The sequence below is a fragment of the Pistacia vera genome, unplaced genomic scaffold (assembly GCF_008641045.1).
Source record: "Pistacia vera cultivar Batoury unplaced genomic scaffold, PisVer_v2 Contig360, whole genome shotgun sequence".
Lineage (NCBI taxonomy): Eukaryota > Viridiplantae > Streptophyta > Magnoliopsida > Sapindales > Anacardiaceae > Pistacia > Pistacia vera.
This window is the reverse complement of record NW_022196180.1, coordinates 380362-524540: the sequence shown is the minus strand read 5'-3', so window position 1 is coordinate 524540 and position 144179 is coordinate 380362. Positions and strand designations below refer to the sequence as shown.

Sequence of the window (144179 nt, the reverse complement as noted above, 5' to 3'; positions counted from 1 at the left end):
TCGGGATTAGGTTGAGGTCTTGGGCCGTGACATGTTTATTTTGTTATTGAGCCTCGTCAAACCCAAGACAATTTTTGGCCCTAACAGTTAGCCCCCCACTCTCTAAGTTAAAGAGTATTTAGCTTAGAGAGTAGATTTAATCGAATGTATAAACTCGTGAATCGGGCAGGGCCGATTCGAAGGTGTGAAAATCCGTGAATCGAGCAGGGTCGATCCGAAGGTGTAAATCCATGGATCGAGTAGGGTCGATCCGAAGGTGTAAAAATCCGTGAATCGAGTTAGGTTGATCTGAAGGTGTAAATCCGTGGATCGAGCAAGGTCGATCCGAAGGTCAAAATGCGTGAATCGAGCAGGGTCGATCCGAAGGTGTAAAAATGCGTGAATCAAGCAGGGTCGATCCGAAGGTGTAAAAAATTCTATGAATTGAGCAGGGTTGATCCGAAGGTGTAAAAAATCCGTGAATCGAGCACGGTCGATCCGAAGGTGTAAAAAATCCGTGAATCGAGCAGGGTCGATTCGAAGGTGTAAAAAATTTCGTGAATCGAGCAGGGTCGATCCGAAGGTGTAAAAAATCCATGAATCAAGCAGGGTCAATCCGAAGGTGTAAAAAATTTCGTGAATCGAGCAGGGTAGATCTGAAGGTGTAAAAAATATGTGAATCGAGCAAGGTCGATCCAAAGGTGTAAAAAATTCTGTGAATTGAGCAGGGTTGATCCGAATGTGTAAACTCGTGAATCGAGCAAGGCCAATCGAAGGTGTAAATCAATAAATCATTCTGGGCTGATAGAAGGTGTATGCCAAGTGGAGCTTGTATGGAGCTTGTAGTCGAGTCGGCGTGACCGACTTGTAGTTGAAACCTTTGAGAGCTATATGGCCCTGTCGCGTGATTGACTTTGTAGTTGAAAACATTTGATCGAAGCTGGAGCAGTGACATGCATGTTTTAAGCAAAGAGCCAAATGGAGAGTCAATAATTATGGACTGAATAAAGAGTGAGCTAAAGGGAAAAATGGGCTGCATTTATTTAAGTAATGGGCCGAATAGAGAAAGATTTAACGAAATAGAGTGGTATTAAAAGGAGATAATGACACATACCTTTCCCCTTCAACTGCTACCACCCATGCTTGTTGGACCGAGTGGAACATTTGACAACATGGATGAGGCGACCAACTAAGTCGTGTGGGATGAAACAAGCAATTTCAGAACCACCTACGTGGCTGGTGCATAGTAGACCAAGTGGATGTCGTCTTTACTCTCTCGACATACTAGCATTTTACTCTCGGTCTGGCTCGGTTACGTCGATTGAGCTGGATGGAGAAGTGAGGGTATATGAACGAAAAGGAGGCAACAAGGTCGAGTGTGGCTTATGGAATCGAATGGAGAAAAATCTGGAACGTTCTAATTTACGTGATTGATATGTGACTGTCAAAATGTTTGGTGTAAAACACCATTCAACATGTGGGGTTGAGAGGAACTTTTGCTGCCTGGCTAAGCCTAAAGGAGCTCAATTGAATAGGTGCCTCATGGAGGAAGAGCCGAACAAGTTTCAGGAGATGCTTACATTGACTAGTGAGTGGTGATCATAAGGAAGGTGTAGTTTATTACTTAACGTTTACTCGGCCAGGCAAGGCCGAGTGGTACCATTGACTGTCTCAATTTCGGCAAGCACAAATAAAGATTTGACTCATTCGGCCTCTTTGTCTAAGAGTATCAAAGCATGTGGGCATTTAATTGTGGAAGAGGTGGGAATGAAAAAGCTCTTTTTTCCAAAGTTTTGACATGTGGCATTTTTGAAATGGTGTGCATTGAATGGCAAAAAAAGGTGTTTCAACTTTGACTTTCAAAACCATTTTCTTTCCTTCGTTTCTTTTTGCTTTGAAAGAGGGCTTCTTTACTTTTCTTTGGAAAGAGTAATCTGAGAGAGAATTCCTACGACTGAAGACTTCCTAGACGCGTTTCTCCGAGATTTCTTGGTAAAGTTCCTATTCTTTTGCGTTTTCTCTGATTCTTTTTGAATTCCAAAAGGTGTTGAAGTATTTTAGCGATTCTTGGGGAGTTTTGATATTGGGTTTTGAAGGAGGCGATGGGTTTTATGAATTTTCTCTGTTTTTTCTACAAAGTTTCATTTTCCAATAGTTCATTTTCGAGAGGAATTGATGGTTTTTGGAGAGGATTCAGAATTGTTCTTGACAAGTTTTTTTTTTCAATTTTTGGTGATTTACGAAGGAAGAAAGTGCAGGCTTCTCTGGAATATGGGTTTCAGGTTTGTTGAATGCGATTTTAACATTCTTTGACTGGTTTTTATTTTTATTTTTATTTTTTTGGGCAAAGTCTAGGTAAAAGATGGGATGAGCAATTATTGAAGGATCTCCAGTGCTTGGAATTGTTTGGTTTGCTGTTTGTGCTTGGGATTGGTATGTTGGAGGAAATTTCAAAAAGTGACAAGTTATGTTGGTGAAATATGGGTTGATTTGTGTGACCCTGAAGAAAAAAAATAGACTGGCTTCGAATTTCTCTTTTTGTTTTTCTTGTGTTTGGAAAGAAGCAAAAATTGTTTCTGCAAGGGGGCTTCAAGATATGTGATACCTTCAATCGGCTTGAATGGTATCGAATATATTGCAGAGTCAAATGAAGCTACATAAGGGTTTTGGGATTTTGGCTCGAAAGTCTATTATGGAAAGATGTTTTAAACATTCTAACACATGCCCAAGACACACAAGGATACTTAAAACATGATATACCTTCCAAATAAGCAATTAAACATGCACTGATGCACATAAAGTCCCAAAACATGATCAATGTTTAAAGCAGTGCAAGAATAAATAATAAACATGGGAGATGCGTCTTAATGCTTCAAAACATTATGCTTCATACTAAACAAATATAATACGATATGTGAATGATTCCTAGATACTTCCAATGAATTTAAAATGAAGAAAAGTAAAGTAAAATTTTCTTATATGATTAAGATTCTGATTAACAATGTTAGTCAGAGGGAGTTTCGTGCCTCCTCTCATGGTGCAAGTCGTTATTGGTAAACGATTGTCAGGTGGGCGCCAAACTGTAGATGCAAAAAATCTACCCTCATGAAAATAGGGTCTGATCCCGTGAGGTTGACGCCGCTGACAATCCGTTAGACCCGCACACATGAAAGGGCAAGCGTGAAGATTCCGAAAAACACTGGGGTGGTGTTTGCCGTAGGCACTCCGATGCTCAAGTCAGCAAGGTTGAAAGAGATTATTTGATAAGAATTAAAGAGATGAAGAATTACCACGAGTCTTGTCGGAAGCTAGGACAACGACGGAGGCATCGAGTTCTTGGAAGCAAGAACTTTACGAGCAAATAGATGGTTTTGAGTAGTGTAGATTGACTATGGGAGATTGCATCCCTAATGAGAGGACAAACCTCTGTTTTTATAGTGAACCCAAGGGGTTGGAATCCTAGTAGGACATTGAGTCCTCTTTTTTGGGAGATAATCCCTATCAAGAAAGAGATATGATTTCTTGATCTTATCAGATTAAGTTTAATAGTTTGAGTAAGATTTGGAATCTTAGTAGAAAAGGATATGGAATGGGATTCTGATTTCCTATTTGTGGACTGTTGCAGGCCAATGGGTTGAAACCCAGTTTAACTTAACTTATAGAATAGCCCAACTAGTAGAGTAGGTAGTTCACAAGGTGATTTTAAGCGTAGGCCCGATTGGGATTGGGATGGGGCCTTGGGCCGTGACATATTTATTTTGTTATTGAGCCTCGTCAAGCCCAAGACGATTTTTGGCCCTAACAAAAAGTTACGTAATTTTAATTTTTTGAGAATGAAAATTGATATGTTGTTAACTTATCATATGATGTTCTTGTGTTATTTAATGTATTATGTAATCTTAATTTTGGGAGGATGAAACTTGATAGTTGCTATGTTATTATGTTGTTGTACTTATGTTATTTAAAGTTTTAAAGTGTCATGTAATTTTAATTTTGGGAGTTTGAAATGGATATCGGAATAGTTGTAATTTTTGTAAAGTTTGCAAGGTGTATTTAGATTTCAAAAAACTGTAGGGGTGTAATTGTAATTTTTTTAAATTGGGGGTAATTAATATTTGTCCGGGTACCCGGAACCGAAACTGAAACTTGCAACACAGGTTTTGGTTCCAGTATTTTAGGAACCGCAACCTTTGATTTCGGTTTCTGTTCCGGTTCCAAATCAAAGGAACCGACTAGTTCTAGTTCCTTCAAAAAATGGCGGGTGCCCGGAATTACCCACCCCTGATGGGCAGGGTTGATTCATTAATTTTTGTTCTCTTTTGTGTTTATTTGAGTCTATTTCGCATTTGGACTAGTCTCATTATTGGGCTTATTTTTCTATTTTCTCTTTTGGGCTTTGTCTCATGTCTCTGAATAAGAAGAGAAATCCGTTTGGTTCACTATTTTGGTAGTTTTTAGAATAGTCTTTTGAAAAAGGTTGAGTTGAGTAGCATTCTCATAAGTGTTTAGGGTTTAGGGTTTAGGGTTAGTGTTTTGTACATTTTTTAATAGCATTTTCTAAAAATATTTAGATTTTTTTTAACCCTAGGTTTGTTAATTTAAATAAATACCTCCAATAATAAAAGTTTATAAATTGACAAAAACACTTCTACCTAACCACATTTGCTAAATTTTAGCCACTACCACCAGAAGATGGCCGGAATATGTCGTGATGGTGCACTACCAGTTGGATCTGGTCAGTAGTACGCCGATCTGGCTTTTCCCAACCAGATCCACCGTGGATTTGGCTGGAAAAGGCTAGATCTAAGATATGGCCATCGTTAACGACCAGATGTGGCCAGATCTGGTCGTCAATCTTTGGCAATAAATCTGACATTTTTCGGTTAGATTCACGGTGGATCTGGCCAAAAAATGCCAGATCGATGCACTACTAGCCAAATCCAGCCGGTAGTGCGCCATTACAGCAAATTTTGACTAACTTCTGATAGTGGTAGCTGGAATCTGGAAAATGTGGGTGGGTGTGGATGTTTTTGTTAATTTATAAATTTTTATTGTTGGGGGTGTTTAGTTAAATTAACAGACCTATGGGGTTAAAAACAATTTAAATATTTTGAGTTAAATAGAATATGATTTGTAACGCCCCATTTGAGGTACGTTGTTATTGTTTCCTCTTTCGCCCTTAATCGAGTTGGTTTTTGTTTTTATTGTTTGTTTGAGTGTTATGTTGAATGTTGCCCTGAAATTGGTTGAAAATAGAAGAATCTTAGTGAACCAAGCTTCGCCGGGGCGAAGAAGAATCTTCGCCGCGGCGAAGAAGGGTTGAAACCAAGGGTGAAACTCTCTGGACAGTTTCGCCGCGGCGACAAAGGTTTCTTCGCCGCGGCGACGGGCCGATTTTCATGTTGGTTGAGTTTTAGACATTTTCTTCCCTAAGGGCAATTTGACCTTTCTACCCCTAATTAGCAGGAAAAGTGGGGAGTTAATTGTAAGGATTTTTCATGGAGAATATGTTGATATGGGGGTGAGTTTGTAATGAATCAAAGGATATGGATGGAATTTCCATAGAAGAATAAGGGCAAAATGGGAATGAGTGTGTTTATATTTCTTTAAAAGGAATTAGAATCAAAGAAACCCCTCATTTCTCTTCTTCTCAAACGCAACTCTTCATTCTACTCCTCTCAACTTCTCTTTTCTTTTGATCAAGGATTTCCAAGGGATTTTGAAGTGATTTGGGGTATAGAAAACAACCTAAGGCTTCCTAAGGTAAGGATTTCTCCTTAAGTTGTGTGATTTGTAGATTTTAGTTCATTTTGGTTTTTGAGGGTTTTCATTCTTTTGGTTAAGAGTAGAGAGAATAGTCAAGAAAACCAAGTGGAAAGAAGATTTGGTGAAGTCTCTCCATAGCAAGTAAGTAAAACCCAACCCAAGTTGAGATTTATGAAATTTCTTGATTAGGGTTTTGATAGAAATGATGTATGTATTTGATGTGCATGTAATATGCCATGTATGGAGTATTAAATGGAGATTTCTATGCTTTGTGAATGTTAATACCTTGCAAATATGAGAAATGGGTTGTTGGATTGGCAAGGTAGTTGAGATGGAATTGAAGGGGTGTTATGGAACCCTTTTTGGAAGTGTGTTATTTGACAGGTTATTATGACTTTGTGAAGGGGTTTTTCCCCATTTTGGATGGTTAGGAAAAGTTTTAGATTCATGGCTATGATAGAGTTTTATAGTGCACATGAGTTGTTTGATGAAATGCCTAATAGAGAATTGAGTGTGAGTAATGAACCTTAATTTTTGCAACATTGCATGTTGGCATTTCACAAGTGCATTAGTAGAGATGAATCATCCATGTGCATTGTTATATGCATTGACAAGTGACCTAAGAAAGAGTAGGGAACTTTGTGTATAGAAATACCCTATGAGTAGAGAGCTTAGTGGGTAAAATTACTCTAAGGGTAGAGAGCATTGAAAAATGCTACAATAGAATGAGTTAGAAGAGTAGTATAGTTGGGATGATGCTTTGTGATCATCACCCGACCGTTATGGGAATCGGATTGATGCTTTGTGATCATCATCCGAATAGCCCTTAGAGATGGGTCGATGCTTTGTGATCGTCACCCAATGAGTAATAGAAATGGGGTAGATGCTTTGTGATCACTATCCGATTAGTTATTAGATAAGTGGGTTGATGCTTTGTGATCATCATCCAACAGTTAGTAGAAGCGGGTTGATGCTTTGTGATCATCACCCGATAGTGACTAGAGACGGGTAAATGCTTGGTGATCATTACCCAAAATTCATGAGGAACGGGTAGGTGCTAGGTGATCTCCACCCGATAGTTAGGAGGAACCGAGTTGGTGCTTTGTGATCCTCACTCGGTAGTCACTAAGAAAGGGTTGGTACTGTGTGAATTCCACCCGATAGCCATAGAGAGTGAGATGGTGCTGTGTGAACGCCATCCGGCCGTACCTCCGGTAAGATGAGGCCATGATGTTATTAGAAACAGAAATAGAAACAGAATTAGAAAAGGAAAGAATTAAGAGTCACACACGGGGACAGACAGTTAGAGAGTTTTACTTACTGAGCATTATTTGTGCTCACCCCGTTATTTTCCTTTGTGGATGCAGGTTCTAGGTGTTGATGCGGTTGGAGGGGCGTCGGCGCGCGAGGAGCAATAGCTACACTGTTCCCCTATTTTGTCTTTTAAAATGCACTTTTGTAAACAGTAACCTTTGTGTATAAAAGACATGTGAATTGTAATGAAAAGAAACATTTTGGGCCCAATTTTCCATTGTTAATTGCATGCATTGTACTAGTTTTCAGTAGGTGTTACATGATTAGATTTTGAGAATATTAAAATAAATGTATATTTTAGTTTTTAAGATAGAATAGTGAGAAAGTAGTGAAACAAACTGAGCGTATCTAGAGAATTGATCTTTAGACCCCATTGAGTTCCTCTTCAGCTCCCAAATAAGGGACACAATTGTAATTAAAATAGTTTGTAAAATAATAGGACAAAATCTTTCACTTTATCGTTAACCTCCACCCACTTTATTCCACAGAGTCTGACATCTTTGAGGCCTGAAATTGAAGAATATAAAAGAAATTCTTCCATCAGACTCGGGATTTCTTTTTCAAATTCTATTGTTAAATCAACTATTAATTCTAAAACTTTGGATTTTCTCTTGAATTCTGTTAACTTGTTTAGCAAATATCAATTCTAATATAAACTATTATTTTCACATAAAAACATAATAAATATTCTTCTTTAATATCGTTATCACTTTCACAAAGCTTTTAAATTACTAACAGTATTTTTCTCGAACTTAATCAAGCTATGTAGATTGTATATATTGATGCATGATTTGTTCACCAACCAAACGCACATATGAAATACTGAGTTAACCTAGAAGACACACATAGATAGAAAGATGAGAGTAAAAAGTGATCAAAAACAGTGTTTAAAGTGGTTTGGATGCTTTAAGGAAGCAAGTCCTACGTCCACTGATATTATATTAATGATAGAGATCAGGTTGCGGTCAACAAGTTGAATTTACAAATGATTGAGAAAGAGAGAGAAAGAGTATGTGCTATTTTTTTAGAGAGATTAGCTAATCCCCAAAATGAGAGAGGAACTCTGAATTTATAATGGGATGGATTAGGTTAATGATTACTAAATTTGTGATTTGGTGGGATTATCTATGCAAATCCTTCTTTATGTCTTATAGCCCACCTCCTAAAGTGATTTATGCGATTTGTTGTAGAGATTGGACACGTGAAAGCTTCTAGCTTCTGGCTAGTCTGACGCGCGCTCACTATACTAACAGGGGCGTCTGCTCGTGTCAGCACGTGATGTGGCCGCGTCCGAGTGGCTGCAGGTCTACCTAGGCTCTGACTTTTCATGCTGAATGGACCTTGCGTCAGCCCTATTTTTTCATGCATAACACTATAATTAATGGCACAAAAGCAAGATAATTACCTCTTCAATTTTTGAGTTTTTGATCCTCAGAATAAGATTAAAGGATTAAATATACCTAACCATTGAAAATATCTACTTTTCTAGCTGGCAAGTTGTTCGGTGGAATCAAGCAAGTTTGCTTTCGCACATCTCTCAGGATCGGTTTTACGAAGCTTTCAGAAAGCTTTTAAGTTATTAGGATATTTTTCTTTTCAAAAGCGTTTTAACTTTTAAATATAAGGATGAAATTACATTTATATCCTAGTTCAAATTGGTGGTCGGGTTTAAGGATAAAATATGTAGGACTAAAAAAATCACTATTCTAATCTAACCTCCTTTTAAGTGGAAAATAAAACATAACTATTTTATACTTTCTCTTGTTACCAAATTCCTGTCTCTTCATTTCATAAGCATTATATTTATATATCCACAGATTTGATTGGAATGAAAAACACATCTAAATACCTATACGAATTTAATCAAATATCGTATTGCAATGTGTTCAGAGTTCATGGGACATCCATTACATTAGGGATACACCAATCAGTTTCAATTTCAGTGAACATTTTATGATTCAATTACTAAAGTGAGATTGTTTCTCATCCATTAAGACTTGTCGGCCGGCCAAATGCAAGTCAAAGTAAAAGTAAATGAGAAAAAGTTATTTTCATATCTCTTTATTTATTTTTTATTTTTTTGTTATGACCAAGGTGTTTAAACCAATTTACTTATATCTTAATTAATCTTCTGACCCTAAAATTATGAATTGAGTAAAAAATTTAGTGACTATTCCTATTAACAATCAAGGAGAGACTCGAGCTTATGACTTCTTGAGTAATATATTCAAGAGTCTCTGTTGAACTACTCGACCACCCAAAGATAATTTTTTCATATATGTTTTCTTAAGGTATCTATAGATAAAATTCGAGAGTAATATTATGATTTCCATAAATCTTCATTCTAAAAACTATTATGATACTCTTAACATTTTTCCGTTTTTACAAAACAATATTCTTCTGAATATTCCAGGTTTCTTTCTTTTTAATAAGAACAATAGGAGGACCATGGACCATGCATCCTCCTATTAACAATATATATATACACACCTAAATTCTATATAAACCATTCAGCAACATCAGATTTCTTGCACAAAATTTCACCCAAGGAGAACAAGAAAGGCACTCCTGATCCATGGCGCACCACATGTTTTTCCTCTCTTTAATATTAACTACACTAGCAGCAATGCAAGGCTGCCATGCAGTTGACTACGCTGTCACAAACACCGCCATCACAACTGCTGGCGGCGCCCGCTTCAACAAACAAATCGGGGCCGACTACAGCAAGCAAACACTGGTATCTGCCACGAATTTTATATGGAGAATCTTACAACAAAACAACGCAGCTGATCGGAAAAATGTGAAAAAAGTCAGCTTGTTTATCGATAGCATGGACGGGGTCGCATATGCTAGCAACAATGAAATTCACTTCAGTGCGAATTATATAGGAAATTATTCTGGTGATCTCAAAAGAGAGTTCGCTGGTGTACTATACCATGAGATGACACATATTTGGCAATGGAATGGAAACGGACGGACTCCCGGAGGATTGATTGAAGGGATTGCTGATTACGTGAGGTTAAAGGCTAACTATGCGCCAAGTCATTGGGTTCAACCTGGTCAGGGCGACAGGTGGGATCAAGGCTATGACGTTACGGCCAGGTTTCTAGACTACCTTACCAGTTTGAGAAGTGGGTTTGTTGCAGAACTTAACAAGAAGATGAGAAATGGATATAATGAGAGGTTCTTCTTTGATCTGCTGGGGAAGACGGTTAGTCAGCTGTGGAGTGAGTACAAGGCCAAGTATGGAAAGTAATTAACCTAGGAGTCTAATAATCAAATAAGATGTTTTAGAGAATAAGAATCATGTTGATCGAAGTGTCTGTTTTTATTCCTATTATCAACTCTATGTGCAATGTCAATAATTTCTAAATATCAAAGATCAGCTTGTCATATCGAAGACAAGGCGAAAGAAAGTTAAGCCAAAGCCATAAACTGCAAAGAACAATAAGTTGCGATCATGATTCTTAGCAAATTGCAAAAGATATCGAAAATGGGAATCCCATGTATAGATGAGAAATCTTTTTCTATAGGACATTTCTTTTTTCACAAAATTCAGTGAACAAGAACTGCAGAAAATTTTCAAGTTCCAAAATCAAAAGGAAAGCACTTACAAATATTCAATGTGGAAAATTTCCACATCAGTTTTGTAAAGTCATCATTGTTTCGATAAGTACTCGGCCACTGAGTGGAAAGCTTTCACTACGAAATAGCCGGCAAGCCAAAAGTCTGCATTTTGGGGAAAAATAATTGATTTTCTTAATATCTTCCGATTTTTTAATTGATGAAAACTTTTTATTATGTTGGGTAACTGGATGGTCAAACACAAAGTTAATATAAATGTAAGCATAATACTGTACATACAATATTTTTATATAATATTTCTCGTATAATTTGATAAGACAAAAGATGATTTACTGATTTTAAATTAAAAATAACTTTCACTTAATCATCTATCATCTTTTGCTGCATCATGTTGTATGGAAAATATTGTATGAAAATGTTGTTTATGTAGTATTATTACAATTTCTACAAATGTAAAGTATAAATGAAAATTTTTATTTCTTGGTATGAATAGAGGTCACGGAAATTGCAAACTTTCAACCAATAATTTTTTTTTTTTTATTGAAGTAACGGTTCTCTCGTTTCTACTTGTTTTGTAAACAAGAATGTGAAACTACTTTCACAAAGACTACCTCTGTATGAAATACACCATTCATTTTAACTAAAACTGTTAGAAAATTTCTAATGATATTAATTATATTTTGGTTTGATAAAACCAGATAAATGAATAGCCAATTTAGATTGCTTGTAACACTTCGTTTTACATAATTTGGGTTAAGGACAAAGTGTGGACTTTGGGTCTTATTGGGCCCATAATGGGAGAGCCTAACAAGTTAATATAAAATGGTTAAATTCCTTTTTCAAACGTGATAGAGCAATTGAAACCCATTTGGAAGTCATCATTCGGTGTGTTACCGGAAAGGAAGACTGATCACTTCAATATGGAATTCAAGAATTCAGAAATCATGGCACCAACCGTTATTTTAATTATCTTTCAAAATTCAATTCAATTCAATATTTTATAATATATACGTTGATTTAAAAAAATTGAGATTGAGAATGAATTTTATGGTTCGTTGTTTGATTAATATTGATTGAAATCATTATGAAAATCTCTTACAAAAATTTACATGGTTGAAGCCTTTCTTTTTCTGAGCAATCTTCAGTAATGGTCTGGAATTTGGCCTTTCATTGAGAAGCATTTTTGCCTATTCAAGAGCTCGCCGCTGACAAGCTAATCGTTTGCTACCGTTCTCGATTGATTCAAAATCCTCAACAGGGGAAACACCCACAATTTTCCTGTCCGTCATATCATAAAGTCGTCAATATTTTCAAGCGTTGATCAACCATCATTCAATTTGAAACTTAAAAAGGTTTACTCAAACGACAAATGATAACTAGACAAGCATAATCTTAATACTTAATTCATTTCATATACTTCCCAAGCTTGGCCTTATTCCAACATTCGGAATTAAGTGCTCTCAAAAATCATTACCAGTGATTTTAATAATCTATTTATCTCTACCACCCATAATTCTTGTCAAGGATGAGTCCACATGATTGATTAAAAATAAATTAATTAATAAAGAAGAGAGCTTTCATAATGCAATAACAATATAACATATAGTAAAAGTCAATGAAGTCAATGAAGTGGGATAGAATTAATATAAGTTTAAACTGCTCTGTAATTATCAACTCCATGTATAATATCAATAATTTCTAAATAAAAGTCAGTGACAAAGATGAAATCTATGAACAAAGATCAGCCTATCATCTTCATAAGGCGCCAAAGCCATAAACTGCGAAGAACAATAAGATGCGATCATGATTCATACAAAATTGCAAACAATGTTGAAAATGAGAGTCTCATATGTAGAGGAAAAGACTTTTCTATTGGACATTTCTTTTTCACAAAATTCAGTGAGCATAAACTGCTGAAAGTATTAAGCAAAAGGAAAGCACTTGTCAATGTGGAAAATTTCCGCATCAGTTTTGCACCGTCATCATTGCTTTGATAAGTATTTGGCCACTAAGAAAGCTTCCCACTACTAAGATTTTTGGAGAAAAAAATTATGCCTGTTTGTTTTACTCTTTTGAATCATTTTTCTGTTATCCTGATTGGATTTTATCCAACTCTGACATAATTTTCAAATATTATACTAAACACGTCCTCAAAATCCTAACTTATTCTATTTAATCCAACTCAACTTAACTTAAAATAGTTTTTCAGAATATCGCATTTCAAATAATCTACCAAACAGGCCTTGATTTCTTAATATCTTCAAATATTTTTAATGGACTAAAATGAAGAAAGACTTTTTATTATGTTATTACTGGATGGTCAAACGCAAAATTTGAGATAATTGGTGATAGAACTTACTAGCTTTTGATGAAAGTAGGTTGATCAAGAAGACCGAGATCAGTGCATTCATAACACAAAGTTAATTTAGAAGTAAACCAGACAAGGTAAGAAAAAATATTTAATTTCTGATATGAACAGTAGTAATGGGAATTGCAAACTTACAACCAAGAATAATCTTGAATTGAAGCAATGGTTCTCTCATTTGTACTTCTCATTAAACGAGAATGTGAAACTATTTTTACAGAGAAGCCCTCTACATGAATTATACCATTCATTTTGCCTAAAACTCGGATGGTTGAAGCCTCTTTATTTCTGAACAAATTTCTTAATGGTCTAGAATTTTCTTCTTGTTGGAGATCGTGTAACAGAAAACATATATTCAAGATGAATAATGTAGGAATAAAATCACAATACACAAAGAGACATGACATTTACGTTGTTCAACATAACCCACCTATATCCACGGATGAGAGAAATCTATAAGTAATCGAGATAGAGACAGAGAGAAGGACAAAGAGAAGTAATTCAAGATAATGACATTGCCAGAGTATGCCCTAGAGAAGAGAGAGATAAGAATTTTTTATATTCAGTATATTGTAAGGCTATACAATTGACCAATTTATACATTCTTGTGAATATAAAAAGAAGGAAAATAATAAATACAAAAATCCTTGTAATTGTTCAATCAACCACATGAATTAAGCTGATTGATTGAAACTTTAATCACTCCTTAATCTCAGCTAGCAATAATAAAGGCATTCCATATTTCGTCACTCTCCCTCAAGCTTTTGGTTTGTAGATGTCAAAAAATCCAAGCTTGTTGAGTAAATATGAATGCTACCTGCTACATAATGGCTTTGTGAAGATGTCTGCTGGTTGTTATGAAGTACGAATATGTAAAGTTTTGATTACCCTTTTTTGTATTTTGTTCTTGAAAAAATGGCAATCAATTTCTATATGTTTCGTTCTTTCATGGAATACTAGATTTGTTGCTATGTCGTTTGCAACCTTGTTGTCACAGTATAAAAGAACCACTTTACTTACTTGTACTTCTAGATCCTTTAATAATCCCAGAATCCAGACGATCTCACATATTGTCTTCGTCATGGTTTTGTATTCTGCCTCTGCTGAAGAAAGAGATACTGTCAATTATTTCTTTGTTTTCCAAGAAATAAGAGCTCCCTCTAGCTTGATGTAGAATCCTATAAGTGATTTTCTTGTCATGGACATGTGGCCCAGTCTGAGTCACAATGAGCTGTGATATCCAAACCTTTGTCTTGAGGAAAGAGGAGACCTAAGCCAGGACATCCTTTTAAGTATTTCAAAACCTTTATTGTAGCATCCATGTGAGATTGTTAGGCCCATGCATGAATTGACTAAGGATGTGGACCGCATAACTGATGTCTAAGCGAGTCATGGTGAGATAGATTAATCGCCTAACAAGTCTTTAATAGTTTGTGGGGTCTTCAAGAGGTGGATCAAATTTAGTAGATGATGTCCCATTGTCGTATTCTTGAGTAGTCAATTTGGTGTTTTGTTCTACAGGAATAATACTTGGCTTGCATCCTTATAGCCCAGAATCAAAAATTAGTTCCAAGACATATTTCTGTTGGCTGAGAGATATTCCTGCCGAGGATCTTGCAATTTCGATTCCCAGGAAATATTTTGGTTCTCCCAGATCTTTTATTCAAAATTGTATGTTGAGATGCTCTTTCAAGGATTTGATGTCTACTTCATCACTTCCTGTAATAAGAATGTCATTTACATAGATGTTTAGAGCGATAAAGGTTTTACCTTTGTGCCAGGTAAATAGTGCATAATCATGTTTGGACTGAACAAATTCTATGCCAATAAGAGCACTACAAGAATTTAGGCTTTTCGCAACAAAATAATTTGTCACTATAAATATCAAAATTATTACCATTTCACTAATGTGAGGAATTATATTGGCCACCATGGTCACATTAAGCTCGTACTCTTAAGTGTATAGTGACGAAAGTGTGTTTGGTCATCATAACCTAATTATTTATTGTGACAATAATAATTTGTCATTGTAAACTAGTTTATTGTGATAAATTATTTGTGACAATAGACGACAATTTTTATCACTATAAGTAATATTTTGTCACAATTGATTTACATTTAGAGACCAAATGATAAGCTTTATAGTGAGAATATAATATATGATGACGAAATTGATTTTGTCAAAATTATGACAATAATGACTAAATTACATTCTCATAATTTTAATAGTGATCGAAATTTATTTGTCATTGACTTTATTGTGGCAACATTTATTTTGTCACATGTTTGTTTGTATGATAATATTATTTGTCAAAAATTGCATGGTGATGGAAATAATTTTGTAAAAATTTAATAGCATGACAATTAATTTTTAATTCAAATATTTTTACATGACAAATTTTTTATTGACAAAATAATATAGGCGTGACAAATATTTTTTGTCACCTCAATATACAGTAAAACCTCTCTATAGTTATAATTTTGGGATCAAACTAATTTATTACTATAAGGAGGTTATAACTTAATAATTCATGTTTTAATAGTATGTATTAGGACTTCAATTAATTGTTTTAATAGTATTAGGATTTCTTATTTACTTTTAATATTACTTGTTTCTTATTTTATAATTTATGTTTTGGTAGTATTAAGATTTCCTATTTACTTTTAATATTACTTGATTTTTTTTTTTAAATTCATGTTTTGGTAGTACTAGGATTTTAATTCATGTTTTAGTATTAGTATAATTTCAATTCATTGTTTTAGTAGTAGTATTAGGATTTCTTATTTACTTATCCTAGTAGAATTATGATTAGCCTGCTATAAATAGGGTTGTTATGTTTCAACTTATTCAATCAAGTTTTCAATAAAATCTTCCACCAATTCAAGTGATACCTTTCTTCTTCCTCTAGCAAATCAATCATGCCACCCAAAGTTAATACACGAACTCAATTGATCGAAAGTATTCGTGTTGAGTTGTGCAAAATGAAAGAATCAAACCTTAGTTGGAAGCAGAAAGATCTTGTGAAGTTGTTAGAAGATACTCATGGTCTTAAGGTATCACAAGCAGCAATATCTAAGACACTCAAACGATCATTTGATCTTCTTTAAGATTAAGGATTGTTGAACCCAAACACAAAACTTTTAAAGATGGTAAAGTACCCAGCAATGGAGTCTGCCCTCTATGAATGGTTTGTATGCCATCAAGAGCATGTCAATATGAATGGTGAATTGTTAAAAGAGAAGGGAAATATTTTTCTAAGGAAACTTTATCCTGAAGCCACCTCATTTGGATTTTCAAATGGATGGTTGGAAAAGTTCAAGCAATTCATTCCTTTCGTCGTTTTGGGGAAAGTGGTTAAGTTAGTATGGAGAAAATTGAACCTAGTTTACCATCGATAAGAGAGGAATTAGACAAATGGGCTTGGAAGGACATTTATAATATGGATGAAACTGGTTTATTTTATCGAATGCAAGTCGATAACTCTCTTGCAACAAAGCAATTGGAGGGCCGAAAGCAAAACAAAGAGAGGATTACAGTTGTTATTTGTTGCAATGGCGATGGCTCTAACAAACTTCCACTTTGGGTCATCGGTAAGTTTCTTAATCCAAGATGCTTTAATAATGTTAATCGTGATAATCTCAATTGCAAGTATTGAGCGAATTCAAATGCATGGATGACATCTTTGTTTTTTATGGAATGCTTAAGTGGTTTGATAGCCGTTTGGATAGAAATGTCTTGCTTATATTGGATAATTGTACTGCACATGGCAAAAAGGAGAATCTCCCCCCACTTCATCACACAATTGTTCTGTTCCTACCACCAGCTAGCACTTCCAAAATCCAGCCATATGATGCATGCATTATTAGAAATTTCAAAGGTTATCAGCAGTGCTTTAATCGCTTACTTTTCAAAAGGATAGAAGATCATGTATTGGAACCAGAAAAGATAAGTATGCTTGATGGAATTGTAAATGCAGTTACTACATGGTCAATTGATGTGAAGCCACAGACAATTATCAATTGTTTTAAGCACTGCAAAATTAGGACCCCCGATGTCGATGAATTGCAAGTTACAAATGAAGTAGATGAGGAGAATAGAAAAGTTATTGCAGAATTGAGTGATCAGATTCGACAACTTCAGTACACTAATTGAATGGATATTAATATCTTCCTCGATCATCCAAATGAGCAACAAGTCGTATATGCTTTAACTGAAGAAGAAATCATTGTTGGAATTAGACAAGAAGAGAAAGGAAATAATCCTGAAGATGATAGTATGGAAATGCAAAAATTTTCGTGTCATGAAGCTCTAAAGATGCTAGAGAAGCTAGAAATATTTTGGCTTCAACAAGAAGGTGTCCATGCTAGCGAGTTATTATATACCCGCAAGTTCGAAGATTTGGTAACAACTCTAAAACGTAAATCATTATCCCAAACAACTTCAGATAAATATTTTATTTCATCATAAACCTTTAATGTAGCATAGCATATTTTTTTTTTTTGTAATATACAAATAATTATTACTATGTGGAGGCAAATTTCCTTAAGACAGGAATTAAAAAAAATTATTACTTATTACAATGTGAAGTTTATTCTTATTTATAATTATCCCAAATTGGGAATATAATTTTTTATGACTATATAGAGTTTATTCTTATATAAAGTATCACTATAGAGAGGTTTTACTGTACTTTGTTTCTCTATCTTTGCATAACCCTTCTTGCTATTTTTTGGGTAAAAGGTAATTATATAAAGAATAAAAGAATTGAGTCCCAAAAAGAAGAGCCCTACAAAGTCAAGTTCCTTGGACAAGCCCAAGCAACCAAGCCAAAGAAAACAAAAAAGGTGGCATGAATTTACATTCCAAAAAAGCCACCAAGCAAGCCTCAAAGAGGACTCTACAAAATGACTAGCAACACAAAAACAATCTCGGACTTTGGTATACAAAAGCCAACTGCACATGCTATACACAAAAGAACCATCCACCCAAAAAACCCAAAAATTTTGTACAACTACTAAAATCCTGCTTATATACACAACCAAAACAAGAATAAAAGGAGGGAGCAACAACCTGTAATCTGTAAATAATTCCCCAGCGAAAAAAGCTCCAGAAAAGGTTCTGGTCAATGGTGAGAAAAGTCTTCTTCCAACCCTCCAAGGTTTCAACATGGAAATTATCTATAGCCCAAACAGTAATACTCACCCAGCACACACGAATAAGTAAGCAAGAATGCAGCAGCTCCCTTGGAGGAAGAGACTTGGCGGCATCCAAAACCTGAAGAGTTAAAAAAACAAAAACAAAAAAAGGGAAAAATATCGTCAATACAATATGAAAAATGTTTATAACATTAAAAGAATTTGGAAAAGCATAAAGTGGTAACATTCTTAAGAGAGAATGGAACTATAAGGTAATACAAAGTAGCTACTATTGGGTGTTAAAGGTGAGCCCATGAGGTTAGAACTAGTCAATACTGAGTAAAATACCCAAGAAAAACCAACATTATAACTATCTCCATTGACTTAAAGCTAGGAGTATTTGGCACATAAGGGTTAATCATTACTTCAAACCAGGGCAACATCTTACAAATTATTTGCACTGGGAAACTAAAGATGATAAACTAACAAAATGATTTCTTGAATAAGCAGTTTGGTTGAAGGAATAAAAGCTACTAATTCATCAACACCACCAGTACTCCCACATCAAAAACATAAACCAAGATGCTCAAGAATTAATTATATCTATAGAAATTGATCATAGTTGTATCCTTCAACAGAACACACTTATCTTCTTATGACTTAATTAAGGGATAATAGAATATATGAAGTGATAAAATGAGGCATCCTCAAAGAAGTTACAATTCTAGATTATTCTAGATTTCTACATTCATCATCCAACCAAGTGCATATCATACAAAAGTCTTGTTGTTTCATGAGATGCAACAAATGCTTGTAGTTTGATCCTCACGCTAAACATCCAACATATCATATCACAAAATAATGGAAAGTAATGTTTGTCTCTTACCCATAAGTGACATATGGCTCCACCTTTTGCAGCTGTTCTTATATGCCTTCACTAGCCATGTCAAAGACACCGCTAAAGATTTTCATCAATCTTGCTTTGTACAGGATCTTCTTAGTTTTTGGGTGTATGTCATTTTGCCTTAATAAAATGATAGTGAGATATCATAACCCAAAACAATACAAAGAAAAAAACTTTAGGCAAATCACCAAAGAATGCAACATACCCTTGTATGCGTATGATAAAAAGTAGCTTCGATTTTGGCTCCACTAGAGCTGATTTTGCCCTTTTCCCTCTCTGTTTCATTCAGATAAGTCTAATTCCTTCGTAGAGACGCAGGTTAGTAATTGCTAATATCAGACCATGTTTACACTAAACTTAAGGATAATAGGCAAACACAAAAAATTAATGTGTATCACAAACAAATTATCATCAAATAAATAATATTGAATGAAAGCTGAATCCAAGAACAATGGATTCAACAAGTAATATGATTTTGATTATAGTAAATCATAATAAAAAGTCCAACAAACATGCTGAAATTTTGTCTCTATATTTCCACAATTATATATTACTGCTCAATAAATTCCATTTTCCATTAATTTCTCCCACACAACCAACGCAATGCACCATATAATCAATTTAAACACAATATGCCAACTCAAATGAAAAAAATTTAAGTTGAAAATGCCAGAGATTTAGTATATAAGCCTTAAAAATCAAACCTTCAAACGAAATTCACCGCCGTTGCCCCCCTGGTGACAATCCCTAGCCAGATGACTATTCTGTTCATAGTTGTAACAAGCCCCTTCGTCGCTGCCTCTTCATCTTCTGCCTCTCTACCCACCGCCGTCGCCTTAGCCTCCACCACCGTCTAGTTCGCACCAGGCCTGTAATAGCACGGTGTGATTCCGACAACCAATGCACCCTTAAACCATAACCGCAACAAACAAAAACCTCCAAACTACACATTATATTAACCCAACACAAGAAACTAGTGCACCCCAAACAACCAACAAATTCACCTTGAAAATGAACAAATCCATGAAAACATTAAGCAAATAGTGAGAGAGGGAAAACAAGAATGAAGAGAAAAAAAGAAAATAAATTAGAGAAGGTAGCCACCTGCTAGAGTTCGTAGTGATTTCGATTGGAGGTGGTTAGATTTTGGGGTTGTTGGAGGGAAGTCGGTGGGGACGAGTGAACGTGAGCAACATGCATGAAAGAAAATTAGGGTGGAGCTTTTGGGGCGGTGGGGTGGGGAAAATAGATAAAAAGGGGTTGGGCAATTTTTTCTATTTATTTGAAATTTGATTTTTTTTCTTAATTATTAAAATAGGTTATTTATTAATTTATATTTTTTTTTCTTTTGTTTAAAAAACTTAATTTTTTTCTTTTTTAATAGACTGATTTTTAACAAAAATAAAAATGTTTATCTTTAATATATAAAATATATATTATTATTCATCATATCCAACACAATTTATATTATTCGACCCTTTATAATTTTTATAGATTTAATGACCCAAACTTTTCAATTGAGCTTTTTTCAGATTTTTATATATGTTTAATTAATCAATTACTTATTCTTATAAAAAAAAACTAAAAAGTGTCTATCGTTAATATATAAAATATATATTCTTATTTGTCAGAATTGTAAATATTGTAATTGATTTTTTGTTATAATTTCAAGCTAATACATATTCATCATTTACATGCATATATATCCTCATTCACCCTATAAAATCAGAAGTTTAAATCAATCACTCAATCGAGTCCTTGCTACAATAAATTAGAAATGGAAAATTAAATTAAATAGAGTATTAACTAAACCACGTATCAAACACCCACCTCAAGGGTAGCTTGAATTGTATAATTTATCTCAATTTTCTAATTTTGTATGATCATTTATTGTATATACTTTAGTACATGACGAAAAAAAAGAATAAAAGTGTTCCAAAGAGGGCGAGACAACCGCCTGTATGGTCTAAAATTATGTTATTCATTAATCAAATACTGGTTGTAGGGTCTTTTTCTAATATTAATTAATTTATTCAAGTTTTATTAGTCTAGAGTTATTATTAGAAATTGGAGTAGTATTAGAATTTAGTATTACTACATATGATTAACTTTTCTATATAAGAAGCCTAAACCATGGATTATCATTGTATTTTTATTGGATTAGTATATATTCTAATATACTAAAATGGGTTCTTTTTTTCTCTTTTCTTTTTCCAAATTAAGAGTAAATTGTGTGCAAAGATCATTGGTGGAGCTGCTAAACATTAATGAAATAAATTTAAAAAAAAAAAAACCAGCCACCAAAGAAAAAGCCAATTTGAAAAAAAATGGGTACTGCAAGATTCGAACCTATGCACTCTTCTCTCAACTTTCCCTTTAACCACTTAAGCAAACCAACTCATCTCTCTCTCTCTCTCTCCTCTCTCTCTCTCTCTTCCTCTCTCTCTCTCTCTCTCTCTCTCTCCTCTCTCTCTCTCTATATATATATATAATATATATATAATATAAGATATATATCTAACTAAAAAACACAAACTCACAGCCAAAGTGTGAGGGAAACAGTGCGTTTTAGAGTATGTTTGTCCCTTGTCCCTACTTCTTCTCCTTCTTGTGTTTTATTTTTCTTCTTTCAGCATTTGTTTTTTCCAATTCAATTTTACAAAAAATAGAAGAGATCAAAGGCGGACTTCACCCAATTCAATTTTTCCCTTTTTCACCCAATTCAAAATTTCCCTTTTATTGTAACACCAAGAAAATTAGGAGAATCAAAGGAGAGTTCATAAGGAAATTCTCTTTTTCCCTTTTTCGCCCAATCAATTTTTCCCTTTTACCTTTTTTGTAACCATGGCTGAATCGATTTTTTGTAATTTCATCTTTGATGGAACGTGTAATACAAAAATAATATTTAACATGTGATCCAAATATTAAGTCTATAACATTAAAGCTGAAAATGTAAATATTTGTATTCAGATTGAATTTGATTTGTATTCTTTTATCATTAAAGCCGAAAATGGTACATAATATTTACATTTATAAATTATTAATGATTTTGTATTTTTTACAATTTTTTGGCTTTTTCGAGTTTTAAAAAAAAAAAAAAAAGGAGATCATATTATATGTTTTTTAGCAAATTTTTGTCACAAAATAAACGTTAGTCTAACTCAATATTTGTCACTAATACCTCCATTAAACAATATAAATGTCAATTTTTTTTTTGTTTTTTTTTTTTGTAATGATAAATAATTCTTTTGTGACAAATGAGTTTGTAATTATAGCATGTATTATTAAATAGAGTGACTAAAGTTTTTGATGACAAATATGTTTGTCACAATAAACAATTTATCTCGACGCTTAAATTTTGACTCAAACATTTTGTTATTAATACCTCTATTTCAACATATATTATGACAAATTTTTTTTTTAATAATAAGTAAATTCTTTTTGTGACAAAATAATTTGTAGTTATAACATGTATAACTAAATATAGTGACTAAAATGTTTTATGACAAAATATGTTTGTCACAATAAACAATTTACCTAGGTGCCCAAATTTTGCGCCAAAAATTTGTGACGAAATATTATGATAAAAATGTTTTTCTTCACTACATTTATTATGGGTTTCTTAATTGTGATAAAATATTATGACAATATTTTTTTTAGTCACTGTATATTCTCTTTGTCATACTTAATATGATGTTTCTTTATTTTGTCACAATAACTATATTACTCGTGACAAAATAACATTTGAAAAAATTAATTTTGTCATAATATAATATATTTCTTGTAGTGCTTTGCTGAATTTCTCATTCCATTGCCAGGATGCTTGTTTGAGACCCTAGAGGGATTTTCGTAGACAACAAACTATATTCTCCTCCTGTCTGTGAATTTCGGGAGGAAGATCCATATAAATTTCTTCATGAAGATCACCATGAAGGAAATCATTGTGAACATCTATTTGATGGAGAGGCCAGTCACGAATGGAAGCCACTATGAGGAAAGTACGAACGGTGACATGTTTGGCTATTGGTGAGAATGTCTCTTGATAATCAAAGCCCTTACGTTGAGTGAAGCCTTTAGCCACCAATCAAGCTTTGTAATGTTCAATGGATCCATCAGCACAATGCTTGACTTTGCAGACCTATTTACAGCCAATGGGTTTTCTATGAGAGGGATGAGGCATTAGATCCCAAGTATGATTCTGAGTTAAAGTAGTAAGTTCATCAACCATTGCTTGACACCAGCGAGAGTATTGAACAACATCTAAGTAACTAATGGGTTCTTGATCGGTGAAGATCTAACCAATACAGGCTCTGTGTACAAGAGAGAGATGATCATAACTCACATAATTGGAGGTATGATATAATGTACTTGAGGAATCTGAAATATTGGGACATTTATAATCTGCAGTCCAGATTGAAGGCTGAGTCTGTCGAGTACTGCAACATGTGGGAATAACTAGAACTGGAACAATGGATCCTGGTATGGAAATAGCTAGAACAGGGGATCCTAGTGGGGAACTAGCAGTAGGAATCTGAATAGGTGTTTCTTCTTGAGGATCATTAGTGGCCATTGTATTAGAATCAGAGGTAGTGGAGTTAGGTTGAGGAACCAAATGGACTAGTATCATAGTAATTAGAGGATCCCATTGGATATTATCTTCAGGAACCAGTCTGGGTGATGTAAATGTAGTAGTTTTGTTTGTGGCAAACGGAAAATTGTCTTCATGAAACACAACATTGTCGGTTCTAACTCTTTGGACAGAAATACGAAACTGGGTGGTGACCATGGACAAAAAATTCTTAATTTGAGTAAGTGTTTAGGTTTTGGATTGCATGAGGAATGTTCATGTACCCAATGGCGGATTTAATTAATCAGGAGTGGGGACCACGACCCCACCTCAAACTTTAAAAAATTTTAGATTATATATATATGTGTGTGTGTGTGTGTGTGTGTATTTATTTATTTATTTGCATTTTACCCCCATAGAACTTTGACATTTTGGGAAAAGAACATATTTTGTTTTTGATTTTTGAACTCTTACCAGTTACCAGAACAACAACCCACTCCAAGAACCTCTCTTCCCTCTTTCTCTCATGGTGCAGGTGCTCTAAAGACTAAACTCCCAGGTCTCTCTCACCGAACTCTCCTTCCAAGTCTCAACCAAAACTACTTTTCATCAATTTATCAAAAGGTAATGTCCCTAGCCCTAAATCCCTAATTTTCTCTACTTAATCGATGTTTTACAGTTTTAGAACTTTGGTTATTGCATTCTTCCAATAAAATTGAGTATTATATATTTAGAATTTGTGATTTGAAGTATAACTAAACCTGAATCTTGCTCATAATGGCCAACTAGAGTCGTTGAATTGTCCCTTACCATTTAGCCAATGCGGCAATGCCCAGACTTCCCCACACCTACTCGTGAATTTTAAGAGATAAGGGTGTTCCTGTAAACCTATTGGCAACCCATACTAGCTGACACTAGCCATCAAAAGTCTCCCTGCAGACTGCAGTACATTTCCCCTATTGTTTCTCCCCTATAGTAAAATAGTTATATGGTTGTTTGTGGTTTGTGGTCCCTTGATGTTTGTTTGTGGTTTGTGGTGCCTTGATGTTTTCTTTATTGCTTCTCTCATGTTTGTAAGGCCATCACATGTTTATTGTTAAATAAAGTACATACCAGTTTCAAAATTTTTTTTTTTCTTGTTCCAGGGAGATCTTTGTCTATTCTTGAAAAGAAAATGAGAACTGAAACAATCCATAGCTGTGAGAATACTTGATACATATATTAGAACACTGGCACAAATAAATACAAATATGATCCAGGGATCACAAAGCACAAAAATGGCAAAAGGCCATTGACTTGCATTAAATAAAATACATAAGATTTTTCCAAAACCTCAATGCTCTCTTTTGCCTTCTCCTTGAACTCAATGCAAATGTGCAATTGAAAGTTATACCAAAAGATACAACAATGATAACGGGTTTATGTTACAACAACTTATTATCAACATAAACAACAAAAACTTATTACAAAAGCTTACTAAAACTTATTATTAACATAAACAAATAATTATTTCTAGAACTTATTACAAAAACTTATCATCAACATAAAAAAAAAAAAAAAAAAACATGTTATTACAAAAACTTAAAAGATGCATATTTAAGATTTTTAATCAAGCACAATGAAAAAAAGGACAAAAAAATATCAGTTCTTTGTTGACAATATCAAAAACTTTTTAAACTTTATAAACATAAACAACTAATTATTTATTGTTTGTAAAGATTAGCTTGACAGATCATTGTTTATGTATCTTTTCTTTCATCCTCATTAAATTGCTTGACTAAATCAAATTTTATAAAAAGAGTTGAATTCTTTTTTTTTTTTTTTCCTATAAATATGCATGATTCATGTTAAATGAGTCTAAAATGAATTTAAACCCACAAAATATCATATTGTTATTGTGTTTCCATTACTATGTATGTAAATCACTATAGGTTATTATTCTTGTACAATTTCTTATTGTTTTATTTGTTTAAAACTTCTTATTAGGTATGCAATATGGATAAATTTCCCAAAGAAAATCAGCAATAGACCAATCATCCTCATCAGTCCAAGAAAGTAAAGCCAATGATAAAGAAAATGATCCATTAAAAGAAAGTCATGTAGAACTAGAAGCCATCTTGAAAGATCTTCCATCTGATTCAGCACTACGGCCTAAAATCAATCATTGTCATCCTAATTATAGGGATGCAATTCGAAGATTTTACTTGCAAAAGAGTTATTGCCAGCCTCAAAATCATGCATTTCCACTGACGAAATTTTTACTTGCAAAAGAGTTATTGCCAGCCTCAAAATCATGCATTTCCACTGACAAAATTTGGAAAAGGATATCGTCGATTTAATCCAACTTGGTTTGATGTGTATGGTGATTGGCTTGAGTATAGTGTGACCAAAGATGTTGCATTCTGTTTGTATTGTTATCTTTTTAGACTTGCCATTATAAGTCAAGCTGGTAGTGACGCTTTCGTTAGTGAGGGGTTTTGTAATTGGAAGAAACCAGAACACTTTCAAATTCATGTTGGCCAGCCAAATAGTGCTCATAACCAAGCACGATAGAGTTGTGTGAATTTAATGAATCAAAAGCAACATATTGAAGTGGCTCTATCTAAGCAATCAGATCAAGTTAGGATTGAATACCAAACTCACTTGACTGCATCCATTATTTGCATTAGATTTCTTTTGCGTCAAGGGTTGGCATTTTGTGGTTATGATGAAACTGATGACTCAAAGAACTAAGGTAACTTTCTCAGACTTCTTCATTTTCTAGCTCAGCATAATGAACATTTTAAGAGTGTTATTTTAAAGAATGCACCTGGGAATCTTAAATTGATAGCACCAGTGATTCAAAAAGATATTGTGAATGTTGTGGCAAATGAAACCACAAAAGCTATCACTAGTGATCTTGGAGATGACATATTTTCAGTTTTGATCGATGTGTCAATTAAAGAACAAATGGCTATTGCCTATGTTATATAGATAAAAAGGGTCATGTACTTGAGTGATTTCTTGGCATTGTACATTTTAGTGACACAACTGCAGTATCACTTAAGATGGCTCTTGAGTCATTATTTTGTAAGCATGGATTGAGTTTGTCAAGATTACGTGGACAAGGTTATGATGGGGTAAGTAGTATGCAAGGAGAATTTAATGGTCTAAAAAGTTTGATTTTGAGGGAGAATGAATATGCTTATTATGTTCACTATTTTACTCACCAACTTTAGTTGACACTAATAGCCGTTGCAAAAAATCACATCTCTGTTGCTTCATTTTTCAGCTTGGTTACTAATTTGATAAATGTTGTTGGAGGTTCAGGCAAGTGTCAAGACATGCTTCGGGAGAGCCAAGTTAATAAACTTGTTGAAGCACTAGAAATTGGTGAAGTTAGTAAAGGACGAGGTTTGAATCAAGAGACAAGTCTAAAACAAGTTGGTGATACATGTTGGGGCTTGTATTATTATACATTGATCAACTTAATCCTTTTGTTATCCTCTGTGGGCGATGTGCTTGATGTTATTGAAGAAGATGGTTTAAATCTTAAATAAAGGGGTGAATCATGTAATCTATTAGATTTAATCTATTCCTTTGATTTTACATTTAACTTACATATGATGAAAAGTATATTACAATTACTAATGAGTTATCACAAACATTGCAGAGAAAAGATCAAGACATTCTAAATGCTATGGCCTTAGTCAAAGTTTCCAAACAACAGTTACAATTGTTGAGAGATGAAGGATGGGAGTCTTTGTTGAGTGAAGTTTTTTCATTTTTCCAAAAGTATGATATTGCCATGTTGAATGTGGATGATATGTTTGCAATTCGAGGGCGGCCATGACGAAGAGTTGAGCATATGACATATTTGCATCACTATCGAGTTGAATTGTTTTATAGTGTGATAGATATGTAACTTCAAGAACTTAACACTCGTTTCACTAAGGTTAATACTAAGCTGCTTCTTTGTATGGCATGTTTAGATCCAAGTAATTCATTTTCTGCTTTTGACAAGGATAAGTTGATCCTTTTTTCCCAGTTTTATCCATCTGATTTTTCTGCATTTGAGTTGATGGTACTTGAGAACTGGGCTAAGACTTATGTTATTGACATGCGTTCTTGTGATGAATTTGCTAAGTTACAAGGAATTAGTGATTTGGCTAAGAATTTAGTTTGGTTTACAAAAGACATTTTTTATCCATTGGTGTATAAGCTTGTGAAACTTGCATTGGTTTTATCAGTTGTGATTGCAATCATTGAAAGGGCTTTTTCTACAATGAATCTTTTGAAAAGTTAGTTACACAATCAAATGGGAGATCAATGGATGAATGCTTGTTTAGTCAGCTATATTGAAAAGATGTATTTGATACAATTGACAATGAGATGATTATCCAATGTTTTCAGAATATGAAAACTCGTCGAGGACAATTGTAGAAAAATTGTGTTTTTTGAAGATATGTATTTGTATTTTGTAACTTTTTGTTGAAGCTCATTCTAATGAAAAAAAATATGGCTATGATTGGTTAATTTTTTTTTTTTTTGGTTAATTTTTTGCCCCTATCGAGTGAAATTCCTAGATCTGCCACTGCATGCACCCAGGAAAAGTCATCAACAATGGTGAGGAAAATTCTGGATCCATCATGATTTGGGGAGTGGTAGGGGCCCCAAATATCGAGATGGGTTAAAGCAAAAGGTTGGGTTGTAGTGGAAGTGCTATGCGGAAAGGTAATGCAGGCTTGTTTAGCCAATGGACATATAGGACACTGAGGTTGAGGGATAGTTGCACTATGACCTAATCTTTGATGAAGAATAAAAGAATTTTTATCAATCATCATATTACAATTGGAATTTTATTTGGAATACAAGCAAGAAAAGTTTTAGTAGACTCAGCAAGTACCTAGTAGTATAGACCTCTCTTGACTTTACCCAAGCCCATCAGTTTCCCAGTCGAAGGGTCTTGAAATTTACATGTGTTAGGACAAAACTCTACAGTGCAACTATTGTCTTCACATATTTTGGATACTGAGATGAGGTTAAAATGAAATGCAAGAGCACATATCACATTTTTAAGTGATAAAGTTGTAGATAAGTGGACAGTCCCTTTATAAGTAGTTGGGGTGATATTCCCATTCGACATACAAACGGAAGTGGATGAGGTAGTGGAAATAGTGGCAAAAAATTTTGGGTGACAATTTATGTGATCACTAGCCCCTGAATCAATAATCCATATATCAGTTGTGAGTAAATTAAAATAGTAAGAGGTACTTGTGTAAGATGCGGTGGGAGCAGTTAGGACATTATTCAGCAATTGGAGCAATTGATTATATTATTCTGGATTGAGACTGGGTGTTGACTGATTTCTAAGAGAAACTTAGAAAGAAGAAGAATTACCATTTCTCTCCTTGTTATTGGAATCTAGACGACCATGTAATCTCCAACAATGGTCTCGATCATGATTTCTTCTTTTGCAATAATCACAATACAATTGGTTTTTATTGGAGTTTGAATTTCCTAACCCGTTTGACCTAGATTCAGACTCGTTTGATCCATTTGCAGATCCATTTGACTCATTGGATCGAGAAGTTGACCTGTTTGACCCATGTCGTGACGTGGCACGATTGGAGCTGTGAGATGCGTTTAAAAATGCGATGAGTTTTTGGCCATCAGATCGCGAGATTGAATCTGAGCCCTTCTTCTTGTCATATATAAGAGAAGGTTTTTCACCTTCATTTTGCCCTAGCCGCTAGTGATCACCATTCTCTCTCAACTTTGCCAGCGCCATTGAATCTGGTGATGTTCTGTCAGAGTTCAACTGGTGTTGGCTTTCATTTTGCACCAACAGTTGAAAACTCCGGTAGAGAGAGGGCGATGGAGACGTGGCAAGTACTTGTGTCCTGAAAGAAAGAAAACCATCATTTAATCCAAGCAAAAATGCGACAATAGGTTGCGATCTTGCATTCTGTGGTACTAATTGAGTGTTTCCGGTGGCCCTTCAAGAGTTTCTTCGGTAGTGTATAACTCATTCCAAACGGGAAGAGCTGATTGAAATAATTGGTGACCGAGTAATTCCCTTGCTTGAGTTTGATGAGGTGTTGCCGGAAAGTGAAGGTTTTGGGGAGATCGAGCTTCCCATACATCTCTTTGATGTTAGCCCAGATCTCGACGACCATTTTTGTTGGTGGGAGCCCAGCCATGACCTTCGATGAAAGACAATTGCTGATCTATGATCAGACTAGCATATTGCAACGATTCCAGTGGTGGTGACGATAAGGTTGCGACAGTGGTTGAAAAGCCCTATCAAGAGGATCTTTGCCTTTGGTGATGAGTGCTCGTAGGAAATGGTAAGACCAGGAGGCATAGTTGTCTAATTCGGTTAGGGTTTGTTTGATGAGGACTAATTCAAGTCTATCAAAGACTGATGCGAAGAGAACATCACCTGGTTTAGGGCAATTGTTCCCGATGGCTAGAACAATTTGAAAAGGACATAGGTAGGGATTTGGATCTGAACCCAATGTAGGAAAGGAATTCGGGTTGTAACCCGATATTCCAAGAGAGGTTGGGTGAGGCCTTGAATGGGTAAAAAAATCCGATTGTAACCCGACATTCCATATGGATAATGAGCTGGGTTAGACCTAGTTTTAGTTGTGTGGGCTTGGGTTGTGTGGGCTTCAATTGTTTGGGTTGTAGCAGACATAGATTGGATGTTTGTGCTGGAGTTGTGTGGACTATCTATGGTGATTAGGCTATTTGTATTAATTGGGTTGTCTGGGTTTGTCGTAGTTGTATTTGGGTTATTTCCATGCTGAAGGGTAATGGGGTTTTTTTATTGCTTGCAGGGACAAAGAGAAAGAAGCTGAGTTGATAGGCAAGCGGAAACTTTTAGTTGAGCTCTGATACCATGTAAGGAATCGAGATAGAGACAAAGAGAAGTAGTTCAAGATAATGACACTGCTAGAGTATGGCCAAGAGAAGAGAAAGAGTGAAGAAATTTTTATATTCAGTATATTGTAAGGTTGTACAATTGGCTAATTTATACATTCTTGTAAATGTAAAGAAGGAAAATAATAAATACAAAAAACCCTGTAATTGTTCAATCAATCACATGAATTAAGTTGATTGATTGAAACTTTAATCACTCCTTAATCTCAGCTAGCAGAGATAAAGGGAAATCAATAATAAAGGCATTCCATATTTCGTCAAAATCTACTATAGCTTCATGAACACGATATACAAGAGTACACAACACATAAAATCAATACATAATTAATAGACTGAAAAAAATCATAGTTTCCAACCACGCTCAACCCAAACCTAGAGCAAAAACAATCCCAATTTCTAAGACACTCTACATATGGTATTTAATAACTCTTACATCAAATACCCTGTATTCTCACATTCTCTCATAACCTTGAATTGGTTCTTACCCCTATATTTATAAGTAGTATATGGGATATCCTATTTCCAATAGGATTCATATTTCAATTTATAATAGGACTCCTAAATTTTATTCATATTTGCAATTGTATTCTTTATTAAATAATTTTCTTAAAGACATACAATTTTACATGGAAAAAAAAAAATAGGAAAGCAAGCCATAATATCCTAACAAGTCTTGTCATTTAGAAGCATTTTTGCCAATTCAAGAGCTTGCCGCTTACAAGCTAATCGTTTGCTAGCATTCTCCATTGATTCAGAATCCTCAACAGCAGTAACACCCACAATCCTCCTGACCATCATATCGTGAAATTTGTCGTCAATATTTTCTGGTGTTAAAAATACTTCATCATTTAATTTTAAACTTAAAAAGCTGACAATTTTTATGAAAAAAATAACAAGACAAGCATAATAGATCAGAAAACTTAATTCATCTCATATATTGTTGATGTATTGATGCTTTGCTGGAAATGCATCAAATACTCAAGTCTGCAAGTTTGTGTTTAGAAAGTTGCTGAAGTTTACATGCAGCAGTGACCAACGTGCATGGGAGTGTGCTTTGTGTAATTAGTTGCTTAGTTACTTAAGGGTATTTAAGTCAAGTTTATTAGGAAGTAATATGACTGTAATATTAGTGGTTAGATTTGAATTTGAAAGCTGAAAAACATCTACTGTAGTTGGTGTAATTAGCAGAGAGTTGTTAAGTGTTATATATTGACTTTCTTCAATGAAAACGTAAGAACTTTTGGCTGAAACTTTAGGGTGCTCTGTTTTATCTCTTTATTGTTCTCTGGCTAAAACCATCAAATGGTATCAGAGTTGCCACAAAAACCAGAAACTTAGCATTGTAGACCATCGATCATACCTTTAAAATACCTATTTTTTCAGTCTAAATGTTAACCTGCATCTGTTCTTCTTCCTCCTTACGACAGACACAAAAAACAGGGACATGGCAACTCAATCTGTCTTGATGGCTCCTTTGGTATTCAATGGGGAACATTACCACATTTGGGCTGTAAAAATGAAAGCCTTTCTTCATGGACAGGGACTATGGCAGTACGTGGAAGAAAACAAGCAGCCACTTCCTCTTGGACAGAATCCTATGTTGAACCAAATGAGGCTGCATGAGGAAGAAACAGCCAAAGCACCGAGAGCTCTCTCTCACATACATGCAGCTGTGACTGATCTTGTTTTTACAAGGATCATGGCATACGAAAACCCCAAAGAAGCATGGGATAAATTGAGAGAGGAATACATGGGTAGCACTACAACGAGGAATATGTAGGTTCTTAATCTAAGGAGAGAATTTGAGATGCAAGAAACTGAAAAAGTGAAGGATTATGTTGATAGACTAATGAATGTTGTCAACAAAATCAGGCTTATGGGAGTGGAGTTGATAGATCGTAGGGTTGTGGAAAAGGTTTTGGTGAGTCTCTCGGGAGATTTGAGTCCAAAATCTCTTCTTTAGAGGACTCGAAAGACATGACTCAGATTATATTGACTGAGCTTGTCCATGCTCTCCAAGCTCAAGAGCAAAGAAGGCTCTTGAGGCAAGAAGACACTACTGAGGGTGCATTGGTTGCAAGCTTCAAAGGCAAACCTACACAAGCACAAACAAGGAAGTATGCTGGAGATAGGAAAGGGAAAGAGAAGAGTAATAACCAATGGGAAAGGCTTGGTGAAGTGAAAGAATTTCTAGCCTGCACTCACTGTAAAAAGAAGGGGCATCCAGAGAGAAGATCCTGGTTCAGACCTGGTATACAGTGCAAGAGTTGTAAGCAATTCAGGCATATTGAAAGGGTTTGTAAGAACAAAACAAACCAGCAAACACAACAAGCAAAAGTTGGAGAGGATCAGCAACAATGTCAAGAGGCTGAACAACTTTTTGTGGCCACTTGTTACACTGCAAAAACCAGCAATGAAGCTTGGTTAATTGATAGTGGCTGCACCAATCACATGGCTGTAGGCCTGCAAAATTTTGTTAGCTTGGACAGATCGTATAGCTCCAGAGTCAAGATAGGAAATGGTGAATTCATGGAGGTCAAAGGCATGGGGGATGTTGCTATCCAAATTTGGTCAGGTACAAAAATAATCTCTCATATGTTGTATGTGCCTAGAATTAGCCAAAATCTATTGAGTGCGAGATAAATGTTAGAGAGGGGTTATTCCTTACACTTTGAAAACCAAGCATGTACCATTTAAATCCTAAAGGAGTTGAATTGATGTGTGTAAAGATGCTGGGGAAAATCTTCCCGGTTGAGTGGAAAAACACCAATGATTTTGCCCTGTCAACTAGACTAGAAGAGTCAAAAACTTGGCACAAAAGCTTGGCCATTATCACTATAATGGCCTCAAAGAGTTTAAGAATGCAAACGTGGTTCATGACCTTCCAAAAATTGAGGAGAAAAGTACATTGTGCAGTGCATGCCAAATTGGTAAATTGAGCAGACCTGCATTTCCTTCGGATCAGATCTGGAGAGCAACAATGAAGCTTCAACTGATTCATTCAGATGTTTGTGGTGCTATGCAAACAGAATCCTTGAGTGGAAGCAGGTATTTCGTACTCTTTATAAATGATTATACAGGGATGACATGGGTGTATTTTTTACAGCAAAAAAGTGAGGTCCCTGTAGTGTTTAGAAAATTCAAATTGTTGGTAGAAAATATGGCTGGAACAAAGATCAAATCCTTTAGAAGTGACAACAAAACTGAGTACACTGCAAAGGACTTCAGTTCACTTTGTTTAGAAGTTGGTATTAGGCATCAATTCACTGCTCCATACACTCCACAACAAAATGGAGTAAGTGAAAGAAAAAACAGGACCATCATGGAGATGGCTAGATGTATGTTTGCAAAAAAACAACTCCCTAAGAAATTTTGGGCTGAGGCAGTAAATACAGGAGTTTATCTCCTGAATAGGCTGCCAACCAAAGCTGTCAAGGGGCAAACACCAGCTGAGGCATGGATAGGAATTAAACCAACAATTGGCTATTTGAGAGTGTTTGGAAGTGTGTGCTATGTGATGGTTCCAGCAGTGAAGAGAACCAAGCTGGATAATAAGGCTGAAGTTGGCATTTTCATTGGTTACAATAACCAATCAAAAGGATTCAGAGTGTACATTCCGGAAACAAAAAGAATTGTGATAACTAGGGATGTAAGAATAGATGAAAATGCAATGTGGAATTGGGAGAGTAAGCAGGTTGAGGCTGACTAGAAAATGCAGCAGCCGATTGAAAATGTGTTTAAGGAAGATGAAATTGAAGTAGATAAGGAACCATTAGTTCGAGGGACCAGGACCTTGGATGATGTTTATGCAAGATGCAATGTGGCTGTGTTAGAACCTAAAACATATGTTGAAGCTGTTGGATCAGATGCTTAGAAGAATGCAAAGCAAGAGGAGATTTCTATGATTGAGAAGAACAACACATAGAGGCTAGTTGAAGGACCTAAAAATAGAAGAATAATTCAGGTAAAGTGGATTTATAAATTAAAGCTCAATCCTGATGGTACAATCCACAAACACAAGACTAGGCTTGTGGCAAAAGGATTTGCACAGCAGCAAGGGGTGGATTACATTGATACATTTGCTCTGGTAGCTAGACATGATACTATAAGGTTGATCATAGCCATGGCAACCTAATTTGGTTGGAAAATTTTCCAACTTGATGTCAAATCTGCCTTCCTAAATGGCTGCTTGGAAGAGGAGATTTTCGCAGACCAACTCGAAGGCTACCAGGTGAAGGGTGAAGAAAGTAAGGTATACATGCTGGAGAAGGCATTGTATGGTCTAAAACAGGCACCTAGGGCCTGGTACAGCTGTATAAATGATCACCTTAATAGCCTCGGCTATGCTAGAAGTCTAAATAAACATACTCTTTATGTTAAGGAAGTTGAGGGTGACTAATTGTTGTGTCATTGTATGTGGATGATTTGCTGATGACAGGGAGCAATCCAGACCAATTGAGCAAGTTCAAACAATCCATGCAATCTGAATTTGAGATGATAGATTTGGGGGAGATGACATATTTCCTTGGTATGCAGATTTTTCAGTCTAAAAGTGGAATATTTGTGTACCAGGAAAAGTATGCAAATGAGATTCTCATAAAGTTTGGAATGGAGAATTGCAAACCTGCAGATACACCCTTAGTCTCTAACCTGAAGCTAAGCAAGAATGATGGTAAGAAAAGAGTGGATGAGAGTATGTTTAGAGGCTTGGTGGGATGCTTGCTGTATTTAACAGCCACACGTCCGGACCTGATGTTTGTAGCTAGCTACCTCTCTAGATTTATGAGTTGTCCAAGTGAATCACATTATAGGGCAGCAAAGAGGGTGTTAAGGTATGTGAAAGGAACTTCAAACCTTGGCATTTGGTTCAAGAGGGCAGAAAAACTAGTTTTGCAGGGATACACAGACAGTGACTGGGGAGGTTCTTTAGATGACATGAAAAGTACCTCAGGGTATGTGTTTTACATTAATGAAGGTGCCATTAGTTGGTTTTCAAAGAAGCAAGACACGGTGGCTCAGTCCACTGCATAGGCAGAGTACATTTCTGCCGCAGCAGCTGTGAACCAAGCTGCTTGGTTCAAAAAAAATCTGTCTGATTTGAAGTACGATCAAGATAGACCAACCTCAATATTGTGTGACAATCAATCAACAGTGGCAATGGCAAAGAATCCAGTTCTCCATGGCAGGACAAAGCATATCAAGACTAAATTTCTTGCAGTGAGGGAGGCTGAAAATGATGGGGAAGTGACCTTGTTGCACTGCCGAGGTGTGGACCAGATTGGAGACATTATGACTAAGAGTCTGACTAACGCCAAGTTTGAGGAACTTAGACTCAAACTTGGTGTTTCCAGCAAAGGCATCAAGGAGGAGTGTTGATGTATTGATGCTTTGCTGGAAATGCATCAAATACTCAAGTCTGCAAGTTTGTGTTTAGAAAGCTGTTGAAGGTTACATGCAGCAGTCACTCAATATGCATGGGAGTGTGCTTTGTGTAATTAGTTGCTTAGTTACTTAAGGGTATTTAAGTCAAGTTTATTAGGAAGTAATATGACTACAATATTAGTGGTTAGACTTGAATTTGAAAGCTGAAAAACATCTGCTGTAGTTGGTGTAATTAGCAGAGAGTTGTTAAGTGTTATATATTGACTTTCTTCGATGAAAACGTAAGAACTTTTTGCTGAAACTTTAGGGTGCTCTGTTTTATCTCTTCATTGTTCTCTGACTAAAACCATCATATACTTTCCGAGCTTGAACTTATTCCAATTTTGGAAATCAAGTGATCTCAAAAATAATTACCAATGAATTTAACAATTGCTTTGGCATTTTTCACTACAATTGGTACATTGTAATGAAAAAAATGCCAAAACATAGAGCTCCAGAGATACAAAATGTTTGATACAGGATTTACGTGGAGCAGAGGCAGTGAAAGAAGCTTTGTAGTTGTGTGGTTTAGTTGGCAATCTGAGATTGTTACAGAAGAAACTGTTGTCTATTGCGATAATCAAAGTGCCATACACTTGACCAAAAATCAAGTGTTTCATGAAAGGACGAAGCATGTTGACGTCAGATATCATTTTGTGTGAGAGATTATTGAAAAAGTGAAAGATCGCAGTTGAAAAGATATCTATAATAGAGAATCCTGCAAATATGATGACCAAACCAATTCCAATAGCTAAGTTCAAGCTTTGCTTGGACATTATTGGATGTTGCAGATAAGCTACAATATCGAGGAGAGGCAAGGGAGAAAGATAATATGTTATGTTTGGAGGAATTCAAGCCAAGGTAGAGAATTGTGAAGGTGTACTCCATTAAGAAAACACCTGGAGGCTTCAAGTGGTGACCAAACTTCTTGATGGCAGTTGGACTATGGGATGATTGCTGGCTCGATTCAGTACAACAATTATGTAAAACACCTAGAAGCTAACTTCTTGCTGGCAGCTTGAGAGAAAAACGTTTGGAGTGGCTGAAGGCAGTTGGAGCTATCTTGAGTGATGACTAAGCTTGAGAGGAAGATAGCTGGAGCGGTGGCCGACTGAAAAACTTCTATATAAGGGCAGTATAAGCTGCGGAGAAGAGACGTCGAAATATGAGTGAGTTAGAGCGATTTTGAGAGGAAAAATCAAAGCACAAAGTCTCATATTTGTATCCGTATGAGAGTGTTGCGAGAGAGAAGAAAATTGTATATCCAAATTACATAGTGAATCCTTTGTTTTTGCCGTGGTTTTTTCCCGCAAGGGACGTAAATCCTGTGTCAAATATTTTATATCTCTGGAGCTTTACGTTTTGGCATTTTTCACTACAAAAAGAAAGAATTCCCATATATTATGGAAAGAAGTCGGTATATATTAAGTACTTGGTTTTCAACTCAACAATTTCAAGCATTAAAATACTATCCTCCCGGACAGCCTCAACTTCATGACTAAGAGAAGAAGTGAAACGGTTATATGCATAAACTTTGTAGGGTTAAGAGAAGAGAAATTGCTCAGTAAAGCGGCAGAGCTCAGCATTTCCACAAAATTCAGCAACTACAACAACAATCAAAAAAAAAAAAAAAAAAAAAAGGGGCACATAGCCAAAAAGGAACATAACAAAAAATATTTGTATACTAAATCAAAATCAAAATGATGTAAAAACTCTTACCATTACGTTTGTGCTCCATACTGTTACGGTAAAGAAGAGATGTGAAAGAAGAGTCCTTGCCATGTATTTAGACATGTGCTCTGCAAGCAATGGATACTCAATTCCGGCAACCAAGCCTTTCCTTAGGATAATATGATGAGGCTCCAAGTATGGCATTCCAATTAGAGACATCAAACAGTCAAAATGATAGACTTCAGGAAGATGGTCAAGGCACAATTCGCCATGCTCTTTCAATTCCATTGCCTCAAAATATGCTCACTCTTTGTCATGGGAAATGATTCAACAACACATTGGGCGTATGGAAGAACCTGCAATCAATCAAATTACAAAACTCACCTCAACAATTCTGCATTATTAACATTTAAATGATCAGGTCTTAAGTTGGCATAGCGGAAGAGATTCGTCGGAGTCGAATGCTACTAAACAGGATATTTGCACTAGCAAAATAACCTCAAGTTATTCCAAACACTCACTGTAGGGAAAAAAAAGAATAACAAATGTTTATTCAAATAATGGATCCTGATTACATAGCTCTTAGGGACTATTTCTTATCATGACTCTAACTACTTGATAATAAAAAAAATTAAAATAGTCATACTTCAGCTACTTGATAATGATAAAAAATTGAAAATGATAACGTAGAATAAAATATTAAAATTGTTAGTGTTTTTGTCCCCTTATGATCTTGTTTTGAGTCCTGCACTATTTTTTCCTTTATGCCATTGTGGACACACTTGCTAAAGGTGAACATCTTCACAAATATGAGCACTTTAGCATTTGTACGTACACAATGCTTCTGACAGATATTCTCCCCTCAATCACACTTCATGGGCTTATTTTACTTTTTGGACAATATTATTCCTTATTGATATTCTGTTTTGTTCTTTTACATCTGTCCACCTTTTATTTGCTATGAGAGAAAAGGAATATTGCTTTTTTCTATGGTCCCAAATTTCTTGTACAAAATGAAAAACACAAAAGTTAATATTCAACTTTTTTGTCCCTCAACCCTTGACGCATTGATCTCTTTATATTCACTCATTTATGGCATTTTTCTTTAAGGAATCTAATCACATTTTGTTTTCCTCTCTGAATATTCTCTAAAGTTCTCATTTTGGTTAAGGTTTCTTACTATGCTTTGGTAGGCTTAGAATTACCATCCTCACTTGTCCTTGTTGAGATCTTTGGATGTTGTTTCCATTATGATAAGAGCTTGTATGTAAGCTGCTGTCCTATCTTCATTGTTGAATCTTGAGAGGAGCTCTTCTTCAACATGATGGTGCTGTGTTCGTGAAGCTTGCTGTGAGGACTTGAAGTTCAACCAAAGAAGATAGAGTTGTTGTGTAGAAAACAAGGTGTGTTTTACAACTTTGCTTATCTTGCTTTGTATTTGAACTCATAAGTATTTCAAAGTGAATTTGCTTCCTCTGGACATGGTCCCATGGATGTAGGCTTGATGTTGAACCATGTAAAAATGAGTGTATTCTTTACTTGCTTTGATGTATGTTTTAATTAAGTTTCTCACAACTCATTTGCACTATAAATTAAACAAGCAACTCAATCCACATAAGTTTTAAACACTTGGTAATCCTTTAAAACTTTCATTTGGTATCAGACCACATTATGAAGAGTTATCTAAGTTGATCCTTGCTTGTTTGTCAGATCTTTAATCTGAGGTTGTGCTTGTGTTTGCTATCTTTCGTTTTGTGTCTAGTTGAGCAGATTTGCCCACTCCGATGTGTGTGATCACCGTGTTTTGTGTGACCACATCTGTTGTCCTGTCACTATAAGTTTCTTTGGTGAAGGTTGATGACAAGCTATTCGCAAGTGTACGAAATCGTGCAAGTAATAAAGCTCGAGTAAACGAGTGTCGAATCCCAAGAGAACTACCTACCAAGTACCAAACTAGTCTATTTTATTGCTATTTGATGAGCCAAAATTTTATGAATGAATTTAATGAAAAAGAAAACAAATTAAATACTAAACAAAATCAGAATTTTAGAAGAACTTTGGTATAAAGATCAATATGGCTAAACCTTAGGGCACAGATTTCACACCAATTTAATCCTATGTATTGACAATTATTACTAACCTAATTAAGCATATTCTAAAGGCCAAACTGCCTAATATTCCACTAACTTTCTCTCAAAAAATTAGCAAATTAACCCTTAAGCAACAAACCAAAATATCTCTAAGTTAGATTTAGAAGCTAAGAGATCATTAAGTTCTATGGAATTTACCAGAACCTCAAAAATTGCGGTAACCTATCTCTAGCATTCGTTTAATCTATGGTTTTATTACCTTAGACTAATCAGGTTTCATCTCTCAATCTCAACCCAACCCATGATATCATTCAACTCTCGGATCCTTAAGAATTTAAAGCATTACACACAATAATAAAACTTAGAATTAATGCTCCATAAGAAATCAATAAAGATAACGTCAACACATATTCATAAATTGGGCTACATATTTAGCCCTAGAAAAGAGATTTAGTTCATAATTGTTGTAATAAAAACAATCATTCTATTCAATAACATGAGTTCAAGAAAGAAAAATAGAAAAACTTATGTAATTGGCGAACGAGAACTGCAAGAATTCCGATCTCCAAAATAGTAGTCGTCCTTTCTCCTTCTCTCCAAAAAAAAACTCCTAAAACTTCTCAAAAATTCTTCTTTTATAGTCCTAGGGTTCTGATCTTAATTAGGAAAAGAGTATATGTCTTAGCCCATTTAGATTCGGATTAGGATAACGCATTAACAAAATAAGCCCGTGATCCATCGCCGTGGCGGTGAGAACCGTCGCCGCGATGATCGTTCTTCCTGTCCAAGGTGTCCATGATATTCATAATTTGGTCAAGTAATCAAAACAAACTTTGTATATCTCTGAATAAGCTTTCCAACGCCACAATAATCGTTGAATTCTGATTTCCACAGCTCAAGTTCTAATCCAAACAGTGAAGCATGCTCATCTTGAAGAATTTCCAGATTTTACGTTGTATCTTCGACGCGTCACAATTTTGTCGTTTCAACTCTGATTCTTGCACCGTTTATTCCTACTCATCATGAATTCTATCAACATCATTCTTTTCCCTTCAAAAATCTGTTTGAGCCTGAAAACACTCAAAATGCACCCGTGATCCCGTACATGGTATTTATCAAAGAATTATTTCAAATTCCACACTTTAAGCACATTTTTCCATAAATAAACCAGATAAATCACTAACAAAATATAAACATTCAAGCTCTTATTAGTTGATCTACTCATAGACCATTATTGTTGGAAGGAACCAGCTTTTCTTTCTGGAGACCTAGGATGAAAGCCTTCTTAAAATCTATTGATGAAAGGGCTTGGAATGATTGTGTCGTTGGTTAGAAAGAACCAGAAGTTGTGATTGAATAAAGTGGTGGCAAGGGAAAACCCCTAGATCAATGGACCAAAGCTGAGTTGGAAGAGTCTAATTTCAACTCTAAAGCTCTCTATGCACTCTTTAATGCTATCAGTATTGGCTAAATGAAAAATATAGCCAACTATGAAATGGCTAAAGATGCATGGGACAGACTCCATGTAAAGAATGAAGGAACTGATGGTTAAAAAGACCAAACTTAGGAGATTGATTACTTATTATGAAAGCATGTTTATGCATGATGATGAGTATATCACTTATTTTCATGGTTGATTGTGTGATATCACAAATGAATGCTTTGCTTTGGGTAAGATCTATACTGATGTTGAACTTGTTAGGAAAATCTTTTGTTTTCTGCCTATGAAGTTCCTTTCCAAAGCAACCTCTATCAAAGAATGCTGAAATCTAGATGAGATGCAGCTGGATGAACTCATTAGATCACTTCAGACTTTAGAACTCAATCTGAAACGATGGGAAAAGAATAGGAAAGGGTCTTGCTCTAAAGCATAAGGTAACATCTAAACCTACTATTAGTGTTGTTTCTAGTGATGGTGAGGAAGATGAGTGCTCTTTGCTCACAAAAAAATTTTGCTAAATTCTTGAAAAAGAATATGACAAAGCCTAAGTTGAGCAAAAAGGGTAAACAACCTTTTGTGAAGAAGTCCACTAATCATGTTGGTCAAGGTGCCTTCTTGAAATGATTTTTGAGAGATAATGATAAGATAAACAAAGGCATCAGGTGCTATGAATGTGAATGGTATGGACACATTCAATCAGAATGTGCGAACACTCTAAAGAAAAAGGGAAAAGCCATGACTGCCACTCTAAGTGAAAGTGATGACATTAAGAGTGGATGTGATGACACAAATGAGGATGAGAATTTCCTGGCCTTTAAGGCTAACCAAGAGGATAGTAGGAGTGTGTTCTCGGATGACTCAATGATGTTTATAAAGAACAACAAGAGCCTTATGACAAGATGTATGAGTCATGGGTGAAAGTCATCAAGAAGATCAAATCTCTTGAATTCGAAAATTGTACCTTAACTAAAGATAAAAAAGTGTTGAATGATAAGTTGAATGCCTTGTTTATTGATTTATCCAACAAGGAACTCCTATTAAATCAAGCTTTAAATGAACTAACTGAGGTCAAGGCCATTGTTGAAAGATTGAATGCAGGTTCTTTTAAACTTGGTGAAGTTCTTGGACAAGGAAAGTCTTTGGTGACAAAACTGGATTGGGTTTTTCTCCTAGAGCAAGTTCTTCCAAACCTGGTGTGACCACTTTCATTAAGGCAAGCACCTCGAAACTAGTTTTGACCACCACTGTCAATAGAGTTTCAGACCAGAATGTTCTTGATGCACCTCCTGATCCTCTTCTTAAGGTAAAAAGATTTACTCATGTTTGTCATTTTTGTCAAAAGAAATGTCACATTAGACCAAACTGTTTCAAGCTTATTGCATATTTGAAAAGATGCATTGGAAATCATGTTTTTCCCTCTCAAAAAACCTCGCATCAAAACAATTCTTTCTAGAATAGGAAAATATGGAGACTTAAGCCTAGTACCAACTGTTTGTTTGCTCATACATCATTGCTTGCATTTCAAAATGACCAATAGTACTTTGACAGCTGTTGTTCAAGGCACATGACAGGTAATAAAGGTTTGTTGACTAATCTTGAATTTGTTGAAGCTGGTCATGTGACCTACGATGATGGCAAAAGAGGTGAAATCCTTGGCAAAGAATCTATTGTTATTCCTGGTTTTCCTATTCTGAATGATGTGCTCTATGTTGAAGGTCTTAAAGCTAATCTCATAAACATAAGTCAAATCTGTAATAAAAGTTGTGTTGTGAAAAAATGTGTGTCAAGTTTTGAATGATGATGGTACTTCTATTTTTAAAGGAAAGAGATCAAATGATAATTGCTATGGTTTGACTAACAAAGTTTCATGTTTAAGTTCCAAATCAGATGATATTGATGTTTGGCATAAAAAACTTGGACACATGAATTTCAGAGATCTTGTGAAACTCTCCAAAAAGGATGTTGTGAAAGGTTTGCCTAAACTAGTGTTCCCAAAAGGTAAAGTTTGTGGCCCATGCCAACAAGGTAATCAAACTAAGTTTCTTCACAAATCTTTGTCTCGGTTCAAAACCTCATGTGTTTTAAAACTTCTTCATATGGATTTGATGGGACCTATGCAAACTGAAAGTTTAGGAGGTAAGAGATATGTCTTTGTGTGTGTTGATGACTTTTCTAGATTCTCTTGGGTTGATTTTTTAAGGGAAAAGTTTGATACATTTGAAGTCTTTCAAAATCTAATCAAAAGACTTGAAGTTGAACAAAATTGTGGGGTAAAGAAAGTTGTGAGGATAAGAAGTGATCATGGAAAGGAGTTTGAGAACACTGATTTTTCCAGTTTTTTTTATTCACAAGGTATATGGCACGAGTTTTTTGCTCCAAGAACAGCTCAACAGAATGAAGTTGTGGAGAGAAAGAATAGATTTCTTCAAGAAATGGCAAGAGTTAACTAGAATAGAGTTCTTCAAGAAATGGCAAGAGTTATGTTAAATGACAAAAAATTACCGAGAAGATTGTGGGCTGAGGCAATCAACACTGCATGTCACATTACAAACAAAGTTTTTCTAAGGAAAGTTACCTCACAAATTCCATAGGAGTTATGGAAAGGTACCTCACAAACTCCATATGAGTTATGGAAAGGTAAGAAGCCTGATTTGTCCTACTTTCATGTTTTTTGGTGCAAGTGCTATGTGTTGAATGATAGAGATCTCCTAGGAAAATTTGATTCCAAAAGTGATGAAGGTGTTTTTCTTGGATACTCTTCAAATAGTAGGGCATATATGATTTTCAATATGAGAACTCAACACATAGTTGAATCGTTTAACATTATTTTCTCTAATTTAGAAGATTTCTCACAATTTTCTCATGAAGATGATATTGATGACCAAATGTCACCTCCTATATGACCATTGACCATGACAATGTGCCCACTCCAAGTTCTTCTAAAGATGTGACCACATCAAAATCTGAAGTGAACACCTCTGCAGCTCAACAAGGATCTCTCCGAGAGAGACAAGGACTCAAATTGATTATTGATTTATCTGATAAAATCACTCAACAAAAGACACCCAAAACCAGATAACCACCCTCTTGGATTAAAAAGGCTCATCCACCATCTACAGTGATTGGAAATTTGGATGAGGTAATAGTCACTAGATGTAAAAGATTGAGTGAAATTAATAATTTATGCTATGTTTCCCTTTCAGAACCTAAGAATGCAAAGGAAGCTCTTGAAGACGATTACTGGATTACTGCCATGCATGAGGAGCAGGAATAGTTTGAGAGAAATGACATGTGGAAACTAGTTCCCAAACTTGAAGGGATTAATGTTATTGGAATGAAGTGGATTTTAAAGAATAAATCAGACGAGTTTGGGAACATTGTGCAAAACAAAGCAAGACTTGTTGCACAAGAATATACCTAAGTTGAAAGAGTTGATTTTGATGAAACTTTTGCACCTGTGGCTAGGCTGAATCCATAAGACTAATGCTGGGAGTTACTTGTTGTATGAAGCTGAAACTTTATCAAATGGACGTGAAGAGTGCATTTTTGAATGGAATGCTGATGGAGGAAGTCTATGTTGAGCAACCAATAGGATTTCAAGAGCCTGATCATGTATTCAAACTTAAGAAATCACTTTACGATTTGAAGCAAGCACCAAGAGCATGATATGACAAGCTGACCTTCTTCCTTCTTGATCATAATTTCACTAAAGGTAATGCCAACAAAACCTTGTTCATGAAGCATGAAAGAGGTGAACTTTTGTGTGCTCAAATTTATGTAAACGATATATATATATATATATATATATATTTTTTTTTTTTTTTTTGGTTCTACTTCTCTAACCCAATTGGAAAAATTTATTGCTTTAATGAAAGATGAATTTGAGATGAGTATGGTGGGACAACTAAGCATGTTTTGTAGTCTTCAAATCAAAAAAAATTGATTGTGGAATGTTTGTCTCCCAGTCTAAGTACGACAAAAACATGCTCAAAATATTCAATCTCGAATCTACCAAGCATGCTAACACCCCAATGAGCTCCACTGTTAAACTCTCCAAGGATGAAAAAGGTAAAAAGGTTGATAATAAGTTGTTTAGAAACATGATAGGGAGTTTTTTATATTTGACAGAAGTAAGCCTGATTTGTGCTTTAGAGTAGGTGTGTGTGCAAGGTTTCAATCTAATCCTACTAAGCTTCATCTTAAAGCTGTTAAGAGGATTATGAAACATGTTGCTGGAACATCAGATTTTTGTAACACCCCGCTTGAGGTACGTAGTTATTGTTTCTTCTTTTGCTCTTATTTGAGTTGGTTTCTTGGTATTATTGTTTGGTTGACTTTTGATTGAGTGTTATGTTGAATACTTGCCCTGAAATTGGTTGAAAATAGAAGAAATTCAGTGTTCCAAGCTTCGCCGGGGTGAAGAATAATCTTCGCCGCGGCGAAGAGGTGTTGAAGCCATGGGAAGCTGCTGGACAGTTTCGCCGCGGCGACAGGCCGACCAAAATGTTTGTTAATTTTCTTCCCTAAGGGCAATTTGACCATTCTACCCCTAATTGCAGGAAAAGTGGGGAGTAAAATGTAAGGAATTTTCATGGAGAATATGTTGCTACGGGGGTGTGTTTGTAATGAATCAAAGGATATAGATAGAATTCCCAAAGAAGAGTAATGACAAAATGGGAATGCTTGTGTACAAATTTCATTAAAAGGAATTAAGTCATTGCAAACCCTTCATTCTTCTTCTCCATCGCCACTCTCCTCTCTTGCTTCCTCTCAATTTCTCTTTCTTTTGATCAAGGAGTTTTAAAGGGCTTTTGGAGTGATTTGGGGTAGAAAATCAACCTAAGGCATCCTAAGGTAAGGATTCTTGCTTTGGTTGTGAAGTCTTGTGAGTTTTTGTATATATTTTGAGTTTGGGGTTTTGTTCATTTGTTGAAGAGTAAGAGAAAGTCAAGCAAACCAAGTGAAAGGAGTTATGAAATCTCTCCATAACAAGGTAAGTAAACCCCACCCCAGTTGAGATTTGGGAATTTTCTTGATTAGGGTTTTGATAGCACTTATGTATGTATTTTTTATACATGTTATATGCCATGTTTTTGAGGCTTAAATAGGATTTCTAGTGCTTTGTGGTTGTTTGTACATTGCAAATATAGAAGTGAGATTGGGTAAAGGTAGTTTGAGATGCAATTGAAGTGTATGAGAACCCTTTTGGAAGTGTCTTTCTTTGGCAGGATATGTGGCTATGAGAGGGGTTTTCTCCCCATTTTGGATGGTTAGAGGAAAGATTTAGAACTATTTTTATAGTAGAGTTTTATTATGCACTTGAGTTGTTTGATGAAATGCCTAATAGGGGTTTGAGTATGAGTAGTGAACCTTAATTCTTGCAACTCATGTTGGCATTTCATAAGTGCATTATGGAGATGAACCATCCATAGGCATTAATTGTGCATTGAGAAGTGACCTAAGAAAGATAGGAAACTTTGTGTATGCACTTGCTCTATGAGTAGAGAACTTGTGGATGCAACTACTCTAAGGTAGAGAAAATGAGAAGTGCTAGAATAGAGTGAATGAGAAAGTATTAGAAATGGGTGATCTTTGTGATCATCACCCGACAGTTATGAGAATCGGTTGATGCTTGTGATCTCACCCGAATAGCCATTAGAGAGGGTTGATGCTTTGTGATCATCACCCGATAGGCATTAGAAACGGGTGGATGCTTTGTGACCATCACCCAGTTAGTTATTAAAAAGGGTTGATGCTTTGTGATCATCACCCGATATTTAGTAGAGATGGGTTGATGTTGTGATCATCACCCGTTTTTATTAGAGATGGGTTGATGCTTTATGATCATCACCCACAGTGATTAGGAACAGGTTAATGCTTGGTGATCATTACCCGAAAGTCATGAGGAACGGGTAGTGTGCTGGGTGTTGTCTCCACCCGATAGTTACAAAAACCGGGTAGGTGCTTCGTGATCCCCACTTGGTAGTCACTAAGAACGGGTTGGTGCTGTGTGAATTCCACCCGATAGTCATGAAGAGTGAGACGATGCTGTGTGAACGCCATCCAGCCGTACCTCCGGTAAGATGAGGCCATGACGTTTAGTAGGAAACAACAGAAAGTGTGAGGAAAGAATTAAGAGTAATACACACGGGGATAGACAGATAGAGGGTTTTACTTACTAAGCATTATTTTGTGCTCACCCCGTTATTTTCCTTTGTGGATGCCGGATCTAGGTGATGATGCAGTCGAAGGGGCGTCGGCAAGCGAGGAGCAATAGCTACACTGTTTCCCCTGTTTTGTCTTTTAAAATGGCATTTTTGTAAATGACGTTCTTTGTGTACAAAAGACGTATGACTTATAATAAAAAGGAAAAGTTTTGGGCCCATTTTCTATTGTTATTATGCATGCATTGTATTAGTTTACAACAGTTGTTACAATTTTGGGCTTTGGTTTTCTTATGACTCTAATCCTACTCTTGTGGGTTTTAGTGATACTGATTGGGCAAGGCGCTTGGATGATAGAAAAAACACATCTGGAGGATTTTTCTTTTTCGACAACAACCTCATCACCTGGTATAACAAGAAATAAAATTCAATCTTACTTTCCATAGCTGAAGCTAAATATATCGATGCAAGGAGTTGCTGCACATAGGTTCTTTGGTTAAAACAAATGCTATGTGATTATGGTTTTGATCAAGAATGCATAACTGTCTTTTGTGATAACATTAGTGCAATAAACATTTTAAAAATCTTGTTTAGCACTCTAGAACCAAACAAATTGACATTAGGCATTATTTTATAAGAGACTTAGTTGATGTTAAGGTGATCACTCTTGCACATGTTAACACAAACTCTCAACTTGCTGACTTGTTTACTAAGGCTTTAGACTTGCAAACTTTTGTAAATTTGAGGAAGTCCATTGGACTTATTCAAATTGAGTAGGTCTCTATCTTTTCTAATAAATTCCATGAGACAAATTTCCAACTTTTTATTGTTGCAAGTATTCTTTTAATTCGTGTTAGTGATTGAGAATTGTTTTTCAGTCTTTTGTAGCATGCTGTTGAAATGTGTCCACACTATGCTTTCTTATCTAAAGGCCTTTATGTCTTAAAATCTCTCCATGAGTCTGTATTGCTTGAGTTTGTTACCAATTGAAAGAGCTACCTTGCTTGTAGTGTGAAAGTTATAAGTGAGTAATCCTCTAAGATGTAATGATCCTTATGTCCTTAGAAGATCTACCATTTAGAGGGCTACCTCCTTGTAAGTGTGAAAGCTACATGTGGTTGTTGTTTGAGAGATTTTATTCTGTTTAATACCTAAATTTGTCATTGAAAAAGAAATAAAAAAGAACTCAGTTGAATTGATTTGTAAAAAGAACATGAGGGAAGGGGGAGACAAAAGATGTTTATTTGACCAATGAGTCAAACTCCCCTTTGAGGACATTGCACACACTTATGACAAAGAATCTATGCATTCTTGCTTATCGATTGACAAAAGAAATAAATGTTCGATGTGTGAAAGTGACGTGATTGAGATCATTCCTTCAACATCCTCAAGATTGGTGACCTTTTCTCTTATGTCACATTGATTGACAATACTTGCTACTGTAAATTTTTGTTTATGAAATTGATCTCATGGTAATTTCCTTTACATTTTTGTTTTGTTTTGTTTTATGTCTCCTGTCTTTTGCCTTGGTTCGATGTCACCACAGTGAGATTTCTTGTGTACACATGCCTGCAGCTTTCTAACCTTGATTTCTATCCTAAGTATCTCTTTTATTGTTGAGCTTTGTGTATGGTTTGATGTGTGCACATTGTACACTTATGTTATCACATGTGAGACTTTCTTTGATCTTTGCTTGCTGTGCACACATGACTGTTTGTGTGCTCACATTTTCTTCAGTAAATAAAAAATCATGTTTTTCTAAGGTTGCGAACTTTTCTCTTTTTAAAGTCTCACTTTGTTCTTTTCAACCGTCATATCCAAAGTCCACAATTTTTTATTCTTTCTTTTCTCTTAATATTCTCTCGTAACAAACTTTTGCAAGATTCAATGGAACATCAACAAGGTTGATGACATTAGGAAGGCCGCTGAAGCTAAAAAGAGAACAAGAACAAGGCAGTCCTCATATGCCCAGAAAGTGCGCACTCTTGTGCATCAAGTGAAGGCACCCCCTCTGCTTCAAAATCAGTGTCAAAATCTTCATCTTCAAGATCCATACCATCTAATGATCAGCCTCTCATCAAGAGATTGAAACACTCAAAAGGGTCCTCTACTTAATCCTAAGCAAAGAAGAAGAAACAAGCTAAGATTGCCAAGGGCAAAAAGAAGGTGAAAACGCCACCTCAATCTAAGGTCTTAGGTAAACTTAAATTTTTTGTTTCTCCTTCTATTGGGTCTAGGTTTAAAGACTATTATTTTTAGGTCCATTGTCTGTGAGTCAAATGTCAAACTCTCTGAATGCCCTGAAATTGCCAAAAATGTGGTTGAACAAAAATGGCAAACATCTATGGTGTTTTGTGCAAGAATTTTATGCACATTTTAGGAAAGACATAGAACAAACCTCGTTTCACAAAAACTAGGTTTGGGTAAGGGGTATTTGGATGGATTTTACCCTTGAGTGATTAGAAAATTGTTAAAGATCCTTGTTATGAAGAACGAAGATGACCTAACTATCCCTATAGAGGAGCGTAGGCTTAGGGCTAGTGATCTTAGTAGTGGAGTTGTGACAGTTTGGTCTGATAGTGGTTTTCTTCCTATCAACGTGCTCACATCCCTGTACAATACTCTTTTCAAAATCACCATCACCAAACTGGCCTCCCTCTAGGCATAACTTGTTTATCAAGCTTGATAAAGCACAATTGTTGTATGGCACTGTGCAAGGAAAGAAAATAGATCTTGCTTCTGTTATTTACAAATCGATCAAGATCATTGGTGAGTCTGAAGGGAAATCCTTCATTCTACCTTTCTCTTCTCTGGTTACAAGGTTTGTTGACTTCTATGGGGCTCCAAAATAGTCCAATGACAATTTTCTTAAGATTAGAAGTATTTCCTCTAAAACTCTCAAGCCCACTGTCCCTGTTGTCGATGTGCCTCCGTTCGCTCAAGCACTTTCTGTAAAATCCAGTGCTTGGCAATGCAAATTGTTTGAATTGTTGCAGGCTTTTGATCAGAAAGTAGATTCTTATCATAACACCTTGCTGGCTTGTGTTGATTCCCTTGAAACTGCTCTTAAAGAAACCAGAGCTGAAGTTCTAAGTAAAGGGTCTTCAAGTTGTTCCAAGGATGCCCTTGATGCCTCTGTTCCCACTAAGAAGACTGTTGTTCCTACTGAGCCTCAAACTGATATGAATGCCAACCCTGCCGATGCAAATATTGTCCCTGAGGATTCAAATCTAGTCACTCCTGAAGACATTCCAGAAATTAATGAAGAAGACGTTGTGGATGAACCTGATTCTAGAATGTAGCTGAAGAAAGTGCAAAAGGAACCTTTGCTTCAGTGCCTGTTTGTAATACCCAAGATGTCAAAGGTATGTTCCTAACTCAAAACAGTCCTATAGATGTTAATTTTATGTTAAAAAAGCATAAAATCTAACTAAGGGCAAAATAGTCGATTCATTTGGAACAGTGTGAATCAATTATCCATAGAAAGACATTAGGGACAAAATAGTCATTTTGCCTGTGGATAAGCATTGAAAAGTCAAGGATGAGTAGGCTTAATTGCATTTAATGGCATTAATTAAGTAATAATTATGTTTAGTGCGAAATGACCAAAATGCCTTTATATGAAGAATTAAGGACTTATGAATTATACAATTAAAATAATTGGGTCAATAGTATAATTTTGGAAAATAAATGAAATATTTTCCTATAAATGAGAGGAAATTCGTTCAAGCCAGGAGAGAGCATTCCTTCAACCTTTCTTCCATTTTCTCTCAAATCTTCCACGAAACAAGGCTTCTGTCTCTAAGTTTTAAAGGAGTTTTGCATAATTTTTCAAGGAGAACAAGATAGGAGCCTTGGATCTTCAAGTTGAAGGGTTTAAGGTAAGATTGAAAACCCTAGTTTTGATGTGATTTGAAGATTTGAAGTAGATGTTGAGGTATAATGTTATATATGTAGGATTTAGGTGTAAAAGAAGACAAAGGCAAAGGATTTGTTGAAGGAATTCTTTAAGAAGGTAAGGAAAACCTCCAATGACTTTAGGGATTATGCTAGGGTTTGTAGATTTTTATGAAACCTTAAATTAAGGCTTTAAGGCACATAATTAGTTGATGGCAAGTGTAGTTGAACTCATTTATTCCACTTATTGCCTTGAATTCATTATACATGAAGTTATTGCTATTTATGTTTTATGAGTTGTCATGTTTAATTGAAGAAAATGAAGTGTGGATGCTGATTGTAGCAAAACTTGTAGTATTGGAGGCCACATGGTGTTGAATGATTGCTATTAGAAGTGTTGAGGTGTTGTTTGCATTAGCTTACAATGTTATAACAATAATGGATGATTATGGGAATAAGATCTTACACTTCCTTTACGATGTTAAAGACTATTAAGGGGAGGTTTATTTGATCCATAAGTTGACCTATTAGTTAATTGTCAATAGGAATTGGTGTGGCATAGTTAATATGAAAAATTCGGATTTGGTAAGCTTAGGGGTTATGTTAAACATGCTTTAGTATTTTGACCATAACTTGAGTTATAGAAATCAAAATGAGATGATTCTTGAAGCATTAGAAAGTGAAGACATAGCCCTAAAACTTTTATTATGCTAGAGCCAATTTGTTTGAGAAATGGATAGAAAATGGCCTAAAGTATAAACTCCTGGTTATTAAAGTTTAAGATTTAACATGATCAATTCTTATAATTATGAATTGATTATTAATGTATTATTGTAATTATGCCATGTACTAATGTTTACCCATTAGTTAGATGATCTTTGAAAGATATACATGGTCATGATGTCAATGCATGATTAATGTTATGAAATGGCATGAAGATGCAATGTAATACATGTTTTAAGATGATGTATGTGAGGAAGAGGTAATGTAAATGGATTGATAATCCATAGAAGAATTAAAAATATTAAGCTCACCAAAATATGTATTTACATGTCATAAGATGTTAGAGATGCATATAGACATGATGGGAAACACGTAAGCATATCCTCGTATGCCGGTTGAGGAAAGATGTATATATGCTTTAGATGTTAAATAACGCATAAGCACGCCTCCCGATGATATGAGCTCTAGATGAATATGAGGCTAAATGATATGAAGTGCTTAAGACGCTAAGAAAAGTCCGATCGGCTACACATTAAATGCTTCATATGCATTTAGTTGCACTACATGAGTTATGATGTTATTACATCATGAGATGATTTATACTCATGTTAGATGATATTTAGATGTTATATCATGATATGTAATGTGTGTACTATGTTTACATACTTATTTGTATGTGTATGCATTGATGTTTATATAGCCATGGGATAAAATGATGAAAAACACATGAAATAGAAAGCAAAAAAAGGGGAAGTATCCCTAGATGTAAAAGATAAGTGGTGTGTTAACAAATATGTTTAAATGAGGGTCAAATAGCACATTTAGAATGCAATGGATCATTCCTTACTAAGCGATTAACGCTCACCCTTTCATTGTTGATTGCTTTGCAGGTAGACCAAAAGTGAAGGATGCTAGAGACAGCGGGGCTACACATGAGGGGAGATGATTTATTGTCATCTTGATGTAAATAATGTAAATGATAAATGTTTGTGAAACACCTTTGGAAGTTTCCACCCTATAAATATGTTTTGATTATGTAATTTCAAGATAAATTCTTAAAGTTTCTGAATTATAAGTTTGGATCTTGTGTGACATTTTATATGCCTGTTTTGGATATTGTTATTATTATCCTTATACAGGTTTTTCCTAAATACAACTCATTCTCCAGACATGTATCCCTAGGATTCTCATTGAGGGATATTCAGAGGATACCTGACTTCTTGAAATTGATCCCTCCAACAGGGAGAAAGAATCTGAAGATGTTGCCCATCTTGCTAACTCTCAGACTGCAGAAGATGCTCCTGATGTGAACACCTCTGCTCTTGTATCCACCTCTATAGTTTATCCTCCTCCAACTCCTACTCTTGTCAAGACTCGTGTCAAATCTGTTGGCAGGAAGCCCCCGACCAGAAGATGTTCTCGACACAAAAGTTGATCGCTTATGATCAAATAGGGGGAGATGATAGATGCTCTTTGTTATTGCCACAGAGCCAAGATTTTTTTAAGACGCCAAGACTCTATTTTTTTTGTTGTGTTCTTTTGATTGTCTGTTTTGTGATCACTGTTGTTTCTATGTCACTTTAAATTTTTCTTTATGCAAAACTCTGTAGAACCTTTTATGGATTTTTTCTTGTGAATTTTGTCCTGGTGCTTCTTTTTATTGCTAATATTGCTATTGTTCAGATTGGTTCTATGCATGAGTTATGTTTTATTGCTAATCTCTCCATTCCTATGTAGATTCTCTTCAATGACATGTTGAGCTACCTCATTTGGAAATCCTTTGGTAACTTCTTTCTTGTCTTATGTTTTTCTTAGGGGGAGGTTTATTATTGAGTGGGAGTAGTCTGGTCTTAAATTGTATTTTCAATCTCTTACTTTGAAAAATGTTTTTTTCTTTTGTTGTCTAAGAATTGTGCTTTGATCTTAAGTGACAAAGGGGGAGATTGTTAGTGTTTTTGTCACCTTATGATCATGTTTTGAGTCATGCACTATTTTTTCCTTTCTGCCATTGTGGGCACACTTGTTAAAGGTGAACACCTTCACAAATGTGAGCACTTTAGCATGTGTGTGTACACAACGCTTCTAGCAAATATTTTCCCCTCAATCACACTTCATGCACTCGTTTTACTTTTTGGTCAATATTATTCTTTGTTGATATTCTGCTTTGTTCTTTTACAGTCGTCCACCTTTTATTTGCTGTGAGAGAAAATGAATATTGCTCTTGTCTGTGGTCCCAAATTTCTTGTACAAAAAGAAAAACACAAAAGTTAATATTCAACCTTTTTTTCCCCCAACCCTTGATGCATTGATCTCTTTATATTCACTCATTTCTGGCATTTTTCTTTAAGGAATCTAATCACATTTTGTTTTCCTCTCTGAATATTCTCTAAGGTTCTCATTTTGGTTAAGGTTTCTTACTATGCTTTGGTAGGCTTAGAATTACCATCCTCACTTGTCCTTGTGTGAGATCTTTGGATGTTGTTTCCACTGTGATGAGAGCTTGTGTGTAAGTTGTTGTCCTGTCTTCATTGTTGAATCTTGAGAGGAGCTCTTCTTCAACATGATGTTGTTGTGTTCGTGAAGCTTGCTATGAGGACTTAAAGTTCAACAAAAGAAGATAGAGTTGTTGTGTAGAAAACAGGGAGTGTCTTACAACTTTGGTTATCTTGCTTTGTATTTGAACTCATAAGTATTTCGTAGTGAATTTGCTTCCTCTGGACGTGGTCCCATGGATTTAGGCTTGATGCCAAACCATATAAAAATGAGCGTGTTCTTTACTTACTCTGATGTATGTTTTAATTAAGTTTCTCACAACTCATTTGCACTAAAAATTAAATAAGCAACCCATTCCGCATAAGTTTTAAACACTTGGTAATCCCTTAAAACTTTCAAAAATGAAAGAAAAGCCATCCCACGCTGCATTGATGTTTATTTGCTGGTCTCTGCTTATCCCTTGCTACTTTGGTGTTGCTTGTCTCCTACTATGCTATCACATGTTACATCATAAGTTTTATTAATAAATTTGCATACTAAGTCAACTACTTGCTTGATGACAAAAGAACCAAAAGAGTTGGCAACAATGTAGAAGAAATTAAGGTTTCCATCTCTAACTTCTTTGATCATCTAGTCATCGAACTTGTTACAAGGACACCGTCAGTTTGATATACTCTTTTAAAGAATCCTCTATAAATGCCATCTGTGTTGTGGCTAGTTCTATGTCGATCAGTAGTGGGGTTTAAATAGATAGTGACATGAGATAACATGAGGTAGCTAAATTAATTTTTGCAAATCTTATTCTAATAAAAGGAGAGAGCCCTTGTAAAAAATCTTATCTTCTTTGCTGGAAATGGAAAATTCCATAACTTATCTTTAAGGTGAGCTGAAAGAGTGACACCTCGAGTTAGTGTAAAAACAAGACTAGCACTCGACTATATTTTAGGATTGATAAATAAGTCTTAAATGCAGAACCTTAAGTCATAAAGTTGAAGGAAATTCTGAAAAATATTCTATATCTAAAAAAAAGAAGGTATAATATGTTTATATAAAGTGGTGACAGTCAACTCTAATAAGACTCCCAATTTAACAAGGAAATAAAATCCTAATAAAACCTGAAAATTAATTGAAAAAGAATTCCTCACTGTTGACTAATTATAAAATAAGAAAAGACTGTAAATAAAATAGGAAAAATGCACAGAAAACTTAAATGGCCCCGTAACATGCCAAAACAATGAGTTTTAGAATTGAAAATGACTCCAAACCGGGGAACCAAGTTGCCATGTCGTCGGGCTCAAAATGAGCTTTTTGTTGATATTTGATGGGCACAGTAAATCCTCTCGGATCAAAAGTTATGGCTGTTTTAAATTGATATGTTTGTGTTTGGGCTTCTGACGCTCGGTCCTCTATAGGATTTCATCTGCTAGACGTTCTCTGTCAAAGATAATCAATATCAAGTTCTTATTTTATAGATGTTACTGTCATCAATTTTGAAGATGTGCAATTAATGGAATTAAGAATTAATTAACGATCAGCTATTGCATTAAATGCCAACTTGTTTTTAATCAAACTTGGTAAACAATGTTTGTCCATACTACAGTCATTTTCAATTTCTTCCACTAACTTCATCTTTTTGTCCTTTTATTCTATAAGAAGTAACTTTCTCATCTAGACGTTTAATTTTTATTCCAAATTGAAACAAAGTACGTGCTTTTAATTAAACAAAATTTATGTTCATCTACATATATCATATATGTGGCTAGCTCGTTAATACATCAATTAGTTTCGGGTAATTGCTTGACGTCGAGTGGTTTGCACCATACAGTTTTAGAGTTTTAGTTGTTCTCAAATTGCGTTCATTTTTCAAGGTTGGTTGACGACGGCATTTTCCAAGGTAGAGACAATTGTAAACTATAGTCGTTAATAAGCTTCCATCTTAACATTATAAGAAACTAGATGAAAAGCCCGCATGTTGTGCAGTTATGTTTATTATATTTTGTTTACGTTATTATTATTATTATTTTTTTTTTTTTTGGTGTGTGTTTTAAATATATATTTTATATATTGAAGTTCATTTTATATTGTATTGATAATTAAAGAAATCAATAAATAAAATATTATATATTTATTGTTGATATAAAGAAATATTATGTACAAAAGAATTAATATTAATTTTATCATATTGTATAAATAAAAGTTATATTTTCAACATTTATGATAATTTATTTATTTATTAAGACTAATGACTTTGTTATTGGTGAACAAAGTAAGTCACGGAATGGAAAACTTAGTTTACTATAATATCCTATTATTGTACCAAACAAGTTTGAAGTTGATGGTTTTAATTTGGAGATTCTTGCAATAATAAGGTACTCAAGATTTGCGAAAAAAATATTGATCAGCAATTTCATTGCATCAATTATCATGAACCCAAAAAAAAAAAAAAAAAAACTTTAATATAGTATTAATTGAAAAGGGCATTACAATATTACATTTGGTAACAGGAAATGTATGACGGATAATCTATTCTAATTATACGTACAAACTAATGACTTTGCATCTTGATTGTTAACATTAAACAGGATTGTTAAACAATGGTTAAAAGTGTAGGATTAAACAAGATTGTTCAACAATGGCTACAATTATAGGGAACTGGAGCAGCCAATTGTTAGTAATGATAGCAACATGTTTTAGTAATTCAGTAAATTATTTGTAAGTGTGAACTGGCATGTTTGGACCGGTTTCTTTATAAGCGTTAAACCGGTTTTTTTTTTTTTTAATCGGGTATTTAACCGGTTTATTAGTTTGTTTAGGTTTTTAATTTTTGCATTTCCCTTTTTCGTTTTGCGTCACTAGCATTGTTAATTTCTTTCTCTCTTTGAAGATTGAAGGTTGTGTTAGCACCGTCTGGTGCTGCTATTGCGATTTACTTTGAAGATGATTACAATGATTGTCCTATTTCTTTGTTATGTTTTGTTTTGTTTATTTTTTTGTTACTGTTGTTGACTGCTAAGATTATAGAGAGTACGATTATTATGAATTATAAGTTTTTAATTTGTTAAAAAGTCTATTTCGATAGAATGCCAGATAATGGAACTATTATTTTGTTTTTTCATGTTGAATTTGTTGTTGTTATTAATAGAATAGTGAGTTAGGGTTTTCTACTGTAAGGAAATTAAGTGAAGTTTGATTGTTGTAGGAGTAAATTAAGCAAAAACATAGTTTAAACGAGATTTTATTACCACTTTTTCAAAGTTGTCTTTGATGAGGGTCCTTAGAAGTCGATTATTTAGATCTAGTATTTAGGCATTTTAGTAGTGTTGCAAAGTATGAGTTAGTGGTTAAAAGTTGTTGCTATTTTTCAGCTTATTTTTTGTTGATGTGTTGCCTATTTAAAAGGCTTTTAGTTAATTGAATAATGAGATAACAGTGAAAGTTCTATTCTAACCAAATGAAGGGAAGTTTGATTGTCGTACGAGGTTTATTTATTTTTTTGGTTGTAAATCTTTATTTTGTTATAATTAGTTGTTAATATATTTTAGATATTTTTTTTTTCTTTTTGTTTTCTTTTGTGTTTTTAATAAAGTCTTAATCTTGATAGCATTGAAAAAGGAAAACAGTGTGTCAATGATGTAGATGTTTCTTCAAAAAGGGAATGGAAAAGAGGCATTAATGCTAACATTAGACGTTCTGTAAGGCTTGAGGGTTCGGTTTTAGAGAGTCAGCAGCAGGAAATTGATTGTTTGATTGATTCAGTTGTGTTTACTGAAAGTGAGAGAGACAATGAAGCTGCTATATTTGAGGAACTAGTAGACAATGTACCAGTTTCTAAAAAGAAGAAGTTAGAAGACAAACCTGATTACTTAACAAAACTTTTACAAAGTCAAGAAACAAAATATTCTCCTCATGAGAATGTGTGCCTTTGTCATGCAAAATACAAAAGCTTGGGCTCCGTTTGGTTCATAATTGGGTGTTTTTGGGAAAAGTTTTCTGAAAAAAGTAAAAAAAAAATTGAATTGGGCGGGTATTACGATGTAGGATTTATAAATTAATAAAATACCCCCTATATTTGTTTATTTACAAAACACCGCCTATAATAAAATCTTAAAAGTTAACAAAAACACCCCCAACCCAATGTCAAATCCGGACAGCCGGCCACCACCGCCGGAGGGTGGCCGGGTTCACCGTATTGGCGCTTGACCAGCTGGATCTTGCCGGTCGTGCGCCGATATGGCCTTTGCCTGCCAGATCCACGGTGGATCTGGCCGACAAAGGCCAGATCTACTGCCAGATCTGGCTGTCAACGGCCAAATCTGGCTGTATTTTCTCGTCAACGACGACCAAGAAACGGTTGTCGTTGATGGTCAACGACGACCGTTTGTTGGCCGTCGTTATAAACCGTTGTGGCCAAAGATCTGGCCGTCAACGGCCAGATCTTTGGCATTAGATCTGGCCTTTTCTGGCCAAATCCACCGTGGATCTGATCGGAAAAGGCTAGATCGGCGCACTACCGGCCAGATTCAGCCGATAGTGCGCCATCCTAAAAGATTCCGGCCATTTTCCGGCAGTGGTGGCCGGAATCTGGTAAATATGAATTACTGGGGTGTTTTTATAATTTTTAAATAAATATTTAGGGGTATTTAATTAAATTATCAAATTTAAAGAGTTTAAAAAAAGTTGAATAATATTGGGAGTAGTATTCCCAAAAATCAAAGTTTTTGGGTATTTTACTGTTTAATTTTTTTGGGAATACTAAAAGTGGTATTCCCAATTGGCAACCAAACGGAGCCTTGTATTTTGTCTCGAGAAAGAAGGTATCATAATTGTTTTAGAATAAGTTTTTTTTTTAATTATTTTAAATGTCATATTTTATCAAGTATTATTTATCGTTTTTGTGTTTTTTTTTTTAATTAAAACACAGATAGAAAGCTTAACAAATGAAAAACATCAACTGGCTTTGAATGTAGAAAATTTGCAGGGTAGACTTGAACCAGTACGTGTTTCTGAATGTAATGTATTCCTATTTAACTTTTAATTTGTTGATATATAATTTTAAAATTGTTCTTTTTATTGTAGGCTGAAAAGTGTTATTTAAATGTGTTGTAGCAAATGAAGGCTATGTCTTTCTGTTCATATCAAAGAATGCTTGATAAGAATGTAGTACAAGTATCATCTGCAGCAAAAGATGTGGAGAAAGAAAAAACAGGCAGAGGTAGACCATCAAAAAGAGGGAGAATAAAAAAATACATTTTAGCAAAATGATGATATAAATGCAGTACTTGTTTAACTGTTTTATCAATGGGCATGCTGATGTTAATTGATATATTAATTTAGAATATTAAAATGAATGGTTCGGAAATGGGTCTATCGTTATCCAAATTTAGGTTATATAATAAATAAAATTAAAGTTTTGTTGTCTAGTTTCCAAATATTTAAATCGTTTGTCAATTGGATTTTTATTGAATAAGTTATGGCCAATTTACTACTAACTGTTTAGAGGAAACTGAGAAATGGGGAAGTTGGATTGTGTATGAATATAAAATGAGTTGTTTGGAAGTGGGCCTATAGTTATCCAAATTTAATATATAATATATCAAATTAAAGTTCTTTTTATCTAGTTTCCAAATATTCAAACCGTTCATCAATTAGATTTTTATTGGGAAAGTTATGGTCAATTTACTACTGATTGTTTAGTATAAACTAAGAAACGAGGGAAACCGAAATATATGTGATGACAAAATGAATTGTTTAGAAATGGGCCTATAGTTATTCAAATTCATCATATAATATCAAATTAAATCTCTATTTGTCTAGTTTCCAAATATTCAAACCGTTCGTCAATTGGATTTTTATTTAGCAATTTATGGTCAATTTACTACTGACTGTTTAGTGAAAACTGAGAAACGGGGGAAACCAAAATATGTGTAATGATAAAATCAATAGTTTGGAAATGGGCCAACAATTATCCAAATGATAAAATCAATAGTTTGGAAATGGGCCTACAGTTATCCAAATTTAGAGTATAATATATCAAATTAAAGCTCTATCTGTTTTGTTTTCAAATATTCAAACCATTTGTCAATTGGATTTTTATTGAGCAAGTTATGACCAATTTACTATTGATTATTTAGTGGAAACCAAGAAACAGGGGAAAACAAAATGTGTGTGATGATAAAATGAATTGTTCAAAGATGGATCTATAGTTATCCAAATTCAAGTTATATAATATATCAAACTAAAGCTCTGTCTGCCTAGTTTCCAAATATTTAAACCATTTGTCAATTGGATTTTTATTGAGCAAGTTATGACCAACTTACTACTGACTGTTTAGTGGAAACTGAGAAACGGGGGAAACCGAAATGTGTGTGATGATAAAATAAATTGTTCGACAATGGGTCTATAGTTATCCAAATTTAGCTTATAATATATCAAATTAAATCTTTGGGTGTCTAGTTTCCAAATATTTAAACCGTTCATCAATTGGATTTTTATTAACCAAGTTATAGTCAATTTACTACTAAATGTTCTATTGCAACTGAGAAATGGGGGAAACCGAAATGTGTATGATGATAAAATGAATTGTTTAGAAATGGGTCTATAATTACCCAAATTCAGGTTATATAATATATCAAATTAAAGGTCTTCTATCTACTTTCCAAATATTCAAACTGTTCGTCAATTGGATTTTTATTGAGCAAGTTGTGACTAATTTACTACTGACTATTTAGTGGAAATCAAGAAGCTGGGGAAACCAAAATGTGTTTGATGATAAAATGAACGGTTCGGCAATGGGTCTATATTTATCCAAATTCAGCATATAATATATCAAATTAAAGCTTTATCTATTGTGTTTCCAAATATTGAAACCGTTCATTAATTGGATTTTTATTGAGCAAGTTATGACCAATTTACTACTGACTGTTTAGTGGAAACCGAGAAACGGGGAAAATCAAAATGTGTGCAATGATAAAATGAATTGTTCTGAAATGGGTCTACAGTTATCCAAATTCTAGTTATAATATATCAAATTAAACCCCTGTCTGTCTAGTTTCCAAAGATTCAAACTACTCGTCAATTAGATTTTTATTGAGCAAGTTATGACCAATTTACTATTGACAGTTCAATGAAAACCAAGAAACAAGGGAAACCGAAATATTTGTGATGATAAAATGAATTGTTTGACAATGGGTCTTGTAGCAATTATGATGAACGGCATGAAATAGACTTTTCATATAGTATTAACTAAAAAGGACATTACAATATTACAATTGTTAATGAATAATGTGCAGCAAATGGTCTATTGTAATTGTATTGTACAATCTAAATAGCTTTGCATCTTGACTCTTACAATTAAACAGAATGGTTCGGCAAGTGACTACAATTATAGAATTTTCAGCAATCCTACATGGCGAGCAATAGCAAGGGTGTGCTTCAGAGTCGTGCATTGCATAGGTATGTCTATAGAATTTTTTTTTACATTATTATTAATTGCTTGTGTGACATTAAATTATTTGTACTGAAGTTACTTTTATATTGAATTGATAATTAAAGAAATAAATAATAAAAATATTATATACCAAATACTAAGTATTAAATTTGTACAAATTTTAAATATATATTTAATGTAGGTGTAAGGATTTATTTTAATTACAAGTTGAAAATTCAATAACATTTTACTAATCAACTAAAATGTTTAAATTTTTATATGTAGTTTATCATTTACGGGTAATTTCAGTATCTAATACATTAGATAATCTATATACAGGGTATTCTATATTTAAATTTAGAATACTCTGCTAAAACTAATGCATTATTTGTATATTAAATAATGACATTATTTTATCTTAAATAAATTAAAAAAAATCTAAAAATTATCTAGCAACCCTGTATATTATACTAAATAAATTATATCATGCAGACATAATTTAATGCCAAAATGTTACCATAAATGCATTTTTATACCATAAATATCTTGGAAATTTGAATTCTTTGTAACAAAAAGAAAATAGAGCGAAGAAAAGTATACACTGAATGTCGGTCCTAATTCATCTACTTAGTAACATTCAACTACTTAATAACATTCAATTAGTCTCCATAATGACAACAACACAACAAATTTGTAGATAATTCATCTTTCAAACTATAGCATTTAAAAGCATCTCCAAATGACTTTTTATATGACCCAAACTCTTTATTATAAAGAGTTTATCCATAAAAACAAGAGTCCAATAGACTCTTTATTCTTTGAATATAAATTAAAGAGTGAGTTTGACTCGCTCTCTACATCTAGAGAGTCAAATCTCACTCTCTATCCTAATTTTATTTAATAAATTATACGTTTTTATGCATTTTATTATTAATTTTCTCTCATATTAAGTCTTTCTCCTATTTATTAAGTCTAATTTAAAGAGTCTATTGGATTTGAATACAAATTTTTTTCTTTATATTTAGAAATCAATGAAGATGCTCTTTATTTATGTGAAATATGCTCTTTAAAATAAAGACACCATTAGAGATGCTCTAACACATCACAATGTTAATTAATAAAACTTCAAACCTCCTTGCATAATTCCATCTGCAGATTCATCACTAAAATCCTTGAGTAGCCTCATTTTAATGTATAAATACATGAAATTAATACACAATTTTGTATGTACGGAATTGTTGAAGAAAAGAGTTTAACATATAGTGATAACTCATATAGACGCACTCACACCATTGATAAGCTAACTACATGCTTCGTTCGTTCATGACAAAATAAAACAGAAAACTGTAAAATGATATTTGAAAAACTTCTTCTTTCCCAAACAAAATTTTAGAGTATTCATCATTCAAAAGGTACGAATCCTGAATGTGAGCGTATTCCTCCATCAATCTGCTCAGCATTGCACTGCATTCATTCTCGATCTCACACTGTTCTTCATAAAGCCTACACTTCGATGCTGCCAACTTTTCATCGCAGATTGTGAATACCTCCTCTCTCTTCTTCTCGAACGCTTTCATTTCTTTGTCTTTTAGCTTTATGAACTCTGCCATTCTTTCAATTTTGTGTAATAAAAACATCATCAATAGATACCTAGAACAAAACATGCCCGGATTCTAAGTTCGTCTATTGTATATGTTGAAACTTAAAGACTATTTTAAAAGGTAGAACAAGATATCCCAGATTTGTAATCATGAAATCAAACACAACAATCAATAAGGAAACATGCAAATAAAGCATAAAAGTAAAGAAAAGACATAAAGAATTTATAGTGGTTCAGTAATCAAATTATTTACCTACATCCACTCTTCAGGGCAGCAAAGAAATAGCACTATAAAGATAATCTTACTGAGTTTTTGTAAGTATACATGAAGAACCCAAGGAAAACCCTCTGTGAATCACCTGTAAGCACCCTTTTCCTTGTTAAGAAATATAGGGTTATTTTGTTTTATTGTTTATTAAGGGTATATCCGTCTTTTCATTATTTCCTTTGTTTAGCCTATATATAGTCTCTTTGTATTTAGGTTAAATCATTCTTTTTGTATTCAATTGCACTGTGCAGTATCAATGAAACCATAGCCTCCTCTTTTTCTTATTTCTTTGGATTGTTTAACATGGTATCACAGCAAGGTTTCATGGGACGAGGCTTAATCTTAAACACAGCTTACGCGGATGCAACTCCGCGGTGAATTGGTTAGGGGTCTACAGGGGGCAACGCGCCCTATCAGGGTTTCCCCGAATTTTTTTTTAGAGTGACTGTACAATTTTGTGAGGGTATTTGTTCAGTTTCTACAATCTAGTATTTTGTTTTCCTTTCTTTTGCATTCTGGTTTTCTTTATTTTTTGATTATGGCTACTGAAAGAGACGATTTGCTTCAGTCTGTGAATGTGAGGTTAGATGACAAGAATTATTCGTATTGGAGTTATGTGATGATAAATTTTCTTGAGGGTAAAAAGATGTGGGGATATGTTAGTGGAACTTCTGTGAAACCTAAGAATACTGATGAGGGTTATGCTTCTTTGATAGATGCCTAGGAAGCAAACAATGCAAAAATTATTACTTGGATTAACAATTATATTGAGCATTCCATAGGTACACAGTTGGCGAAGTATGAGACAACAAAGGAGGTTTGGGATCATCTACAAAAGTAGTATCAATTGGAGAATGACATACGAGGTCTTCAGTAGAAGAATATGAGTGTTCATGAGTTTTATTCTGCTATGACAGATCTTTGGGACCTTCTCTTATTGCCACAAAAGGAGGGTCTCAATATTATGTTTCTTTTATTGATGATCATACTCGTTATTGTTGCGTTTATTTAATGAAACATTGTTCTAAATTCTTTGAGATATATACAGCCTTTTGAGCGCTTGTCAAAACTCAACACTTTATTGTTATCAAATGTTTTAGGTGTGATTTAGGTAGGGAATACACTTCTAATAAATTTTGTGAGTTGCTTGCCTTAGATGGAACTGTTCACCAAACCTCGTGTACAGATAATCCTGAGCAAAATGGTGTTGCTGATAGAAAACATAGGCACATTGTTGAAACTACTCGTTCTCTCATCTTGTCTGCTTTTGTTCCTAATGTGTTTTGGGGTGACGCTATTCTTACTATTGTAGGTTTGATTAATATAATTCCATCTTCTCATATTTAAGGTTTTTCTCCTTTCGAAAAGTTGTATGGGTGTGCCCCTGATTATTCTTTCTTTAGAGTTTTTGGTTGTACTTGTTTCGTTCTTCGTCCTCATGTAGAACGCAGCAAGTTGTCCTCTCAGTCTGCTATTTGTGTCTTTCTTGGTTATATTGAAGATAAAAAGGGGTATCGTTGTTTTGATCCAGTAACTCAGAAACTTTATGTGTCTCGTCATCTTGTTTTTCTTGAGCACATACCTTTCTTTTCTATTCCATCCACTACTCATAACTTAACCAGATCTGATCTTATTCGTATAGATCCTTTTTCAAAGGATTCTGATAGTTTGTCATCTCAAGTTCCTAGTACTTCAAATGCCCCTTCTCATGTTCTTACCCCGTTACCTTTACATTATACTCGACCAATTCGTACTGATCATTCTGCAAGTACTGAGACTTTACTCTCCGGCACACCTGAAGCTCCCTCTTCTCCTATAGTCCCTCAAGCTTCGTCTAAGATTGTGGATCCACCTCTACATCAATCCATACGCATTCGTAAGTCCATAAAGTTACCAGATTTTGCTTATTCATGTTATTCTTCATCTTTTGCTTCTTTTTTAGCTTCTATTCATTGTCTCTCTGAGCGTTCTTCCTATAAAGAGGCAATTCTTGATCCTCTTTGGTAGCAAGCTATGGATGAGAAACTTTCTGCTTTGCATAAGACAGGTACTTGGGATTTGGTTCCTCTACCTTCTGGTAAGACTGTTGTTGGTTTTCGTTGGGTGTATAAGATAAAGCTAATTCTAATGGATCTATTAGACGATACAAAGCTAGGTTGGTTGCAAAAGGGTACTCTCAACAGTATGGTATGGATTATGAGGATACATTTGCTCCTACTGCAAAAATGACTACTATTCGTACTCTTATTGCAGTAGCTTCGGTTCGTCAGTGGCATATCTCTCAACTTGATGTTAAAAATGCCTTCTTGAATGGAGATCTTTAAGAAGAAGTTTATATGGTGCCCCCTCCTGGTGTTTCACATGATTCTGGGTATGTTTGCAAGCTCAAGAAAGCATTATATGGTCTTAAACAAGCACCTCGTGCTTGGTTTGAGAAATTTTCTGTTGTGATCTCTTCCCTTGGATTTGCTTCTAATAGTCATGATTCTGCTCTTTTTGTTAAGTGCACTAATGCAGGTCGTATCATTTTGTATTTATATGTTATATCATTTTGTATTTATATGTTGATGACATGATTATTACTGGTGATGATATTAATGGTATTTCAGTTTTGAAGATAGAGTTAGCTAGACAGTTTGAAATGAAGGATTTGGGTTCTCTACGATATTTCTTGGGTATTGAGGTAGCCTACTCACCTAGAGGTTATTTTCTTTCTCAGTCAAAATATGTTGCAGATATTCTTGAGCAGGCTAGACTTACTGATAATAAGAATGTAGATACTCCAATTGAGGTTAACGCAAAGTATTCTTCTTCTGATGGTTTACGTTTGTCAGATCCTACTTTATACCGTACTATTGTTGGGAGCTTGGTATATCTCACTATTATTCGTCCAGATATTGCATATGTTGTTCATGTTGTTAGTCAGTTTGTTGCTTCTCCTACTACAATTCATTGGGCAGCTGTTCTTCGTATTTTGCAGCATCTTCGGGGTACAGTCTTTTAGAGTCTTTTACTTCCATCCACCTCTTCCTTGGAGCTGCATGCATACTCTGATGATGATCATGGCAGTGATCCCATAGATCGCAAGTCTGTTACTGGTTTCTGTATCTTTTTGGGTGACTTTCTTATTTCTTAGAAGAGCAAGAAACAATTCATTGTTTCTCAATCTTTAACCGAAGCAGAATATCGTGCTTCGGCATCTACTACCAAAGAGATTGTTTGGTTATGTTGGTTACTTAGAGATATGGGAGTTTCTCTTTCTCATCCCACTCCTATGTATTGTGACAACCAGAGTTCTATTCAGATTGCTCACAACTTGGTTTTCCATGAACAAACTAAGCACATTGAGATCGATTGTCACCTTACTCGTCATCATCTCAAGCATGGCACCATTACCTTGCCCTTTTTTCTTCTTCTTTGTAGATTGCATATTTCTTTACCAAATCGTATTCTATTTCCTGTTTTCGTTTTCTAGTTGGCAAACTCTCGATGCTTGTAGCCGCCGCATCTTGAGTTTGAGGGGAGATGTTAAGAAATATAGGGTTGTTTTGTTTTATTGTTTATTAAGGGTAGATCTGTCTTTTCATTATTTCCTTTGTTTAGCCTATATATAGTCTCTTTGTATTTAGGTTAAATCATTCTTTTTTGTATTCAATTACATTGTGCAGTATCAATGAAACCCTAGCCTCCTCTTTTTTTTTTTCTTTGGATTATTTAACATTCCTTACCTCTCATATATCAAAATACAAGAAATCAGAGAACATTTATACAAGAACAGGAGAGGACAACTTTGTAACAAACCAAGATACCAAAATCTCACCACACCGTTTGATTCATCTTGCATCTCCAAAGGCTCCACCTCAATGTAATACCCAAGATGTCAAAGGTATGTTCCTAACTCAAAATAGTCCTTTAAATGTTTATTTTATGTTAAAAAGCATAAAATCTAACTTATGGTAAAATATTTAATTCATTTGGAACGGTATGAATCAATTATCCATAAAGAGGCTTAGGGGCAAAATGGTTATTTTGCCTATGGATAAGCATTGAAAAAGTCAAGGATGAGTAGGCTTCATTGCATTTAATGNTATTTTGTTTTATTGTTTATTAAGGGTAGATTTGTCTTTTCATTATTTCCTTTGTTTAGCCTATATATATATATCTTTGTATTTAGGTTAAATCATACTTTTTGTCATATCGACGTGTTACGACATAGATCCGACGGGTCTGTGTCGTAACACATTTTTTCGGCAAGATTCCGACCTCGACGGCAGATCTGGCTGTAGATTTGGCCTTTTCCAACCATATCAGCCACGGATCTTGCCGGAAAATGTCAGATCTATGCGTTACGACATAGATCCGATGGGTCTATGTCGTAACGCAATTTTCTGATCAGATTCCGGCGGTGGTGGCCGGAATCTGGCACTACGGGTGGTGGGGGTATTTTGTTATTTTATAAAATTTTTATATATTGGGGTATTTAGTCAAATTAGCAAACCTAGGGGGTTTTTTAGAAATTTCTAAATTTATAAAAAACTAAAATATTAAACTTTCAAGGGTATTTTAGTCTTTTCACTATTATCAAATGAAAATCACTAACAGAACATGACGGAAGATACCTATTTGTCGTTTCAAAACCTTTTGGATACCAACTTGTCGTTTCGACAAACCATGGGTATGCGTAAGTCATTGGGCCTATTAATTAATTGTGTCACCCTAATGCTGAAATGCCTTTATAGCCACTACATGATGCCTTTTCGGACTGTTTAACAAAGTCATATAGAAGCATGAAACTAATAAAGAAACAAACAAAATGACAATAGGTAGAAGACCTTTATCAAAGATCACGAAAATAAAAATCCACACAGAACTCAGAACCCACCTCTTTCAAACAATTAAGCTCAAACACTTGAGAACCACACTTTCTCTTGCTTCACAGAAATTCATTTATAAACAAAAACAAAAGACCTTAACAAAAGCCCAGAAAGCAAACAATGCCCCCACCGCCACAAAGACCATATCATTTGGCACATTCTTAACTTAGCCTGCCTCACATTAAACCCAGCTCACAAAAATCTATATTATTTATTTCATGATCCAACAAACTCTCTTTGTTTACGTAGTCGATGACATGTGGATCATCACAGCTGATGGTAGCTGCGTGATAATAAATTATTCCGTTATTTATGAACAGTTGTCCAATGAATGAATTGCCCATGCCAATCACGCCAAGTTTTAGTGTGCTTATGCCAAGTGGATGAGTAGCAATCAAGGGAAATAAATTATTCTCGAATCAGATAGTAAAATAACGAAAACCACAGCAAACTTAGAAAATAAAACTAAAAGAATAAAAATGGTACCTGTTAGTAGAATCGATTCAAAAAGACATGAATAAGGTGAAGTTGGCTGAGGTTGCTTCAGATCTGAGGCTCTGTTTTACGTATTGCCTTTATAGCACTACATGATGCCTTTTCGGACTATTTAACAAAGTCATAGAGAGCATGAAACTAATAAAGAAACAAACAAGATGACTAATAGATAGAATACCTTTATCAGAGATCAAAAAACAAAAATCCACACAGAACTCAGAACCCACCTCTTTCAAGTAATCAAGCTCAAACACTTGAGACCACACTTTCTCTTGGTTCACAGAAATTCATATACAAACAAAAACAAAAGAAATTGAAATACAATATCACATAGACCTTAACAAAAGCTTTTGCTCTCCTCCTACGCCAATGACTGGAACGCTCGTTGGAGTTCTTCATCTCGGCCGAAACAAACCACGAATCTAATCACACACAGATGAAATGTGAAACGACAAACATGAATCTATATATAAATATTTCGGTGAATGTGAAGGGACTAACACTTTTGAAGCGTTTGCATGTGAATGTGAATGTGAATAGTATGTGTTTATGTAGAAATTAATTAAGTTTTAATTAAACCTTTGGACGCTCAATATGTGCTCTTAATACTAAAAAATATCAAAAACCAATTACATTAAGTCACAAGTCCAAAAATCTTACACATCAAAATAGCCCCATCATCACCAATAAAATTCCGCCACATGCACATCAACCACAAATACAACATGTCAAAATTGAGTAATTCTAGAGCTACTACAAAATGAAGCTAACTCTAGAGTTTCTAAAATCCTACATGTCAATTAACCAAGCAACACTTCAGCTTTACACACACACACACACACACACACACACACACACACACACACACACACACGTAGTTACAATCAGATAAATAATTATTTTGATTTACTTTAATAATAGGGCAGGAGCATCTTCATCAAAACCACCAACACCTAGTGCACCTCCGTATCCCATCACCGAGGCTGCCACGTTAACTAGTCAATGGCTTGGATGATAATCAAACTGGTTAGTTCCGAATTTAGACCATATTTTATTTATTTATTTTGTTTATTATAATTTTATATACGCAAACCTGTGGTTTTTGATTAATTTTATTTTATGGTTCACCCATTGGAATTGGGATAGTCAATCCGTCCAATTTGTCAAGATAACCAAAACTATTCTATTATAACTCGTTCTTACCAAGAAAAAAATATCAAACGCTAATAAAACCTTGAAAGTTTAATCGTAAAATGACTCCATTGAGTCTACAATGAAGGTTTGTTTGAGAATTTCTCTCTTATATTTACTGAAAACAAGCCATATAGTAGCAGTCTTTTTTTTTTTTTTTTTTTAAGGCCCCTTTGTTCTATTATAGTTTGCAAAAGAAAACTTAGGAGTTGTTTGTTTTTACCCACTTTTCATTAAAGTCTTTGGTAAGTGATTTCTAGCCCCCATCCTCTATTACTAAATATAGAGCTGAGCATTTGGGACAGGGTCCAAAAACCCGATCCTAGCAGGCCTGGTCCCAAAACCGGACCAGGCCTAAGGAAGAGGGCCCGGTCCCTCCACTAGGCCCTCCTCCAAGGAGCAAGCCCGGGCCCAAACCCTTTTGGTTTTTTTTCTTTTTAGTCCTTTAGATAATTACTAAAACCCCCTATAAATTTTGAAATAAACATAAATTGTAGAGGCTAAAATGAAATTTTATAAAATAAAAAAAAAAATTGTTAATAACCATTGGCTACTGCCAAGCCATCCATCTTTTTTTGGGGGGGGTGGGGAGGGGAGGGAGGGCGAGGGGCCAAATCTCTCATTCTCTCAATCACTACACTCTCTGCTCCAAATCTCCAATTCTCATTCAATTTATATTTATATTTATAATTTATTCATACTATTATTTATTTATTTATATTATTCAATTTTTTCTATTTTTCAATATCATCTCTTATTCATATTATTATTTAATTTTTTTCATTTTAGTTAGTTATTATTTTATCATAAATTCATAATGGAGTCCCGAAATGATGCATTCAGAGGATCATCCCCAAATGAGTTTTATGTTCCATTCACCGAAGAAATGGAAGGGTTCAGTCCATTTTCACCCTTTCCTCCAAAAACAGCAACTGCAATTCAACAAACACATTAGGCCGGGATGAGGTACAGCCAAACACAAGCGAGCTACGATTTAATGGGCACGGGCATAGGCCAACCCCCCCCCCCCCCCCCCGGCGGTCGCCATCAAAGAGGGTCGTGTCCAATGTATAGCGACACTTCACTAAATCAAAATAACCAAAGACAAATGGGGAAGGGGAAGAATTGTGTGGGGTATGTAATTTCTATGCAACCATTATTGGCACTGCGAATGGGACTTTGACGATGCAACAACACTTGGAGAAGAAGCACCCCCAAATAATGCAGTTGTTTGGTACATCTTCAATCGGATTAGGTAGGCAAATTCAAACTTAACTTAATTTTAATCCACAGTCATCAACTCTTTCAACGTGGCAATACAATGCACATGTTGCATGAGAGGAAATAGCAAGATTTGTAGTTGCTACGGACTCTCCCATTTGTTTATCTGAAAATCCTTATTTTATTCACATGATTAAAATTATATTTTGTCCAGCATATACCCTTGTTAATAGAAGTACAAGTAGAAGAGATATACTAAAACTTTATAAAAAAATAAATAATAAACTTAAAATCGAATTTCAAAATTTTAGGAATATATATGGGCTTATAGATAAAAAACAAATTTGTAACTGTCACAATACATTTCTTATATCATAATTGGGGTTTACAACAAAAATTGATGGGTTTTAAACCATTATATGAAAAACATAGTGTTGACACTATTTATTTTACAATTCGTGAAGTTTTGCAAGAATTTCTATTAACTAATAGAGTTGTAGTGCTAACGCTTGATAATGTAGCTGCTAACATTGCGGCAATCTTTTTATTTAAAAAGGGATTGGATTCGCATGGTGAAGGCAAATTTTTTCACCAAAGATGTGCTTGCTACATCATCAATTTGATTGTTAAAGCAGGTTTAGATGCTATACATTCGAAGATGGAGAGGGTGCGCGTGGCTATCGAATTTATTGTCGACGGTAGCAATAAAAGATGGCAAGAGTATGTTAAATATTGTACGCAAAAGGACCCACCGATTCGATCTTTGAAGTTATGCACGAACATGTCTATCCATTGAAATTCCACCTACTTGATGTTGAAAAAAGTTTTGTCAACCGCAAGACAAATTACAGATTTTGTTAACCGGAAGAACTATCTAGAGGAAGTTGTCAGCTATGATGATTAGGCGTTTTGTGAACTTTTTTATTCATTTCTTAAATTTTTTTATGATTCTACTAACACATTAAGTGGTATTTATTATCTGACTACTAATTTAGCGTTACATATTTTACTTCAAATTTCTAAAACTTTTGCTAAATATAGATATAATGACGTTTTAATGGAAATTGTTTCAAAAATGAAAGAAAAATACGAGAAATATTGGTTAGATATTCCATTCTTATATAGATTAGGCCTTGTTGTAGATCCTATATTTAAATTACACGTAGTTAACTGTATAATTACTAAGATAAGCTAGCATTTAGGACATGATTATATGTCTTATTTGACTGATTTTAAGCAAAAATTGGAAAACTTTTTTCCTTTAAATCAGAACAGGTACAATGGAAGTGGAACTAGAACGTTCAGGAGAGACGATCAGGACCCTGATGCAGACGTCCATCAAGGATTGAGCAAGTAGATGTATATGGAATATGGCGGAAGTAGCAGCTCCAACTCATACATACATGGACCAAATGAGCTAAATCGCTACCTACAAGTGGATCTATCCTACATGACAATGAAGGAGAAACATGAGATGGATATTCTTTAATGGTGGAACCAACATGAAAGTCGATTCTCCATTCTAGCCCAAATGGCACGTGACATTTTATCTGTGCTGGTTTCTACAATTGCATCCAAGTCAGCATTTTCAATGAGTGGTCGGATTGTTGAAGACAGAAGATGCTCTTTAACAGATAAGATGATTGAAGTGATAACGTGTTTACGGGATTGGACTCATGTAGAAAGAAGACTACAACAGCACCCTGAAGATCCCGAACTGCTTGAACTCTTTAGGAATATAAATTTTAATGATTTAAATATTGTTGACGAAGAAGATGAATAATTTAATTTAAAAAAATTATTTAATTGTTTATTTGTGAAGTGTGAATATGTGAATATTACATTTATGTTAAAATTAACTATTAATTAAACTTTTAAAAACTTACTAATCTACCCCTAAAAATTACTAAAACCCCCTACAGAATTTCATTTCACCCCTAAAATATAAAAAAAGATAAGGGGGGAAAAGAAATTTTGTAGGCCCAAAAAGAAATTTTGCAGGCCTATAGAACTGGTCTGGGTCCTAAAATTGCTCATAGGCCGGGGACCGGTCCTAGGCCCATGAGCGACTGGTCCCAAATGGGACCAATCCCAAAAGGACCAGTCCCAAAAGGGCATAGGCCCAGGCCCGCTTGGGACCGGTCCTTGACTAGATCTAACTAAATACACCCATTTTATATTTAAAAATCTCTTTTAAACCTCTTTTAATACCTAAAATACCCTTCAAACCTTGATTAGAATTTTCCCTTACACCCCTTTCTCCAATTTCAATTTTAGAATCAAAATACCAGTTTAACAGGTGTGAAAACTGGAAAAATGGAAGTATTTTTGCATCAAACAAACAATTTCAATGATAATGATAATTTAGATTTAGATTTAGATTTAGGATTTAGGATTTATGCAAAAAATAAAGGTTTAATATTATAAAATAAAGTGTGGGCGTACTTAAAATTTATAATATCATTTCTCGTAATTGTCCTTAAGGTTAAACTTGTCAACACAACAAACTTTTAAAAGTCGGGGATACGGATCAAATAAGTGGGGCCTAAAAAATCACTTCCCAAAGTCTTTTGATTGTTTTTTTAATTTTTAGATAAATTTTTTGAATAGAAAAAATTTAATTCCATAACTCATATCTGGACACTAAAAATTTTAAAGAAACAAATAATTAAATTACCTAATATACCTTTATTCATAATAAATATAAATTTATATAAAACTACTAAACAAGCTCTAGAGTTTATTTGTTTAAAGAACTTTTAAATATATAGAATAGTACAGTGGTGGAAATGCAACCAGCTGCCGGAAACTGGTGATTGGAAAACTTTCGGCATGTCGAAGAATTAATACGTAAGAGCACAAGAAACAGTAAAACGCCAGCACCAAAAGAGTGGTTAAAGCAGCTCAAAAAAAATAGTGAAACAGTACCCCAAAACAGTAAAACAGCAGCCTCAAAATAGTGAAATTTTTGCCCAAACGATGAGCCTAGAAACAATAGAACAGCAGCCCAAAAAACAAACGAAACAATAAGCCATGTATCAGCTTAAAAAACAGTGAAAAAGTGGGCTTAAAACTGTGAAAACAGAAATCCAAAACAGTAAAATATGTGCAGGAAGTGATTTTTAGAACCCATATTTTTTTTTACTTCGGCTCCCATCTTCTATGCTAGATAGGGGTATAAAGTATTTAGAAAAAAAAAAATATTAACAAATGTTTTTATATATATTCAAAAAAATTAGAAAAATTTATAAATATGATCATTATTTTGCTCTAGATTTGAAATCTTTTAATATCTTCTATTTCTAAAGTTGCCAGCTTTAAAAACACTCCAAAAATTAACATAAATACCTTGTTTGATTCAAATCTAGTAATTTCTTAGTTATATGATCAAATTTTTTTTTAAAATTTATTTTAAACAATATAATTCTCAATAGCTTTCCCAAAAATAAAACATGGAAAAGAACCCAAAATATATATATATTAAGTAATTTTGATAATTACCATGAGCTTCATATTACTAGTGAAATGTTGAATTCTTATTGACCTAAATTTTATTTAATTTTGCAGTAACTAAAACTATAAAGTTTTGGAATTAAAGTATGGAAGAAGAAGAATAAAACTTTTTATTATACTCTTACCTAAAGTAGAAGAAGAGGGTTAAAAAGGAAAATAGTAAGGGCTAAAAACACTTCCCAGCATGTACGCAAATAAAGTAGACAGAGTGGCCCATAAATAGTTAAAAACAAAAATGATAACTTTTGGACCAATGTAAACATCTTATACCAACACATAGAAGTAAAAAACAAAAATCAAAATATCTTTTTGACACTTAAAATTGTATAATATTAATTTATATAAAAATGTAAAATTCTTTTTAAACGCTTTAAGCCGAGCAATGTGGGATCCACCACTAGGCTAATTCCACAGTTTATATTCCACATCGCCCAATGCATTACAAGGGCTAATATTCCACAGTTTATATTCCACATCGGCCAATGCATTACAAGAGCTAATATTCCACAGATAAGACAGGCCCAAGAATAGTATGCAATTATTTATTTTAAATTAAAAAGATTGGAGACGTGCTTACCAGTAAAGCAAAAGTTATTATATTTAACAAAATTTTAATCTAATCTTCTTAGATGATTTATTTTTATATTTGCGATTCAACATAGATTACGCCCCCAACTTGGTCCATAAGAACTTGATATATATATATATATATATAAACTTTCTAAATATTCTATTTATTTATATATATATTTTTGATTCCTTATATCTATTTCTTATACTTTGATTTCTTTATTTATTATTCCTTAAAAACCCAAAAAAAAGAGTTGGCTACTGTTGTAAGTCAAAAGTTAAAAGATTGGTTTCCTTTTGTTGTCATCACAATGAGTGGTTAAATCTTAAGTAGGCTCCACCAAATTTAGAATTGAGCTTTCACTGAACTAAGTGATGATGGTAATATAGATGAGGCCATTGGTCACAAATAAAGTGGAGCTGTAGGCAATTACATCACTTGGCTACTGCTTCAGCTGGCATCAATTATTGTATCATTAATTTCCACAGAGTGACTGATTTTCCCCCACAAAAACCACAAAAATAATCTATATTCAATTGACGAAGACTTAGATAACCATTAATGAAAGTACTAATAAAAGATCACCCTAGCCTTCTGGAGTTAATTAACCAACTCTTTTCAAAGATATTGTTTCTGAAGAATAAATGGGTGATCCACAAATAGTTGTTGATCGTTTAACACCAAACGGGACTTCAACTCCTGAACAGAGACAGATGCAGCCTTCCCTTCATCTCCTTTCTAGTGAGCTCACTCTCTTTCGTCACTTGTTCTTTTGCATATTCTTTCAGGGATAACAGTATTCGTCCTTGAGCTTTTCTGAAAGTAGCACATGAGTCCATTAAAATGATAAATATTTCTCTTCTCTTTCTACAAAGAATGTTTTATTTAAACCCAAGCAAAAATCTCCACTTTTTTAAGTATGCATGCATGTTTATATGTCAAATACTTTATAAATTGTTTTCGTCTATTGAATTTGCACATGCAGGAGAAAATTCAAACCTTTATCTCAACAATTGTGTGCCTTTTTATAAGGCTGCATTAAAAGGTGACTGGACAAGTGCCAAAAAATTGTTACAAATCGATCCAACGATGTTGTGTGCCAGTATCACAAAGGGACACCAAACTGCTCTTCATATTGCGGCAGGAACCAAACAAACTGGCTTTGTAGAGGAGCTGATAAAGTTGATGCAACCGAAAGACTTGACTATGCCGGACCAAAAAGGAAACACGGCCTTCTGTTGCGCCGCTGCAGCCGGAGCTACCGAAATTGCTAGGATTATGTTGAAGAAGAATCCCGGTCTTTTGACAATCCGAGGTGGTGAAAATAAGATGCCTGTGTTTATGGCTGCTCTGTTAGCACAAGGAGAGATGGCATCTTTTTTATACGATGAATTATCTCAAGCAAAATGTGTTTTCGAATGGGAGGACGAAATTGATATATTTTTCACTTGTCTCACCAATGGTTTATATGGTAAGGACTATATATTCCAATTCAGTAAATTTTTTAAAATACACACACACACACACACACACATGTGTGTGTGGTGTGTGTGTGTGTGTGTGTGTGTTTTAAGTGCACATATTAAAGACAACACTTAAAAAAATAGTAATATATATATTTATGTCTAATGTGTGTTTTAAGTTCACAACAATGTGGTAGTCATCCAAAAACTATCTATATTTCATTTCATGTAATGTCACTTATTTTCCCCATTAGTGCAACATGATAATACATCATTACTCTTATTATATAGTAAAGAAAATTTAGAAAAACTTAAAGAAGCTAGCAATTATAACATGCTTTGAAATTTTTTGCTTACAATTAATTTATTGAATTGGTCAGATCTTGCATTGAAAATGCTAAAGGATCATCCAAAGTTAGCTGGGGTTCGTGCTGGAAATTGTGAGACGGGCGAGACGGCCTTACATGTTTTGGCCCGAAAACCTTCAAATTTCTCAGCAAAAATCAAGGTCTATTCAAGAGGCTTATCAACTAATGTTAATTTCCAACACTTAAATTGTAGGGTATCTATGATTTTAGTCAAAATTAAATAATCTATGCATGCTCTGATTTTAGTGTCCGGATTAATGAAGCGAACACAACAGGATTTCGAATCAACTCAAGCTCTTCAATTAGTCAAATGCCTATGGGAAGAAATGTTAAACAAGATTACTCAGAGCTAGCGAAACTTACACAAACCCCTTCAAAAAACATTTTGAAGCAGCAAAATTGGGAAATTCCCAATTTTTGGCTGAGTCATTTGCCGTTATCCTGTGTGGTATATCAATTTGATGAAAATGATTATAGTATATTTCACATTGCAATTTTACATCGTATGCCGATGTATTCAATCTGATATATGAGATAGGTTTTACTATGGATTTGTTCATGACTTGCGAAGTGAGGATCAACAAAACAATATATACATTTGGCTGCAAAACTACCAGATCCAAGTCGAATTGGTATCGTATCAGGTGCAGCTCTACAAATGCAGCGGGAATATTTGTGGGTTAAGGTAATTCAATTTTCTAAAGTCAATATGTGATAATTTCAATGCCTATTTGAAAATAAACATGTTGATATCTATAGGAGATAGAAAAATAGTGCAACCTTCCTTCCGAGAAAAGAAAAACTCAAATGGCCAAACACCTCAAGAGTATTCACTGAGACGCAAAAGAATTATTGAAAAGTGGAGAGCAATGGATGAAGAACACGCTAACTCTGATATGCTTGTTGCAACAATCATTACCACTATAATTTTTGCAGCGGTTTTTAGTGTACCGGGTGGTAATGATAGTAGTAAAGGATTACCCATTCATCTGAAAGAGATTGGTTTCAAGTTTTGTTATTCAGATGCAATCGCATTGTCCTCCTTCTACGTCAATTTTGATGTTTTGTCGATTCTTCACGCGATATACAGAAGAGGATTTTCTCGAGTCATACCATTTAAATTGATGGTTGGACTTCTACACTCTTATATCCATAATCACCATGATGGTGGCTTTTAGCACAACCCTTATTAGCTTATCATGAGAGATTAAATTGGGTCACCATGCTTACTACTGTAGTTGCTTCTGTACCAGCCACTCTATTTGTTAGTTGCAGTATCCTCTTCTAAGAGATATATTTTGCTCAACATACCATTCTAGGTTTTTGGTTAAGCCAAGTAAACTCATGTTCTAATTTGCTTGAAATTGAAAGTTTATGTATTCTATCGAAACTTATTATATTAATTAAGTTTTTTGATTTAATTATGCAGTAACTTTTTTCCTTCAAGTAATTGTGTTGCAGGCAGTGGTGGTGAAATATAATTGAGAGGGTCATTTTCAATTTTTCAAATTAAATAGCCAAGAAGACTATAATATGATTATAAAACATGATGATTAAAATAAATCTAGCCCATTTAAATGAAGCACAAGTAAGAATCCATAAACGGCCCTGAGGGGAGCTAAGAATAGGCCATAATAAAGTAAATGGGCCAGTGAAAAATATAAAGGAACCGATTTGTAGGCCGATCTTCAATTTTAAGTAGGGATATAATTGTAATAAAAAAGTTTGTTATTTCTCTCTTCTATACTTCCAAGTTTATATTTGTAATTTTAAAAATTTTAAGTAAATTAAAACCAATCCGAATTAACAAATACATAAATTTCCTCAATGGAATTGTGTGTAATCAAATAACCAATAAACTATACTTCAACTTTTAATTTGCAAATATAAAGTTTTGAAGTGAAAATATAGAAGAATATAATTTTTTTTATAAATTTCATCGAAGATATATTTTTTTTAAGAAAGTCGATAAAATAGTCTACAAAGTTCTTAATGGTTTTAGAGTAATGACAACACTAAATCTTAACTATGACTGATTTGTAATGAATTTTATATGATGTTGTATTTTTGAGTTCCTATTACCTTAAGTAAACCCTTTCGTAATTATTGTCCTTGGACCAAAATTAAAGAGCTCAACGAGCCCAAATAAGAGGCAAATAGGAGGCCGAACAGGCCAGGCCAAAAAACATAAAAACAGTGACCATAAGAGAATATAAGATGGTCCAAAAGGGTATTGTCAATGGGCCCTGACATGAAACTTAGATTTTATTTTCATTTTTAATTTTTTTTATACAGTGAAGTAAAGTTCAAAATTCCCCTTGTTTTAAATGAAATAGAGACAACAACATGAACAAAATATATATTAAAACAAAAAAACAGTAAACAAGAAAAATAATACGCAAGATTTACCCTGGTTCACCCAATGTGGGCTACGTCTAGCTGAGTCATATTATTGCATATGTCTCACTCTCTCGTACAATGAATGAATGATCTCACATACATAACAAGAGAAAAGTATGTTTTATATATGTAAGAGAAAACCTAGTTTTACAAGAATCTTTTCCTAAGCCCAACCCAAAAAGGAATAGTAACTTAAAAGAAATTATACAGCGGTTATACATGGAAAAGCCAAAACCGCCTACGGGCTCAAAGGCGCTACCCCGCAACCCCCGCCGCTGAGCAGGCAACGAGACCCCCGAGTGATCTCTGTTACTATTAATATTGAAGTAGTCGACAACTCCAACAGTTTATATCCTTTTAAAAATCTTAATTTGATTGATAAAACTCTATCTCCTTTCTATAACAATATTTATTCAAAGAGATGAATAAAACATCCAACTGGCAGAGAAGGGTAAAGATGAATGAATTTTAATTTTTCGAAACAAGAGCTCCATAGACAAATCTTTACCCTCGCCGCCTTCATCAAACAATTCAATAAATCAAATCCAGACATAAACGATTTTTTCTCCTTTTGTATGAAAATGAAGCTCTAAGGAACGAAATTATCTAAGGAAAAACTTAATTAATATATATAGGTTCCGATGATAAATATAATTGGTTTTCAATTCAAAATAGAGATTTACTTTGGCTTAAACAAATACTTAGAATGGTATGCTAAAAAAGAGTCTCTCGGAACAGAATTTTTTATAAAACCAAAATATAATATACCAAGTATTAAACAAATACATGGTGATTCTTAAAAATTACAAAGTTGCCTAAATATTTTAAAATTAAAGGTGTAAATTTAGCTACCCGAACACCCTTGGCTACAAAAAAATAAATAATAAATAAATAAAAAGGTTTTATTGTATTGTATCATTAGAACTTATTATATTATTAAGTTTTCGTTTATTATACAGTGACTTTTTTCCTTGAAGTAATTATTATTGCAAGCAGTGATGGTGAAATTGTAATTGAGAGGTTCATTTTGAATTTTACATGTCGGGAGTAAAAATCAATCTACGCCCCAATTAATGAAGCACAAGTAAACGGGCCTGGGGAAGATAAGAAACAGTCCATAGTAAAGTAAATGGGCGAGCAATGAAATGTGGGACACCGAAAAGTGTAATGTTATTTAGGTCCAGTAAAATTCTATATGAGTTGAGCATTATCATTGATTTCGGGGTAGCGTAATTGTGGCCATTGAGTAAGTGAGTTTGGGTAGGTCTGCTATGTGTCACGACTAGGAGTTTCACACTAAAAAAGCTAACCTAATAGATAGAGGAACTCCTCCCATATAAACCAAAACCCCTGTTTCTCTTCCGATGTGGGACAATGACATTCTCCCACACCAATCCTGTGACACTTTCGTCACAAAGTGGGGGCTTCTGTCTACTCGTCTCTCTCACTCTTTAGTGGACCCACAATCACGCATGGACGCTCTTCTATATGAGAGCTTATGGGACACAGAAGATGGATCAAGATCGGCTCTAATACCACTTGTCATAGGTTGAGAGTTTTACACCCAAAAGGTAAACTAATAGTTGGAGGAACTCCCCCCTTATAAACCAAGACCCTTCATTTCCTTTCCGATGTGGGATATGTGACATACGGCCGATTCCACAGTTGATTATGGTTATCTTCTCTGCGAAGGTAAAAGACCTAAAAGAAGCGCTAATGAAGATAAAGATTAGAATAACTCTAGAGACAAATATTGGAAGAGATGAATAATCTCAAAAGGTTAAAATGACAATGTAGTCCTCTAAGTATGAGGGTTACTGGGTGGAGTTTGTCTTGGAGAGGAAAAAGACAAAGACTAATGGGCCTGTTTGGTAGATTATTGAAAACGTTATTTTGAAAAAGTATTTTAAGTGAGTTAAGTTGAATTAAATCGAATTGGTCAGATTCTAAAAATAGTTTTGTAAAATATTTAAAAGATTTAGAATTTGATAAAATGCTAAATAGTTATTTGGACATTTTCTGAAAATATTTAGATTATTTTTTAACACCCCTACATTACTATTTAGTTAAACACCCACAATAAAAGTTTAAAAATAAGTAAAACACCTAGTCACCCAACGCGCCACCACTCAGACGGCAGCCAACAGTTGCTAGATAACACAAAATAGCAAGATCTGGTTGATTGCATCGATATGGCCATTTTCAGCCAGATCTATGATCAGAATTAGCCGTTAACGATCAGATTTTAGTCATTGATAGCTAGATTCTAGTCGTTGACAGCTAGATTCTGGCCAACGGCCAGTTTGGCCAGAATCTGGCCATCAATGGCCAAATCGGCACACGACAGCCAAATCCAATCGATGTGCATTGTTTTGACCACATCACCTGACAATAGTTGTCAAAACAGCGACAATGGTGACGGGTTGTTGGCAAGCGGTCGGTGGTGGTCTTGGATGATTAATTTTCTGATGAAATGAGAAAAATGAGAAGAGAGAAAGAAAATGTTTTGAATAAAGTTGGATAACCTGAAAACAAGCCCCCTCTTTTCATTTTAGACAAAAAAAATCTTATTTAAGTTTGATTAATTTTTAGTATGGATTTGTCCAATAAATAAATAAACATATACCTATTTTTTAATTCAAATAGGTAACAAAATAATGATCCAGAATAATGAAACAAGCAAGGCAATGATTTTGGGAACAAATTGGCATTATGAAGAAAGCTAAATAACTCATTTTACTTGTTGCCTCTAATCTCCTTTTAATTTCTAAAAACGCCACGTTATGTAAGAATATTAATCACCAAAATGAACCATATTAATTCACAGCTGAAGTTGGTTAACGTTATATTAATGGATCGATTAACACATGATTAAATCGAAATAACAATAATTTTAATTAAAAAAACAAATAACTATAATTGAAAAGTTATAATTTGTTTATTAATTTGTATTTGGACTTTAAGCTAATTTTTTAAAATTTATTTTATTATATTTTTTTGTTAATATTTTAAATTTAATCAGAATTGAAGCAAATTAAATATTTATATTCTAGTTAAATCGGACTTTAGTATGTTTAAATTGGTTAAATGTGTATAAAAATTTTAAAGGGATAATGACAAATTGGTAATACATTGTAAAACATTAGATAGAAAATCGAAGACGAGACTTTGCCCACTCTTTGCTACATTAGTCCAATTAATATAATCCATACGGTGGCAAGCGCAGTTTAAATGCATTTAGAAAAGTCCAATAATATAATCCATATGGTAACAAACATGATTTGAAATGTATTTAGAAGTTTTTTTTTATTTTATTTTATTTTTTTTGGGTGTGTGTGTTGTTTAGTACAATAATTGGTCAACGCTTGGTGCAACTCAAACTCAAGAACGAGGAAGCTTTTTCAAAGATGCACCCTCTATCCATTCCACAAGGGGGTGGATCCATAACCAAAACAGTAAAAGATGGTGTCATCATCCCCCAGAAAGAAAAATAATAGAGTAAATGACATTTTCTCACCTAGGTTTGGCCTAATGGCACTTACCAACTGAAAAAGTTCAAAATGCAACTTTACTAATGTGAATCCAACTTCAATCCAATGTCGGTTGTATTATTTTGGCAGGGTTCATTATCTTGGATGTGAGGATAAATCCTCTTCAAACCGGAGGGATTGTCAGATTGATGTGAATTCAACATCCTATTCAATTCATAACTTCAGTTGATTAAGAAGAAACCATGAAGGTGGCCTTTATGGTTCTAAGGCTCACTCGGCCCAAGTTAAGTCAAATAAGAAAGATGAAGACAAGCCCAAGTCCTAATTTATTGACCACATGGCCTAATTTATCCATTGGGCAAACTTTAATCAGATGGAGTTCAAATCCATCATTTGGATGCAGTATGATCTCGTGGGGGCCAAGTGTTCAATTTTGGGAGGGAAAACTCAACTGGTATCCAAGCATCAGCACATGGGAGCATTTAATGAGGGAGACAAAACATGTCTAAAAGCAATTGTAGAAGGTGGCTCAAGTCTTCTATTTCTATTTTCAGTAAAAACAAGTATGACACCTGTGGGCTACTCCTTGTCTCTTTCCACTTTGGGAAAGTTAAATGTTTTGTGAAGATCCAAGTTGCCTTGATTAAAGAATAAAGACATTTTAGAATAGCGTTTATATTCTTAAGGAATGTTCATTGATATTCATTTATATATTTAACTGAACTAATCTTGAACCGCCCCTTCTTAGGTCTAGAGTATGTTTTTGCTTAGTTGTGTGCCATATGTACGAACAAGATTGAAGCTTGTTTAGGGCAACTTTTGTAAGGCCGAATTTTCCTGTAATGTTTCAAAGTTGATGAATGAAAACCAAGTCTTTGAGAGAGCAATACACTATATTTTATCTAAGTTGTAGCCTAACTTAGTGGTGGATCGAAACCAGTGGCTCAACCTGTACGTTGGGACTCTTGGCAGGTGACATTGTCTTCAAGCTTGAGATGGCTATTGTGTTTATCCTCGTGATGTTTGAAGTTTGCATTGATGTGTGTGTATGTTTGTGTTATTTATGGTGCTAGCCGAATTTACTGGTATTAATTTTTTTTTTGGTCGATTTGTGGAGTTATTGCGGGTAGTAGCATTTGAGATTTGAAGTTTGGAGGTTGTTTGTATGTCGTGGGGTTTTGGAAATCATCTTTAACTCAGTCAAACTAAGTCAAAATGGATCCTTACTACCTATGTTAGATTCCTATATTAAGTTGAACTAAAGAAGAACATAATAGTAAATTCAAAAATAGCAATGGGTAATTTGTATTTTGTCCCTATATATAACCCTAAATCATCTCAAATTGCTATAGTGTTGCCACTGCCCCTTATATAAAGCCTAAATCCTCTCAAGTGCTACAGTATCACTGCCGCTATCGGCCAGTTCAAGTTATTTTGGTTGTTTTTCTCACCAAAATCGACAAAAATCTTCATTCTTCGCTTTGAGCCTTTTCATAGCCTAATTGTCCAAGATTTGGCAAGAATTAAGTCGTTTTCGATAGAAAAAAACCCAACCCCTCGCATCCTCGATCCAAGCCAAATCGACATGTTTTCGATGTTGTCGACCTCCCTCGACTCCACCAAAGTACTCCCCCCACCTCCCTTATCAAAACCCCTACCAACTCACATTGTTTAGCCCACCGTTCATCGGTCATCGCGTTGGCTTGTTTCACGCACGCCAAGCTTTTTCAATCGATCCTGTCATAAAAAATTAGCCCTGATACCACCAAACGCACCATCGGCACTTCCTCTCCAAAACCTCTAACAAATGACCCTGTTGTCCATCGAACGTTGCTGATCACTGCCTCATTTCCTAGGATTTTTTGGTTGATTGATGATTGGGCGTAAGTTGGGAGTGTTTGTTAGAAATCGACTAGTGATGTTGGTTTAGAAGTATTTGTGGCTTGTGTGATTGTTTTTCTGGTGGCCGGAATCAAAGGTGTGAAGGAGAAAGAAGAAAATAGAAGAATGAAAGAGAATGGATTTTTATCTTTACATTGTTTATATAATGTCACAAAACAGGTTTTCCAATAGGACATAATGGTGGGCGGGAAAAGTATCGTTTTGAAACTGACAAGTGGGAAAAATGTTATTTTGAAACTAGATGAGTGGGAAAATTTCATTAGGCCAAACCTTGAGTGGGATAAACTGTTTACACAAATAAGATGATGGAATTAAAAAATATACAAAATAATATAGTGGAACTACATTGTTTGCTTCTAAAGTTCTAATACGCATCTTTATAGAATGAAATAAAATGGTGATTTTTGAATGAAAATACCCTCAAATTTAAATGATTATTTGTATATTATACATAATAAATATTTATAAATTAATTAAATAAATATCTACCTGTAATTTAAAAATATAAATTAAATTGATTATCATAAATGATTCCAAATATATTAATCTATTTATTTAACAAATTGAATTTTGATTTATTAACCAAATTTATGTGAGAAATTTTAAACTAGTCAAAGTCATCGATTCACGACTGTTTGTCATGCTATGGTGTCACCGTTATTGATCTTTCATTAGTTCTTATATTCAATTTGTATCGATTGTTATGCATCAAATGGTCAATGCCCCATAAAACTTTGTCTTGGCTTGCCTACCCTACTTTTTATGGCTTTGTATGGGCCTTAATTAATTTGGACAAAATTAATTTTTATATGTGGTATTATTTAAGCCCCACCAAAATTGTTTCTAAATCTAATAATATTTTTCAGATTTATAATTACCAAAATAGTATTTATTTTTTTAATAAACTTGAATTAAGAAAAACTTTTTTACTAGGTACCTTAACCTTACTCATTACTAATCGAGAGGCCATGTATAAAGTCTTTCTTGTGAAAGGCTTTTAATTTGATGATGGTTTAGGAATTGACCAACACTCTTAAATATGTATGCCATAGATTTTCCTTTAGGGTCTGCTTGGGAGTTTTATGGTAGCGTTATGAGAGTAAACCATCGTAGCAATTTGACGGTAAACCACCGTAACAATTTTGGAGGTTTTTAGTAGCGGTTTTTAAAACACTCAATTTGTGCTGGGAGTTTATTTTCAATGGTTTTGACAATTTTTTTAAATGATAAATTTACATATATGTCCATAAAGTTAAAAAAAACTCTCTCTTTTTCTGAATTAAGTTTGATAAATGCAGATAATACCTAAATTATTTGGTTTATTTCTTTCTCTCCAATCAAACAAGAGGCTCATTTTCTATAAACCTTTGTAATAAAAACCTGGAACTGTTGAATATGCTGAGACTTGGGTTGTAACATGGGGATTTTCGGGTTGGCATGAGATCTTTGACACAGTTGAGTGTATTGGCAGTGAAGGGCCTCCCAAGTTAAGCACATTTGAGCTACATATGCAGTTTCAGATTTGATAAGGGTTACTAGTGGCTGTTGCAGGTGCTCAGTTTCCTCTTCGGGTTCTTCAATCTTTTCATAGAAAGGAAGCGAAACGGAGATGCAAAGCTTTTTTGATGTGGATTTTGGAGATGGAGTTGAAGGAATTTGGGGCCCTATAGCAAAATAAAACCTCTATTGTCAATAGACCAGATAGGGGGCAAGAAAAAAAAAAGTCCTAAATTTGGTTCAATAAAAGAAAGAGCAGACAAGAAAAAGTGACACCAGGCGTCACAAAGCTGAAGAAAATTGGCGGAGTTCAGGAAAACCCAGGGTACATAAGTCTTAGCTAGGTTTTCCTTGGGACGAAAACAAAGAAAGAGGCAAAATATAAGCTTGAATAATTATAGACTACTTTCATATCTGCCATGTTGTGTTCTTATCTTAGGAAATAACAAGCATCAGAAGGCAATTAGTAGTAGCAAGGATTATTAGTAGAAAGGGGTTTTTTTTGGGATAAAATGTTACTACACTGGTTTTGGGGGGTTTTTAAACCAGTCAAAACCATCCATTGAAAATCTGGCAAGTAATGGTTTTAAAACACCTCAAAACCAGTCTAATTAAAAACCCTTCAAAACCATGAAAAAAAAAACATCCAAGATACCCTTAGCTATGTATGGTTAAGGCCCTAAGAAAATTATTCTGACAGTTTGTCTTTTAATTCAGTCATTACCTTATTTGGTTCAGCAGGTAATAAAAGATTCTAGAAAGATTATTTAGGTAATATGAGAGGTGATATAGAGGGTTATGTGGTTACCGACTCAGAAGGTTTTATTTTAAGATTATAGTGGTAATCCTATCTTTGCTCCAATTTTACCCTTACTTAATAAAAATTTTGGACACAAATGCCCTCCATTGATGTCAAGTAACAATCAACCCAACTTGTTGAATGACATTAATTAATTATTTGGACGAAAATACCCTGTATTAATTGACTTACAAATTTTTTTAAGGCTAATCCCTACCACTTACAAATTGACTTTTCGGCACAAACCTAGGGTTCTTTGTGGGTTACTTTGATTTTCATTGAGATTTTTGGTTGTTTGATGAAATTGAAGTTTAGGTTTTGATTGGTTGATATTGTAGAGTGTTCTAGTGTTTGATTTTGGCTAAAAATCCCAACCAACCTTCACCGAATTTTCCCCCTTTGTGCTTGCCCACCAACTATTTGGTCTTTTGCCTATAGAAAACCCCCTAGCTCAGCCAACACACTAATCTTGTAAAGGGCATTTCAGTAAAATAATATTTAAGTATTTTGTAATTATTGACAACCAAACACATTAATTATTTATATAGCTCACACAAACCAAACATAATAATAGTTCATACCAATTAATCTTCAAGGTTATCAATCTCATATTCTCATTGGTAATCCCATCTAGGGGCGTAAATGAGTCAAATCAAGCCGAGCTTTGGCTGCTTGAACTCGACTCGGCTGCTACAATGTTGAGCTCGAGCTTGACATAGAAAAGACAAGCTCGAGCAACCTGCTGCTTCCTTCTTCCTGACCCATGGACCAAAACTAACCAACCAAAAAAAAACTCCAATCAATTCCTTCTTCCTCACCCATGAACTAAAAAAGAAAAAAAAGCAAACAAATTGTGTGACGGATAATAGCATTTGAGTGACAGATTGTTGCGAGGCATTTTATTAAAAGGCCAGATCAAGTTCAAATTTAATTAAAAGGCTATGTAGTTTGAAAGTGTTAAATAAATAGCCTTATTATTGATTAAGGTTAATTAGAATTAATAAAGTATTGTGTAATCTTTTAAAAATTATAATATGTTCCCAAAGAGCCAAAATTCTTGCAAACAAACCCAAACACCTTCTTCTTCTTCCTCCCGTCATCAACGCATCCCTCCCCTGGTTGTTGTTTCTTCTAAGCTTCGTCTACATCTTCTTCTTCTTCTGCATCTTTTTCTTATCTAAATCTTCTTCTTCCTCTGCCATTAACATTTTCTTCTTCCTTCTTCGCCATTAAAATCTTCTTCGCCACAGATCCGCCTCCTCCTCCTCCTCTTCCTCTTGACATTTCAACCATGTATGTGTATCTCCTCTTTAAATTTTATAATTCGATTTACAAAGATTTAATGATGGATTGGGTTTGGGTTATGATTTTGATTTAGTTGCTTAGGTTATTGGGTTGTGTTTGAAGTAATGCAAGTTGAAAGGAGTGAAATTCGTTCAATATTTTCTAGTATTGTGGGTAGCTAAGGGTGGTAGCACTGATTGTAGGTGGAGATAACTGAAAATGTGTTCTTGATATGATGGATTGCTTAAGCGATCTGGTATGTTTGGTTTAATGTAACAGATCACAGATTGCTTAAGTGATCTGGTATGTTTGGTTTAATGTAACAGATCACAGATTGCTTAAGCAATCAGGTATATGGCAGAAGATCGCTTAAGCAATAAGGCTTATTTATACCAGATCACTTAAGCGGTCTAGTAAGCGATGTACTAGATTGCTTAAGCAATACATCAGATTGCTCAAGCGACTCTGTAGATGCTTTTTAAAATCTGTCAACCCTTAATACATTAGTTGATAATTTTTTTTTCTTGCATTATAGGTACTTGGCTATTATTAGATATGAGACAAGTTGTTTTGGGTGTTGAATATTTTGGTAAGTCAGCTGGAGGAAGAAAGTTGTTGGAAGTGGATTGGGAAGAGCAAAGAAGTTATACCAATTGTTGTGAGCACGGATGTTAGTTTTGATGATTTGATTGATGAAATAATTAGAAAAGGTGATTTGAGTCGCTCATATAGTAATATAGTTGTGAAGTATGTTTTAAGTAGAGTTCTTGAACATTATAAGATACCTCCTACTATATTAAAGTCATATGAAGGTGTGAAGTTATAAATGATTGATATGTGTGACAATGGTTTGAGGCCAATTTTAAGGGTTTCTTTTGTAGATAAACAGTTGGAAGTTAGTTCAAAGCAAGGGGATCGCGAGGAAGTCGATGGAGAGAATGCTGATTTTAATTTGAACTACAAGGGCATTGATTTCTTAGTTGAAAAATCAAGAGTAGGCGGTGATTTGGGTGGCGAGAAGGACACTATAGAAGAGGTTAATCATGTGCGGCAGAATGAAAATGTTGATGAGGAGGACCTTATACATGTTCCTGCAGATGTAAAGATTTCTTTAAATACAAATTATGTAGAAAGTGCAGTTTGTGATGAAGAGAACACTATGGTCCTTTATGTAGGTTTAGAGGAGGCAATTGCAGGTAGTAGTGAATCAACTCACGGTTTTACTGATGGATCAGACTTGCACATAGGGTATTTATTTAACAACAAAGAGGAAGTGGTGAGAAAGCTAAAACTTGTTGCCGTGAGGTAATTTTGAGTTCATCACCAAAAAGTCTAATTCATCTGTAGTGACGGTTGCATGTCATAAATGACAATTTTCTCACCTAAGGTTTGGCCTAATGGCATTACCAACTGAAAAAGTTTCAAAATGAACTTTACTAATGTGAATCCAACTTCAATCCGTCGGTTGTATCTTATTTTGGCCGGGTTTCATTATGCGGATGTGAGGATAAATCCTCTCAACCGGAGGAGATTGTCAGATTGAGTGAATTAACTCCTATTCAATTCATTAACTTCAGTTGACTTAAGAAGAAACCATGAAAGGTGGCTTTATGGTTCTAAGGCTCCACTCGGCCCAAGTTAAGTCAAATAAGAAAGATGAAGACAAGCCCAAGTCCTAATTTATTGACCACATGGCCTAATTTATCCATTTGGGCAAACTTTAATAGATGGAGTTCAAATCCATCATTTGGATGCAGTATGATCTCTTGGGGGCCAAGTGTTCAATTTTGGGAGGGAAAACTCAACTGGTATCCAAGCATCAGCACATGGGAGACTTTAATGAGGAGAAAAAACATGTCTAAAAGCAATTTAGAAGGTGGCTCAAGTCTTTCTATTTTCGTAAAAACAAGTCATGACACTGTGGGCACTCCTGTCTCTTTCCACTTTGGGAAAGTAAATGTTTTGTGAAGATCCAAGTTGCCTTGATAAGAATAAAGACATTTTAGAATAGCGTTTTATTATCTTAAGGAATGTTCATTGATATCATTTTATTTAACTTGAACTAATCTTCGCGCCACTTCTTAGGTCTAGAGTATGTTTTTGCTTAGTTGTGGGCCATATGTACGAACAAGATTGAAGCTTGTTTAGGGAACTTTTGTAAGGCCGAATTTTCCTTGTAATGTTTCAAGTTGATGAATGAAAACCAAGTCTCTTGAGAGAGCAAATACACTATTTTATCTAAGTTGTAGCCCAACTTAGTGGTGGATCGAAACCAGTGGTCAACCTGTACGTTTGGGCTCTTGGCAGGTGACATTGTCTCAAGCTTGAGATTGGCTATTGTGTTTATCCTCTGTGATGTTTGAAGTTTGCATTGAATTGTGTTGTTTGGTTTATGTGTGCCGATTTAGTGTATGTTTGTGTTATTTATGGTGCTAGCCGAATTTACATTGGTATTAATTTTTTTTTTTTTTTTGGTCGATTGTGGGTTTTGCGGAGTAGCATTTGGATTTGAAGTTTGGAGGTTGTTTGTATGTCGTGGGCTTTGGAAATCATCTTTAACTCATCAAACTAAGTCAAAAGGATCATTTACTACCTATGTTAAGATCCTATATTAAGTGAACTAAAGAAGAACATAATAGTAAATTCAAAATAGTCAATGGGTAATTTTGTCATTTTGTCCCTTATATTAAACCCTAAATATCTCAAATTGCTATAGTGTTGCCACTGCCCTTTTATAAAGCCTAAATCCTCTCAAGTTGCTACAGTATCACTGCCGCTATCGGCCAGTTCAAGCTTATTTGGTTGTTTTCTTACCAAAATCGACAAAAATCTTCACTTCTTCGTCCTTTGAGCCTTATCATAGCCTAATTGTCCAAGATTTGGCAAGAATTAAGTCGTTTTCCATAGAAAAAACCCAACCCTCGCATCATCGATCCAAGCCAAATCGACATGTTTTCGATGTTGTCGACCTCCCTCGACTCCACCAAGTACTCCCCCACCTCCTTATCAAAACCCCTACAACCCACACTTGTTTAGCCCACCGTTCAGGTATCGGCTTGGCTTGTTTCACGCACGCCAAGCTTTTTCAATCGATCCTATCAAAAAATTAGCCCTGATACCACCAAACGCACCATCACATCCTCTCCAAAACCTCTAACAAATCTGACTGTTTGTCCATCGAACGTTGCTGATCACTGCCTCATTTCCTAGGATTTTTTGTTGTTGATGTTTGGGTGTATTGTTTGGAGTTGTTTGTTAGAAATCGATAGTGATGTTGGTTTAGAAGTATTGTGGCTTGTGTGATTGTTTTTCTGGTGGCCGGAATCAAAGGTGGTGAAGGAGAAAGAAGAAAATAGAAGATGAAAGAGAATGGATTTTTATCTTTACATTGTTTATACCATGTCACAAAACAGTTTTCCTAATAGGACATAATGGTGGGCGGGAAAAGTATGTTTTGAAACTTGACAAGTGGGAAAAATGTTATTTTGAAACTAGAAGAGTGGGAAAATTTCATTAGGCCAAACCTTGAGTGGGATAAACTTGTTTACTCAAAATAGATGATGGAATTACAAAATACAAAATAATATAGTGGAACTACATTGTTGCTCTAAAGTTCTCATACGCAATTTATAGAATGAAATAAATTTGGTGATTTTTGAATAAAATACCCTCAAATTTAAATGATTTATTTGTATATTTTATTACATAATAAAATTATTTATAAATTAATTAAATAATATCTACCTGTAATTTAAAATATATAAATTAAAATTGATTATCATAAATGATTCCAAATAATATTAATCTATTTATTCAACAAATTTGAATTTTGATTTATTAACCAAAATTTATGTGAGAAATTTTAAACTAGTCAAAGTCATCGATTCACGACTGTTGTCATGCTATTGGTGTCACCGTTATTGATCTTTCATTGGTTCTTTATTCAATTGTATCGATGTTATGCATCAAATGGTCAATGCCCATAAAACTTTGTCTTGGCTTGCCTACCCCACTTTTTATGGGCTTTGTATGGGACCTTAATATTTTGGACAAAATTAATTTTAATGTAGTATTATTTAAGCCCCACCAAAATTGTTTCTAAATCTTAATATAATTTTTAGATTATAATACTAAAAATAGTATTATTTTTTTAATAAACTATGAATTAAGAAAAACTTTTTTTTACTAGGTACCTAAACCTTACTCATTACTAATCGAGAGGCCATGTATAAAGTCTTTCTTGTTGAAAGGCTTTTATTATGATGATGGTTTAGGAATTGACCCAACTCAACTATGTATGCCATAGATTTTCTTTAGGGTCTGCTGGGAGTTTTATGGTAGCGGTTATGAAGTAAAATCGTAGCAAGTTTGAGGTAAACCACCGTAACAATTTTGAGAGGTTTTAGTAGCGGTTTTTAAAACACTCAATTGTGTTGGGAGTTTATTTTTCAATGGTTTTGACAATTTTTTTAAATGATAAATTTACATATATCCATAAAGTTAAAAAAAAAACTCTCTCTTTTCTGAATTAAGTTTGATAAATGCAGATAATACCTACATATTTGTTTTTATTTTCTTTTCTCTCAATCAAACAAGAGGCTCATTTTTTATAAACTTGTAATAAAACCTGGACTGTTGAATATGCTGAGCACTGTGGTGTAACATGTGGGATTTTCGGGTTGGCATGAGATCTTTTGACACAGTTGAGTGTATTGGCAGTGAAGGGCCTCCCAAGTTAAGCACATTTGAGCTACATATGCAGTTTCAAGATCTTGATAAGGGTTACTAGCTGGCTGTTGCAGGTGCTCAGTTTCCTCTTCGGGTTCTTCAATCTTTTTCATAGAAAGGAAGCGAAACGGAATGCAAGCTTTTTTGATGTGGATTTTGGAGATGGAGTTGAAGGAATTTGGGGCCCTATAGCAAAATAAAACCTTTATTGTCAATAGACCAGATAGGGGCCAGAATAAAAATAAGTCATAAATTTGGTTCAATAAAAGAAAGAGCAGAACAAGAAAAAGTGACACCAAGCGTCCCAAAGCTGAAGAAAATTGGCGGAGTTCAGGAAACCCAAGGTACATAATGTCTAGCTGGTTTTCCCTTGGGACGAAAACAAGAAAGAGGCAAAATATAAGCTTGAAAATTCTATAGACTACTTTTATATCCGCCATGTTGTGTTCTTATCTTAGGAAATAACAAGCATCAGAAAGGCATAGTAGTAATGCACGATTATTATGGAAAGGGTTTTTTTTGGATAATTTTCACAACAATGGTGTTTCCATAACACATGGTTTGGGGGGTTTTTAAACCAGTCAAACCAATCCATTGAAAATCTGGCAAGTAATGGTTTTTAAACACCTCAAACCAGTCTAATTAAAAACCTCTCCAAAACCAGTGAAAAAAAAAAACTCCAAGCATACCCTTAGCTATGTATGGTTAAGGCTAAGAAAATTATTCTGACAGTTTGTTTTTAATTAGTCATTACCTATTTGGTTCAGCAGGTAATAAAGATTCTAGAAAGATTATTAGGTAATATGAGGTGATATAGAGGGTTATGTGGTTACCGACTCAGAAGGTTTTATTTTAAGATTATAGTGGGAATCCTACTTTGCTCCAATTTTACTTACTTAATAAAAATTTGGACACAAAGTCCCTCCATTGAGTCAAGTAACAATCAACCAACTGGGTGAATGCATAACGGGCCTGGGGAAGATAAGAAACAGTCCATAGTAAAGTAAATGGGCGAGCAATGAAATGTGGGACACCGAAAAGTGTAATGTTATTTAGGTCCCAGTAAAATTCTATATGAGTTGAGCATTATCATTGATTTCGGGGTAGCTGTTAATTGTGGCCATTGAGTAAGTGAGTTTGGGTAGGTCTGCTATGTGTCACAGACTAGGAGTTTCACACTAAAAAAGCTAACCTAATAGATAGAGGAACTCCTCCCATATAAACCCAAAACCCCCTGTTTCTCTTCCGATGTGGGACATATGACATTCTCCCACACCCAATCCTGTGACACTTTCGTCACAAGTGGGGGCTTCTTTCTACTCGTCTCTCTCACTCTTTAGTGGACCCACAATCACGCATGGACGCTTTTCTATATGAGAGCTTATGGGACACCAGAAGATGGATCAAGATCGGCTCTAATACCACTTGTCATAGGTTGAGAGTTTTACACCCAAAAGGCTAATCTAATAGTTGGAGGAACTCCCCCCTTATAAACCCAAGACCCTTCTATTTCCTTTCCGATGTGGGATATGTGACATACGGCCGATTCCACAGTTGATTATGGTTATCTTCTCTGCGAAGGTAAAAGACCTTAAAAGAAGCGCTAATGAAGATAAAGATTAGAATAACTCCAGAGACAAATATTGGAAGAAGGATGAATAATCTCAAAAGGTTAAAATGACAATGTAGTCCTCTAAGTATGAGGGTTACTGGGTGGAGTTTGTCTTGGAGAGGAAAAAGACAATGACTAATGGGCTTGTTTGGTAGATTATTTGAAAACTGTTATTTTGAAAAAGTGTTTTAAGTTGAGTTAAGTTGAATTAAATCGAATTGGATCAGATTCTAAAAATATGTTTTGTAAAATATCTTAAAAGTATATTAGAATTTGATAAAATGCTAAATAGTTATTTGGTACATTTTCTGAAAATATTTAGATTATTTTTTTAACCCCCTACATTTATTAATTTAGTTAAACACTCCCACAATAAAAGTTTAAAAATTAAGTAAAACACCCTAGTCACCCAACCGACCACCACCGTCAGACGGCAGCCAGCAGTTGCTAGAATAACACACAACTAGCAAGATCTGGTAGATTATGCATCGATATGGTCATTTTCAGCCAGATCTATGATTAGAATCTAGCTGTTAACGATCAGATTCTAGCCATTGATAGCCAGATTCTAGTCGTTGACAGCTAGATTCTGGCCAACGGCCAGATCTTGGCCAGAATCTGGCCATCAATGGCCAAATCGGCACACGACTAGCCAAATCCAATCGATTGTGCATTGTTTTGACCACATCACTTGACAATAGTTGTCAACAACAGCGACAATGGTCGACGATGGTTGTTGGCAAGCGGTGGTGGTCTTGGATGGATTAATTTTTTGATTGAAATGAGAAAAATGAGAATGAGAGAAAGAAAAATGTTTTGAATAAAGTTGGATAACCTGAAAACAAGTCGCACCCTCTTTTCATTTTTAGACAAAAAAAATCTTATTTAAGTTTGATTAATTTTTAGTATGGATTTGTCCAATAAATAAATAAACATATATCCTATTTTTTAATTCAAATAGGATAACAAAATAATGATCCAGAATAATGAAACAAGCAAGGCAATGATTTTGGGAACAAATTGGCATTTATGAAGAAAGCTAAATAACATCATTTTACTTGTTGCCTCTAATCATCCTTTTAATTTCTAAAAACGCCACGTTATGTAAGAATATTAATCACCAAAAATGAACCATTAATTTCACAGCTGAAGTTGGTTAAAGCTTATTAATTAATGGATCGATTAACACATGATTAATAATCGAAATAATAACAATAATTTTAATTAAAAAACCAAATAACTATAATTGAAAAGTTATAATTTGTTTATTAATTTGCATTTTGACTTAAGCTAATTTTTTTTTAAATTTATTTTTTATTATATTTTTTTGTTAATTATCTTATAATTTAATCAGAATTGAAGCAAATTAAATATTTATATTCTAGTTAAATCGGACTTTTAAGTATGTTATAAATTGGTTAAATGTGTTATAAAAATTTTAAAGGGATAATGACAAATTGGTAATACATTGTAAAACATTAGATAGAAAATCGAAGACGAGACTTTGCCCACTCTTTGCTACATTAGTCCAATTAATATAATCCATACGGTGGCAAGCGCAGTTTAAATGTCATTTAGAAAAGTCCAATTAATATAATCCATATGGTAACAAACATGCATTTGAAATGTTATTTAGAAAAGTTTTTATTTTCTTTATTTTATTTTATTTTTGGTGTGTGTGTGTGTGTGTTTAGGTACAATAATTGGTCAACGCTTGGTGCAACTCAAACTCAAGAACGAGGAAGCTTTTTCAAAGATGCACCCTCTATCCATTCCACAAGTGGGTGGATCCATAACCCAAAACAGTAAAAGATGGTGTCATCATCCCCCCAGAAAAGAAAAATAATAGAGTAAATGACATTTTCTCACCTAAGGTTTGGCCTAATGGCACTTACCAACTGAAAAAGTTTCAAAATGTAACTTTACTAATGTGAATCCAACTTCAATCCAATGTCGGTTGTATCTTATTTTGGCAGGGTTTCATTATCTTGCGGATGTGAGGATAAATCCTCTTCAACCGGAGGAGATTGTCAGATTGATGTGAATTCAACTCCTATTCAATTCATTAACTCTCAGTTGACTTAAGAAGAAACCATGAAAGGTGGCCTTTATGGTTCTAAGGCTCACTCGGCCCAAGTTAAGTCAAATAAGAAAGATGAAGACAAGCCCAAGTCCTTAATTTATTGACCCACATGGCCTAATTTATCCATTTGGGCAAACTTTAATCAGATGGAGTTCAAATCCATCATTTGGATGCAGTATGATCTCTTGGGGGCCAAGTGTTCAATTTTGGGAGGGAAAACTCAACTGGTATCCAAGCATCAGCACATGGGAGCATTTAATGAGGAGACAAAACATGTCTAAAAGCAATTTTAGAAGGTGGCTCAAGTCTTTCTATTTCTATTTTCAGTAAAAACAAGTCATGACACCTGTGGGCTACTCCTTGTCTCTTTCCACTTTGGGAAAGTTAAATGTTTTGTGAAGATCCAAGTTGCCTTGATTAAAGAATAAAGACATTTTAGAATAGCGTTTTATTATTCTTAAGGAATGTTCATTGATATTCATTTTATATTTTAACTTGAACTAATCTTGACCGCCACTTCTTAGGTCTAGAGTATGTTTTTGCTTAGTTGTGTGCCATATGTACGAACAAGATTGAAGCTTGTTTAGGGCAACTTTTGTAAGGCCGAATTTTCCTTGTAATGTTTCAAAGTTGATGAATGAAAACCAAGTCTCTTGAGAGAGCAAATACACTATATTTTATCTAAGTTGTAGCCTAACTTAGTGGTGGATCGAAACCAGTGGCTCAACCTGTACGTTTGGGACTCTTGGCAGGTGACATTGTCTTCAAGCCTTGAGATTGGCTATTGTGTTTATCCTCTGTGATTGTTTGAAGTTTGCATTGATGTTGTGTGTATGTTTGTGTTATTTATGGTGCTAGCCGAATTTTACATTGGTATTAATTTTTTTTTTTGGTCGATTTGTGGAGTTATTGCGGAGTAGCATTTGAGATTTGAAGTTTGGAGGTTGTTTGTATGTCGTGGGCTTTTGGAAATCATCTTTAACTCACTCAAACTAAGTCAAAAGGGATCATTTACTACCTATGTTAAGATTCCTATATTAAGTTGAACTAAAGAAGAACATAATAGTAAATTCAAAAATAGTCAATGGGTAATTTTGTCATTTTGTCCCTTATATATAAACCCTAAATCATCTCAAATTGCTATAGTGTTGCCACTGCCCCTTATATATAAAGCCTAAATCCTCTCAAGTTGCTACAGTATCACTGCCGCTATCGGCCAGTTCAAGCTTATTTTGGTTGTTTTTCTTACCAAAATCGACAAAAATCTTCACTTCTTCGTCCTTTGAGCCTTATCATAGCCTAATTGTCCAAGATTTGGCAAGAATTAAGTCGTTTTCCATAGAAAAAACCCAATCCCTCGCATCATCGATCCAAGCCAAATCGACATGTTTTCGATGTTGTCGACCTCCCTCGACTCCACCAAAGTACTCCCCCCACCTCCCTTATCAAAACCCCTATCAACCCACACTTGTTTAGCCCACCGTTCATCGGTCATCGCGCTTGGCTTGTTTCACGCACGCCAAGCTTTTTCAATCGATCCTGTCATAAAAAATTAGCCCTGATACCACCAAACGCACCATCAACACTTCCTCTCCAAAACCTCTAACAAATCTGACCCTGTTTGTCCATCGAACGTTGCTGATCACTGCCTCATTTCCTAGGATTTTTTGCTTGATTGATGATTTGGGTGTAATTGTTTGGAGTTGTTTGTTAGAAATCGACTAGTGATGTTGGTTTAGAAGTATTTGTGGCTTGTGTGATTGTTTTTCTGGTGGCCGGAATCAAAGGTGGTGAAGGAGAAAGAAGAAAATAGAAGAATGAAAGAGAATGGATTTTTATCTTTACATTGTTTATACCATGTCACAAAACAGTTTTTCCTAATAGGACATAATGGTGGGCGGGAAAAGTATCGTTTTGAAACTTGACAAGTGGGAAAAATGTTATTTTGAAACTAGATGAGTGGGAAAATTTCATTAGGCCAAACCTTGAGTGGGATAAACTTGTTTACTCAAAATAAGATGATGGAATTACAAAATATACAAAATAATATAGTGGAACTACATTGTTTGCTTCTAAAGTTCTAATACGCAATCTTTATAGAATGAAATAAATTTGGTGATTTTTGAATGAAAATACCCTCAAATTTAAATGATTTATTTGTATATTTTATTACATAATAAAATTATTTATAAATTAATTAAATAAATATCTACCTGTAATTTAAAATATATAAATTAAAATTGATTATCATAAATGATTCCAAATAATATTAATCTATTTTATTTAACAAATTTGAATTTTGATTTATTAACCAAAATTTATGTGAGAAATTTTAAACTAGTCAAAGTCATCGATTCACGACTGTTTGTCATGCTATTGGTGTCACCGTTATTGATCTTTCATTGGTTCTTGTATTCAATTTGTATCGATTGTTATGCATCAAATGGTCAATGCCCCATAAAACTTTGTCTTGGCTTGCCTACCCTACTTTTTATGGGCTTTGTATGGGACCTTAATTAATTTGGACAAATTTAATTTTTATATGTAGTATTATTTAAGCCCCACCAAAATTGTTTCTAAATCTTAATAATAATTTTTTAGATTTATAATTACTAAAAATAGTATTTATTTTTTTAATAAACTATGAATTAAGAAAAACTTTTTTTTACTAGGTACCTTAAACCTTACTCATTACTAATCGAGAGGCCATGTATAAAGTCTTTCTTGTTGAAAGGCTTTTAATTATGATGATGGTTTAGGAATTGACCACAACTCTTAACTATGTATGCCATAGATTTTCCTTTAGGGTCTGCTTGGGAGTTTTATGGTAGCGGTTATGAGATAACCATCGTAGCAATTTTGACGGTAAACCACCGTAACAATTTTGAGAGGTTTTTAGTAGCGTTTTTTAAACACTCAATTTGTGCTTGGGAGTTTATTTTTCAATGGTTTTGACAATTTTTTTAAATGATAAATTTACATATATGTCCATAAAGTTAAAAAAAAACTCTCTCTTTTTCTGAATTAAGTTTGATAAATGCAGATAATACCTACATTATTTGTTTTTTTTTTCTTTCTCTCCAATCAAACAAGAGGCTCATTTTCTATAAACCTTTGTAATAAAACCTGGAACTGTTGATATGCTGAGCACTGGGTTGTAACATGTGGGATTTTCGGGTTGGCATGAGATCTTTTGACACAGTTGAGTGTATTGGCAGTGAAGGCTCCCAAGTTAAGCACATTTGAGCTACATATGCAGTTTCAAGATCTTGATAAGGGTTACTAGCTGGCTGTTGCAGGTGCTCAGTTTCCTCTTCGGGTTCTTCAATCTTTTTCATAGAAAGGAAGCGAAACGGATGCAAAGCTTTTTTGATGTGGATTTTGGAGATGGAGTTGAAGGATTTGGGGCCCTATAGCAAAATAAAACCTCTTATTGTCAATAGACCAGATAGGGGCAAGAATAAAAAATAGTCATAATTGGTTCAATAAGAAGAGCAGACACAGAAAAGTGACACCAGGCGTCACAAAGCTGAAGAAAATTGGGCGAGTTCAGGAAACCCAGGTACATAATGTCTGCTAGGTTTTCCCTTGGGACGAAACAAGAAGAGGCAAAATTAAAGCTTGAAATATTCTATAGACTACTTCATATCTGCCTGTTGTGTTCTTATCTTAGGTAACAAGCATCAGAAGGCAATTGAGTAGTAAGCAGCGATTATTAGTAGAAAGGGGTTTTTTTGGGATAAATGTTCACTACACTGGTTTTGGGGGGTTTTTAAACCAGTCAAAACCAATCCTTGAAAATCTGGCAAGTAATGGTTTTTAAACACCTCAAAACCATCTATAAAAACCCTTCAAAACCAGTGAAAAAAAAAACCTCCCAGCATACCCTTAGCTATGTATGGTTAAGGCCCTAAGAAAATTATTCTGACAGTTTGTCTTTTAATTTAGTCATTACCTTATTTGGTTCAGCAGGTAATAAAAGATTCTAGAAAGATTATTCAGGTAATATGAGAGGTGATATAGAGGGTTATGTGGTTACCGACTCAGAAGGTTTTATTTTAAGATTATAGTGGTAATCCTATCTTTGCTCCAATTTTACCCTTACTTAATAAAAATTTTGGACACAAATGCCCTCCATTGATGTCAAGTAACAATCAACCCAACTTGTTGAATGACATTAATTAATTATTTGGACGAAAATACCCTGTATTAATTGACTTACAAATTTTTTTAAGGCTAATCCCTACCACTTACAAATTGACTTTTCGGCACAAACCTAGGGTTCTTTGTGGGTTACTTTGATTTTCATTGAGATTTTTGGTTGTTTGATGAAATTGAAGTTTAGGTTTTGATTGGTTGATATTGTAGAGTGTTTTAGTGTTTGATTTTGGCTAAAAATCCCAACCAACCTTCACCGAATTTTCCCCCTTTGTGCTTGCCCACCAACTATTTGGTCTTTTGCCTATAGAAAACCCCCTAGCTCAGCCAACACACTAATCTTGTAAAGGGCATTTCAGTAAAATAATATTTAAGTATTTTGTAATTATTGACAACCAAACACATTAATTATTTATATAGCTCACACAAACCAAACATAATAATAGTTCATACCAATTAATCTTCAAGGTTATCAATCTCATATTCTCATTGGTAATCCCATCTAGGGGCGTAAATGAGTCAAATCAAGCCGAGCTTTGGCTGCTTGAACTCGACTCGGCTGCTACAATGTTGAGCTCGAGCTTGACATAGAAAAGACAAGCTCGAGCAACCTGCTGCTTCCTTCTTCCTGACCCATGGACCAAAACTAACCAACCAAAAAAAAACTCCAATCAATTCCTTCTTCCTCACCCATGAACTAAAAAAGAAAAAAAAGCAAACAAATTGTGTGACGGATAATAGCATTTGAGTGACAGATTGTTGCGAGGCATTTTATTAAAAGGCCAGATCAAGTTCAAATTTAATTAAAAGGCCATGTAGTTTGAAAGTGTTAAATAAATAGCCTTATTATTGATTAAGGTTAATTAGAATTAGTAAAGTATTGTGTAATCTTTTAAAAATTATAATATGTTCCCAAAGAGCCAAAATTCTTGCAAACAAACCCAAACAGCTTCTTCTTCTTCCTCCCGTGATTAACGCATCCCTCCCCTGGTTGTTGTTTCTTCTAAGCTTCGTCTACATCTTCTTCTTCTTCTGCATCTTTTTCTTATCTAAATCTTCTTCTTCCTCAGCCATTAACATTTTCTTCTTCCTATGCCATTAAAATCTTATTCGCCACAGATCCGCCTCCTCCTCCTCCTCTTCCTCCTGACATTTCAACCATGTATGTGTATCTCCTCTTTAAATTTTATAATTTGATTTACAAAGATTTAATGATGGATTGGGTTTGGGTTATGATTTTGATTTAGTTGTTTAGGTTATTGGGTTGTGTTTGAAGTAATGCAAGTTGAAAGGAGTGAAATTCGTTCAATATTTTCTAGTATTGTGGGTAGCTAAGGGTGGTAGCATTGATTGTAGGTAGGGATAACTGAAAATGTGTTCTTGATATGATGGATTGCTTAAGCGATATGGTATGTTTGGTTTAATGCAACAGATCACAGATTGCTTAAGCAATCAGGTATATGGCAGAAGATCGCTTAAGCAATACGGCTTATTTATACCAGATCACTTAAGCGGTCTAGTAAGCGATGTACTAGATTGCTTAAGCAATACACCAAATTGCTCAAGCGACTCTGTAGATGCTTTTTAAAATCTGTCAACCCTTAATACATTAGTTGATATTTTTTTTTTCTTGCATTATAGGTACTTGGCTATTATTAGACATGAGACAAGTTGTTTTGGGTGTTGAATATTTTGGTGAGTCAGCTGGAGGAAGAAAGTTGTTGGAAGTGGATTGGGAAGAGCAAAGAAGTTATATCAATTGTTGTGAGCACAGATGTTAGTTTTGATGATTTGATTGATGAAATAATTAGAAGAGGTGATTTGAGTCGCTCACGTAGTAATATAGTTGTGAAGTATGTTTTAAGTAGAGTTCTTGAACATTATAAGATACCTCCTACTATATTAAAGTCATATGAAGGTGTGAAGTTATAAATGATTGATATGTGTGACAATGGTTTGAGGCCAATTTTAGGGGTTTCTTTTGTAGATAAACAGTTGGAAGTTAGTTCAAAGCAAGGGGATCGCGAGGAAGTCGATGGAGAGAATGCTGATTTTAATTTGAACTACAAGGGCATTGATTTCTTAGTTGAAAAATCAAGAGTAGGTGGTGATTTGGGTGGCGACAAGGACACTACAGAAGAGGTTGATCATGTGTGACAGAATGAAAATGTTGATGAGGAGGACCCTATACATGTTCCTGCAGATGTAAAGATTTCTTTAAATACAAATTATGTAGAAGGTGCAGTTTGTGATGAAGAGAACACTATGGTCCTTTATGTAGGTTTAGAGGAGGCAATTGCAGGTAGTAGTGAATCAACTCACGGTTTTACTGATGGATCAGACTTGCACATAGGGTATTTATTTGACAACAAAGAGGAAGTGGTGAGAAAGCTAAAACTTGTTGCCGTGAGGTAATTTTGAGTTCATCACCAAAAAGTCTAATTCATCTGTAGTGACGGTTGCATGTCATGACCAAAAGTGCAAGTGGTGGGTTTATTGTAAAAGGTTGGCGGAGTTCAAAAAATTTATTGTTAGCACATATATCTATGAGCACACATGTGGGTTATTAGGTGAGCATTAACAAGCCTCCGCTGATGTTATTAGACAATCTGTCAAAAGTCAATTTGTTAAAGGGAAAGGTCCATCTCCTAAGGACATTCAGAGACTTGTGCGCACAGAGTTGGGATGCACTGTTAGTTACTAGAAATGCTGGAAAGGGAGATAACATACACAAGATTTTGTGAGGGGCACGCTAGAGTACGGGTACGTAGTATTAAAAATGTACTATTATATCCTTGAGTTGACAAACCAAAGTAGCAAGACGACTTTGAAGGGGGACAAGAGTATGAGGAGTTTAAATATTTTTTTTGTTGCTTACGGTGCTACTACAAGGGGTTTTGTAACATGAGAAATGCATTGGCTATTGATGGTTGCTTTTTGATGAGAAAGTATGGAGGTACATTGTTGGTGGCCACTGCACAGAACAGCAAGAATCACACATATCCCGTTGCATGGTTTGTGGTTGACTCCGAGAATGATAAGTTGTGGACTTGGTTTTTTCAGTAATTACATACGATATTGCCTGATAGTGACGAGTTGTGCATAATATCCGATAGGCACAACTCTATAAAAAATGGGATTTCCACTATTTACCCTAAAAAACATCACATATTTTGTATGAGGCACTTTGGTGAGAACATAAAATAAAAGTTTAAATGTGCTAGCCTCTTTTAGGCATGCTACATGACAACAAAAGCTTATCAAATTGATGAATTCGAGGAGCACTTTCGGCAAATCCAAGTCACGGATGATATAATTGCTAAGTATCTTGATCATGATGTTGGTTTTGAGCAATTGAGTAAAGCTTACTATCTTGGAAGAAGGTTCGATGTCATGACCACGAACGTAGCCGAGTCCATAAATTTGAAGTTGTTAATAGAAAGAAAGTTGTTCTTTTTGATGCAATCTAGAGGAAATTATCACGGAGGTTCCATAAGCGTCGTATAGAGTCAGATAATTTTACCGCAACCCTTATTTAGTCAGCTAAAAAATTATTTTGAGAACATATGGAACTATCAAATGCACTGTTTATCCTGTTAGTGTTTAAGAGTTCACCATGCGTGGCTATAGTGCGGATGCCCTAGTTAACCTTCTTAGTAAGACTTGTAGTTTTAAAGTATTGGACATTCAACGTTTACCTTGTCCTCATGCACTAGCAACACTGAAACATTAACAGAAGCCGGATTTTGGTTCAAGAATTTACATGGAACTTTGCTTCTCTCTCTATATGGAAAATCACTACATGTTGGCTTTTTCAGAAACAATATATTCAGTTCCTCCAGAAGAGCTGTGGGTGGTGCCGCCAGAGTTAGTTGACATTATCATCCATCCACCATTCAAGAAGACATAAAANATAAGGAGTTTAAATATTTTTTTTGTTGCTTACGGTGCTACTACAAGGGGTTTTGTAACATGAGAAATGCATTGGCTATTGATGGTTGCTTTTTGATGAGAAAGTATGAAGGTACATTGTTGGTGGCCACTGCACAGAACAGCAAGAATCACACATATCCCGTTGCATGGTTTGTGGTTGACTCTGAGAATGATAAGTTATGGACTTGGTTTTTTCAGCAATTACATACGATATTGTCTAATAGTGACGAGTTGTGCATAATATCCGATAGGCACAACTCTATAAAAAATGGGATTTCCACTATTTACCCTCAAGAACATCACATATTTTGTATGAGGCACTTTGGTGAGAACATAAAATAAAAGTTTAAATGTGCTAGCCTCTTTTAGGCATGCTACATGATAGCAAAAGCTTATCAAATTGATGAATTCGAGGAGCACTTTCGACAAATACAAGTCAAGGATGATATAATTATTAAGTATCTTAAGCATGATGTTGGTTTCGAGCAATTGAGTAGAGCTTACTGTCTTGTTAGAAGGTTCGATGTCATGATCACGAACGTAGCCGAGTCCATAAATTTGAAGTTGTTAATAGAAAGAAAGTTGTTCTTTTTGATGCAATCCAAAGGAAATTATCACGGTGGTTCCATAAGCGTCGTATAGAGTCAGATAATTTTACCGCAACCCTTATTTAGTCAGCTAAAAAATTATTTTGAGAACATATGAAACTATCAAATGCACTGTTTATCCTGTTAATGTTTAAGAGTTCAACATGCGCGACTATAGTGCGAATGCCCTAGTTAACCTTCTTAGTAAGACATGTAGTTTTAAAGTATTGGACATTCAACGTTTACCTTGTCCTCATGCACTAGCAACACTGAAACATTAACGGAAGTCGGATTTTGGTTCAAGAATTTACATGGAACTTTGCTTCTCTCTCTATATGGAAAATCACTACATGTTGGCTTATTCAGAAACAATATATTCAGTTCCTCTAGAAGAGCCGTGGGTGGTGCCGCCAGAGTTAGTTGACATTATCATCCATCCACCATTCAAGAAGACATAAAAAGGGAGAAAAAGAGTTAAGTGTATTCCATCAGCCAGTGAGGTTCCCCGAATGATGAATAAGTGCTCAATTTGTAATCAACCTAGCCATAGGAGAAACAGTTGCCAGAATTGATCACATGCAGATCTTGAAAATTAGATTCGAATTGATTAGAAGCAACTAATTTGCAGATAAGATCGAATCGCTTAAGCAACATAAGACCATTTAAGCGATCGGCTGTTATCTACAGATCGAACAGTAGATTGTTTAAGCGATCTTAGGTCGCTTAAGCGATATGATGTTCAGATTTGTAGATAACAGCTGATTGCTTAAGCAATCCTTAGTCGCTTCAGCGATCTACTCTTATCTATAGCTCTGAATATAAGATCTTTTAAGCGACCTAAGATTCCTTAAACGATCTACTGCTCAGATCAGATCTGGTGAACACTAGATTGCTTAAGCAATCCTTGGTCGCTTAAGCAATCTGCTACTCAAATCAGATCTGGTGACCACCAGATCGCTTACGCGATGTAAGATAGCTTAAGTGATCTTTTCTTATATGTACATCTAACAAGCAGATCACTTAAGCGATCTGATGAAGTTATTATATTTTTCTTTTGTGGTGCATTAAACCGATTTTATGTCCTGTATTTCTAGCTATGTCATCAAGAAGAAGGATGAAATCGAGAGAGTTGCCAAGGCCAACCATTGAAGAATTGTTGTTTTCAATTTTTTATGTTTTAAATTTAATTGTTATCTTGAATAAATCATCCTTTATAACGTATTAAATCAAATTAATTATTTTTCATTTTCATCAATTTTAAAAGGGGTTTAAGTAAGTAAAATTTCACATAGTACATCTGTACGACATTGAGTGCTACCCAAGAATAACATGGGCAAAATAATATTATCAACCATAACTGTCGTTTAAGTCAATCAATCAGTCCAATTTACTGAATTAGTTACAAATGTGGCACGTTGTAGAAATGTATCTCATTTCACAATATGGATGGTTATGATTGAATATAGACTCACCCACAATAAGAAATATAATTTCCACTCAAACATCGCACATATCAAAAATTGGCGAGATAAGAAGCAAATGCCCTTGGTCGCTTAAGTGATCATAATTGCTTAAGTGGCCAGCCAAAATTGAAGAATCGCTTAAGTGTTTTGTTCTGCCTTGGACATGATCCTTAAGTGTATACATCGCTTAAGCGACCAAGGTAAAAATGAGAATCGCTTAAGCGATTCCTTAAATTGCTTAAGCGATCTGCACCTAGGGTGACTTGATTCTGCCTTGGACATGATTGCTTAGTGACCAAGGGTAAAAATGAAACACCACTTAAGTGATTTTGATTTGCTTGTACGTGATCACTTAATTGACTGACATGATCGCTTAAGCAATTAAGGCTAAATATACTAATCGCTTAGAGAGAACAAAATTGCTTAAGCGATCCTATGTTTGGATGACCTTTATTCTGCCTTTGACAAGATCACTTAAGCTATTTATTATCACTTAAACGACCAAGGCTAAATAGACAAGATCGCTTAAGCAACCATATATCGCTAAGCGATTAGGTAATTTACTTTGATACTTTAAAACTTAAAAATTGTATTATATAGATACATTCTATACTTTAATAGTTATTTTCCATGTTTATGTAATGATGTAAAAAAAAAAAAAAAAAAAAAAATAGTTTAATAAACATAATTTTGAAAAAAAATTGATTAAGTAATATAAACAAATCAATTCACAAGACAATCATGGCCTATTAAACTAATCGTACAGTCAAAATTGAAGTTTATTTCATCTATTATTCTCAAATACATCATCCATATTTATGATAGGTATGTTTCTACTAACATGTCACATTAGTGCGCTATGACATTCATCCATATATCATACTTTGTACACTTGTTATGTGTTGATGAAATTAGGTTGCAAATATCTTTCTTAATTGGCCTTAGTAAGTGTAATAACCGATGTCATTTAACATTACATTAATATCATTGATGTTGTGAACATCCGAGTTCACATTGCATCACTTACTATGGGGTTGACAACCTATTCAAAAAAGAAAAAAAAAAGGAATCGCTTAGCGATCCGGTGTTTATAAGCTTTCATGCTTAAGTCTATCGTAAATACTTAAATGATCTGAAAGGCATAATAAATAATCTGAATACACTGGATCGCTTAGAGATTCATGTCTTGTAAAGCGACTTGTTATCTAGCCTTAGTCCTTAAGCAATCTAGTACAGTCGGTTAAGTGATCATTACAACTAGAATCAGATCACATAAGCATGCTTCACTTTTATCCTTGGTCACTTAAGCGATCATATCCAAGGCAAATCGAGATTACTTAGCGATACTTCACTTTTACCCTTGGTCGCTTAAGCAATCACGTGCAAGGCAAAATCAAGATCATTTCATATGCACAATCGCTTAAGCGATTTACGGTCTCACTTAAGTTTTTTTGCTTTTGCCCTTGTCGCTTAAGCGATTTGGGATCACTTAATTGATCAAGTCTAAGGAAAAATCAAGATAACCTAAAAGCACGATCGTTAAGCGATTTATGGTCTCGTTTAAGTGATTCTCCACCTTTACCCTTGATCACTTAATGATCACGTGCGAGGCAAAATCAAATCATTCCAGATGCATGATCAATTAAGGATTTATGGTCTCACTTAAGCGATTCTTCTTATTTTTAACCTTGGTCCTTAAGCAATTTGGATTGCTTAAGCGATCAAGTCCAAGGTAGAATCAAGATTTGCTCAGAACATAACCTTAAGCGTTTTGGTCTTGCTTAAGGATTTTCACTTTTACCCTTGGTTGCTTAGGCAATCACGTGCAAGGTAAAATCAAGATCATTCCAGATATAAGATCACTTAACAATTTATGGTCTGCTTAAGTAATTTTTTCGCTTTTAACCTTGGTTGCTTAAGCGATCAAGTCCAAGGCAGAATCAAGCTGCCTACAAGCACATCGCTTAAGCATTTATGGTCTCGCTTAAGCGATTCGTTACTTTTATCCTTGGTCACTTAAGCAATTTTGGATCGCTTAAGCAATCAAATCCAAGGTAAATCAAGATATGCCAAGATGCATGATGCTTAGTGATTATGGTCTTGCTTAAGCAATTTTTCACTTTTACCTTGGTCACTTAAGTGATTGGGATCGCTTAATTGATCAAGTCCAAGCAAAATCAAGATCTGCCTAATGCATGATCGCTTAAGCGATTTATAGTCTCGCTTAAGTGATTTCTCACGTTTCCCCTTGGTTGCTAGTGATCATGAATCGCTTAAGCATTATGTCCAAGGTAGAATCTAGAGTGCCAGATGCACGATCGCTTAAGCATTTATTGTCTCGCTTAAGTGATCCTGTATAGAAAACCTTGTCCGCTTAAGTGATATATGTATTTGCTTAATATCGCTTAATTTATCATGAGTAATACATATTTTTTCTAGCTTTTCTCCTGAATTTTGACAACTAAAATCACCACACTATTAATTCCAATTTGACAACCTAATTGTATCAACACATCAATGTCATTTATCAAGAATTAAATAAACTCAAACTCAAAAGAGGGAAAGAAATACTAAATTGCTTTTGTACAAATCAAATGTGTAAATACATTAAATCACAACATAAATGTCCTATATACCACCCAAACAAAGCAAGGCTGATACCTCCATCCCCTCTCTTTATCATCTTCTTCAACCACTTCCCCATCTCCAATATCCAAGACACCTTCAGCATTAGCATTGCAACAATAACCTCCTCGTCTTCTATACAACACTTCCAACATATCTGGCCCTAGCCTTGGCCACAAAGCATATACAACATCACAACCCAAGTATCAACAGCTTAATGCCTAATAAGACCACTGATCCAACTCAAGACAATCAATTATTCAAGACAACCCATAAGACACATTACATAACTACAAAATTCTAAGTCCAACTTCCATACTTTGATGGCAGCATTACAATGACTTATTGAGTTTTGATTAGTCAAAGGGATCAATATGCCCATGGAAGCACTCAACAACCCAGCACTCCCGACGTTGCTCATTATTTCATCATTCAAGCATCCATCGGGGTGTTCATGTCGAACTCGATAAATTTTAGTGCATATGTCCCACAATCACACTACAATAGGAAGAAGACATTAGCATGCGAATCAGCTTATAGAACATTGTATTATATAGTTTTATATAAATTTACCTTGAGCCATTTGTCAACGGAAGGCGCTTGAGTGCCGCTTTCCCATCATTAGTTCATCACCTAACTGCTAAAACATCCGTTGTCATGCAACACTACGGAATATACACAGCGCCGCAACTCTGTCCTAACTACGTCTCTTGACAAGTACTTGGGTTGCAGTTAGGTCTATAGCAACCCTCATCTAGTAGTGCGACGATGGTTATCCAATGTATATCCTTATGTTCATGATGCAATATACTCTTTTACGTTTGCCCCAATTGCCATGTTTGTCTTTTCCCCTGTACATACTAATCATCCTCTCATCAAACTAAACATCAAAGATACCGTCAAAGTCATCTGTGGCTAATTTTTTCTGCTTGCTTCCCTTGTTGCACCTTTACCATTGGCCTTTCTTCATTAAAGTGTCATATGTAGTTACTAGAGTTTTGCCAAAGCCACATCAGTGATGGCACAGTGCGGATACAAAATATCACCATATTGCTCTATCATAACCTTAAAGTGTCAATACTCATTGATGTGCTGCATCAAATAAAAACAACATGATAAGTATACAATTCTATGGAAAACATAAGCAAAAATAGAAAAAAATAACTCACCAGTCATCGGCCTCTTGCCCATTATCAACATCTTTTCAAACATTCTTGAGAATTCCTCGGTCTTACACTTCACATGCCCAACTTCCAGACTCACGTAATAGGCATAAACGTTTTTTCTTCTCCTCATCTATTGGCCTAACAAATCGACATTACCTCCTTTTTTCACTTGCCCACTTCCTCCGCCTTCCTTCTCACCCTTATTCATTTCACTTCCCCACTTCCACTGCCTTCATCCTTACCCTCCTCCATTTTTGCTTCTTCACTTTCAGAACTTCCTCATTTTTTCTTTGTTTTCCTCTTCTTTCCATACGTATGCCGTGTAGGGTAAATATGCTACCCTTTCAGTCTCTCTTTTATGCAGGTTGCACTTCAATCACTTCAATACCTCTACTAACTTCCTCCTCCCCTTACCAGCTTTCTCTGCCACTCTATCTTTTCTCCTCACCTATCACTTCACTTTCTCCTCCACCCTTTGTCATTTGCTCTTCCATCTTCTCAAACCTCTCATAAAGGCTATTGTAAAACCTCAAATAGACTTTATACCACTCATTCTCCCAACCCGAGTGTTCGGCAAAGCGGTACTTGTACCGGTTTGCCAATTGGGTGGAGGCGTAAGAACCTCTTCCTCCTCCTCCTCTCCTCTCTTCTCTCTCGCCGATTGGATCTTGATCATTCTTGCATCAACAACATTCTCAAGCAGTGGCCCTGCAACTGCACTCACATGCATACCCTTCTAGTCCCGCATTAGGCAATCTATCCCTTTATTTACTACATCATCCTTGCTCTGAACGATATAACAAACTTCTCTCCCGGTTCACCTCTTGGGGTGAAGAAGGGACGACAACTCTCGGCAATAAGAAAAAAATCAATCAATTTAAGCCACATTAAAAAGTAAGTGCATATTAAAGATTAATCCTTAATCTTACCAGCCCCTGATTTCCATGTCTATTTTGTCATAATCCCAATAATACACTTCTGATGCCACTATATATCCAAGGATTACAGCCGCTCATTGAAGTATTCTCTCTCCCCCCCGCCCCCCCCCCCCCCCCCCCCCCCCCAAAAAAAAAAAATTAAGCCACATTAAAAGTTGATATTCAAAGATTAATCCTTAATCTTCCGAGCCGCCGTGAATTTCATGTCTATTTTGTGATAATCCCAATGAAACACTTCTTGATATGCCACTATAATACCCGGAAATTACAGCCGCTCATTCGAAGTATTCCCTCTCCCCCCCCCCCACGCCAAGACAAGGACAGCCTCATCACTCAACTACTGGTAAAAAAAGAGTCCATACTATAATTAAAACACTATAATACAAAAAAAAAAAAACAAAACGGTATTAATATTTACCGCATTACCCTTGGGAAGCCAAACAAATTGTACGTGCTTACCTATTCTTTTCGACAGTTGGCGATGCTTTATTACCATGTCTTTTCCATGCAAGGAGTCTGGGTTAGCTAAAATGATACCCTCCCTACGGATAAGCATTAAAGAAGTTCATGTTGCTTGCAAACTTCACGCAATCCATATTAAAGATTTGTTAAGTCAGAAGCCATTAGGATCGAATGCACAAACCATACCAGGCACATCTTGAGCCTCTCTGAAAAGGTATACCCACCTTCTTCTAACATCTCCTCTAAACACGTCCTGTAATAGACGCCTTCCCCCCGAAAACCTTTTAGCCAATTTATCAGCTGCCCTACTCTTTTTTTCTCTCTTTTGCTTTTCCGCATTTGGAAATGCCCCACATCTTAAGCTGTCATCAAGAATATTCCATCATAGCAAACATAGTGGCTTCCCATCCACTACGAACCACGTTTCTTTTTTGGCTTTCATATAATGCACCTCCTTGCCTCCAGAACGCCTTTTTCTAATCTCTCTGATGTTCACAAAATGACCAAAATAACTCTCTTGAATCGGTTCAACTCTTTTGTTCATCTAAAATCTCCATTATTTTCATAAACTGTCAACTTGACCTAATTGTCACTTTTACAGAAGTACAATACCTTATCGCTTACAACCTCCAACCCATAGTCTTATAATTTACGCTTTGAAAATCTGTACAATCGATATAAACTAAATATAAAAAAAAAAAAAAAAAAAAAACCGAAACAACTAATAGGCTGCCAATTTGGGGGATATGGGCTTTGAAGACACTAGGAAGTGGGTGTTTTTTGGCTCAAGAAGACTGAGGAAGCCAATGCAAGCCCTACAGAGGCTGTTATGGTAGGTTCCATGACTAGAGATGGCTAAGGATGGCAATGCACAACACCCATGGCCCCCTCCAGCCCCCTATTCCGCCACCCTTGTCATCCCAACCCCCAACCTCACACAACCTCTCTACGGTCTCCTTTGCCTTTCCCCATCCTCCAAACCTAAATAAAGCAACTCCCTCGATGCCCTTCAACTGCTCGACAAAATGCCACAACACCATAACAATAAATCATTACATATACCCCACATTCACACACAATCAATCAAATTTCTCATCAAATTCAAAACCATCAGTAAAAAACACGCTTTCTTCACCAGCGTCCTCCCCTCTTCGCTTAAATTCTTGTCGGCATCCTCTCAAACCATTTTTTGATTCTTCTCTCTGTTCTTATGCAACCTTGTCTCCTCTACCTTGGACCACCTTGACTCTTGGATGATCTACTAGAGCGTCTTCTTCAACAACCTTTGAACATACTATGCCCTGGAGTTTATATTGGAATGGGTGGGTTTTCCTTCTCTTTGTAAATATTAGCCATGATTTTGTGTAAGGAAGCTTTAGGATCAAATATTTTTTGGAAATAGGCACTTTTATTTCTGAAAATTGCAGAAAAATCAAAGGCGTTCATTGATGTTTTTTGGTATATTGCTCGATTAAGCTATTTTGAAGGGGGGGGTCGTTTTAATTTTCAAAATTTAAACAAACTTTTTAATTATTATTACCCACATATATATGTTTAAATTTTTTCAATTTAACCGTTTTACATGTTTAATGAATCCTAAATATACCGCGTCAGTTTTTCTAACTGAAAAAAAAAAAATATATATATATTATATATTTTGGGTTATTTTTTTAAATGTAAACTTGAGAGGTCTGACTAGTTAAATTTACTCATTGTTGCATAAAACATAACTGTAATAATCAAGAAAGGAATAAAGAAAGAATGGTGGAAAATTAAGAACGAAGGAAGATGCCATTATTGTATCTTTATTGCAGAGATTTGGAATTTAATGGAGAGTTGTTGTCCTAGTCTTTGTGCATTAGCCAAATGGGACTCATATATACTCTAACAAAATAGCTCCCTAAATGAAAAGAGAGAGAAAGGAGGACTTGCAGATCCGAGAGAGAGAGAGAGAGAGAGAGGAGTATAATTTGAGTTATGACACTCATTAATTAAATTGATAAAAGGAGGGAGAACTTTTATTTACCTTGACAGAGGAAAATGTTTTTTATTAGTCGAAATTACACAACTAATTAAAGGAAGAAAAGTTGTTTTTTTAGAAGGAAGAGAGGTGTATAATTGACACAACATTAATTGAGGTGCTTAACAGTAAATGAGAACTCTGCCCACGTCTTCTCGAGCCCGCCAATAATGATTCGTATTTTGAATTTTTTAGGGTGTGTTTGTCACTTTTTAAACTAGTAAACTATAAACCCCCTAACAGTTAGAGGTGGAAAATTTGGGCCGGTTGGCGGGTCAACCCTAACCCCCGGGAAAATGAGGGTTAAGCCCGACCACCAAGATGGCGGTCCGGTAGACCCTAACCCGGCAGCAACCCCCGGGCGGGCCGGTGCACAATGGCAACCCGCAACCTGGCGGGTTGCTATTTTTCTCTTTTGCAAGAGACCCGCAACCCCGCCGGTTGTTGTGTGCAACCCGCGGGTTGCCGTTACAACCCGCCAACTGGCGGGTTGGCCGAAAAAAATAAAAATTTTTATTTATTTTTCAATTACCCATTTCCCTTGAAATATAGCCGTTTTATAGCCGTTGAAAGGGTCTTTTTCGTCATTTCTCTTTCCCATTTTTTCCTATAAATTGGCCCTAATTCTCACATTTTCTCACAACTCAAATTCTCTCATTCTCTCATATCTCTAATCTCTAATCTCTCAATTATTCATTTATTAGTTTTTGCAATTTGCTCATATTTAATTTTTTTAGTTTTTGCAATTTTTAATTCATATTTCCAATTTTCCAAATTCCAATTTCCATACTCCAATAAGTCTAATTTTTCTTATATTATAATTTTATTGTATCAAAATTGAATTAATATTGAAATGTAACAACAAAAAATTGAATTGAATTATTGATATTAGAAAAGTTAATTAAAAACAATTATATTTATAATTATTTATTTGAAAAGTTAAATAAAAAAAAAAAGGGAAATCGGGCTAACCCCCCAACCCGCCACCTAAGCCGGAGGGTTAGGGCTGGCGGGCCGAGTTGGGCCAGCCATTTTGAGAAAATGGCGGGCCTAACCCGACCTGCCTTTGTTGGCGGGCGGTTAGGCCCGCCCGCCAAACAAAGTAACCAGCCACGGGCCGGGCCGGGCGGGTTACTTTTCCACCTTTACTAACAGTTATAAAATATCACATATACCCGCAATTTCCTTACGCTCATGAGCCTGATGAGCCGAGCATTGGCTGCTAGAACTTTGCTTGCCTGCATGAGCCAAGCCACTCAAGCTCAAGCTCGGCTCGACTTTTACCGAGCTGAGATTGAGTTTTTCTCGAACTAAGCATCAACTCGTTTGACATTCCTAATCCCATCTTTTTGGTAATAAAACATTTTTCGGAACCAAATACACCTTCCCATGTAGCTTGGTAAAATCGCAAAGGACAAATCAATTCTTAGAATCTCTTAAAGTAGGAGGTGAAGTAATTCGAGAATATGTATAGCCAAAAACAGGCTAGACTAGATCGACTACCCTGCCACAATGGGACTCTAAAGCGAGACAGTCTAATGAGTAACTTTAATGTTGTAGGAATTTTCTCACTTCAATTCTTAACCAAGAAGATCGTTAAATCCAACTTTAGGTACTCTCATTTTCTCTCACACAAGCATTGTATTTCAATTTCCTTTGCTTATCCTATTAGTTTGGTGTGCTTTCATACTACTAAATTATTTATTTTGTTTAGATTCTTCCATGGGGTGATTTCATTATTGTTTCTGTAATGACTAGATTTGAGAGATGAGAGAATCAGGGATACCCACTAGAAAGATTAATCCAATCCACAATGATATAAAGAAAATACAATTTTTTTTGTTACTCTTAACCATCTGGAGAAGTAAGTAAATGGTTACAATAAGTAGATTGATGAAGTAACAATTAATGCAAAAACACCTAGTTCATTATCAAAGTACTCTTCTTCCAAGCATGCTGCAACTGTTCTACAGTGTGGTAGCAATTGATGAAGTAGCATAAGGTTCTTGCTAACTCTTATAAAGAATATTAATCACTTTGCAGCACAAGGTGCGTGATGAAAAGAGAAGTTATATTAAGAAATTAGTGCCCTACTTGACTGTACACTCTTGTAGCTGAAGTCGATTTTCTGCTTTCCTTCTTTATCACTTCCTCCATTGATTTTCCTAGTGGACTTCGCTAAAACTTGTGCTAAAAATGAAATATAATCTGCTTGTCAGATTGATTTTTAGAGGGTTTAATGGGGCTCGATCACTACATTGTTTTTATGATTGATATGATAGCAAATGATACCTCTGGAAGCTATGACTTGGTCCAATGTTTATGGTTACAGATATTGTTTTTGTGTTCCCTTGCTTGAAATGCATTGGTGTAATTGTACCTTATATTTGATATTATTTGGAATTAAGCATGATTGTTACTAGTGGTTATGTACTAATTACATAATTTCTTGTGTTAGCATTGCCATTTGAAACTCTCGTCATACATTCTGCAGATTGAGAAGAATAAAGGTGAAAAAGGAGGGTTTATGTCTTTTCCGTCGATAGGATCTGGTAGAATTGAGAGTAATACTAGTGGTTTATGTCCTTTCTCTCTTTTAGGGGCAGCCATCAATTGGCATACAATACAACCTCTATTTTCTTCAAACACCTTGTGTTGCAAAGTGATTAATATTCGAGACTTTATAAGAGTTAGCAAGAACCTTATGGTGCTTTATCAATTGCTACTACACTGCAAAATAGTTGCAGCATGCTTTGAAGAAGAGTACTTTTAAAAATGAACTAGGCGTTTTTGCATTAATTGTTACTTTATCAATCCACTTATTGTACACATCTATTTACTTACTTCTCTAGATGGTTGGTCGTTAGAGTAACAAAAAAATGTTGTTTTTTCTGTATATCATTATAGATAGGATTAATCTTTCTAGTAGGTATCCCTGATTCTCTCATCTCTCAAATCTATTCATTCTAGAAACAGCAATGAAATAACCCCTACATGGAAGAATCTGAATAGAATAAATAAGTTAATAGGATGAAAGCACACCAAACTAATAGGATAAGCAAACGAAATTGAAATACAATACTTGTGTGAGAGAGGAGGAGAGCACCTCAAGTTGGATTTGACGATCTTCTTGGTTAAGAATTGAAGTGAGAAAGTTCTTGCAATACTAAAGTTACTCATTAGACTGCCTCACTTCAAACTCACATTGGTGGCGTTCGGTGGGGAAGTTGATCTGGTTTGGCCTGCTTGTGGATATACATCTTCTTGAATTATTTCACCTCTTGCGATGATGTTTGTCTAAGCTTATAAACTGGTCAGAATAATTTATAAACTCTAAAATCAAGCTGACTTATTTATTTATAATTTTTTTTTGCTTGTAAGCCCAAAAAAATAAGTTGGGATAACCTACTTTTTTTTTTTTTTTTTGGTTTTGTTTTGTTTTGTTTTGTTTATAAGCTACTTTGACTAAGTATATTACCATATTACCCCTTATTTAATTTTAAAATTTCATCATATAACTTTATTTTTATATTTCAAACAACTCACGCTTCCATCACTATTCACTGCAAAAATTTCTGAATATAATTATAATTCACTACATTTGTTCCTTAGTTTATTTTGTATAAAGGATCTATAAATCATTTATATAAATTTTTAATAAAATATTTGTTTATTTAATTCTACAATTATAATATATTGTAATATGATCAAAATATATATTTTGATAATATTATAGTAAAAAATTGAGTTAATATAATTTATTATTTGATAAAATAATGTAGTACCATTTTTAGTCATTTTTATAATAAAAAATACTTATAAGCTATATTTTACCAAACACTTCAACTACTTATCAGTCATTTATAAGTACTTTAACCAAACATGTAATTACTTAAATTTTAAATGTTTATAAGCTTAAATTACCTTATCTTATAAACTAATTTTCATAAGTTTAGCCAAACAGATTATGAGATTCTAAGAATTGATTTGTCCTTTGGGATTTTACCAAGCTACATGCCAAGACCTCGACGAGAATTTGCGGCATCAAGAAATAAAAGGCTTTTTGCATGGCCTCTCAATTAGTAATGTGTAAGGTTTAAGGTATTTAGAAACAAAAAATAAAAGTTTTTTTCAATTCAATGTTTATTAAAAGAATAAATGCTCTTTATAGTAATTATAAGTCTAAAAAATTATTATTAAGATTTAGAAATATTTTGGTGGGGCTTAAATAACATCACAAATCAAAATTTATCTTGTCCAAATTAATTAAAGTCCCATACAAAGTCCATAGAAAAGGGTTAGGGAAGCTAAGACAGAATCCATAGTGGAGCAAATGGGCCATTGACCATTCGATACATAACAATCCATACAAATTCAATATAAGACCCAATGAAAGATCAACAACAGTGATGTCAACAGCATGACAATCAGTTGTCTATCTACAACTTTGACTGGTTTAAAATTTCTTTAATTTTTTTTAAATTTTGGTTAATAAAAAAAAATTCAAATTTATTAAATAAAATATATTAATATTATTTGGAATCATTTATGATAATCAATTTTGATTTATATATTTTAAATTAGCGGTAGATATTTATTTAATTCATTTTCAAATAATTTTAATATATGATAAAATATACAAATAAATCATTTAAATCTGAGGGTATTTTCATTCAAAAATCACTAAATTTATTTAATTCTATGATGATTTCCTATTCTAAGCAAACAGTGTAGTTCCATTATATTGTTTTGTATATTTTCTAATTCCATCATATATTTTGTTTTTCTTAAAGTCAGTAAGATGATGACAGCATTTTTTTAGTGTTTTGGGTTATTGTATGCACCGTTTTGGGGCTACTTTATCTTGTGTATTTGGGCTGCGGATAAATGTTTAATATCTTAATGAAGTGATTTTTAACCCTATCTTTTATATATATATTTTTTTTTTTTTATCTTTTCAAACCTTAGTTAATACCGAAAATAATCTTGTTTAATTAGGTTTAATAAAATAGGAGTATATTTAGAAATTATTATGTTATTTCTATAAATTTTCATTAAGGTTAAAGTTTTTAAAACGAAAAATATGGAAAAGTGGGGTTATTGATCAATTTGATTGGGGCTAAAAATCCCATATGTTACTGTTTTAGATTTCTGGAAGTCCTTGTTTACAGGCTACATTTCACTGTATTTTCGGCTGCTGTTATGGGCAAAAGTCTATATTTTGGGCTTATGTTTTACTGGGCTATTGTTTGGTTGTTTTTGGGCTTCTGTTCTATGGTTTCTGGGCTACACTTTCATTGTTTTGGGCAGGTGTTTGGGGCAAAAATCTTCACTTCTTTGGTGCTCCCCTTTTACTGTTTTTCTATTTTTAAGGCTCCTTAAGCCACTCTTTTGCGGTTTATGTTCTACCGTTTCTTGGTCTCTTGGCTACTTTTTCATGTTTTTGGGGCTATTAAAAAACAAACTATATAATTGATTAATTTTTTAATTATATAACTATATGATTCGTTTGTTTATTTACATGGTTAAATTGATTACACAGAATTTCAATATAATTAAATTATCCTAGATTAGTATCCATCAATCTTCTTTTTTGAATGGGAACTCGAGTCATGAGAAGGGTGGTGGACAGGTGGAGATTAAAGCAGCCGAAAGTTAGTGAAACAGTAGCCCCATAACAGTTAAGATTTTCGCCCAAAACAATGAAACAGTAGCCCAGAAACAGTAAAACAGCAGCATGGTTATCACAGCCCAAAATAGAACAGATTTTACTCGACAAAGAAGCCCAAACGTTTTTGCCCAACAGCCCGAAAAACATGAAAATCATACAACAAAAATCAATCTAAGCCCAATTAAATGAAGCACAAGTAAACGGGCCTGTGGGAAGCTAAGAAACAGTCAATAGCAAAGTAAATGGACCACCAATGAAGTATGGGCAATGTTATTTAGGCACCAGTGAAATTCTACACCAGCAATAGAAGCAGTTGATTGTGGCCTTTATGTGAGAAATCTGTTTGTTGTTCTTAGACCATAGTTGACATCAGCGTTTTAGGGTTACTTTGATGATGGTTTAGGAATTGACCACATCTCTTAACTCTGTATGCCACGGATCCTGCTTAGGGTCTTGGCATGTAGCTTGGTGAAATCCCAAAGGACAAATCAATTCTTGGAATCTTAAATTAGGAGGTGAAATAATTTGAGAAGATGTATAGCCAAAAGCAGGCCAGACCAGATCAACTGCTTCACCATCAATGTGAGTTTGAAGCCGTGAAGCGAGACGGTTTAATGAGTAGCTTTAATGTTGCAGGAACTTTGTCACTTCAATTCATAGCCAAGAAGATCATCAAATCCAAGTTTAGGTGCTCTCCGCTTCTCTCAAACAAGCATTGTATTTCAATTTCCTTTGGTTATCCTATTAGTTTGGTGTGCTTTCATGCTGTCAAGTTATCTATGATGTTTAGATTCTTCTATGTAGGGGTTATTTCATTGCTGTTTCTGGAATTAATAGATTTGAGAGATGAGAGAATAAGGGATACCACTAGAAAGATTAATTCTATCCATAATGATATATTGTTACTCTAACCAGCCATCTATAGAAGTAAATGGATGGGTACAGTAAGTAGATTGATGAAGAAGCAATTGATGCAAAAACACCTAGTTCATTATCAAAAATTCTCTTCTTTCAAGCATGCTGCAACTGTTCTGCAGTGTAGTAGCAATTGATGAAGTAATATAAGGTTCTTGCTAACTCTTATAAAGTCTTGAATATTAAACCATGATGAAAACCGAGAACTTTGTCACTAGCTGTTATTAATTGCATGTTTGAAAGTTAAGTCATGTTTCACTCGTTTGGTAAGTTGAGAATTTTCTTTTGCGAATACTGGTAGATTTAGAAAAATTTGCCAATTAAAATTCTTTGACGTTACTGTATACTATGAAGTGATACTTCTTGTACATAATTCAAACTAATACTAGCTGTTTTTGTTTCTATTTCTAATGGTTCGAATTCCTTATTTGTGATATAGAATATAGTTTAGTTAATATATGCTTTCAACACAATCATTCCTTTTGATTTTCAGGTTTGACTCTAGAAATTGTGTCTCGGGATGGTCGACATTTCTCATTGATAACACTAACAGCAGGTAACTGACTACTGTGATTTCAACTTCATCTTATTTAGTTTCAATGAATTAAATTCATACTGTATTCTATTGAATATGCAGTAGTGGATCAATGGATTTTGTTGTGCCTCCAGCTGATTCTTTAGCTTCTTTTTCCCAATTGCTCTGTCTGGTTTTCAGCTACCATTACATACAGTGACCAAAGATTTGCTTTACGTTGCAATTTGTTTTTGTGTAATTGTTTCCATGAATAATATTACAATAATGCTAGAAGTATAAGAAAATTTTATAAAAATTAATGTACAAAGTGATATGACAATAAATAAATGAAATAGTGAATATGATGGGTTTGACTTTTTGTATTCACTTTTTTATTCATTTACTGCTAAATTATTTTGTATATAAATCTTTATAAGATTGTTTTGTACCTCTAGTATTACCTTTTTATGTTTGCATCTGTGTTTGTGGTTTCAATCTTGTGGTAACATAGACCTTCACGAAGTTTTTGGTTAATTATATTTGCTCTTGTTGTAATATCATTTTCAATCATAAAGTTTAATATATCTCAGTGTTTTCATTGGTACTCTATAGAAATTTTTTCTGTACATTTTGCAATTTGAGTCATCCACATTTCTGAAGTCTGGACTAACACCAGAAAATCTAATGCATTGAAATTTGAGTTGATCCTTGCTTTTGATGAAGTTATCTCACAATGACAACGAAATAAATAAAAATGACAATGAAATAAATAAAAATGTGAGGGTTACATTTATTTGTGATATTAATCATGATTATATTATTCAAATTATATTTTTAATTCACTTGACAATGGGTTGCGTTCAGATTGTGGTTAGGTTTTTCGCATAAGAATCGATTTAAATTAGCTTTCATGGCACTACTTTATATCACTAAAGCTACTCAATTCTTCTAGATCCCATCGACTGCAAGAACATAAACCCTCCTTTTTCACCTCTATTCTTCTCAATCTGTAGAATATATGAAGAGAGTTTCAAATGGCAATGCCAACACAAGAAATTTTGTAATTAGTACATAACCACTAGTAACAATCATGCTTAATTCCAAATAATACCAAATATAATGTACAATCACACCAATGCAACGTGACCTATTTCTTCTTGTAAAGACCTCAGACCTATTTCTTGTTCTAACATCATTTACAAGTGCATTATTAAAATCATTGTGAATAGAATGAAGAGTAAAATTATACACAATATATTAATGATGTGATATATTTGTTTTACTGTAGTTAGAAAGGGAGAATGGCGATAGAGATTCGTGAATATACATAGTAGTTTCTGGAAGGAAGAAAATGCAAAATGGAGGTATTATTTGATATGGTAAAAGAGCCGTGGGATGATTAGAGTCCTGCAAAATGCAAATTCCACGTGAAAAACTGGAACCAACTAGCCTTCTTTCAATCTTTTGCTTTTTTGAATTGTGGTTCTTTCACCTAGCTAGAAAAATATAAAATATAAATTAACTCTCCTAATAAATGGAGGTACAGTAATCACAAACTTTTTGCCTATTGTTCAGATTTGTTGAACTCTTTTAACACATTCATGTTCTTGCCTAGCTAAGAGTAAGACACACACATGATTTCATCGAGGAGAAATCTCAAATTAATATTCGAAAATTATAAGAGATATATATAGACTTTGGTAATGTGCGACACTTGTGTAACGATATATATATAAATGAAGATGTTATGCCATATCATTTCTTAACACATCATTACACAATTCAATGCTCAAGATTTTATAGTTGGAGACAAAGAAAAGACGGTGATTCTGTAAATTGTAGTTTTAAGTGATGATTCGTTTTTATGGACATCATGATCATGTCATTTTGATAACTCAATAAGAAAGAAATTTTCATCAACAGTGGATTATGATGATTGCTAACTGTAACTTGTAACTCATAAATTCATCATCATATAGCACAATGACGCCAACAATTAGAGCAAGTTCCCTTTCTTCTAACTAGGATTAATTACAGAAAGAAACTCCAATGGTAAGAAACAGAAGGAAAAAAGGCGGCCAATATTAGTTTAAATTACGGAAAAGTATCACTTCACATAATACAGTAACATCAGTGCTCAGACCGAATCCAGAACCACTACCAAAACCACCTCCACCACTAAAAATGCTCTATTCTTCTCAATCTGCATAATATATGACGAGAGTTTCAAATGGCAATGCAACACAAGAAATTATGGAAGGCGCCAATTAGAAAAGGAACCACTGCAGAACCATAAAAAAGTACGTTGTTTTTTTCAATCTCACTAGCTTCGCACTTCATGACATCCTTGGTTTCATTGATCTTGCTCTGCAATAACAGCTTGTGCAACTTCTCTTCATGGCTCTCCATCTCACAGTACTTGCTTAACCTGAGCTATGCTCACGATTTCCTTGTGCCCAAGAGAGATCATCAAAAGCCAGGATCAGCTCAAATTTCAATACATTGGATTTTTCGGTGTTAGTCCAGACTCCAAATATGTGGATGACTCAAAATGAAAAATGTACAGAAAAAATTTGAAATAGAGTACCAATGATGACACTGAGATAAATTGAACTTTATGGTTGAAAATGATATTACGACAAGAGAAAGTCAAAAGGTATGCTAGTGTTGAAGGAAAATATTTTTTGTCATGGCAGATAGAAGCCAGCAAAGATAACTAAAATCCAAAACTCATAAACCATAAAAAAATCAAATTTCTTACCTCCAATCCCGATCAATGTACCTCTCAAAGAGCTGGAAGAGGAACAGAGATCACAACATTTTGCAGATCAAACATTGATGAAGCTTCATATTCAATGCTCACATAAGTTTCATTTCCAAAACCAGAGGGCTAGCAGTGACTGCAATATATATAAATTCATATAAATGCTTTTAGCTTAGAAAAGAAATGATATACAGAGAAAAATTCAGTGGAAGACTTGAACCCACTTGATTATTTATTGCAACTGAATAAGAGAATATGTAACTCAGGAAGTTATAATCACAGTAGTCAGTTACCTGCTGTTAGTGTTATCAATAAGAAATATTGACCATTCTGGGACACAATTTCTAGAGTCATACCAAAATTTTTAAGGGTTTTAGAGCCCCAATTTAAATATCTAAACTAGCAAAGACACTATTATTTTCAATAATATGAACAACAAAATATAGATAATTGATAAAAAACAACATTTAACAAAAATAAATAAATAAAAATTAAAAACCAGCTGTGCTCTACTATAAAGAACTATATCACACGCATAACATTATTCTTTTTTGGGATTGAAACATAGGTACAGCAATTCATATGTGTATATTTTCAATCAATACTCTGTTCTAGGGATTAAAAAAAAAAAAAATAGTATTATAACCAATAGTAACAGTTATGCCTAATTCCAAATTAAACCAAATATGAGGCACAGTCACAACAATGCATTTTAGACAAGGGAAACAAAAACAGTATCTATAACCATAAACATTGGATCAAGTCATAGCTTCCAGAGGTATCATTTGCTATTATAAGTTGAGAATATATACCTCTAAAATTTGTAAATTGTTGTCAATGACAAATTGAAGCCATTACAACTTAAATCCAGTCCGTAAAAACTGGATAAACTCAAAATGCTTACCTCCACTCCCATCAATCGGCCTAACACTTGGTGATGCAGAAGCAAATAAGAAAAAGATAAATACAATAAATATGTTAGGTTGACTTTTGTCTTTGTCCCAGAGGAGAGAAATAAGCCTTAGCTTTTCACTTTTCACTTGGAGGGTTATAAATAAAGCATTTCTTTGTCCTTTGTAAACCATCTCTGAATATTATAAAATATATCTTGACTTAAACATTTGCTTTCTTTTTATCTTTAAGGTTATAGTTATCCTTAGCTTAGCCAACTAAGGTGGCATTTTGGCTATTCTCGCCATAGTGGAGTTTATTCTAATCTCATCACGATTGATATCCATAGTGGGGTTTCCAACCTCGCCAAGATTGGAGTTCTCGCGACATCTCGATGTCAGCTTAGTATCAAAACTTCGGTTTCTTCCTCAGGTATTTTTCCTCCTTTTCACTTTTACTTTAAGTAACCATTATTTTAGTTTTTTTTTTTGCCTTGCCTAGTCATTAGTGTAAGTTATTTGTCAACTTATGAACCTAGAGTGGTAAATTTCAATCCTAGTATGATCACCTTATCTTGTCTTAGCAGAATCTACTTTTGTTTAAACTTCCACTATGACCATCTCGTGTTTAAGGTGTGATGAGAATGCAAAATGTCATATTTATCCCCCTTAATGCCTAGTCTTTTATACCTATTTGCTGCCTAAAATGTACTGATTTTTATTCTATTTTGACTTAGGAAGCTAATGGGAGCGTTAATTGCAAAACGGAACTAATTAAGTGAATTCGGACAGTTTTGACATTGTTTCGTAGTTTGGGCATAACTCTCTCATCTAAGCTCCGATTGAGATGATTCAAAATGCTGTAGAACGCTAAGAAATATATCTACAACTTTTATGTTTTGAGTTTGGAGAGATAATTGCTGCATCAAGGTTGTAATTGGGCTTGAAGTTGACGCATCTGCACTGCCGATGTTCTGGAACATTCTGCCTTGTAATGCAAGTCCAAGAGGCAGTTTATTATTGGAAGATTTGAAGACATGTGGCACACGAGTTACAGCTGGACACATCACTTTCCTATTTTTATTTTTAAGACTTTATTGTATTTTCAATTAATTAGAATCAGATTAGGATAATTGATTTTAGGAGATTGAGTTGGATTCAAACACTTGAATTAGATTTTTGGGAGGAGAGATCAGATTAGTTTTTTTTGGGTGGACACACGCCTCTCTCTGGTCTTCTCTGAACTTTTCCTCTGTAATTCGGTGATGGCCATGAGAGGCTGATTTTGATAACTTGGTCGAAGTAAACGGAAGCCTCGGAATCGATAAACTGTGAGATCTAATATAATTTTCTTTGTGTTCAATTTTCGTGTTTGAGTATTGGATGTTTTTCTATGCCTAATTTTATGATTGTTTCATTTAATTACTAGGGAGGCCTACTAGTTTATTAATTGTCGCAATCTACTGCTAAGTTAGATATCAAATCCGTAATTGTTTGATCCCTCCAACTTGCGAAGCAATTAGGGTTAGTAATTTGCTGCGTCAGGAATTAATAACCTTACGAAGAACATTCAACTAAATTAAATACAACCGCTTGTGTTTGTGTTGTTTAGCTTCATCGATCTCTCTAATTCTTAAGGCTGCCACTAGATTAAATCTTGAGCGCTTGTCTAGGGTTGTTTAGGGGTAAGATTAATTAGGATCGCTTGTTTTCTGATTAATTACAATTAAGGAGAGATAGGAAATTAGTTCCAATGGTGAATATTCAATGTGTGAATTGATTATCTTCGCATCAATGATCAGTTGTAAGATTCCGATGGTGGATGTTGACGGAGACCAAGTTTCGTTATATTAATTGATTTCGAATTGAACTGTTTTTGTTTTTGGTTTTTGCTAAGAACTTTTCCTGTTTTACACAGAACCCCCAAGCCTTGTTCACATAACAGCAAATTCAGCTAGACACTCTTCGTGGGATCGACCCTAACTTACACTACTACGTGTATTTTTAGGTTTTAATTCTGGGTGCCTACGACAGCATGCCAAGGTGACCACTCTCTCTTATATTGGTTATCTGCAGTTTTGGGTGAGCACATCTGAGTTAGAGTGAGCCCCTCATATTTGGCAGTTTTATTTGAGTTACACGTTTTGTGCTTTTAGAATGCATGCGCTGTTATATTTTCTTTTAAGATACTTATGTGGTCCATAATATCTATCAAATTTATATTCAATGTACTAGAAAGAGTTATTCTCTTTGATAGGTGACATCTTGATATTGGAATTAACTTTTATAAAGGTAAATTCAATAAATGTTTCCTTGCCACTTGTCCTTGCATTGGCCAGTTGGTTTCCTATATAAACTCTTCTCCATTGTACTTTTTCTCAAGCCTGATATCTCTCTGAAAAGTACACTGAAAATTCTCTGAATTTATACTTTGTTTTTGTCAGGTTTCTATGCTTAGGTAAAGCTTTAAAATACCTCCTTTAAAGTACCCAAAATATGTCCCTGCTCACCTTGAGATGTTGAAGCATGTTGAGCTTCCTCCACTGAAGTGCGTCTTCATTTCTGGTCCTTGAGAGAAGCTCATGGTTGACCGTGTTAATTGTGTGTTCTTGTAAGCTCACTATGGTTGTATGTTGTTTAATCAAAGGGTAGAGATTGAAGCATTGCAAAACATGGGTGTTTTGGCAACTGAGGCTTAATCTTTGACTTTGTAATTGAACTGTAAAGTAAACGTAGTGGATTGGCTTCATTCTGGACTTGGTCTTATGGATGTAGGCATTTTGCTGAACTATGTAAAAATCTTGTGTGTTTTACTTTGGTTTATGTTTATGTTATTGCTTTATGTTTATGTTTGATGGACTCTTAAAATCAACATAGCAACCATTTTCGCTTAAGTTTTAAATGACTTGGTAAATTTAAAACTTTCAATTCGTTTACAGAACTTTGGTTTAGGACAATGAGTAGCTATTTAATTCATATGCATGTCTAGGAAAATTCTGTCAACAAGACAATAAAAGTATAAGGAAAGTGGGTTTTAAGTGAGACTGCTTGTGACCCCTGCACTTTCCTGGGAATTTTCTTGGTGCGTAATGAACCATAGTACCACTTACGACTATATCAAGTTTCTGTGAATTATTTGATTTTTATACCTTATCACCCCTACCACCTCACAACCACAAAATGCCACCAAAACCCCAAAATCGTCGAAGAACTGTTTGAGATGTTGAAATGGAGGAATTACAAAACCAAATCAGAGAATTACAAGAACAACTTGCAAGATAGGGAATCACACGAGATCAACATGATAAAATCGGTAATAGCTCCAACAGTGAAGGCGAGGGCACCAATCCATTCAGGGAAGACTTTTCATCTCGAGATGAATCTCCTAGGTTTCGTCTGAGGGGTCAAGGCAGTGAATTTGGGATTTCAAGCTTCAGAGTAGAGATTCCTGAGTTTGAGGGAAGACTTCAACTAGATGATATTATTGATTGGTTACACATTGCAGAAAGAATTTTTTAGCTTCAAGATGTTCCTGATGAAAAACAAGTAAAACTAGTTGCGATAAAATTGAAGAAATATGCATTTATATGGTGGGAAAATCTGAAACGGCAGTGAGAAAGAGAAGGCCGTCAGAAGATCAGATATTGGGAAAAGATGCACCGAGAACTCAAACATAAATTTCTTCCAGCACACTATAAGCAAGACACTTTTCTTCAATTTCATAATTTAAGACAAAGAACCATGTCGGTAGAAGAGTATAGGATAGAGTTTGAGCAATTTCTTCTGAAGTGTGATATCCATGAACCGGAAGAGCAAACTATCGCTCGTTATTTGGGAGGTCTTAACATAGAGATTTAGATGTCGTACAATTACAACCATATTGGAGCCTAACTGATGTTATCCAGTTGGCGGTTAAGGTAGAGAAGCAGCGAGCACGAAAGAACACTATAAATTCCACTAGACAAAGGGAGAATACAATAAACTATTGGGAACAAAGCTCAGCACCCCTTTCAAATCCTAAAATAAACTCTTTCAAGCCTGTTTATAGAAATGATAAAAAGGGTGGTTCTAGTCACACTCCTAATGCCACTTCAAGAAAAATTTTCAAGTGCCAAGGTTTTGGGCATATCGCTTCTGATTGTCCAAATCAAAGAATTGTTTTACTTGTGGAGGAAGAAGTTATTGAAGATCATGCTGAGAAGGATACAATAGGTGAAGAAGAAATGCTTGATGAGGACTAAATAGAAGAAGTAGATGCTGATAAAAGAGAATCCCTTATGGTACGCCGCAGTCTTAGCACCATTATGAAGACCGAAGAAGCAAGTTGGCTTTGTCACAATACTTTCCATACAAAGTGCACGTCCAAAGAAAAGGTTTGTACCGTTATTATTGATGAAGGTAGCCATGAAAATGTTGTTGTCAATTATATGGTAGAGAAATTGAAGCTTCTAATCGTAATACATCCTTATCCTTATAAACTGCAATGGTTGAGGAAAGGAAATGAAGTCAAGGTGTCCAAGTGTAGTTGTGTTCAATTTTCTATTAGGGATAAATATCAAGATGAAGTTTGGTGTGATGTTGTTCCGATGGATGTATGTCACTTATTATTGGGATACTTATGGCAGTATGATCGTCAAGCACTTCATGATGGATACAAGAACACACATTCTTTAAAAAAGGATGAGGTAAGGGTAATGTTGACCCTTATGAGCCTAAAAAATTGTTTGAAGAAACCAAAGGAGCCTGTAACATTTATCAGGAGATTTGGTCCTGAGAAAGCGTGTCGGGAAATAAACCAAGTGTGTTTGTTACTATTGTATGAAGAAAATGAAGTGTCTCTTGCCTTGCCTAAGAAAGTCAAGCACTTACTTCAAGAATTCTTTGATATTGGGCCGGATGAGATACCTCCTAGGTTGCCATCAATGCGATATATTCAACATGCTATTGATTTCATTCATGTCTCTAGCATTCCAAAAAAACTAGCGTACCACATGAATACTAAAGAACATGATAAAGACGTAGGACTCGATGGCAGGTCTCTTCCAACCCTGGAAGAATGAAGTAGGAGCAAAAAAGAAAAAGATAAATAAATTAAATATGTTAGGTTGACTTTTGTCTTTGTCCCACAGAAATAGTTCTTAGCTTTTCACTTGGAGGGCTATAAATAAAGCCTTTTTTGTCCTTTGTAAATCATCCCTAAGTATTAGAAAATATATCTTCAGTTAAGCATTTGCTTTCTCTTCCTCTTTGAGGTTATAGTTATCCTTGGCTTAACCAACCAAGGTGGCCTTTTGGCTATTCTCACCATAGTGAGGTTTATTATAACCTCCCCACGATTGATATCCATAGTAGAGTTTCCAACCTCGCCAAGATTAGGGTTTCTCGCGATGTCCTAGCGTCACTTGGTGCCTCACGAAGAGATGGAAGAGGAACAGAGATCTCACCATTTCTCAGATCAAACATTCAGAGATCACAACATTTAGCAGATAAAAAATTATGAATTAATAAGGAAATTAAAGTAACAATCAGAAGTAGAAAATGTCAAAGGATAATAGCAAATTCATCAATGTGTTTTACATAGCATCTACAAGGCACATATCAATCATAAAAAAATTAGTAATCGAGTCCCATTGGAGCCTCTAAAAATCAATCTGACAAACATATTATATTTGACTTTTAGCACAAGTTTTGGCAAAGTTCACTAGCAAAATCAATGGAGGAAGTGATATGATAGAGAAGGCAAGCAGAAAGTCGACTTTAGATACAAGAGTCTACAGTTGAGTAGAGCACTAATTTCTTAGGCCCAACGGAGTAGCTTCCTTTCTCTCTTTTAGGGACAGCCATCATTTTGTATACGATATAACTTGTCTTTTCATCAAACATCTTGTGCTGTAAAGCGATTAATATTGAAGACTTTATAAGAGTTAGCAAGAACCTTATGCTACTTCATCAAGTGATATTACACTACAAAATAGTTGCATCATGCTTGGAAGAAGAGTAGTTTTGATAATGAATTAGGCGTTTTTGCATTAATTGTTACTTCATCAAGCTACTTACTATACTCATCAAAATTTACTTACTTCTCCAGATGGTTGGTTAGAGTAACAAAACAATGTTGTATTTTTTGTATATTAATATGGATCAGATTAATCTTTCTAGTGGGTATCCCTGATTCTCTCATCTCTCAAATCTATTCATTCAAAAAACAGTAATGAAATAATCCTTACATGGAATAGTGAAAGCAGAATAAACAACTTAACAGTATGCACACACACCAAACTAAAAGGATAAGCAAAAGAAACTGTAATAGAATGCTTGTGTGAAAGAAGAGGAGAGCACCTAAATTTGGATTTGACGATCTTCTTGGTTAAAAGTTGAAGTGAGAAAGTTTTTGCAACATTGAAGTTACTCAGTAGACTGTCTCGCTTCAAAGTCACATTGTGGCGGGGCAATCGATCTGGTCTAGCCTGCTTTTGGGTATACATCTTCTCGAATTACTTCACCTCCTACTTTAAGAGATTCCAAGATTTGATTTGTCCTTTGGGATTTTACCAAGCTACATGCCAAGACCCTAAGGAGAATTTGTGGCATACAGAGTTAAGAGTTGTGGTCAATTCCTATACCATCATCAAGAAATAAAAGACTTTCAACAAGAATAAATGCTCTAAAAAGTTATTTTTCAAAATCATTATTAAGATTTAGAAACAATTTTGGTGGCGGTTAAATAATATCACAGATAATAATTAAAAAGGGGCTATAGAAACCAAGACAAAGTCCATAATGAAGTAAATGGCCCATTCACCATTTTGATTACGTAACAGACGATACAACTTGAATATAAATAAAATAAAAACAACTTCCAAAAATCCGTTGTAGTCTAGGTGGTTAGGATATTCGGCTCTCACCCGAAAGACCCGAGTTCAAGTCCCGGCAACGGAAACCTATTTTTATAGACTTGTCTTTTTGTTATACTTAACCACCCCCAAAAAAAAAAAAACAACAGCGACGCTAATGTTTCATTGTTTTGGGCGAAAATCATCACTGTTTTGGGGGTCTTGGAGTATGCCAAAATTTTTTTCGATCACTGGTTTCCAGCAACTGGCTATCCATTCCGGCCACTGTACTTGTCAAAAAATGTGAAGTTTTATAATTTATTAAACGTTAATTTATAATAAAAAGTCCTTCCCATGACCACGAGTTTCCCATTCAAACAAGATGACTCTTGGATATTAATATGATACTAATTGAAAATTTGAAATAATCAAAATTTTCGTCTTAACGGCAGACACGAAGACAACTCAATTTAATAACACAATCTTGAAAGGGTATAAATAAGACCTGAAAACTTAGAGGGTATTAAGCGACATTTTTTAAAATATAAAGGGTTGAAAGGAAACTACGCATTGCAAAACCTAGGTCTAACATATTTAAACCCTATTTCATCTCCACTTCATTCTTCAAATTACAGGCCGCCGCCTCTTCTCTTTAGTCTCTCTCTGTATTCTCAGTGATCTCTCTTAATTCTTCTCCATTTTTGCCAATAGTTTAATTTCTCATGAGTTTTATTTGTGTGATTTGGTTTGGTCTATAAAAGTTTGATCTCTTCATTATATTTCTTCTTTCTTAACTATAGGCTAGTTGGAGTTCAAGATTACTAAGGGTTGAATTTTTTTTTTTTTTTTGGGTTTTTGGGATAATCACAGAAAACCTTGCGTTCGCTATTACACGGTAAGTCCTTGTAGCCAACCCCTCATCATCTCTCATCACTCACCAGTAAAATCACCTCAAAACAATAAGTTCTATTGGAATTCCTTAAATCATCACAGCTCAAACAAATATATATTTTTTTTTTTTTCATTTGGGGAGTGTAAAAGTGCAGTTGTAAATTGAAAATTAGACCTCTTTTTTCTTCTGGGTTATGGCAACTTTTTTACGCAAATGTTCTGGATTTGGTGCATATTCCATAACAGTTCTTTCTTCTGGGTTCTTTGTTTTAGTTTTAGTGCAAATTGTTGAACTTAAGAAAATTCTGTAAGTTCTTTCTGGTTTGGCGCAAATACTATAATCTCTTTTCGTGGTCGGGGTATTTGCACCAAACCCATAAAAGAACTTATTAATGGATGTTGCATTCCTGCTGCTGTGATTAGCCGCCCCAACCCCGCCCCTGCCGACTCCAGCCCATCCCGGCCTCTAAAAATTTGCCAAACCTTTGAAAGCTTTTACCGGCGTTGAGAATGATTGCAAAATTATCACGGATTTTCATTAACAGATATTATCCAAAAAGGACAGATATTAGCCGAAAGGGAGGATAGCATCGGATTGCCATATGGAATTTTCATTTCACGATTCAGATTAAAACTCTTTTAGATAAATAAAAAAAAGGATAAACAAAGGCGACAATTTCATAAATATAAAACTATAAACAAAGGTGACAAGTTCATACATAACATCTTGACACAAAACATCCGATACAAAATTAAAATAGCTGCTAGTATTTAACTATTTATTGACACCAACGAAGAAACCTATTGAAAATTTAAACGTCAACTCAACTAGCATTACTGTCACCGAACTTGATTTGATCACATCACCAAATAAAATTGTCAACCGCAGCTTCAAACCTGTATTAATCACATTCCGAAAAGCAGTCAGCTTTTAGTTTATTAATAATAAATATTATCAATGTAAACGGCCTAAATGACGATGATGACGATGACGTCGATGATGATAAGGATCAGGATGAGGATGAGGATGATGGTGGTGGTGGTGGGTTTAGGGTAAGCTTGTGATTAGAAGGCCCTCAAACCTGTACAAACGGCCGTTGCAGATCCTAACCAAAAAAAAAAGAAAAAAAAAATCCAAAAAAACTAAACCAACCATTATCGAAATTATCCCAGCCACTAAGTGTTTAACATGGAAGCCCCACTGGTGGGATACGGGGGTGCACTTGGTGCTGGTGGTGTTGATGAAGGGGGTTCTAGTGGCGGACCCAAGATTTTTGCCCGGGAGGGGCCCTCTTGCTCCGCCACTGTTTGCCAATCAACTAGTGAAAACATAAAAAAATAACATCCAATTCACAAGGAAACACAAGAAAATTGTTACGTAGAAAAACCTCTTTAATGTGAAGAGATAAAAAAACCATGGGAATCTAACGATCCACTTAAATCCAATATAATCAAAAGAGTTTATTGATGCGTATTTTTTACAAATATGCAAATGTAGGAAGTGCACTAGTCGTAAAAAATAATAAAGTGATAAGTAGAGTATCGTTCCCATGAGGATAGTATTACTAAGTACCGATTTTTCTAGTTTAAGTCCTAATTGAAGCAACAATAAATTGGATTGATGGAAAATTAACGAACTAAATATAATTTAAGAAAATATAAATGAATGATAATAAAATTAAAGCAAAATCCAAAAACTTAACCCAAATCATAAAATCTATTACCCAAGTTCTAATTCCTTGATTGAAAATGGAATTCCCTAAGTTGTAAAACATACATTCTCAGGCTATATTTTCCTACTTATCTCTATTAAGCTTCTGCATCCAACAAAATGGAGATTAATAGTTCAAAGTCTTTTAAGCTTTATAAAATTCTATCTAGATTTCATAAATCACTAAACCTATCTCTAGCGTTTGCTTAATCTACGGTATTTATCCCAAGAGGCACAATCACAAGTCACTTCTCAGTCTCATTGTGAATAACACACATTTGAATGGTGATCAAACATCCAAAAGTAATTAAACAAAGAGATAAACACTAAATCATGAAATTAAAACTCAAAGTAAATCAATTCATATAAATTTGAATCATTGTATCAAGGTTACATCAAACCCTAGCTAAACAACTTAGTTCATACTAAAAAACAAAACAAAATAACAAAAACAAACTGAATCAAGATTCATCATTGAAAAACAAGCAAAAGATGGAGAATCTTCTCTAATTTGAAGTCTAAATCTTCAATAATCTTCTCCTTCCAAGAGCTGCCTTCCAAATGACAAACCAAGACCCCTTTTCTTTCATTTTCGTGCTAATTTATACCTCTTTCACTTAAGGACCAAGCCCTAGCAAGCCAAAACGCGTTGTTTTATTTTTCACATCTTTTTCCTTGTCAATGTGAGAATTTTTCAAGCAAAATTTGAACATGAAAGAGTCTGAAAATGGAAGAGTGTTAAACATATGAATTGTAGCCCTTTAAATTATCTTTCTACTCGTTCAAGAATCAGCACAATCTGAGGTCTACAGATCAAGTTATCGTAGAAATACTGAAGTATGTCCAAAGACGTTTTTCTTCAGTTTCTAACGCACTGTTCACGACGTAAAGCCAAGTTTTCATCATTTTCCAATCAGAATTAGGAAAAACTCAAAACATAAAAATTGTAGCTTTGCTTCTTAGCTTTCCAAAGCTTCTAAAATCAGGTTATTCTGAGTTTCCAAGCTCAAGTTACGCAATTTATGCTCAAAACTGTCATTTATGCTAAAAATCATAGTTTAGGCCTGCAAAGACAAATTAATAGAATTAGGTAGCAATTATGGCCCAAATTGTATGAGAAGTATCCTAAATCCTATCAAAATTCAATGTAAAATCATAGGGAAAAATAAGATTATTATTTACAACAACCACAAATCCACCAAAAATATTCTATACAAATTTAGAGCTCAATCACAACTCTAACAAAAATAAAATACACAAAGATTTACAAAAATATGGATTAAATAGCTCTAAATCCAGATCCGCATGTAAAAAGAGTGTTGGAAATTGGGGGTAAAAAAACTTGAATATAAAAAAGACAAAACCTAACTTTTTAATTTTTTAACTTTTAACTTTTTTTTTTTTAACCTTTTAAAAGAACTTTTCAAATTAGCCTGCCCTCAAGGGGCGTGGGTCCGCCCCTGGTTCTACCCTATTATTAAAGTAGTTCCAGGCAGGAGGAGAAGCTTGATGAGGGCTGGAGAAACTTGTATTCCCTCCTTTATCACCATAAACCAGTTTTGTTTTGTGTTTGAAGGGTGGGAGATGGTTGTACATTGCTAGGGTTTGCAGATGGTGAAGCATAAAAGTGGCTATAGGCATTACCGGTAGTTGACATGATTAATCTCCCAATGATCTAATCTCCATATCCCTCTCTATTTATACACAAATAATTGCATTATTATTATCAAATTTTGAAGGTGTCTCAACAGATGTCACATGATAAAGCATCCACGTATTTTTTCTCAAAATTAAGTTTTGCCGACTCATTATATGTATATATCGAATTTAGTTCCGTCTCATTTTAGTTTTCTGACTTTGCAGCAAGTGGGGCGGGCGGTCATTTTTGCCGCAATAAAAGTTATTCATGGAGGCGAAAAATCTGAGATTAATATTGAGAAAGGTTGATCCAAGTATTTAATATCACATTTTTCTTAATCAAGAAGTTTTACTAGTTGTAATGATATAGAGTGGGTATGTATTTGACCGTTGCTAACTTTCACGTACACTAATATAATAGTATCTGAATGTATGTATAGGTAATAAAATGTATGACCATAAAAATCTTTGAGCAGTCATGGATAGATGATGAACTGAATCGATGTTTAATTAATCCACACGTAAGTACAGACAGACAGATTAATGAGATAGTTAACATAAAAAATACAACTGGCAAGGTGCAAGTTAGATACAGCAGCTGTATCAATACTGTTTATTCAAGTTTCACACATCTGTACTGTAACTTGAATGAAAACAAACCAGATTTTGCTCTACAAGATTTCTTCTTATACATTTTCTTTGTTTTATATTTATATCATTAAATGATATTAATCCTTTCGAAAATATCCTACCAGCTACATAATCATACTTGCCTTCTCTGTCGTAGGAAATTGTAGAGATTTTTATACCACGAATTAAAATATTCATATATTAAAAAAAAATTAACTACTAAATTCCACCTTACATAATCCACCCAATTATCAGATTTTATTAATCAAGAAGTCTTATTAGTTCTAATGATATAGAGTGGATATTTGACCATTGCTAATTACTTTCACACGTCATCTACATACTAATATAATAATGGGGCTAATAATGTCTGAATGTATGTATAGGTAAAATGTTTGACCATAAAATCTTTGGGCAGTCATAGATGATGGACTAAATCAATATTTGACTACAATTACTAAGCCATGACTAACAGGATTAATGAGATAATTAACATTAAAAATACAACTGGCAAGGCAAGTTAGATACAACAGCTGTATCTAGACTGTTTATTCAAGTTTCAGGGGGTAACCAAATTCTGGAATTCTCTAATCATACATCTCTAATGGTTTAATATATATTTCTTAAATTACGATAAGAATAAAGACAGTTCTCGTAGCTCAGTTAGTTTGCATGCAACTGTGCAAGTTGCTTTCTTCATGCATAAATAACGTCTTTGCTAGCCGCCATGATCCACAATGACATTCGACATATTTTCCAAGGCCCGACATTACCACTATGTACAGTCTCTTTTAACCACTTTGAACCATTTATTTTATTGGTCGTTTCGTCAACCAATAAGACCTTCATTTTACTTTCCCTTTTGATTTTACTATAAAATTGTGCCCATATGAACTATTCATAATATGAATGTTTTTGGTCAATAAGATAAAATGAGCAGCAACAGAAATCTCAAAACTTATACAATGGCTAATTGTCAAACTCCCATACAATTCAAAGTGTACTCTAAGAATGCCAATGGAAACTCATAATCCAATGCATCAAATTTATAAACAAGCCATCACATAGCTTGGTAATTTTCTGTGCTCAAAACCGTTCTCTGCGAAAACTTGGGGAGAAGGTCCACCTCTTAGAGGGAGGATATTTACAACCTCCAGCAACAACAATTTTCAGTTAAAAATCAAAATAAACAATGAAAACCAGAGGCGGAGAAGTTAAAAGGAACGAATAATTTATCTATTTCGTTTGTATAGCATCTAAAAGAACATATTGGTGACTGTAAAGAAACTGAGCTCACATCAAAACCTCCATGGGTACAGAACTTGTTTAAACTTAATAGATCACAACCATAAATATCGCATGCTATCATTGCCTCATGGGTAGCATTTTCCTAAAGACCCCATTCAAAATGTCAAGATTACGGTGAAATGTACAACATTCATTACGCCTTCACATTGGCTTTTGATCACTTAAATACATAATAGTTTCCAAGGGCAGGACAAGCATTTTCAGAACAGAATTCAATTTAACATAAGTTCTGGTATGAAGTACATATCAAAGTTATAACTGAGCTATCAAACTCAGCAGAGATAGTTTTTATGCTTGAAAATGATATCACAACAAGAGCAAATATAATTAACCAGAAACTTTTCGAGCTTTGATGTTACCACAAGATTGTAACCACAAACAGAGATGCAAACACATTATTATTCGTTGAGAAAATAACACGAAAACAAATTGTAATGTCAAGCAAACCTTTAGGTCACTGAATGTATTGGTAGCTGAAAACCGCACGGAGATGTGGAAAAAGGCTGATAAATCAGTTGGAGGCACAACAAATTCCATCAATCCACTGCATATTCAGTCGAGTACATTAAGAAATTTATTCGTCGACACTGAATAGAGTATCTAACTCACTAAGTTGAAAGTATAGCAGTCACCTTCGGTTAGAGTTATCAATGAGAAGTGTCGACCATTCCAGGAAGAGAATTTCTAGAGTCATACCTGAAAGTCAGAAGAAATGATACCGTTGAATGTATATATTAACTAAAACAATATTTTCACATTACAGAAAGGAAATCCAATGGTAAGAAAATGAAGGGAAAAAAAGAGAAAAAAAGAAGCAAACATTAGTTTGAATTACGAAAAAGTATCACTTCACTGAATAAAGTAACATCAAAGAGTTTTAACCAGCAAAATTTTCTCAATCTTCCATATTAGATAAGATGTAGGAGTAATCTGCAAGCTTGTAAAGAAAGGAGGGTTTATTTGGTAATTGTGTCTAAGTAAATCAAACGCAGCGTTTTAGTGCCTGTCTTGCCAAAACGCTGCGTTTGATTACAGAATTTACCAACTATTAAACAGTTGGTACTTGCCTAGTTAGTAAATATGGGTATGGCAAAAAAAGATACGGGAATTTTACGGGTATAATACGGCAAACGGTGAAAAATACATTTATAAAAATTCGGCCTAAAAATTCGGATATGGGAAAAATACGGTACGGGTATATACGGGTTTAATACGGTGCATTGTCAATAATACGTTTTGAAAAATACGACAATATCAATCTTAGTTTTAACACTTTTATGGACTACCTGGTTAAAATCAATATAACATTTCAAATGCAAAGTATTCAATTAACCAATAACACAAATATACAATATATAAATATAACTGATATTTAAAATTATAGTCTCCAAACTCAAACACAATATTTAGCCAATATTCAACTATAGTCTCAAATCAAACACATTTATAACAAAACCAATTGTTTACAAAAATTACAAATACACACTATCAGTCGGTTTACAAAAATTACAAACGTACCATGTAAAAGTAAAACTATTTATTTTATTAAATTTTCTCCCTTCTTTCTCTTCTCTTTCATTTTCTCGTTCTTTTCAAACTTCTCTCTTTCTTCTGTAAGTTTCTTCTCTTCTTTCTCTTTGTTTTCTCCACCTTCTCTTCACTTCCTTCTTAAACTTTCGTCTCTTTTATATAAACTTATGTCTATTTTGTTTCTCTTCCCTTCTCTTCTCTCCCTCTTCTTCTGTCTTATGGAAATTTGTTTGTTGGAGTCGGTTGTGGGAGTTGATAGCTTGTTTGCTGGAGTTGATTGTCGTGTGTTGATTGCTTGTGGAAAATTGTAGGAGTTTGTCGACTGTTTTGGGTTTCCAATTTGAGCGAAGAAGAGGAGGTTTTGCGATCTGTTTTAATTTTTAGTAAAAAACCCACTAAAACGATGTCGTTTTGGGGGTGAGAATTTTTTTTTTTTTTCAATAGTTCGCGAATTATACGGGAAGCCTTATTATACGCAAATTATATGGCAGATTTTACAAAATACGTATACATGCGTTTTATACGTGAATTATATGACTGTCCGTACAATTCGCGTATAATACACGTTTTTACTAACTAGGGGTACTTGTCATCTTCAACATAGAAAAAAATCAAAAAAATTTACAGAGCAGTTTTTTTTCACACAAGGTTTTCCTTTCTTCGTTCAGTTTCAATTAGTTTCAACAAGATCTTTCATGGTATTAGAGCCTAAGACTAACGTCGATGGCAAACATGAACTCCGAATCCGTTGATAATTTGTCCCAAATTGAAGCAGAGCAGCTCAGTAATGGCAGATCTCAGCAATTCACAGGTCACTCATCATTTCCGAATTTGTCTGTAAAGCTGGTAGAAAGAACTACAACTACTGGCGCTCTCAAATTTTACCAGCTCTAGCCTCACACGAGCTAGATAGCTACATCTTAGGTACTAATCCTTGCCCTACTTTGTTTGTAATGGAAAAAGTTGAAGGTACTGAACACTCTGTTAAACAACCAAACCCTAAGTACTTTAATTGGAAGAAAACTGATCAGTTCTTAGTAAGTTGGTTGCTCTCATCAATTTCAGAATCTATGTTTAGACATGTATCAAAATGTAATAGTGCATATGAAATTTGGCACACACTTGAATTACATTTTCAGTCAGTCTCAAAGGCTAGAATTCTTCATCTTTGGAACTTATTACAAGTTACTAAAAAAGAGTCACAAAGCATGAATGACTATATTTTAACAATGAAGGAGTTAGGCGATGAATTAAATGATAGTGGAGTTCACATTAGTGATGAAGAACTGTTGTTGTACATATTGGATGGGTTAGGCTCAGAGTATGATGCAGTAGTAGCCAATCTTGTATCCAATGTCAGTTGTACAAGTTTTGAAGAAGCAAAATTTCTGCTCCATAAGCATGAAATGCATTTGGAGAAACAGAACAGTGCATTAATACACTTTCATGAACAAATGTCATCAGCATTAATGGCCTCTAAAAGTAGTGTAGCTGAAGGACCTGCCTCTAGTGTTCAAAATAGTTCAGGAAGTGTGGTAAATCAGTCTCCTGGTATGATAACTTCAGCAGCGAATGCCTATCCTCAAGGTGGCATGACAGTTCAACAATCACAACTTCCTCAGAGCGTTAATTTCAGACCAGGATATTCTCAACACTACAATGCAGTTCCAGGACTGAATCAACTAGGTCACTATAGAACAGAGTATGATCGTATGGTTTATAACAGTGCACCTTAAGGTTTCTCTAAAGGTTTTATGCCTTTTCCTAGAGGCCGAGGAAGAGGAAGAGGCTATATTAAGCCAAGATTAATGTGTCAAGTGTGTGGGAAGCCTGGCCATTTAGCTTTTCACTGCTACCACATATTTGATCAGGACTATCAGGGTTTTTCTACAATTAGATTTCCTAATGCCAAGCATAATCAATCATATTTTGCCCCTGGTTTAGCTTATTCCCCATTTCCATCAGCATGCAATGACCCTACACATGCACAAGCCTTTTTTGCTGGAACAAATTTTCAGGATAGGTCCTTTTATAATGATGCTAGAGCTCATCATGATTATACTGCTTATGGAGGACCCCTGAGAAATTAGTGTGCACTTGGAACTGTTAATGGCAATTATCTTTCTCAAGGATTGAATCAACATCAGTCACATTCTGCTGGTTCTCCAGTTCATATAGTTTATTCTCATCCTGTTGCAAATCCTGATGTGAATTTAGCTTCAAGTTCTTAGATGGTAACACCACAAACTGTGAAGGATCAGTCCTGGTGCATGGACTCAGGAGCATCCAATCACAAGGTTGCTGATCCATCTCAAATAGTGAACAGGACCAACTATTTAGGTGGTTCCAAGGTTCAGGTTAGGAATAGAGAATCTCTGCAGATTACTCATACAGGTATACTGTTAATTCCATCACTTAATTCAAATAGAGTTGTGCATCTTCAAAACATTTTATGTGTTCCAAACATTGCCAAGAATTTATTGAGTATATCACAAATAACACGGGACAATAATGTGATAGTAGAGTTCTATTCTGATTATTGTGTGATAAAGGATAGAAGCAGCAAATTGATACTACTTCAAAATACGGTTAAGGATGGTCTGTACTAGTTAGATGTTCCATCACAATGTCCTATAATTGCTGCTAATGTTGCTGTTGCTACTACCAGTCCTGATGTCCCATTTGCTGCTACCAATTCTGGTGTTCGCTTTGGCTCTCAAGTGCACTCTAGGAATAATTCAGAAGATGTTTTAAGTCCAGTAGTTAATGAAGCTATCATTTCATCATTTGTATCAAATAAGATTTCTGCCTGTAAGAGTGTTGATGATGTATCTGCCTCTTGATTACTGTGGCATGCTAGACTTGGGCACCTTAGTGCTAAGTCATTACAAGTTGTATTAAATAAACTGAATGTAAAACATTCATCAGATTACAATGCAAATTCTGTTTGTGAAGCATGTTTGTTTGGGAAGTTAAAACAGTGCAGTTTTCCTGTGTCTTTATCAAGAGCAAATGTTCCATTGGAATTAATACATTCTGACTTATGGGGACCTGCCCCAATATTGTCCAGAGAAGGGTACCAGTATTAAATAATTTTCTTGGACGATTTCAGTAGATTTACATGGATTTATCCACTCAAAGTCAAGTCTAAAGCATTTGAAGTTTTTACTCAGTTTCATGTATTTGTAGAAAAACAATTCAATGCTAAGATTAAAAGTCTACAAACTGATTGGGGTGGGGAGTTTAGGTCTTTCTCAAAGTATCTCAGCTTGCATGGTATAATGTTCAGACATCCCTGCCCTTATTTACACCAGCAGAATGGAAGGATAGAAAGACGACACCGATCTATTAATGAATTTGGCCTATCTCTCATAGCTCATGCCAGCATGCCTCTAAATTTTTGGTGGCTATCCTTCTCCACAACAGTCTATTTGCTTAACAGACTGTCGTCCAATGTTCTCAACCTTGTGTCTCCTCTCACTGTGTTGATGCAGCATGAACCTAATTATCTTGATCTTAGAGTCTTCGGATGCAGCTGTTTTCCATACCTTAGATTGTATAGCAAACATAAGGTCTCATTTCATACTGAAAAATATATATTTATAGGCTATAGTCTTTCTCATAAAGGCTATAAATGAATGACCAAATCTGGGAGAATTTTTGTAGCCAAACAAGTGAAGTTTAATGAAGAGGAGTTTCCCTTCAAATCTGGTTTTGATGATACTGCAAACATTGGGACTTCTGGTTCTGTACCAAACATACAGTCTGACTCTGGTTCTGCATGGTTCATACATGATTGTACAACAGTTTCTTCTAGCAAACCTATTGACCTGGCTGTAGCTGCAAGTTTACCTGCTGAATCTCCAGTAGGTACTGGTAGAAATGTTAATAAAAACACTGTGTGTTCTGGGACTACTACTGCAAAGGATATAAGTGGAGAATTACCCACTGAATTTCAAGAACATGAATAGATTGTCACATCCTCTGTCTCTCCAGGTTGTGTGTTACCCACTGCATCTCAAGAACATGAATAGATTGTCTCTCCAGGATGTGTTTTACCTCCTGCATTTCAAGACCATGAACAGGCTGTAACATCTTCTGTCTCTCCTGGATGTGTACATGCTGAATCTTCATACTCTGCCGATGACACAACTTCAGATATAAGTCCCAACACTTATCAAGGCATTAATTTAGAAGTTGTTTTGCCTATAACAGCACCAGATCCTGAAGTTTCCTCTATTAATACACATCCTATGGTCACACGACTTAAGGCCAAGCCTGCACAATCATTACCTCAAGCTTT

At 34.6% G+C, this 144179-nt stretch overlaps 4 protein-coding genes, 1 non-coding gene and 1 pseudogene across 6 annotated transcripts; 5 read left to right on the top strand and 1 right to left on the bottom strand.

Moving 5' to 3' along the window:
• The first annotated feature begins 9513 nt into the window (after positions 1-9513).
• LOC116139988 lies at positions 9514-10434 on the top strand. Its single transcript, XM_031425626.1, has one exon. The coding sequence runs from the start codon at positions 9635-9637 to the stop codon at positions 10313-10315; it is 681 nt and encodes a 226-aa protein (XP_031281486.1). The 5' UTR covers positions 9514-9634; the 3' UTR covers positions 10316-10434.
• Positions 10435-34801: 24367 nt separating this feature from the next.
• On the top strand, positions 34802-35574 carry LOC116140003 (uncharacterized mitochondrial protein AtMg00810-like). Its single transcript, XM_031425635.1, has 2 exons — positions 34802-34856; positions 34982-35574. The coding sequence occupies exons 1-2, from the start codon at positions 34802-34804 to the stop codon at positions 35572-35574; spliced, it is 648 nt and encodes a 215-aa protein (XP_031281495.1).
• A 1791-nt stretch (positions 35575-37365) lies between these two features.
• LOC116140002 lies at positions 37366-63479 on the bottom strand (annotated as a pseudogene).
• Positions 63480-76203: 12724 nt separating this feature from the next.
• LOC116140027 (ankyrin-2-like) lies at positions 76204-77659 on the top strand. Its single transcript, XM_031425661.1, has 3 exons — positions 76204-76343; positions 76588-77073; positions 77446-77659. The coding sequence occupies exons 1-3, from the start codon at positions 76247-76249 to the stop codon at positions 77655-77657; spliced, it is 795 nt and encodes a 264-aa protein (XP_031281521.1). The 5' UTR covers positions 76204-76246; the 3' UTR covers positions 77658-77659.
• A 42911-nt stretch (positions 77660-120570) lies between these two features.
• On the top strand, positions 120571-122225 carry LOC116140035. 2 transcript variants are annotated; one of them, XM_031425672.1, is made up of 3 exons: positions 120571-120940; positions 121661-121723; positions 121808-122225. In XM_031425672.1, exons 1-3 carry the CDS (start codon positions 120786-120788, stop codon positions 121899-121901), a joined length of 312 nt encoding a protein of 103 aa, XP_031281532.1. In that variant the 5' UTR covers positions 120571-120785; the 3' UTR covers positions 121902-122225. The 2 variants fall into 2 exon arrangements, with proteins under 2 accessions (XP_031281532.1, XP_031281531.1); XM_031425671.1 differs by having other exon boundaries at positions 121805-122225.
• A 9976-nt stretch (positions 122226-132201) lies between these two features.
• Positions 132202-132274, top strand: TRNAE-CUC. The gene has a single exon. It is a non-coding gene; the product is annotated as a tRNA-Glu (tRNA).
• The last annotated feature ends 11905 nt before the right edge of the window (positions 132275-144179 follow it).

Excerpts from the sequence above, each read along its gene's own strand:
- LOC116140003 (XM_031425635.1), top strand. The coding sequence starts at position 34,802 with ATGCTGGAGAAGGCATTGTATGGTCTAAAACAGGCACCTAGGGCCTGG. Across the intron at positions 34,857-34,981 it reads ACCTAGGGCCTGGTACAGCT|GGAGCAATCCAGACCAATTG; the intron begins GTATAAATGATC and ends TGCTGATGACAG.
- LOC116140035 (XM_031425671.1), top strand. The coding sequence starts at position 120,786 with ATGTATAGCCAAAAGCAGGCCAGACCAGATCAACTGCTTCACCATCAA. Across the intron at positions 120,941-121,660 it reads ATCATCAAATCCAAGTTTAG|GTTTGACTCTAGAAATTGTG; the intron begins GTGCTCTCCGCT and ends TTTGATTTTCAG. Across the intron at positions 121,724-121,804 it reads ATTGATAACACTAACAGCAG|TAGTGGATCAATGGATTTTG; the intron begins GTAACTGACTAC and ends TTGAATATGCAG.
- LOC116139988 (XM_031425626.1), top strand. The coding sequence starts at position 9,635 with ATGGCGCACCACATGTTTTTCCTCTCTTTAATATTAACTACACTAGCA.
- LOC116140027 (XM_031425661.1), top strand. The coding sequence starts at position 76,247 with ATGGGTGATCCACAAATAGTTGTTGATCGTTTAACACCAAACGGGACT. Across the intron at positions 76,344-76,587 it reads TTCCCTTCATCTCCTTTCTA|GAGAAAATTCAAACCTTTAT; the intron begins GTGAGCTCACTC and ends TTGCACATGCAG. Across the intron at positions 77,074-77,445 it reads TCTCACCAATGGTTTATATG|ATCTTGCATTGAAAATGCTA; the intron begins GTAAGGACTATA and ends TGAATTGGTCAG.